Source organism: Peromyscus leucopus, chromosome 10 (genome assembly GCF_004664715.2).
Source record: "Peromyscus leucopus breed LL Stock chromosome 10, UCI_PerLeu_2.1, whole genome shotgun sequence".
Classification (NCBI taxonomy): domain Eukaryota; kingdom Metazoa; phylum Chordata; class Mammalia; order Rodentia; family Cricetidae; genus Peromyscus; species Peromyscus leucopus.
The window spans coordinates 72,631,297-72,775,475 of record NC_051071.1 but is presented as its reverse complement, the minus strand read 5'-3'; the positions used below and the strand labels follow the sequence as shown (position 1 = coordinate 72,775,475).

The 144,179-nt window shown below is 37.2% G+C and overlaps 3 protein-coding genes across 4 annotated transcripts in view; all 3 read left to right on the top strand.

The window, feature by feature from the left end:
- Positions 1-49,547, top strand: part of Tmprss11d (transmembrane serine protease 11D) — a 61,261-nt gene extending 11,714 nt beyond the window's left edge. The window contains exons 3-11 of the mRNA XM_028893021.2: positions 17,224-17,345; positions 20,163-20,281; positions 25,173-25,240; positions 28,964-29,118; positions 35,551-35,589; positions 37,544-37,721; positions 42,719-42,978; positions 44,983-45,125; positions 48,298-49,547. Of these exons, the coding sequence (XP_028748854.1) occupies positions 17,224-17,345; positions 20,163-20,281; positions 25,173-25,240; positions 28,964-29,118; positions 35,551-35,589; positions 37,544-37,721; positions 42,719-42,978; positions 44,983-45,125; positions 48,298-48,459 (1,246 nt within the window). The 3' untranslated portion in view covers positions 48,460-49,547. The remainder of the gene's footprint in view (positions 1-17,223; positions 17,346-20,162; positions 20,282-25,172; positions 25,241-28,963; positions 29,119-35,550; positions 35,590-37,543; positions 37,722-42,718; positions 42,979-44,982; positions 45,126-48,297) is intronic.
- A 12,701-nt stretch (positions 49,548-62,248) lies between these two features.
- LOC114709051 (transmembrane protease serine 11C) lies at positions 62,249-115,942 on the top strand. The gene is made up of 10 exons (XM_028892717.1): positions 62,249-62,304; positions 69,114-69,229; positions 78,592-78,710; positions 92,515-92,582; positions 96,343-96,503; positions 105,725-105,763; positions 109,445-109,616; positions 111,083-111,342; positions 112,512-112,654; positions 115,781-115,942. Exons 1-10 carry the CDS (start codon positions 62,249-62,251, stop codon positions 115,940-115,942), a joined length of 1,296 nt encoding a protein of 431 aa, XP_028748550.1.
- A 7,214-nt stretch (positions 115,943-123,156) lies between these two features.
- Positions 123,157-141,576, top strand: Gnrhr (gonadotropin releasing hormone receptor). 2 transcript variants are annotated; one of them, XM_028892901.1, is made up of 4 exons: positions 123,157-123,181; positions 127,544-128,100; positions 139,435-139,654; positions 141,332-141,576. In XM_028892901.1, exons 2-4 carry the CDS (start codon positions 127,579-127,581, stop codon positions 141,574-141,576), a joined length of 987 nt encoding a protein of 328 aa, XP_028748734.1. In that variant the 5' UTR covers positions 123,157-123,181; positions 127,544-127,578. The 2 variants fall into 2 exon arrangements, with proteins under 2 accessions (XP_028748734.1, XP_028748662.1); XM_028892829.1 differs by lacking the exon at positions 123,157-123,181 and having other exon boundaries at positions 127,579-128,100; positions 139,563-139,654; positions 141,332-141,359.
- The last annotated feature ends 2,603 nt before the right edge of the window (positions 141,577-144,179 follow it).

Below are 144,179 nucleotides of genomic sequence, written 5' to 3'. Positions count from 1 at the left end.
TCATTTCATTACGAACATAACCATCCTGGGAAAATGGTCCAGAGCAGCCCAGTTATTTCCTTTGCTTCTGAAAACAATATAAGATGGTGCTTAAAAATACATTCATGAGCCGGGCGGTGGTGGCGCACGCCTTTAATCCCAGCACTTGGGAGGCAGAGCCAGGCAGATCTCTGTGAGTTCAAGGCCAGCCTGGGCTACCAAGTGAGTTCCAGGAAAGGCGCAAAGCTACACAGAGAAACCCTGCCTCAAAAAAAAAAAATACATTCATGAAAGTAAATATTACTTAAAAGCATTTGAAATAGTTAATCTTAGGCATGGTCGATGATTCACTATAACCTATCTTTTGTTTTGTCTATGAGAACAATGGCCATTTACTACATAGAATAATTAAATAAAATTAACCATGGAAAATACAAATGGGGTCCATCCCAGCTCTCCTCCCTTAGTTATAGGTAGCAACCACTGGTCAGTTGTTCTAAAAGAATGGTCCCAATCCATTTCTATCATCTCCCTTGACTTATTTCACCCAATATATTTTAAACTGTCTTTTCTACTTCAAGATTTTTGTCCATGAATTTTTATGAATAAAACTTGTACATTTAATGATCTATACCTCAGTCTTCCTCCTACTCCATCAATCATAGCATTTCACTTCCCATCTCTCCATTACTGACCCCAATACTTTAAATGAATTTAAAGTGCTTGCCATACACTCTCCTATTGAAATTAAATAAGGTTAACCTCTTGACAATTATCAAGAACATTTTTAAATCTAGGTCTATATTTGCCAATCAAGTTATTCTGGAGAATACACACATTTGCAGCAATACTACCACTGCCCTGCATTCATTCAGAGTATCGATTCCTCATCTCTTTGGGACGTACTTTGTAGAGACAGTGATGAATGGAAAATAGTACAAATTTCATCACTAAGACCTGAACATAGACACCCCTAATCCTTCTTCCCTTCACTTTCTATAAAAATGAAATTATATGTCACTGTATATTGGAGTTAATATACTTTAATGGAGCAATAAGATAAGCCTTTGAACTTTTTTAATGATCCAAAAGCCGAAGGTTGTCTATTAGATGACTTTAAGAGATAGAGAACTTGTGTGTGTCAATAAAAATCTCTTCATTTTGTCTTTGAAGTTCTGTAGTCCAATTGTTTCTAAAACTTCTGCTGTAAAATAATGTAATACTTGTACATAATTTGGAAGCTCCTTGGAATGGAAGAGTTTTACATCCAAAGTCACTAACTTAAAATATACATTTTAGTAGATAATTCAAATATATATTAAAATTTAAGAAGAAATGACTGCTTTATAAAGCTTTAAGATAGCTGCCTTCTAATATGAAGGTGTATAGCAAAAAAAATTTTTCTTGTGTACTTAGATATGAGTAAACATATTCTCTAAGCCAGATGTGCACTGTTTTCTTTCCTGCCTTGGGCAAGTCTCAAAGTAAAACTTTCCTAATCCCTGAGAACACTGTGTACTTTTAAAATGCTAGGTCCTTCAGATATAAATGTTTATGTGCTCAGATTAGTTTGAGAACAATTCTGTCTCATGGATTCAGGCGCAGGAGGGAAGGAAGAAACAGAGCTGAGGTATAGTCACAGGACGGCATTATTCTACCATCAGCAGCCTGAGTGTAACTGTGAGACTTTGATTCTCCTCTGTAAGATGAATTGCTAAACCGTCTTATTAATAAAAAAACCAAAAGCCAGATATTGAGGTAAAACCTGGGAGATCAGAAAAGCAGAAAGAAGCCAGCCACATTCTTACCACTTGGAAATTCTCAGCCAAAGAGACTTCCTGTATACCCACACCTATATGCCTTTCTGTTCTGCATCTCACTTCCTCTCTCTGCCCAGCTACATTACTTCCTGTGTCTTACAGACCTCCAGACCTCTGTGGTTAGTGCTGGAATTAAAGATATGTGTCACCATGACTGGCTCTGTTCCCCAGTGTGGCCTTGAATTCACAGAGATCGGGATGGATCTCTGCCTCCTGAATGCTAGGATAAAAGGAGTGTGCTACCATTGCCTGACTTCTATGTGTAATATAGTGGCTGGCTTTTTCCTCTGACCCTCAGATAAGCTTTATTAGGGAGCACAATATAGTGGGAGGGCACAATATATCACCCTACTCCTCTGGCATTTTCTCCATTCTGACATGTGACAGGTGAGGGAAATATGTGCTTCACCTTTGGAGGTCTTACCGGGTTCATGAGCAATCTCTAATGAACTGTTGGTGACTCCACCCAGTAAAAGATAATGCAAGTGAGTGGAGTGGGAGGAACATTATCCTAAGAGTTAAGAGCTTTACATTGTGTAAGAAGAAAATCATCCCAAATCGTTGACGCTTTCACTGTTTTGTGTAACAAATTGCTTACCATCCACATTAACGTCCCTCCCCGACCCACCACCTATTTAATATCCCTATTGGAGCTGTTGCCTGCCAACTTGCCTGGAGTGCTGAACTAAAAGGGTTTCTGAGTCATTTTTCTGTCCCTGAAGTTCAGTCCACTTTCATTGTCGATTACTTGCAGAAACCCGCAGCAAAATCAGATTTCAGAAGTTTTATCCCAAGAGACACTCAAGTATTCAATATATTCATTTCCAAAAGAAGCATTTTGGTAACTAAATAACACACATACCATCATGAATATTCATAATTTTCAAATAGCAGGAAAATGAGATTGATGTCTGTAAAGGTGAAAGAACATCTTTTTAAAAATAAAATAAGGAAAAAATAAGACTTGTCTATTTGAAAACTAAATCCAGATAGAAAAGAAATATTATTTGAGCTGTCTTTGGAAACAGGCAAGAAACAAATCTTCAGTCAAGTAGTCATTTTTTTGCTTAGAAACTTGGCCGACTTCATGTGTTTATCTTTCTATAATTCAGAAATACAATACTGACATTATACAACAGTGCCCTCTAGAGTATATGCTTTGTTCCTTCTGGCTAACCAATCAGTTAGGATATAAGACAGCCTGTGTCAGGACTTTCTGAATACTGGGACCAGTTCTTTGACAACAATAGAGACAATGAGATAATTGTTCCCGTCACTTTAAGAACTTATAATAACTGGAGCTGGGGAGGTGGCTCAGTGGCTGAGCGTTTGCCAAACAAGTGTCAGCTTCAAACATCTGCTTCACAGTGCCTAAGTAAAAACCTGGTTGGCACAGGGACCGACAGTAGTTTCACCATAGTAAGCAGAGAGAGGGATGCCCAAGACAAGCTGACTAGCTAGACTAGCAGGAATTCCAGATCTTCAGGTTCCTTGTAAGACCCTGACTCTGCATGTAAGATATAGAGTTATAGAGAAACTCACACAAAGCTGAATCTGATTTTCCACAGATATGTGTATGCACACATGTGAACACAAACACCCATGTACACATACCATACTTGCATACACATGCAAAAATATATGTGCCTTCAAGATACATCTACAAGAAATACCAAGATCTTAAAGTTCCAGAAGTGTTTCTTTTGGCAGTGTTGCTTTCAGACCACCCAAGCAGGCTTTGTTTAATGGTACAACCAGAATGGTACAACCATCAGAATGGTACTGTGTCCATTTGCAAGCAGAAGCTTCATGGCATCACACATGGACACAAGGACCCACTGTCTGCATAGCTCTATAATACCATTAAATATAGCCTTCTTAGAAACACAAATGTAGATTGCAATAGAACGATAAGAAAAACTTATCTTAAAGTTATTAATTGACTTGTTACAGAAACATCAGGTAGTCTTTAGATGCCTTCTGTGAATAAATATAAGATGACTCTATTATGAAATATGCCACATGTTGAGGGAGGGGCAATCTGAAATTCTTATGATGCTGTGTCCATCAATATTCTTCAGTAGTCTACACCATCTTCCCAGATGAACCACTTGCTAGGTGAGGCATAAGTTAAAATATGGATGGTTAGATAGATAGATAGATAGATAAATAGATAGATAGATAGATAGATAGATAGATAGATAGATAGATAGATAGATAGACATGACTGATCCCTCCTTAGTCTAAAATATCATAAATAACAAAGGTCACAGACAAGTATCTGGACATTTTCATTTTGCAGATGATGGTTAAAAAATTGTATCAGACTCAGAGAAGACCTGCCTTTACTAAACAGAAACAGAGGAGGACTAGATTGAGGGGTGGGAACAATAAATAATTTTGTTTAAAAGAAAAACTGCATCAGAACTCTGATTTTAAAAGGAAGAATGTTCAAATTTATTTGAATAAGCCTTCCACAGCCAAAGAATATCCTGTCTTCCAGTTTATTATCACCAGAAGGGGGACAGATCAATGCCATGACTATATTGATGTGCTAATATATGACGTGCTACAATAGCACTTCATCTCTGTATTATTATTTCAAAATTCCATGGCTGGGGCTAGAAAGATAGCTCAGTGGTTAAGAGAACTTGTTGCTCTTTCAGAGGATCCAGGTTCAGATTCCAGAACTCACATGGTCGTTCCAGGGAATGTGATGCCCTCTTCTGAACTCCACAGGCAAAACACTCACATGCATAAAATAAAACAAATTCCTGAATAAAGATGTGTCTTTGGTATATGTGGAATTCCTTTATCATCTTTTCAATATCAGAAGAGAATTGTTCCTTAGCCAAGGTCTTTCTCTCAACACTTCTTGAGCAGGTTGAATATTAAGAAACCAGAGCAAATGACCTTGTCTTTTTCTTGTCCTGTCAATGCTACCTTGCACCTATCAGCCATGGGTGCATGGTCTTGAAACTGAACACCATGCCTTCAATTAAATTGTAGAGTTTAATGAAGAGATAATTTGAATTGACATAGAAATCAACAAACAATCTATGACCATTAATAACTTATTAGAAGATTTGGGAACAGATGATGAAGGAGATGATGAACCTGTTCCTTTACTATCCAATCCAACAGTTCTTAGTTAAAATAAAAATTGTCATTCAAGTAGTACAACCCTCACAAGGATGGCTCTTCTCTTCCTGGTGATGATGAGAACAAAGAAAAGCAGACAAACGATAAGTCTGTTTGGGACCAAGAAGTCATGAAAGTTGACTAAGGGATATTTTTGTAAACTTCTTCTGCTGCAACCTACTTAGACATCAAAGGTTTGCTTGATGTCACCTGCAAGACTGTTGCCAATGAGAGTAAGAGGGAAGCTCCTTAAGATATTTGGAAAACCTTAAATACCTAACATGCTATACTGGAGAAGGAAGCCTGGGAATACAAAGACAACCAGTCTTGTGAGAAGCGCTGTGCCTGACACCAACTCTAGAAGCATTGTTCCAACTGCTAGTTGGGCTGCTGTGTTTATAACAGTCACTGTTAGAGAGGAGTCAAACAAACAAACAGTCACTGTTAGAGAGGAGTAGTTGTAGCAGCACAGCCTGGTCCTCAGTACATGCAGTTCCAGCACACGTCAGCTCCGTGGCTGCTTTTCTTTTGCTATGCATCAAAGTTTCTGTTTTTCTTGACTTTAAATGAAACTGAACTGTGCATTCTTGCCAGGAAGTGGAGTTTGGAGCTTTCCTTCTCTCTTTAAAGTAATTTCTGCCTAGTCCATTGTCCAGTTACCTTCAGTGAACATTTCAAAGTCAGCATTGCAAATAAATCAACTTATTGTAAGCACTCTGTCACAGAATTAATAAAGGATGATTCCTATGCCTTAGTCAGAAGCAAGAAAAAGACAAGCTAAAGTTTGAGTGGGTTGTTAGGATGTGTTCTGGCCTCTGGAGTGAGGCTACATCACTGTTGCTAACATGCTTGTACATAGCTAGGTTCCCTGAACTGGCCTTGAGGACTTATTTAGTCTTCATTATTTTTATTTTTAATCTTTTGAGCTTTGAATGTGTTGTCTGGAGGCTTAGTCTACCACCTGGTTTGTGGGGTTGGATTTTTTTTTTTTTTTTTTTTTTTTTTGCTCTTTAGAGGGGGGATGTGACTAAACAATTTGCTAGCTTTTCAATTTAAAAAAGACACGTCAAAAGGAAAACAAAAGCCAGAGCAACGGGACACTATCTTCTAAAATAAAGGCTTTACTTGTGGGTTAGTAGGAAATTAGATTTACGCTAGCCTTTAAGGGACTTCTAAAGCAATGTAAGGAAGCACACGATAAAATAAGCAAACTGTATAGGTATTGGTAAGCTACAGTTCTCTTCAGAATAATAAAGTACAATTTTAAATAGGGTGGCTATGAACATATTGAGATGTCAACTGAACGATGACTGAAAGTAGGCAAGAGTACTCCAGGCCAAGGGAAGAGCCAAGTCTCCAAGCTAAGGAGTGCCTAGTGTGCCTAGCCAGGAAGCCCAGAGGGGTGAAGCAGAAGATGAAAGTGAAGTACGAAATGACATCAGAATTATAAGGAAATACGGGGCTGTATCAGAAACTCCTGGATGTAGTGACTCTCCAGAGAACTCAGAATTAAGAGGGAAAAACGTTTCAAGACATATATCCAGAGTTTTCCAAGATACCTGAGAAACAGAATTACATCAACAAATTAATTGTTGGAGAAACTAGAAGTAGCCAGACAGTGGTGGTGCATGCCTTTAATCCCAGCACTCAGGAGGCAGAGCCAGGCAGATCTCTGTGAGTTCGAGGCCAGTGTGGACTACAGAGTGATTTCCAGGAAAGGCACAAAGCTACACAAAGAGACCCTGTCTCAAAAAAAAAAAGAAAGAAAAGAAAAAGAAACTAGAAATATTAAAATATACAAAATTTGTGGACATCTTTAGTGGAGTGATCAGTATAGATCAGAGGTGATGTAGCTTTCTTCCTAGACCATCTCACTTAATTTGATATTTCTTTCCCTTTCTTTTTATCCCACCCTCTCCCATTTATTTTTGGTGGAGGGGTGGAATTACTACAGAAGTAGCACCTATTTGGAAAAACAAATAGGAATGACTATCCAGCCTATAGCTAAGAACTAGTAGGGGAAAAAAATCTACACAAAATTAAACATTTGACCTTAGGTTCATTATACCATGCCCTAAGTACATGAGATAATCCCCTACTGACTGATGCTTTAATGAAGTAGGTGTGGTCCTTCAATCCACTGTTTAAATAACCACATACCTAAGCACTGAGCGTGAACATTTAGTTTATTTTCATTCATCACTACAAGTTATTATATTAAGAATTAGCGTCTGCTAGTAAAAATCTCAGACCAAAATTCATAGTTCCTTTATTTTTTTTTGGTAAGCCACAGCAAAGTTTCACTTATCCTGGATCATGTATCACTAAAATTTTAGTCTCATATGTAAATAGGACCATGGTGCTATGTTTTTGCATATTAATTCATGGTTGCCTAAATATTATACACACACTGCCATAACTGGGTTGTGTTTTAATGTGTTACTTGCCACTTTCATCTGGAAATTTATATAATAGAATATTTTTAATCCAGTCAAATTATTTTTAATGTAGTCAAATTTGGCCTCTCATACCCATACGCTGAATTCCAGAAAGCCAAAATGACCAGCCTATAAAGCGACAGGACTCATATTCCAAGGTTTACAGGTAACAAGTATTCATTAACCATCATCAACTCTCTTTCCCTTAACATCCTTCCCTCTTCATCTCATACACATATGCATGTACACCCATGCACACACATGAGTAGGCATGCACAAAAACACATATACATGGTAGTCTTTTGTGTCTTTATGAGAAGATTAATTCTCCAAGCAGCATCTGCAAGACACTCTTGCACTGCTATCTAGCTGTACAGTTTGAACAGTGTTCTGCGTTACTGTCTAGCTGTGCAGTTTGAACACTGTCCTGCATTGCTATCCAGCTGTGCATTTTAATACTATCCTGCATTACTCTCTAGCTGTACAGTTTGAACAGTGTTCTGCATTCCTGTCCAGCTGTGCCGTTTGAACGGTGTACAAAATGTGTGGCTTTCCAGTGGAAGATTGGGGCATAAAGTGAAGCCCATGCTCCCTGCCAAGCTGTCTGCCTCAGAGGGGAGCCACATGCAGCCTAAAGGACACCCCTTTAAGGAAGTTGCCTTTTTCTAGTTCTCCCAAAACACATAGGCCCCCACATTTCCTGCCTCTGTATCTTTAAGTGTATAGAGCGGTTTACATCATCAAGAAAACTAAGTAAATTTAAATGCCTTTCAAGATCAAAAGAAGTGAGAATACAAATCATTAAAGCAAAATAGATTTTAACAGCATGATACAGATTTTTTCATTCAAGTATAGAATTCTTCTCTTCCATATGAACTGAGAATTCTCTACTAAGCAAATATATTCAACAAGCCATGACTCCGGTGCTGGCTGCCATCAAGTTACACAATCCTGAGGAATGCTGCCTTCTTTCTTTTTACAGAGTATTCTGTTTACTTAAGGTTATCAAGAGAAATGAAACAAAAAACAAATGAAAGAGTTCAACTAAGTTCAACTAGTAAAACAGGAAACAGAGAGCCCATTCCCACAAAGAAGATTCTCTATTTTGATCTGTTTTAAAGTATTGAGTTTCCAAATGAGACTTTGTTTAAACAAAGAATTCTTTAACTTAAAAAAAGTAAAATCTAAACCACTTCATTGAATAGCTCCCACTGCCTGACTTATGGCAAAAACCTACCCGGAGTTGAGACTGACTAAAATAAAGTATCTTCATTTGAATATAGCTCTTATATTTGTCACAACTCTAACATGTAATATAAACACATTTTATTTGTATATTCCATAAGAGAAGGTCTGTAAAGTATGTTTGGATTTTGCATCTTTTAATGTCAACAAGTAGCAAGTGTGATGAGTGTTATTCAAAACATATAATTAGCAGACACTCTCCTCCCATCTGATGTGGACCTTGGCAAACTGAACTTGACAAACCCGGATTCACATGACAGCTCTGTCACTTACTAGCTGAGTAACTTAATCCCTAAGCCACGGTTTCCTCATCCATAAAGCACATTTTTATGAGGATTAGATGAGATGATGTAGGAGAGCCCAGGACAGCACAGGCACATGGTGAGTATTTAATAGTTGGTAGAGACTGTTCCCTGATTTAAACCTGTACTCATCAGCGTTCAAAGCTGCAATGCACAGTGTGCACTCTAATTTTTAAGAGTCTCTCCAAACTACTGTAAAATTATTTTTTTAATCTTTTTGTAGAGTAATTTGTCAGTTTTCCCATTAACAATGCCTGTGTAAATTCCATGGTCCTGCTCTAGTCATAGAACATAGACTAAGAAAAAAACGTTCAGAGATAGTTTTCCTGAGCAAGTGTCCAGCGAGTGGAATCTGGCAGAAATGCCTTTGTTTGATGTGTGAACGTGTAGAAGAGAGGAGAAAAACATATCAAGCCTTATGAGAGTAGATGAGGGGTAGCAGTGTGTAGCTTTATTTATTATCCAATAAGAGCCACACATATTCACAGCATACAGAAAGACATCCCACAGCACTTCCCCTTGTCTGTCTAACTGAAAAGGAAGATTTTAATTTTAACATAGTAAAATTATATATAACAAAACAGCTATCAAGCAAGAATTACAGTTATAATATCTAGTCTATTTATGTTTAAAACTTAAAGAAAATATTCTATCATCTACCCTATTTTTGTGAGTCTACAGTTTCATATATAATTTACCTTTTACCGTGACTAAGGAAAACTATAATTATAACAATCTAGTCTTTAACTTGATCAAAGACCCCAGAAGGATATTGTATTACCTGAGTAAACAGGAAGTGCATTGCAAGCAACTTCCATATTTCTAGAAATGACAGAGACATCTGGCTGCCTGGACAGTCATCCAAAGTGCCTTTGTAATGTTGGGGCATCCATCTTCAGCCTACACACCTGGCGTAGCTTTCAGTGAAGCAGGAAATTTTAAGGACTGTTCCACCCATTCTAACAAAGTTCATCAGTCACTTCTCCCAGTGTCTTGTAGAATATCTGGCAGCTTCTTCTGTGAAGCAGGAACCTGAAGGACCATCTTGCCTTGCAAAGTTCAGTGGTCACGTTCCTATGGGTCCTGCATGTCCAGTTTATACAGCATCCTGCCAAGCAATTGAAGCAAGAGCACTTTTCTGCCCAGTGACTAACTTTTGCCACAAAGAAAGCAAACCCCATAATGAGTTTCTTCAATGCCCATCATCATCTTTGAAGTAATTGGTGCTGTCAGGAGCAGATGAGTCTTATTGTTTAGAAAAGTCTAAGTTTTTAAAACATTTATATGCCATATTCTGCAGGTCTCTGAAGTATTTCAAGATTACCTACCTAATTGAAATATATCTATGTATACCTAGAAAACTAATACGACTATAAGTTTGATTATCAAAGATGACTAATTATTAATCTGTATTTCTTAATTATACATTATAATTTTAAAATGAGTTGCATAAACATACCTAAAACAAGAGTAGAACTATTACAGTATAACAAAATTAACTTTAAATTTGTATCAATAAACTAAAATCCATAGCAATGTAAAACATTTTAAACAAGTTGTTGCTCTTTAAAAGTAGATTCAATAATCTACCCTTTTGTCCTATCATATCTATCCCTTTTTTCTTTCAGAAAGAGATTGACTATAACCAATAACAATTTGTAGCCAACCCCTAAACAAAGACAAACATTCATAATCCATTTTTTGGGAATATGGGTATAGTTTTCTAGGATACTTCCTGCTGATTGGGGACACTGGTAGTCTTATGGGAAGACAAAGAAAAATTTAGAATTATGGTCAAGTCCTGACTGGAGTAGTCTGTGAGGCTGTATTTTCTGAACCAGTTGACTTGAAGCTATTCTGGATGTTGGATCATCTGAAGACCTCTCAGGGGGTCTTCCTTGATGGAACCATATTATCCTGAAAGGAATCCACAGCTTCTCATCTTCCGTGGAAAGAAAAGTAGAACCTCTTTTCCAAAGCAACATATCCTTAACTTTTCCCATGTTCCACCTGACCCTGAGGTCTCGCAGCTGCTCACAAAATAATTACTCTGAGGCTTATATTAATTATAAACTGTATGGCCTATGGCTTCACCTTCTGGCTAGCTAACTCTTTCATCTTAAATTAATCCATTCTTATTAATCTATATGTTGCCACGTGGCTGTGGCATTTCTGGTCTGCTGGCATCTTGTTGCTCCTTCGGTGGCGGCTGCCATCTCCCCAGATTCCACCCTTCTTTGTCCCATCTTTAGTTTGAATGTACTGCCTAACCTTATCCTGCCCTGTCATGGGCTAATGCAGCTTTATTTATTATCCAATGGGAGCCACACATATTCACAGCATACAGAAAGAAATCCCACAGCACTAGTGGGAAAGAAAAGAACTTCCCAGTGGTGAAGAATGATGCCTGATTTCTCTTAAGGATCAGTAAGCCAGCCAACTGAAATACAAATATTTTCCAAGAAGGTACCACACACAGACACTGGGTCTGGCTAAAGGGATGCACACAGGTGAGGATGCCACTGCAGTGGATAGCTGTCCTATGACCTTGAAGCACCACTCTTAGAGATGTAGCCGGTCTCTTGTTTGATTTTGTTCTTGCTAATTGTATTTCGATTTTTGTTTATGTGATTACCTTTCCCCTCTCCTGGACAGTATTTGATAATCGTTCCTTTTGTATATAGTTTTGTATTAGGTTAGAACTTTCTTATTTTTTTTCCTTTTTTTATTTAAAAAATTCTTTCCTTTTACATACCAACCCCTGTTCCCCCTCCCTCCTCTTCTCCAGTTCCCCTCCCCACCTTCCCCCATTCTACTCTCATGCCCTCCTCATAGAGGGTAAGGCCTCTCTTGAGTAGTTAACACAGGCTGGCATACCAAGTTGGGGACATACCTAGCCCTTCCTCTTTGCATCAAGGCTGAATAAGGCATCTCACCATGGGAATGGGCTCTAAAAATCCAGTTTATGTACCTGGGATTAGTCCTGGTCCCATTGCCAGGGAACCCACAAACACATCAAGCCATGCAACTTTCACCCACATTCAGAAAGCCTAGTTTGGTCCCATGCAGGCTCCCAAGCTATTACTCCAGAGTCCAGAACTTTCTTATTTAGATAAAAGAGGGAGATGTAGTGGATAGCTGATCTGTCTATGATCTTGAAGCACCGCCCCTAGAGATGTAGCAGGTAACTGTCCTACCTATGGTCTTGAAATACCTGCCCCTGGGCATGGCTCAGGGCTACTCTTAAGACCCTAGACACAGAAGCTGCTCTCTTCTCTCTCATGGGTTTAGATGCTGAGATAGCCCAGGCAGAAGAACAGCATGGAACTGTAACTCAGCCTTTCAGGCCCCTATGATAAATCTCCCATGCTGTAATGAGTTTTCCTCTCTAATGAATTTCTTTACCCTTTAAGCAGACTCTGTGGATTTCTTGCATTATCCCACAGAAGGTGGAATGACAAGGGTGATCATCATGATTCCTAAATGTCAAATAAAAAGGTCAAATGCTGTCTTAAAGACAGGCACATTTCAAATGAGGGATAGAAGGGGGCGGATTTTTCTTTTTCAAAAATACCTAGAAGTATTTTCAAGCATTGATTGGAAAGAAATAAAAATTCTATATTCAACTATACATACATACCATGTGTAAGACAAAATTCTAGACATTTGAAAGGCAATCAAGAAATTTGGTTATCCTTGTTTTTCCCAAAGTGAGATAAAGAGAGACAAGAAACCCAGCACTTTCCTGTCCTCTGAAATATTGGTAACTTAGGACATATATGTAAGGAAGTTTGTGATGGTTCATTGAAGCCTCCCTGGCTTCCATTTCCAGCTCTGCTATTCTTGATCAAGAAGAATTTACTTTCTCAGCCTCACTTTCCCTGTATTCAGATCGACTCTACTAGTGACTTCATGAAATTGTTGTGAAAGTTAGCAGTCTACATGTGTAATGTCTGACACAAGGTTTTCACAATAAAGCTATTAAAAAGGCAATAGGGGACAGGAAGCTGGGTCATCATGGAAATCATACTACAAATGAATATTTGTTCTTTCTGTTTTAATGCGAGCACTAAAAATCTTGCTGGTCAAGATTCTGAAATAAAAGCAAACTATTTCCTTACACAGACTTCAACTCCAATACAAGTCAAAATTCAAACAAATGTTTGTGAACATACTTTTTATAAGTTTATGAAGCTTACAGTTCATCTGGAATTACCATAAGCTTTATCAGCAGCAGCATGCAGACAGAGATTTACCTCAGAGTTACACAGCAGATACTTCCTCAGCTATTTCTGAAGGGTGGAACAATCGATTCTTATGTAATTGTCCCTTGAGAGATTAAGGTAATTTAGGTTCCACACCCTTTGTTTCTTGAGTCATCTGTCTCATGGTGCTTCCCAGTCTCTCTGTTTAAGATGGTTTCAGTGAACTAAAGGCAAAGTTGGCTCCAAGGACATTCCCATGGGAGGGGAGGCTCATCCAAACCGAAGCATGTGCTGACTCCAAACTTCGTTTTTTGTTTTGTTTCCTTTTCTATTTTAGAAATTTTACTATATTATTTTTTTCTTTTACTGAAAATTGATTCTTTTCTCATGCAATAGATTCTGATTATTCCCCTCCCTCTACTCTCCTTAGGTCCTTCCTACCTCTCCTGCCCTCCAGATCCACTCTCTTTCTGTCTCTCATTAGAAAAGAACAGGCTTTTAAGTGATAACAACCAACCATGACAAAATAAAAGATGAAGCAAAACTATCATACCAAAGTTGGACACAGCAACCGAACAAGAGGAAGAGTCCCAAGAGTCAGAGATCTGACTCTTTTTCACTCATTCCCACAGTCAGGAGTCCCATAAAAATATTAAGTGAAAGCTATAATATATATGCAGAGGACCTGATGCAGACCCATATAGGCCCTGTGCTTACTTTTAGCTTGTATGTATCTTGCTTGGTAGATTCAGGGGGCCTTGTTCTCCTAGTGTCCTCCATCCCTTCTGGCTCTTACAATTTTTCTGCCTCCTCTTCCATGGGATTTCATGAGCTCTAAGGGTATAAATTTGATGGAGACCTCTGATTTAGACTCTCTCCACATAATGTCTGGCTGTGGGTCTCTGCATCTGCTCCGATCTGTTGCCAGAGGAAACCTCTCTGATAATGAGTGGGTAAGGCACTGGAGTCCTCACCTCTATATTCTGGTCTCTTTGTTGTGGAAAGGTCTTCTTCAGGCTACTGAAAGAGAAACATGGACACCAACCCTGCCACAAAACCTTTGTTTGACCTATAATCTATCCCACCTGCAAAATATGCTAGGACAATGATGGCACAGAACGTGTAGTAGGAGCCAACAAATGTCTGATTTGATCTAAGGCCCACTCCATGAGAAGGAACTCATACCTGACACTGTTTGTGTAACCATGAACCAGAGACTAGATAGACTAGAGATCTAGGGTAAACTCAAACACTACTGATGTAAAAATAAAACCAATAAAATGATTCCTAATGCTATTCTGCTATACCCCACCTTTAGTTTTTAACATTGAGGCTTTGTTGACTTTCAACTTACTCCTTGTTTTTAATTACCTCTTACTCCACACCAGATTTCACCTCTAGAAATAAAGTTTGCCTCTAGTTATTCTGTAGAAGACTGACCCATTGGAGACTTTGGGTTCACCCTGGCTTCCACTCTCTCTCTTACTATTCAGCAGTAACTAACAGTTACTGAGCTCACAAACCCCAAATATTCTGGCCCGTGGTAGGATATAACTGGCACAACAACCCCCTGAGGTGACAAGTGAATCCACTGATGCTCAAAGAGTTGTAAGTGTCAAAATTCCAGTTTTCTCCCAACTGTTGGACTAAGAAAGCCAGTTTTCACCAATACAACAAAATTAAGAAGATGAAGTAGAATTGATTTAAAAGGCAAAGCTATGTCTTTTTATCTCTTTATTGCATTATTCTTGGGTAATTTCCTTCCTACTATGTGTATTTAAATACACTATCATTAAAAGATATTTTTAATCAGGAACATATTTTTAATTTATAATGTATCTACTCAATAAAAATGCAAGTTGGCAAATCTGCATCCACCTCCATCTTCTAAAGTGTCGTTGATCCCATGCACAGCACATAATATACAAAGAGTGTATTGCAACAAGGAGAAGAGCACCATTTATGAATCTGTTATCTGGACATAATTCAAGCACTGTGGGGCAACCCTGGCTTGAAACCTAAACTCAAGAAACCAATGATCACCTTAGAAAATTCCTTTCTCACCTCAGAATGTCTCAAAGCAAATAGAAAAAAAAAAGTGGAAGTCAGACTAGAATCTGCCTAAACGTAACAGAGTCCCAGTTCTGTTAAGATTTTAAAATATGAAACATACCCAGGAGTTTATGTGTGCAATAAATATTTATAAGTACCATAAATATTTATAAAACCCTGAAGTAGGCCTGACCCCTCCAGAGCCTAGAGCATCAGAAACAACAGCGTGAAAAATATTTATTCTGAAAGAATCCACAGATTAACCTATTAATTAGGAACATTTTTAATCATATCTTATATATCCTCATTTCATCTTCAAATAGCCTTGTGAGATAGGCACAGTTATTCCCATTTCTTTAGGCAAATGACAACATGATGACTACCCAAACAAGGAGCTGCCCGATGATCTTCCCAGGGCAGTGTCCATGGCCATGTCTCTCCTGGAGGAAAAGAGACAGTGAGTCAGATTGTTCGAACTTATATGCCTACTGTAATATGAGATAGTATATTAATACAAATTGGTTGGCCTACACTGCAGATTATGAAGTCTTAAGGAATAAGTCACATGCCTTATTCATCTGTTGTTGGAGGGCTCTAATCCAGTGATTGTCAACCCTTTGGGGACAGAACGACACTTTCACAAGGGTTGAATATCAGATATCCTGAACATCACATATTTACACTATGATTCATAATAGTAGTATAATTACAGCTATGAAGTAGCAATGGAAATAATTTCATGATTAGGGGTCAGCACAATGTGAGGAACGGTATTCAAGGGTCACAGCACCAAGAAGGTTGAGAACCACTGCTGCCCTTGCTCCCTTCCTTGTCCACGTCATCATCTGTAATAATGTGAAGTAACATCTTGAAGGAAGCTATTGCTCTAATCCTCAACCCCACCCCACCCCACCTGTCTCCTCTTTCATCCTTCACACTCAATGTGGTCTCTCCTAAGCACACTCTTGGTCAGGGCCCCTAGTTAAGATGGATTGCTGTGATAGTACCAAGTTTGGGAGCTTGGAAGGCCTCTCAGTATGACAGATCTTTAGTGATTAATCTTAAGAGCATCCGGTTGTGGGTTGGGCATTGTGTTGCAGATGCTTAGTCCCAGCACTCAGGAAGCAGTGGTAGGTGGATTTCTAGGCGATCAAGCCAGCTTGATCTACACAGGTCTACAAGTTCCAAGCCAGCCAGAGATACATAGTAAGATCCTCTCTCAAAAACACAAACAAATAAAAACCCCAATGTTGCTGGAGGGCTTCTCTCCAGGTTCCCCAAGCCCCCGCAGTCCCACAATCCACTTATAAAATAATCACTCAGACGCTTATATCACTTATAAACTGTATGGCCGTGGCAGGCTTCTTGCTAACTGTCCTTATAGCTTAAATTAATCCATTTCCATAAATCTATGCCTTGCCATGTGGCTGGTGGCTTACCGGCATCTTCACATGCTGCTGGTCATGGCGACGGCTGCAGTGTCTCTCCCCTCAGCCTTCTGCTTTCCTGTTCTTTTATTTCTCCTCTCTGTTAGTCCCGCCTATACATCCTGCCTAGCCACGACCAATCAGGTTTTATTTATTGACCAATCAGAGCAACTTGACATACAGACCATCCCCCAGCACAGCCAAGTGCAGACCATCTCAAACACCTGCACTCAGGCCCATGGTCCTATTCATCCTCTATGCGGACCTGCTGGGTAAAGCCACGAGGAACCCAAGAAGGGCTCCCACAGGACATACAGAACATCCCACAGCACCCCAAAGTATATTGACTGGTAGAAAAATATAAAGTAATTCTACACCATAGGTCAGATATTCTTATTATTCTACCAAACTACTTCAAAAATTCAACAGTTCTGTGAAACAAACTCCAAAAGGAAAAATATTAAGAACACCCTGGTAGGGTTCAGGTTGATTCTTAGGACTATGCTTCTATGATGAGATTCATGGACAAGCTAAGAGATTCAAAAAGACAGCCATGAACGCCGAAAGTACACATTTCCAAGTAACTGAGAGACATTCTTTGATCCGATTCTCAGGCCAAGATCGGTGATACCACAGTCAAGATTCTTCAGTCCGTTTGTAGTAGCCTTCATTGTCATAGCAGCAGTCCTGCTCCTGGCTATGACTGTAGGTCTACTCATTCACTTTTTAGCTTTTGGTAAGTACCTTTCAGACTAAATAATTAAGTATATTCTCAGATGAAAAATGTAGTCTTTCCCTTGATGGCTACTATCTATTTCTGAACATGAGGTAATATTGTTTAGAATTCTTCTATAAGTATATATTCATATATATCCATATTTCTTCTCAATGAGCATTGTAATTTGTTTTTTGATTTGAATTTTTTTTAGGGTGGAGGGCAGTAATGCTTTGGCTTTTTAAAATATACAAAGTATCCTGGTACTTAACCAGTGGAAACAGGAGAACCAGGAGTTCAAAGGAATCTGTGGCTCTACAGAGAATACAAGGCCATCCTGGATTGTATAAAACACTCCCTCAAAAACTCCAAACTAACCAATAAATAAATGTTAGAAGGCCCTGCTGGTCAGAGGCTGGCAGCTCTCCTAGGCTCAGCAACAAGGAGGATTCCCTCTCTACCACCTGCCCCCCATCCCCTCCCTGGTGGAGGATTTCCTGCTCACTACCTGACCTTATTTGGAGACTATCTCTAGGCCTGGATACCTTACTTCTCTCTAGTGTGACCCTTGACACAGTTCTTTGCAGGAGCTTCCCTCCTGCTGCCCATATGGTCAGAAGTCATGTTAGGAGCTTTGCTATAGGACTCTGCTGTCATGTACCAAACCTCACAATAGGAGCATGCTGTTTAATGCAGATGAGGTGATGCCTAGCCGCTGTCCCCAGCCTTTATATCTCCCTTTACTCTGAAATAAACCTGAGCTGTAAGACGGAAGCAGTCTCTGGGAAGGCTATTTCCATCTTACCACAGGCTGGACAAGGCCCCCCACTTCCCACTTCTGCCCCATGCGTGGGGAAACAAGGGACCCTCAAATAAAGCCTACCTCTTTAATATAACAGACATTGTTCCACAGATAAGAACTACTCTAGACTGAAAAATAAAATCACTTACTACTTCCTTCCTGCTAACATTTAACAGCTCTGTTTTTGTGAACACCACAATTGCCTTTTTCAATTAGTAACCTGATAAAACCATGAAAGTAAAATCTTGCAAACAACCTTGAGTCTTACCTCACGAAACTCAGAGGTGCCTGAGTGTTTGCTAACTCATGCTGTCTCCTAAAAGCAATCTTGCAAGCTAAGCAGTTATTATGATCTAGTAGATACTAGATCAGGAGTGTTTCATACAATCCAGGATTTCTTTAAAAGTTCTTTAAAATTCTGGTAAATACTATTTCAGAAGTTTTAATACACGAAATGAATCATATGTATGATAATTGTATAATAATATAAATAATATAATGGTTAATATTATTTCAGAAGTTTTAATAACAAAGCATATTATTAGATAAAATATAATATTTTCCTTAAAATACACTTTGACTTTATTTTAGGAATAATTATGCTAACTCTCACATATGCTGTGTGAATAGATATGTATGAATATGGACAGGGAAGGAAAAAACACAAATTATGGTATGTCTTTTTATAAAAAGGCAAAAATACTTGAAAATAACATTACTAGTAATGAGGAGTAAGAATTTCAGCTGATCAAATGTAAAGGCTATAACTAAATTGAGTTTTTCTCAACATCTTGCTGTCAAAGTACATAAAGTCAACGTTCAAATAAATTATAGATGGAAGAAAAAGAGTATCATTGAGCTTCATATTAAATTAATGAATGTCAAAAGTAATGACCTCACAGTGTCACACAAATATGAAGAAGAGGTACCCAGGTAATTGTATTCAAGTTATTCGCTAGTGATCACTTATGAAATAGAAATGACTTGCCCCACCCCCGTTTAAACCAATTAGTTTAGCACTAGAGTTGTTAGCTCTTTCTTACTACAGTTATTTCTCTATGAGTTGTGTATATGAGTGATCAGAAGATAGTGGGGATTTTCCCCAAGAGGGGCTGCTAATTTGTGTCCATATTCATAACTTTCTTAGTTACATATGTGTATTTTAAGGATTCTTGACCTCTTCACACTGAATATTTATTCCAGAAGACCCTTCTGGTGAAAATAGATAGCTAGACTAGACATGTTGTGAGAATATTTCTCTTATTCCAGAAAAATTGTCAAATCACTAATTCCTCTACAAAAACTATTGTCTGAGGGAATGTGGAGGATGTTCAGTGTATAAGGTACCAGCTGCCCAAGCACACATGTAAATTCCATGCATGATTCACATGTATGTAACTGGATGGGCACAGAGGGGAAGATCCTGGGGTTTGCCAGCCAGCAGTCTAGCTGGAGTGATGAATTCCAGGTTCAGTAAGAGACCCTGTCTCAAAAAACTAATGTGAAGAATAATAAAAGAAGACATTTAGCATTCACACACACACACACACACACACACACACACACACACACACACGCACAAGCACATGCACACACACTACAAGCTCATACACACAGATACCACACACACAAAATAACTAATTTTTTAAAAAGAATATTTGAAAATTTTAAAGTATTCCATTACTTAAATTGTTTTTTAACCAATGAACAATCACATACTATAGATATTAATGTTTACTGAGTGAGTAAATAAAAATAGTATTTAGATGTGCTACTAATAAAAATCATAATACTTTTGTACAACTTTGAAAGAACCAATTAATGCTAGTCCAACTTCTTTTACCTTAATAATCTTAGCTTTGTCCATCTTTTGAAAACTCAAAAGAAAGTAATCTCACTACATTTATGTTGGGTATGGATTTTTCTTTCTTTTAAGGAATACTATTTTAATTGTATAACTTCTTATAATGCTGTACAAAATAAAAATCAATCTGCTTAGTAGCACTAGAGTAATCATGTCTTCCTTTCTTCTCCAGACAAGAGAACTTACTTTTACCATAGCAGCTTTCAAATCCTAAATGTTGAATACACCGAGGCTTTAAATTCACCAGCAACACAGGAATACAGGCATTTGAGCGAAAGAATTGAGTCTATGGTAGGTTAATACTTGTCTTTGTTTTTTTATTGCTGCATAAAATGAAAACAGTAAGAAGTCTAATGTGATACTAATATTTTCATGTAATAATGTAGCTGGATATTCTGTATCGTTTCTTCCCTTGAGAAGTGAGTTTCTGGGCTTTCTCTGAGGTGATTGAATTTGCCAGTTCTTGTTCACATTTTCTCCTGTCATAATTGTAATAAAGTAGGAAGGCCATAAATAACTGAATTTTATTTGATTATGACTTCAAAGACTGGAAGTCTGTTGTTTGTATGGTAAAGTACTGAGACTACCCTTTTATATTCCTTTCACTCTCTCTTTTTTCTTTCATTATTCAAGCAAGCACATAAAGCAGTAGGTGTTAAAAGATACATTCACAGCCAGGCAGTGGTGGCGCACGCCATTAATCCCGGATTTTGAGAAACAGAGGCAGGCGGATCTCTGTGAGTTCATGGCCAGCCTGGTCTACAGAGTGAGTTACAGGACAGCCAGGGCTGTTATACAGAGAAACCTTACCTTGAAAAACGAGAGAGAGAGAGAGAGAGAGAGAGAGAGAGAGAGAGAGAGAGAGAGAGAGAGAGAGAGAGAGAGAGAGAGAGAGAATATGGTCACCATACAAGGAATAAGATAGTTTGGGTGCCAAGTTGGTATGATGATAAGCCTAATAGTTTGAATGGAAGTATTCAAAGCAAGCTTCACCTCACACATGAAGATGTCTCTGTCTGCTTGCCCTGTCCTGACAAGCAGACCCCTGGCACTCATGCATCAGCAGAGAGCTTGACTAGCTTTCAGTCCAGGATTAGAGTTGACCAGCCTAAGGTTGCTCACTTACCCTCTCCTTTAAAAAAAAAAAAAAAAAAAGACCTAAATTTAGAAATTAATCCAAAGCTTGTGAAACTTTAACATATAACACACCCATCTGATAGTCTCGCTAAACCTCAGATTTCTGGGCCCCTGACTCAACTTCTGATTCAATAAATCTTTGTGGCCCCTCCCCCCCAAGTCACATTTTTAACTAGTTTCAAAGTAGTACTGACACTTTGTCTACATAGCACACTCTGAGAGGCAGAAGTTGTTCTTCAATAAGCACTACCATTGCTCTAGAACTGAATAAGCAACTTGTCACACAACTTAGAGGCAAACTTCATTGGGATCCAAATTATAGAAGTTTGAGCAGAATTTAAAATGAAAGCAAGCTGTGATTCTCCCTGAAGAGCTTCAGTCTCGGTCTGTCAGGTCCTCTCTGTTAAACTCTCAATCTCCATGGATTCCTGTGACCATGCAGTTTCTTAAACTTTTTCTAGTTGTGACTCCTTTTGTCCTAAGAAATGTTTTTCTGATTGTTTATTTGTTTGGTGTGTGTGTGCTTGTGTGCATGTGCGTGTGCGTGTGCGTGTACGTGTGTGTGTGTGTGTGTGTGTGTGTGTGTGTGTTGTTTGTTTTAATGAGACTAGTTCTCACCATGTAACTCTGGCTAGTTTGAAACTCACTATGTAGACCAGACTGACCTTGAACTCACAGAGACCTGCCTGCCTCTGGCTCTGCCTCTGAGTACAGGGATTGAAGGACATGAGCCACCACACCAGGCTTTCATAAGAAAGGTTTATATATTCCCCAGTGTATAGAATGTAAATTAGAGACACAAATCAAACATTTACTGACAATAAATCATAAATAAATTTCAAATAATCACACAAAGTAACAAAGGTGTTAAAAAATATGATCACCATGAAAGAAATGACTAATTTCGATGTCACCTTGGTGATTGTTATTTTATATATCTTTTCCCATTTACTAAAGATAAAAGCATTTTATATACTAATGAGGTAGACTTTATTGTTCATTTTTACATAAAGATTTAATCTTGGCTGAATATCTGATACTGCAAAATTCTAAGTATCTGCAAGGTCTTTCAGTTAACTAGTAGTTTGATTTGATAATTATCAATAATAACATATTCCATATAAGTAGGAAGTACAAAATGCTAAAGCATGTTTAGCGCCTATCTTAGTTAGGGTTACTATTGGTGTGATGAAACACCATGACCAAAAACAACTTGGGGAGGAAAGGGTATACATAATTCACTTACAGATCCATATAACAGTTCATCATCAAAAGCAGTGAGGGCAGGAACTCAAGCAAGGGAGAAACCTGAAGGCAGGAGCTGATGCAGAGACCATGGAGGGGTGCTGTTTATTGGCTTGCTCCTCATGGCCTGACCAACCTGCTTTCTTATAGAACCCAGGTCCACCAGCCCAGTAGTGACACATTGTGACATTGGACTTGGCCCTCCCCTATCAATCACCAATTAAGAAAACACCCTACAGGCTTGCCTGCAGCCTGATCTTATGGAATCATTTACTTAACTGAGGCTCCCTCTTCTCGGATGACTGTATCCTGTGTCAAGTTGACATAAAACTAGCCGGTACAGAGCTAGTTTAAAAATTATTGAAAATTCTCCCAATCTCAAGCCAAGATTTATTTGATTTACATTTTTAAAATGAACTTCATGCTAGCAATTCAAACAGCAATTTTTAAAATCAAACATTCTAAGATATACAATGCAAAGATGCATTGTTTTGGTACTCAAATATTTAGGACCAACAGTGGGAAATTATTAAATGTCTTTGTTTCCTATGATTAAATCATACCTATACTAAAAATGCTGTCATGCATGACACAATAGTCTAAACCTAATCCAAGATGACTCTAGCAGCAGTGCATAACCCAAAGGATGAAGGGCCCAAACACTGCTTACAACTCACCTTGAGCACACTGATACTCCCTTACTCACAGCTTTCTCCATTCGCTCTGTTCTTAAAAATTAAATAGAGAATTTAGTTACATCATTTGTACTAAGAAATCATCTGCTTGGCGCTCAACCCATGGGCATCCTAAAGTTCTTGGAGCTATCAAATATTCAAACCTGGAAAGAGGTAGTCATAAACAGTTACTCATGAGAAGTCCTCGTATCCACACCATAAAGCCATGTAGTATTTCAGTGCTTAGCTGAATATTGAAAGGATCAAGCTTCACTGTGGGGATCAGGACCCAGCTTCTTATTGACACAGCAGATGTCTAATGGTATCACTCAGTTCCAGGTGGATGGGGTCAGGTATGTGAGGTCAGATCAACCTTAATCAAGCACATGTAAAACTGAGAGAAGCTAACCTTTAAAGAAATGGCATAAGAAATAGTATATAATCAGCAATACAAAAGAGCATAAGAGAAAAAAGAAATATATCTTTTCAAAATATTTAATGTCATTAGAATACAATCATACATATAGACACATAGTATTAAACCTTTTTATCCTTAAAATTATTCTCAATCATTTTCTAAAACGTAAATCACAAAGTGTGTATATAACCTTTCCCATTAAAATGAAGGTAATTTTTGTGCTTTTATTAAGCTTCTACACAATATGTAAAAACATCAGGACACATATAAAATGTAAAGAGGAGAAACTACATAAAGCCTAATGGTGGTACACATCTAGGTCTGAGATGCCTTCCTATGCCAACTGCATCTATCACACAGACACAAACACACTTGCCTTTCTTACAGTGCAGTCAAATATATGCTACTGCCTTCTCTTCTTCAAAAAATATGTCTTCATTTAATTTTATGTGTTTACATATTAATGGATTAAGAAGTACACCATTTAAAATACCTAATAAGCATTATAGCATGTAGGTACATAATATTTTATTTATATACTCCTTTATAAGCATATTTTTAAAATTCTTTCAGGAAGTTTTGTTTGATTTTTGTGGGTTTTTGGTTTGTGTGGGGAACTTTTGGGTACAACTGATGTATATTGTTGTCACCTTTATCATATGCTAAATTCTCCCTGTTCTTTCTTCTGTCTTCTGCTCTCTTCCACAAGACCAGTCTTTGCTGACATCGTTACCAAGTTATATTTAAAGGACTGTATCTTCATAATTTATAGTTAACGTTTAAATTTTTCTATGAAATTTGATGTGTGATTTTCATAATTAATATATTCATGCATCCTTCTGTAGAAGAATAAATGCTTACAGGAAGAGCCAGCATTCAAACCAGGCATCATGACTCTGAATAGAAGAGCTGCCATTTCTCAGTGGTAATAAGATAAGATAAATAGGTCTCTGCAAGCCACAACTATTATCCCCTTTATCTCCCCTCTCCCCCAGATCCACTCCCCTAATCTTTGAATTTCAAGAAAGTGACAGAATATGATAATGAATAGTAAAGAAGACCACAAAACATCATCTCTGCTATGTGTCTCACAGATAACAAGACACTCCTCTACTAGGAACGAGCCAGGGTTGTTAGGTCAAGAAATTATAAACAAATGCTATATGTAATGACTGTAGATTAGGCAAGAATCAAAAAATAACAGGGAAAACACTGTTCTTTGCTTCTTTTCACTCTCCATTCAGATTTTTCAACACTAATCAGACTTAATCATCTAATTATTCACTAATTAGCCTTAATCTAATTTCACCCATTTAAAGCACAGTCATTGGGGACCACACACGTATTTATTGACTTGTATGAAAGGATTTCACTAATGTTGACTTGAGTCTACTCCAACTACCTCATTCACAAATAGCAAATCATATATCATAAGGTTTCGTGGAGTAAAACATTTGATGTAGTTAGAGTGACTTTTATTGAGGGCATGCCCTGTCCAGATGATTTCTGATTAATAGCTATGAAACAGGAACCACATTGGAAGGTTACACTATCTGCCTATGTTGGTCCTATGCTGTAACAAAACCAACCAGACCTCACCTGGTAGATTTCTACTTCTCATCACATAAGCCCCATGTTACAGAGTCGTTAAAATGGAAAGGAGAGACGGCAATTGCAGAGAGATTATTTTCCCATTGTCTTTCCACAGATTACTGATGCATTCCGACAATCAAATTTAAAAAGTGAGTTTATCAGAACACATGTTGTCAAACTGAGGTAAGTGAAAGCATATCAGAAGCCATATTTGCAAAGATGCAACATAGTATGTTTGACTTCTGTTTGCACTATGGATATTAAATGGCACGTTCATATAGTTATTATAATAAGATGAAAATAAAAATAGTAAGAAAACGACCCAGCTTAAAAGACAAAGTAAAATGCTGTGTTTATTTTGCTGTTTACATAAACAACCATATCACTGCATTCTTAATGGGAGAAGGAAGAAAAGATACAAGAAAAGCTGGTGTGAGGGGACAGTAACAGGGCCAGGCTACTGGGTAAATCCACTGGATATCATAAAGAAGTCTCTATAAAATGTGCCTCCTCAAGTTGCACAATACTTGGGATGTGTTCATCCAGGATCAGCACACCATGCCACCACCAGAAATAAGCATTTGTCTTCATTTGTCCGGAATGTCATAATAAAAGGATGATATTGTAGCAAAACCCATGACGAGTCTGTGGTGGACTAAATGCACGAGTCGCAGCACGCAGGCTTTGGGAATCTGCTACGTCGTGTGATATGATAAAAGAGGCTTTTCCAGCGAAAACAGTCACACTGAGCAATGTTTCCAGAAATGTCCTAAATGCCCACATTGCTCAACCCTTCACAAGATAATGTGAAAATTCTCTATTATGCAAAAAGGGTGCATGAATTCTTTCTCAGGTATTAATTAACATCACAAAACAGGCAGAATTATAGTTAAATTGAGCTTTGATGAGGAATTAGAGGCTGAAGAAGAAATGATGGGAAGAATACAAAACACACTTCTATCTGTTCAATGCACATTCTTTTGGGTGCTTTGTTGTGTCTGTACTAGCTTGTAATGTTCAGTTTCAAGTCAACACTGGAGGAGTAGATGGGAAAAGCCATCACACTTTTGTTCCTTTCCTTAACTTCCCACTTGCCATCAATCCATAGTCTGTCTTCTGGCCACACTCCAAAATACAAGGTGTTCTTGCCATTTTCATCAACAGCATCCAAACCACAAAATCTAAGAAAATCACTTTAGTTCTGCTCTTGGACCTCTGTGCACCACTTGGCGTTGTTCGCTTGTCCTTGAAATATTGTTCCCTGACATTTAGGTCTCTTCACAGCCATGGTTTTCCCGTTACCTATCTAGATATCCTCTCTATTTCATTTACTAGTATTGTCTTCACATGTTGCACATGAATGTGCCCTGTGAGTCACAAATCTCAGTTCACATTCTTGCCTTTCAGTGGCTTCATGGTCTTTGCTGATTATTCTTGAAGTTGCATCTCTGACATGATCTTTCATCCCCAGATATGAATAAACACAGTCATATTTTTAGGTAACTTAATACAGGGAGGACTGTACCTGTCTAACCTCCTTAGTCGAGCGTATTAGTCTATGAGCATTATCTTTCCCAGTGTTTGGTATCGCCATCAACTAGTTGCTTATGAAAGAAATCTTGGAGTCATTTCAATTCTTGACTCTCTCACAAACCCACATACCCCGTTCCCTAGTTTTTGCAGTTAAATTACTGAAATACCTCCCAGCTCCATAACATTCAATGTAATGTAATTGTCCTCTTTCCTTACCACTGGTCTTGCCCCACTAAACATATCAAACACAAATATTGTTTTAAGCAAAGATATCATACTATTCCCTTAATTAAAACCATTCTAATGGCAATACTTTCATATTATTATGTATGATATGTTTAATGTATTATATTTACATTTATTTACTTATAAATAAATATGTATCTATAATATATAAAAGTAATATTAAAGTATAATAGATACATATGATATATCTATAAATGGATCCTGACACATACACATATAAACTATACATACAGCATAGTTTTCTGCATGACTGAGTTGTCTTCAATTTTTTTCTTTTACTCATTTAAGGGCTTTCTATTCTAGTTATTTTATTTTACTGAATAGCAATAAAATATGAACAAGAACTGGCATAATTCCCTATCTTTCTTCCAAATGATACAGGAATTTGGTAGTCTTGTTTTATTATTATCAGTGATAATAATAAGTTGTGTTGAAACATCATCACCAAAAGCAACCTGGGTATGAAAGCAGTTATTTGGCTTATGCTTCCACATCACTGTTAATCACTGAGGGAAGTCAGAACAAGAACTCAAACTGAGAACGAACCTGGAGGCAGCTGCTGATGCAGAGACCATGGAGGGGTGCTGCTTACTGGCTTGCTCCTCATGGCTTGCTTTCTTTTAGAACCCAGGACTCTCAGCCAGGGGTGTTACCACACACAATGGGCTGCACCCTCCCACATCAATCACTAATTTACAAAATATCCTATAGGCTTGCCTACAGCCTGATCTTATGGAAGCATTTCCTTTTCTTTTTGTTTTTTATAGTTTTTAAAGATTTCTTTCTTTGTTTGTTTGTTTATTTAATGTTTATTTATTTAAGGTGTTTTGCCTGTATGTATGTCTGTGTGAAGGTGTCAGATCCCCTGGAATTGGAGTTACAGACAATTGTGAGCAGTCTTGTGGGTGCTGGGAATTGAACCTGGATCCTCTGAAAGAGCAGCCCTTTCTCTTAACCACTGAGCCGTCTCTCCAGCCCCCTGAAAGCATTTTCTTAATCGAGATTCCCTTCTCTCAGATGACTATAGCTTGTGACAAGTTGACATAAAACTAGATAGTACACAAGCCAACACCAGATGGCAGAAGTGGCTTATGATGTTAATTATTTGTAAGTGAGGGAGCAATGAAACCACCAAACTAGATCACTCCATGGGTAGAAAGAAAGTTTTCTTGGGAGAAGATCAAACTGCTGTCTGGGGGACAGAGAACATCAACTTGTCAGGAAAGCAATCCAATTTGATATGATAGTCAGTGGAGTCTTTGAGATGGTATAAGTTGTTTCAGAACTAGATGCCTCTGCCAAAGGTGGTTGACCTTTGGGGTGGATAAAGGAGGCAGTAGTTTTCATGATAAATAGAAACATAACTTACAAAATTCCTTAGAATGCTGAATTTAGCCTTATGTTTATCCAATCACAGTCCTTCTGTTTACCCAGCCAGAGACCTTCTGTTTAGGACACTGTCATCAGAACTGATGTTTTGGAGGCCCATTTTGGACCTAACATTATTGATATAAAAAAAGTAGAATTTATGTAGGTTTTGATATCAAGTTAATTGTGAGAAATGAGCCTTTCTGGTCAATCAAAACAGAAATAAAATCTTAATATATGACTGTAAATTTGTTGTTGTGGTCAGATGAATGGGTCTATGTAACAGAAAATTGATGTTTTAACTCACATAAATTTGGAAGCTCATCAATTTTTAAGTTTGTTTAATACAATAAATATTTTTCTCAACATGGTAAAGCCTAATAATGGCTAATGTTTATTATAGTACACTTAGTGTTTTCCATGCATTCTTTCCAAAAGATCTATATCAATTTATGCATATAATCTTCACAAAAAAAAACATTTAAAACAGTAAAATTTCTGGACATAGTGTATTAAGAAACTTACATAGTTTTTGAAAAGTCACACAGTGATAGCATTCTTATTCAAAATGCTATACTGTATAGTGATTACAAAGAGCTGTGTTAGAACCAAATTTGGGAGATAGCATTGTGAGATATCATCAAGTGTGCACTGTTATGTGAATATATTCCCAAATGAATTCTTTTAAGGTAGTTTAATCAAGAACAGCACATAAATAGTAGAGAAGTATCAAAAGTGTCTATTTCTCATGACTTACAGGAATGAAGGTAACGGTGTAATCGCAGATGCTGTCATGAAATTTCGATCTAGTAAACGTAGCAATAGAAGATCCATGAAAAGCAGAATTCAATCTGTGCTACGAGCACTGAGCAACTCTGGAAACTTGGAAATAACCCCTTCAAATGAGATAACATGCAAGTATCATTTCTATGCCTTTTCATTTTAATATGTTTTTCAAGCTTACTCATTCAAATTCACATATTAAAGGAGACTCTCACCTCATTATTCATAATTGAACTACCAAAACTACACTACTATCAGTTCTAAATATAATACATAGTTCTCTAACATAAAACGTTCTAAGATGTTCTTTTTTACTAGTTATAAATATTTTAAAAATTTGATTTTCTTCTTAAGTGCAATAATTTCAACATGGGAAGAGATCTATATCCTAGTGTCCACATGAGGGCAATATATTTTAACTTGTTTTACCATGTCTTTTTCTATTGTTTTGAGCCCTGTATAGAGTGACACAATATTATAAAGAAAACATGTTAATTTCATATAAAGAAAACATTATAATTTCACTTTCTTTCTGAAATTATAAGTTAAAGCTGCTCCAATGGGAGTGAATTTTAGAGGTTGGGATTTAAAACGACTTTTGGTTTCAGTTTTACCTTTGTAAAATGGGAATATAATTCCCGACTGATATCTCCAATCTTCATGAGAAAAATGTGAAAATGGTTTTTTAAATTTTATAAAATTTATTATGAAAAACTTACAAATAAATAAAAATGCTTAAAACATATTTGAATTGCCATGTAGTCACTAGACCTATATACAGGATACAGAGGCATTTCAATACATGTATACATTACACAATGATTAGATCCTAGGAAATGACGTATCTACCACTCCATACATTCAATAGTTCTTTGTTTGGAGGACAGTTAAAGTCTTCTCTGCTAAGTATGTTTAAATGTTCATTAATTGTTATCAACCAGTCAGTAGAGCATGAGACTCTTAATCTCTGGGTCATGAGTTCATGCCCCACATTGAGCACCAGGTAATGTGAGAAATCCACAGAGTCTGCTTAAAGGGCAAATGGATTTATTAAAAAAGGAAAACCCGCAAGACAGAACAGAGGAATTGTTGCAGGGTCCTGAAAAGGTGAGGCACAGTCCCAAGCTGTTCTTCCGCCTGAGACTGTTCTAGCATCCAAGTCCTATGAGGGAGTGAAGAGAGCGGCCTATGTGCATCCCAGGTCTTAAGGGTAGCCCCAAGCAGGTAGGTGGGACAGTTACCTGCTACGTCTCTAGAGGTGATGCTTCAAGGTCATAGATAGAACAGGTATCTACTACAAAGCATAGTTCATGATAACTGTAGAACATGAAAAGGGATCCTTCTTACTCATACTTACCTGGCAGTCCATTGTCCATCCTCTCCCCATTCTTCCCTCCTAGATACCCTCCTGTATAGATGCAGATTAAAGTTTCATGTTTTAGTTTCCACATACAAGTGAGGACATACAGTACTTGTTAGCTTGTGCCAGACTTATTCTTACTAGGCACAATGCCTTCCTGTTCTATGTTATTTCAAATGACAGAATTCTGTTGTTTTATTGCTACATAATGTTCCACTGGGCTTATGTACCACTTCTTCCTGTCTATTTGTAAATTACTGATGGGAATTGTGCTGGCTAGATTTTTGTCTACTTGACACAAGCTAGGGTCATCTGAGAGGGGGAAACTCAACCTATAGGCAAGTCTGTGGGTCATTTTCTTTCTTTACGATTGATATGAGAGGGCCCAGCCTGCTCTTTGGGGTGGTACTCCTCGGCAAGTGGTCTTGGAGTGTACTAAAAAACAAAGAAAACAAATTGCGCGTCAGGTGGAGCCAGCCAATAAGCAGTACTCCCTCATGGCCTCTGCTGCAGTTACTGCCTCCAAGTTACTGACTGCATTGAGTTTCTGTCCTGACTTCTCCAGTGATGGATTGTGAGCTGGTGTTGTGAACCAAAATAACCCTCCTGACACACACACACACACACACACACACACACACATTACTCTTGATCATGGTGTTTCATCATAGCAATAGAAGCCTAATTAATACAAAAAATTGATACCATGTAGCTAGAGTTTTCCTGCCTTGCCCACAGTCAGGACAAATCTTTGTCACCTGCCAGTCCCCCAGCCTTTCAGACCCAACCAAGTAAACACAGAGACTTATATTGCATACAAACTGTATGGCCATGGCAGGCTTCTTGCTAACTGTTCTTATAGCTTAAATTAATCCATTTCCATAAATCTATACCTTGACAAGTAGCTGGTGGCTTACCGGCATCTTCACATGCTTCTCGTCATGGTGGCGGCTGGCAGTATCTCTCTGCCTCAGCCTTCCGCTCCCCAGAATTCTCCTCTCTCCTTGTCCCACCTACTTCCTGCCTGGCCACTGGCCAATCAGTGTTTTATTTATTGACCAATCAGAGCAATTTGACATACAGACCATCCCACAGCAATACCAGGTTCATAGGGGTATTTCTGTGATAGATTTGAGATTGGTTTGGGCCAATTGTGTAAAGACTTTGGAACTTTAAGCTAGCAAAGCCATTGAGTGTTCAGAGCATAATGAGCAACTATGAGGACTCACAAAATAATACTGAGATTAATACAGATGATCATGGCATGGCTTGTGAAGTTTCAGAGTGAAGTTGACGGGGTCCTTTTATAGACTCTATTGGGGCCATTCAATGTTTTGGATTAAAAATCCGTGGTTCTTGTTAGCTGGGGCTAAAGGATTAACTGTGATTAAGAAGAGGCCAGGATCATTCAGGCGAAATCTGGCAAGTGTTTCCTCAGGGTCATTACACAGAAACTGTGGTCCAGAGGGGGCTAAGGTTATACCTGGTTCTGGCAGGTGAACTTGGTAATATGTAAGTCTCTTAGGTGGCAGTGGTTTTGAAGGCATAAAGAGGTCATAAAGGCCAGCTGAGGTTTGGTACAGTGAGAGGTCAGGAGAGGATGCTGGTGGAAGTGCAGCCTCATTGGCAGTAGAAATCCCAGGATTAAAGGGTTTATTCAGGGAACTTTAGGCTTGGCATCATGTAGTAGGGCAAAGTCCCTGAAAAGAGCCCAGAAAAGGCTACTGATGTGGGTACAGACCAGTTGCAAAGGGGACCAAGCATGTTGTAGATGCCAATACCATGGGGTGTTACCAAGGACAGTAGCAGATATGGAGTAAAGCCAACCAGAGCCTACTGTGGGGACAGAGGTAAGCCCTCGGGAGACCAGAGGATCATGGGTGAGTGCCAGAAGTCTGGCACTGAGCTTTGTTCTGTAGGACTTTCATTTTGCTCTGATTTGACAGTGACTGTACTCTGGTCATTCCCTCTTAGAATAAGAAAGTCTTTTACTTATTTTGATTGGATAGGAACACACAAGTATGAGACCTTTGATATTTTAGAAAAACTTTACCATTTTAGAGTGACACTGTATATTTTAAAGAGAGTGAACTTTAAGTGTTTTTAAGCTTTAAAGACTGTGGGACTTTAAAAATGTTTAAATGCTTTATATTGTGATATTAATATTCATATTCCATGTTAGGGACAAACAAGAAAGGAAAATTTGTTGTAGAGTGTGTCAAGTTGACAAGGAGTCAACTTTCCTGGCTAGTGTTTTGGCAATTTGACATAAGCTAGAGTCATTTGGGAAGAGGAACCTCAACTGAAAACGTTCTCTGGCAAAATAGGCCTGTGAGCAAGCCAGCGGGTTGTATTTTTGATTAACGATTGGTGTGGAAGAGCCCAGCCCATTGTAGGTGGTGCCAACCTTGGTCCTGGATAATTTAAGAAAGTGGGCTGTGCAAGTCATGAGAAGGAAGTCAGTAAGCAGCACTCCTCTATTGCCTCTGTTTCATTCCTGCCTCCAGGTTCCAGCCTTGACTTCCTGCCCTGCCTTCCCTCAGTGACGGAGGTGTAGCTAGAGAGTTGTAAGCCAAAGTAAACCTTTTCCTCTCAGGTTGCTTTTGGACACAGTATTTATCACAGTTATAGAAACCATACCTAAACAGCATCTTGGTGATTTTGAGAAGTTCTACAATGCATGTGAGGTGTGATATCACTCTGACAACTGACTTTGATTACCCAGCAGGTGATAGCTGGATCATATCATGGCTCTATTTCTAATCTTTCTTTCTGAGAGACCCCCTGACCATTTTCCATAATACCAATGGTAATTAACAGATAAGTTTTGTTCACACTATTGTTCCTTCTGTTATAATATATTCTTTCTATTACCCATAATATGATACATAATAGATAGTCAATAAGTAATTATTCCATGACTAAAATAAATGAACTATTTAATAAAGGACAACCCTCTGGATCTGCCTGCACTACTGGTAGAAGTAATAACTTCCTAATGAGCTCAAGATCAAATGGTTTTTGTAGCTTCAACCCTAGTCTAGAATGTACCTATTACAGCAGTACTACTTGTTAAAGTGTTTGAGGATTAACTAACATTAGTCACTGCGTTAGACCCACAAAGTTCTCTGAATGTCTACATTTCCCTTCCTTGAACTTTCTTCTCTCATTCCAACTAAAGATGTTTATCCCAGTAAAGAACTTCTAGACACTGCTCCAATTCCATGGTTTCACTGTGTCCTGACTGTGATCACTCACAGACTAGTCTAAATAAGCAAATATTACCTGTTCTCCTACACATTAAAGGATACTTCCAAAGTGCTTTTGGGACATTTGTTATATATTTGCAAAGTGCTGAGGATTTTGCAAATCAATAGCAGTTTCTGCCTTCCAGAGGCTCATAGTCAAGCTGAAGCAAAGAAAATATTCTGTTAGATAACAAACTTGACAATCAAGAGAAGATATACAAAGTCAGAATATAGTTGAGTGGAGAGCATTTCTGTTGTAAGAATAAGGCTCTGGCTTGGTTGCAAAACATGAAAAAAACAAAGAACCAAGAGAAAAGATCCATCAGATCAAGCCTACCCAATAAAGACAGCGACTGATATAGGGATCCAGAAAAAAAAGAGACGAGAGGACAGATGGATACACAAACATGAGGAGGATCTCTGTATCCTGGGATATGGAAAGAAGCTTTACCTGAGAGGGAAGGATGGAGAAAAATCATATATTCCAACAGAATGCTTTGGCAGAACAATGAAACAAGAGCTGATGATTATCCCATAGGTTCTTTTACTCCCATTTAGAAAGCAGAGACAAGGGCCCAGGATCACAGAGTCAATATGTTGGCAGTTAGGATTCAAACTCAAGTATTCCTTGTTCAAAGGAAGAAAATTCATCAATTATTTCCCCTGCTCCCAACAGGATGACTTGGCCTTACTGATGCTTACAAAAGCAAATGAAACACACAAACTTTGTGAAACTAGAAATAATTTTGCTGTAAACTGTTTTTAAAGACTATGATAACTTGTCTTATGAAGTTCTGTTTCATTTTATTGAAAATAAGAAGATTGATGGCACACAAAACATTATCAAATCTAGAACATAATTGGACATAGTTTCAGAAAGTATCAATCCTATAAAGTAACAACAGGGAAATCAATTTGAAAGTATCATAACTGTACAAATGTCAAACAAAAGTATGGAGTAGGAAAGAGGATGAGAATCATTCAAAGGAATGGAAAGGAAAAAAGCGGTATTTTAGACTAGTTCTAACTGCCTACAGGTATGGTACTTCTTAATAAATAAGAAAACATAAGTAGCAAACTTTAGATAAAACGTGTCCATACTGAGTTTGAGATGCTACAAGACCTGTCTTAGGAAACTGTGTTGAATACAGACCTGGAAGTAGAGCATACAAACTGTCACTACCCAATGCTGACATTGTTGCCTTGTCTGGCACTCCCAACAACCCTGCATGCAACACGTGTAGTAGCCTACTGACTGTTGCACAACGCACATCTTACATCCTGGAGCAGAGGAATGTCTGCTTCCGTTCAGAATGTCTTTTCCCTTCTTGTCTTCATGAACCATTCCCTAGAGTTTCAAAGTACAGTGTAATCATCCTTCCTGATGACATCTGGCACTCTCCTGGTATCATTACCCTTTCCTGCACTTGACTTCTTCATTTGTAATAATTCCTTGGTTAGTATCAACCTGCAAATAATATGTTGAGGGAGCCTCTGTTTTGCTCACTATTGAAGACACAGCACACAGTGAAGGATTACATGCATATACCAATGTCTACTCACAGGTATATTTGAAAAATGAATGATTGGCTTCTATGTAATATCACATTGAACCCTAATAACTGCTTAAGCCTTTCTTCTGCCAAGAGAAATGAGTGACTTTGGAGAAGGGAATTCTATTAAGTATTTCATGAAGGATATAAGCACAAACTTCCAACAGCCTGTGTGCAACAAGAAACTAGGATGAGGTTGCAAAGAGAGATTTCTGGGGCACATGACTCAGAGGTTCTTTCCAAAGGCTAGAGGTGGAGCCCAGGAATCTGAATTTCAGCAAACCCTCCCAGTGACTGTGTTTCTGGTTACCCTATAGCACTGAGCTTCATGAAATCAAGGTGAAATGATTTTCAGCTTATATTTTGTTGATCTTATTCTCACTCTTTCTTTTTTAATGCTAGCACTCACTGACCAGGATACAGAAAATTTTTTGACTCAAGGTAAGTTTTTTAATTCTTTTGTAAGTACTTATCAAATTATAAGAATTTTAAATCCACGTCCTTTGAGCTCTTTGCCCAAAGCCTTATCTGTGAAGTTGGTGACTTTATTCTGAGTTCACTCTGCAGGGTTCTTGTAGAAATCAGGCTCTGCTCTTCACACTAATGTTTAAGTAATTTCTCCTCCTAGAGAAAAAAGAATGAAACCACAGTGGAGTATAATCCACTTGACACTCAAGCTGGATTATACTCCACACTCAAGCACCGAGCTCCGGGCACTTTTTTTTTTTTTTTTTTTAGCACTTCTGGGAAGCTTTACTCCCGTGGTTCTAAAGCAGTGTTTCTGTAGACTTGTAAATTATGTTTGATGACAATATTCATGTAGCTTTTTTGAACCAGAGTGGCTTGCTTTGTTGTGGATTTGGATTAATCATAAGGTAATAAATTATAAAAAGTATTGTCAGTTTGAAGCCTATAACTTGAAGGGAAAATCGTGTTCCAATATCACTCCACATATACTTTCAGGCTAAGAGGACAGGCATAGACTTACTAGAAACACGAAATTTGCTTCTCAGATCAGCCAAATATAGTTAGAAATCAGTTCCATATACTTAGGTTTCTGATTTATTTTAGATACATAGGAGATTTTAAAGGGTAATGATACTTCAAGATATTTTCAGTTTGATTCTATGTTTAATTTATAATTATTTTTGAGCGAAACTGTAATAAAATAAGTCACTAAGGAATTTATTTGGAGAAGGCAGAAAAGAAACTCATATCCATGTATATTCTTAATTAATGTCTAATCCTGTTTTATTGGGAAATTTGTAAGAAAAAAATGTTTAGGACTAGCAACCTATTACCAACCCAGCAATAAAAATTATTATTAGTGATATACCTCTATTATTACTAAAAAATATTAAACTAAATACAAGAAGAAATATTATAAGGTTTTGGGTTGAGAAGAGCTGAGTAAATTAACCCACCCTGGTCCATTTCACCTCTGTAACTGAAATGTTTGTAGGATTCTTAAGGTATTTAAATAAAGTTATATTCTATTTTTAAATTTTATTTTTAGTGTGTGTCTGTACATACACATATTATGTGGCATGACTATAAAGGAGGGTCAGTCCTCTCTTCCATTGTATGGGTCTCAGGAACTAAACTTACATTGTCTGGCTTAGAGGTAGGCTCCTTTACCAGCTGAGCCACCTCACCAGGCCTACACCTGTATTCGAGAAATTAGAACCTTCTATCACAGTTGGTTCCTTCCGAAGGTATGCTTACTTACACACAGCCAGGAAAGGAAGACCAAAACATCCATGATGAACTACAATGCCACTTAGGAGGCTTCTGGATGGAACAGTTTGACTCCAACTTCACTCTATACATGCATCTTTCCTCAAAACAATAGTTTCTGACTTGTTCCATTGTGTGGGACTGCAAGTCAGTATTTCCAGGAGTAATCATTGTATAGGACCGTAGGTCATATTTTGAGTAGTTAGTATATTGAGAAAAAGGAAACCTTACAGGAGTTTGGGCCTCATGGTGGGATATCCAGCACTGACCTGTGTTAGCCCACACTTATGAAGTATCCCAAACCATAATGAAGCTACTAAAGAATTTGATGGCCTTATCAAATTAACTTCAGAACTGTGCTCTGTAATGCAGTCCATATAACATATTAAACCAGACATACAAGAACATGTCTATAATCACAGCAGTTGGGATTGGGATTCAGATGATCAGAAGTTTGAGGTCTTTCTTAGCTTTAGAGAGAGTTTGAAGCTAGCCTGGGCTATATGAGGCCCTACCTCAAAGAAAAATAAATGGTCATGCTTTTGGAATATCCAGTATGTGTTAGGAAAAATCGTAAATGATGGAGAATCCTTGCAGTAATTTTCTAAATGGAAAGAACCACCCCTCGGCCAGCATGTTAATGCTTTTTTCTTGTTAGAATGTGGAGCCCGTCCAGATCTTATAACACTGTCAGAAGAGAGAATCATTGGAGGCACTCTAGCCGAGACAGGTGACTGGCCCTGGCAAGTCAGTCTACAGCTCAATAATGTCCACCACTGTGGAGGTATCCTGATCAGTAACTCATGGGTCCTGACAGCAGCTCACTGCTTCAGAAGGTGAGTCCACAGCTACTCTTCCATCTGAGAATAATTAGGAAAGACAGCTACATGAAGGCTCCACCCACTACCCCTAAGACTAAACATGATCTGATTGACACCTAAATAACTCAATGGAAATTATTTCCGAGTCTTTTCTTTTTTATCCATGGAAGCATAACTGTCTTTTCCCCTTTAACTTAATGGTTTGCTGATAGTTCCCTTACTGAAATGACAGTACTCCATCATATCAAAGAAAAAAAAAAGGATCACACACCAGAGTGCTTAATTTAAATCCTTGTTATGAAAGTATATAAAATTTACATCACTTCTTTCTGTTTTCAAACTAGGGACAACACTACTATCTAAGTTAACTTGTAGGACTGGTTACAGCATTGTTTTAAAAAAAAAGTCAAGTTGTTGTGGTCCAGGCTGGAGAAGTGCTCCATTGGTTAAAAGCACTTGTTCCCCTTTCAGAGAATCCAGATTTAGTTTTCAGCACCCACGTGGTGGATCTAGTTCCACAGCATGCAACACCTTTTTCTGACTTCTGCAGGCAGCAGACATGCATGTGCTGCACATACGTATGTTGAGGGAAAACATTCATACTCATCAAATTAAATTAATAAGATAATTTTTAATTTTTGTTGTAAAGGATTTTTATATTATATCACAGAAGCTAATTAGTAGACTGATGGTTGACCTAGGGACTTCAAAATCCCACTAATTGATTTTCCCAAAATTGATTTAATGCCTATATGGAATGCAACATTATGCATCATAGAAGCACCAAGTACAAACAGAGCAGTACCACAACTTCTGAATGACTATATTAGGCCGTTGACAAGAGACATTTGGAGTGACTGCAGGCTATGACTTACATTAGCCTAAGTAACTGCTGGAGAGTAACTGTGCAAACTTACTCTGTTGGTACAAGGTGAAGCTCACTCTGCTCTTAATAAAAGGATTTTTTGTGTGTTCAACATGATGAAATCTTCTAGTTTCAGGCATATGTTGGTCCTGGACATGCAAGGCTTTAAAAATTTGGGGTAACTAAATTCAAAAAAATAACCCAGAGAAGTAAATCCAGGTGTGCCCCTAACCATATCTCTTATTTTCTCAGTCTTTTCCAATTAGTAAAATACAGCATCCTTATCATATATACAAATGCATTCACAGTCAACTCAGTCCAAACCTGTTTTCAAAAGTATACATCCTAAGCCCCAGGCTTGCAGCATTTTTCTTATTTTTCTTATTTTCTTATTTTTCTTATCTGGCTCTTTTTTACATCTCCCCATTTATGAACCCCTATCTCAAGTTGCTGTTTTATCTTCCTTTCCAAATCCCCATTTGCTCATCTTGGAATTCTTTCAGATAGTCACGATTCCAAAGACACACTCTTGAGATCTGAGAGCCCTGTCTCTTATGACAGTGTTTTTTATAGGACTGTTTAATAAATAAAGTGAATATAAACACGAACACAACTAGCATGCAGTTTCTGAACAAAGGTTCTAGGAAACCTCACTTTTTTCTAAAATTTTCTGCTACTATTTTATAGCTCAATGTCGGTGAATAAATTTAAAGTTTATTTTAGACATCCCCTTAAAAATCAATTATGTGATTCTAGTTTATGCAGGCATACTTACTGCAGCATTTCAGATAACACAGAGAACAAAATTCATAAAACCATTTCAATCATCAGTGTCACCTGAAATGTCCAACAGTGTGACTGACATCACAGGTTTTTCAGTCACACCCTTAGTGTGGAAACCAAAAGTGTAACGGCTGGACTTGGCACACGTTTGGTGTAATTGAGGATGCATTAGAAACAGAATTAGATCTGCTTTTTGTTAGAAACAAGGTATCAAAAAACCAAGGATAAGCCAGGCGTTGGTGGCGCACGCCTTTAATCCCAGCACTCGGGAGGCAGAGCCAGGCGGATCTCTGTGAGTTCGAGGTCAGCCTGGGCTACCAAGTGAGCTCCAGGAAAGGCGCAAAGCTACACAGAGAAACCCTGTCTCGAAAAACCAAAAAAAAAAAAAAAAAAAAAACAAGGATAAGATGTCACTATCTTGAAAGGTATAACCACAAGTATCAATAATGAATACCAAAGCATTGCAGGAAACATCTTTTAATTTTCACCACAAACCTGCTCATCACCTCGTGGGTCCACCAGAGCTGAAAAACTATATGGACCATGTCCTGGTACCCTCTCTAGTGATCCAATTATCATTGAGAACCATGAGCAGGGGTTTGTTGAGGGATAGCCACCCTTACATCCAGGTACATGGATGTGATAAGGCTACTGAAGATTATTCTGTTGTCATCTCCTCATGGTATTGTCTTCCTTTGCATGGCAATTTCTTACTTTTCTCAATAATCTTTGCTATTTCTGATAGTATACATGTCTCTTCAACTAGTGTATTGAATTCCTAAAGGATAGAAATCATACATTCTTTAGTATTTTATTCCCAGAGACCTTCCTCATACAAACTAGGCAGCCATGGCTTGTTGAGCTATGAAAGAAAAGAATTATAACTATTCAGTGATGGTTTACTTTGTCCCAAACACCATGCTTAGTATGATTCTCTTATTTCACTAGCACTTCATAGTCAATCACATTTTAAACATAACCTGGGGAATGAGGTACTAAGTTGGCATAATTATAATGATGCTAATTTGTTACAGAGATTAGATTTACATGTAAATGCTCATATTCATTTTAGTTTGTCTTTACAATTTATAACTGGGTTTCATTTGTAATCATGAACTTCTTACTCATATAATATTGAATGTTTAGTAAATTTCTGAAAACTCTTAAATTATTATTTAATTGCATTTTGCTTCTCTTCAGTCTGAGGAGCAATATTAAGTTAAACAACTTGAAAACACTTATTTTCTTTTTTTTTTATTTTATTTTACAATACAATTCAGTTCTACATATCAGCCACGGATTCCCTTGTTCTCCCCGCTTCTGCCCTCCTACCCTACCCCTCAGCCCACCCCCCATTTCCACCTTCTCCAGGGCAAAGCCTCCCCCGAGGACTGAGATCAACCTGGTAAACTCAGTCCAGGCAGGTCCAGTCCCCTCCTCCCAGGCCAAATCAAGCAACCCTGCATAAGCCCCAGGTTTCAAACAGCCAACTCATGCAATGAGCATGGGACCCAGTCCCACTGCCTGGATGCCTCCCAAACAGATTGTTTAGACCAAGGTTGGATAAAACACAGGGACAAATAGCCAAACAAATGGAAACACATGAACTATGAACCAATGGCTGAGGGGCCCTCAACTGAATCAGGCCCTCTGAATGGGTAAGACAGTTGAAAACACTTATTTTCATCAGGACGCAAAAAACCTCCTTTAAGTTATAGGTTTTTTTTCTTCTCCCATTCTTAGATCCCATTTTTAACTACCCTAATTCCACTCAATATCCTTACTGGACCTAATATGTTTGAAATATTTCTAAATATTCACATACCTGTTAAACCTATAGTTACTTCTGTATATATGTGCTTTTGATTTATGACAACAGCAGATTGTAAAGTTCTATTTGTTCTTTATGGTTTCCACTTAATCATGGGAATTTCCATCTGTTTGAACCACTGCAGCATGTGAATCCACCATAAGCAGTCATTGTATTTACCTCATCTCACTAGGTTGCTGTAATTTCCCACTGCCACAAGGAACACATGCCCCAGACATACACAAGTATATACACAATACACACAAAGGAATGCTATCAATAAGTCTTTAGAAATTTTTCTGATACTTACCCAGAAGTAGATATGCAACTTGATAAATATACCAAAAGAATTTCCAAATGTTTAGTTTGACCAGAAATAAAAGAAATCCAACTTTCTGCCTAACCAACACTTGGTAATGTGCTCTTGCTTCATTTTTATCATTTTTATTAATATACATTAGTTATTCATTGCTGTAATTTGTATTGCTTGATAACCAGTAGGTCTGAGCATCTATTCTTATATCTAGGAGGTATTTAGGCCTCCTTTTCCATGAATTTCCTACTAATATTCCATGCCCATTCTGCAATGGCTTCCCAGATCATTTACTATTGATATATAGACATTCCTTTGTCTAGCCTTCAAAGCTTGTAGATGTTGCCTGGGAATAGTGGTACCACTTGGAATGCAAAGACAAAAGAATCTGGAGTTCAAGGTAGTCCTCAGCCATATAGCAAGTTTTAATCAAACCTGGGATATATGGAACCATTTCAAAAATTCAAATATTAAGCATTACCAGTACTTTCTTGTCGTTTCTCATTTACCTCATAAACTTGTGTATATTTTATTTAATTTTGATTTAATAAAACTTACCCTTTTTTATCTTACATATGTGTCTTCAGGGTAAACCTAAAAAAACTATAGTTCCCAAGCTACAATAATAATTTTCTACATTTTTATGTTAGGAAATTATCTCTCTTTATATACATATACATACATTTACACACTATTTGTAGATATCACATGTATCGAATTGAGTACAGAATAATCATTCATCAATTAACAAGAAAGATGGCCTTCAACCTCACCATTCTTTGAATAGATCTTCCTTCTCAAAACAAGAGGAAAAAAACCAAATATCAAAGTGAATGAATTTCAATAGAAAAGACAATTATTTCAGAATTGTTGCTTGAATGGAACTATCAGAGAAAAAGAAACCATAACATTCCCCTACACTAGTTATCATTAACTGTAGTGTTAGGATACACTCACTGAGATAGAAAAAAGTCAAGATAATTTATTACTCCAGACATGTTTTCCAAAACTTTCTTTGTATCGTTAGAATAAAATGTCCATTTAAGCTGCTAGTAAGGAGTTCGTTACTGCTGTGAGATTACAGTTCAGGGAAATGCATCAGTGAGATGTTGGTGGTAAATTCAAAACACATTATATGAAATCCTCAAAGACCTAATATAATTAAAATGCAATCCAAATACAAACATATGAAGTGCTTGTGAATCCCCTACTTAAAAGCATGTTTCTGTTTTCGTTTTTAGCTACTCTAATCCTCTGCAATGGACTGCCACCTTTGGTGTTTCTACAATACAACCTCTCTTAAGAGTGAGAGTAAGGGCTATTATAGCCCATAACAATTACAGACCCACAACTCGTGATAATGATATTGCAGTTATACAACTTGAAAGACCTATCACCTTTAGCAGAAATATCCATAGGGTGTGTCTCCCAGCTCCAACCCAAAGTATCATACCTGGTTCTATTGCATATGTCACAGGATGGGGATCACTCACCTATGGAGGTAAGTGTCTCTGGAAAATAAAACAGCTTAATGACAAATCTTCTGTCATTATTTGTTACTATGTAAACTTGTTTTTTTAGTTTTGACACAGGGTCTCACTTTAAACCAGGCTGGTTTAGAATTCATTATGTAGCCCAGGCTGGCCTCAAATTCATAATCCTCTGATTCAGCCTCCCAAATGATGGGAATATGGGCATATACCACTATGTCCAACTTTGTAAATTCTTGGGTATGGAAACAGCGTGAGGACAGCCTCTAATACAGAACCATCTATATCTGGTCATCTCTGACTCTAGCTACAGCTGCTACCTCAGGAATGTAAAACAAGCAATATGCTTAGAAACCATAGAGAATTCTAGACAGGAGATTTCTATAAGAGGAAAATGTGAAAGGAAGGAATGCAAAAACATAAGTATAGGGGCCTCAAAGTCAACTCAAGACAACTCAAGACTAAGTTTTCAGCACAAAGGAGATTTATTTGTCCCAAAAGGGCAGAGGACAGGGATAAGGGACAAAGACAGGAGAAGGAGAAGGAGAGAGAAGGAGAAGGGAACAGGGAGAGGGGAGAAAAGGGGTAAAGGAGAGGGTGAAGGTATATTTGTCCCAAAGGAACAAAGGACTGCTTCTGGATAGAGAGGAGACAGACATGGCCCATAGGCAAATGGCTGTTTATAAAGGTAAAAGAGGAAACCCTGCATTAGGTTAATTTTAATTGGGCATGTTAATTAAGGGGCCATAAAGGGAACTTTTGATTGTCAGACTTCAATACTTTGACTGCTAAACTTTGGTAGTCAGCCTCAGGAGGAGGAAGTGGCCAAACAAGGGAATAGACCTTGGGGGCTAACTTTAGGATTGTAATCTAACAGTTTTTCAGCAAGGCAGAGGGATGAGGGAGAAAGGCAAAGTCTGCCAGAACCATGTTTTCCATGCTTGGCCTCACTAGAGTCCCTTCAATAAGTTACTTATTGATATAGAAAGTCTATGCTTTTATGTGAAGAAAAGGAGACTTAAAAAGATTATGACCTGGGAACTTTAACATCCCCTAAGGTACTGCCTTTAATTTACTCTGGGATGAAATGAATCCTGCAGCCACAGCAAGCAACTCCACGCAGAGATAAATATTGATCAAATTTATTCATTGAATGAATAAAGTTGAAATTAAAATAAGCAGCACAATTTGAAAGAACAATTAAAGCCAAGAAGAAAAAAATAACACTATCTGGTGGGAAGTAGAAGAGAAACATTGGAAATTTCCTTGGGCTATTACAACCATGGAGGTGATTATTTCTCCAGGGACTAACAAAAGCCTTAATTGCCCCATAAAGTATTTCATTATGTTCTTTTGACCAAAGTGACTTGATATAATAGATAAATTTTATTCTGCTCAGGGAAAACTGTGATAGTGCTGTTCTGAGGGAACATTGATATTACAGATTAGTTCTTTAAGACCAAACTGATTTTTCTTTTGCTGCTAAATGTTCATCGATGTGCAGTCTTCTAATCCAAAATTCATCAATGAATAATTTAAATAGTGTAAGTCAATTTTAACATAAGTATTGGGGTGTTGCTGTTGTTGTTATGTTGGGGTTTTTGTTTGTTTGTTTTTGAGACAGGTTCTCATGGTAGCCCAGGTTGACTTCAAATTTACTACATAACTGGAGTTGACCTTGAACTCCTGATCCTTCTGTATTTACCTTCTAAATGTTGGGATTACAGGCATGTGTCACCACATACAACAATTTATTTATTAGCTCTAAGAGTATAAAGGAAAATATATCACAAGCTCAAAAAGAAAAAGAAAAGAGAAACTGGTCTCCCAAAAGGAATTATCCCTTCTCTCCCACAAGAATCTTCACTCAGAAGAAACTCTTATGTGTATTTTTGGTTGGTGCCTCCCTTTTAAAATAGATAATGTTTTGAGTGTTTATTCATTCTCAATTCAGTACAGAGTCATTAATTCCTATTTTCTGAACTCTGTTTCATTTCTGTTTTTATCCTAAATAGGCAACACAGTCACAGACCTACGGCAAGGACAGGTCAGAATAATAAGTACAGATGTTTGCAATGAACCAGCTGGTTACAGTGGAAGCGTCTTGCCTGGAATGCTCTGTGCTGGAGTGCCTTCAGGTGCAGTGGATGCATGCCAGGTGAGTGCAAGACAACCTTATCGATGTCATCATCTAGAAGTTTATAGGCGTTATCAAGCATATTACCCTGTCCCGGGCATAAAGATAGCAACAACTACAACACACAACTCTGATCCTCAACAAATGTATGTCCTTAGTTATAGAAAAAAAAATCTTTTTTGAATCTCATCATAAAAATATTAACTTTTAATTTTTAATTGCTATGAATGGTCAAATACAACATGGTGGATACATTCAATGATAAATTATGGTATGTTTCAAAATTGCTAAAGAGTAAATTTTTATGGTTTTTATTACAAGGAACAATGTTAAGGTTTTGAAGTAGTAGAAATGTTAGCTAGTTTGATTTTAGCATTCAGTATTGCGCCCATAAATCATAGAATCATTTTCTATCCTACAAATGTATATAATGATCAATTCACAATAAAAATAACCAGTTATTTAAAGTTTAAAAATAATAATTAATTTTTACCTTATACTATTTTATTTGTAAATACTCCTCATTATCAGCCCAATTGATAAAAATACTATAACATGCAACCACCAAAAATACAGAATTTTTAAGTACTTTAAAGATAGAAAACTTATACAATGTCTTGGTTATTTGAATCAAAGAGATCTTAAATTATATAAGATATAATTTAACATATAAAAATAACAGAAAAGGAAAAGAAAGAAAGAAAGAAAGAAAGAAAGAAAGAAGAGAAGAGAAGAGAAGAGAAGAGGGGAATAGAGAGAAAGAAGGAAGAGAAGGGGAAAGGGGGAAGTTGAAAAGAAACAAAAGGAAAAGAACTTTGTCTTTAGCCTGTACAATTTTAAATTAAATGTCCAAAAACAAGCAGTAAATATACAATTGTCTCCTTATAGTGACTAGCATAAATTTTAATATCAAAATTTTAGTGAAGTCAATGAAAGTGAACAGGTTCCATTTCTTTGTCTGAAATTAAGCCAATGTAGTCACAGGAGCCAATAGTTAAACATCATTATAAATACTCTAGTTTCTTCAGGAATCTGCTACTGTTCTCCTCGATGAGCTGTCCGCAACATGATAAGGTGTATTCTCCACCTCAAATGATGTTCTAGACATTGTTAGTTATCCAGTCAGTTCTTTGTTCTCTTCAAGTGAGATGTTTCTTTGGCATGGAACCCTTGCCCACCTTCCATAACAACAAATTCTCAAGATTTATAATGTTTTCTTTTTATTTTATCTTAATTTTTTACTCTATTTTTATGTAAGAATTTTTTTATTCATTTTACATACCAATCACAGCTCCCCCTCTCATCCCTCCTCCCACTCCCCTATCAAGCCTTACCCCTACCCCCAACTCCCTCTCCTTCCCTCCTATGAAAGGGTAAGGCATCCCATGAGTTTTCTAAAGAACTCAACAGTCACAGAGTAACCCAGGTTGACAATTTCAGATCTACTGAACATATTGGTTACAACAGCTTGAGGGAATAACACATTAAAATGTTCTTTTCGGTTTCACTCTCTCATGCTTTCCCTCAGCTTCTGTATATACGAAATCTGCTCTTCATTTCCAGCATGTTCATGACATCACTATTGTGAAATTTTCCCTCCTTCCTCTCCAGGCCTCACTGATTGTTACTTGAAACACTCTTAACACACAGATTTTTTTCTGTCTCAAAAAATACAATAGATAAATAATATTTTACTTAGACGTTTATAATATCAATTTTAAACATTCATTAAAAAATACATCTATTCATGTCTGTGTAACATTTCTTGTGTTAATACAACTAGATGTTCCCTGCACTCATCAGGTTTAGAAACAAGAACACAAGTTCACACATCTGCCACTAGGCAGCAAAACTAACACAATAAAAATCACATGGCACTCATAGTTAGCATTTGCTTATACAGAGTGGATAAGCTACAGTTCAGAAAACTTTGTCAATATAATAGGAAAAATAGTATCAAAAACCTAACAACACAACACTGAGGACTAGTCAAATGGAGCACAAATGCATCATCCAAAGGAATGAGGTACCAGCCAGCTCCATGCAGTACTTGTCAAGCAAGCTGGTGACTCACATACTGACCTTTCTCTCCAACTAAACTATTAATTAAATAGGTATGGAAAAACTTAACTACTAAGAGCAGTCAAATGAATAGCTAACTTTTCCAGACATACGTTTGGTAATAGCAGCTGGGTTTTATTGGTACTGACTATACACCAAGCTGTGCCCAAAGTGCTTTGTGTGCTAAGATCACATCAACTCATAAAAACGTCATTTATTGATAAGAGGAATGCAGTGCCGAGCTGTTAAAGAGCTTACTGGAGTTCATTTAGCTGACAGGTGGAGGACTCAAACTCGGGCTATCTAGCTCCAGAATTCACAGAAATAACCCACAATACAGTATCTTCTAAATTTAACTGCCTAACCGGATTATTGTATGCATACGTGGTTTTAAGGCAGCTGGTGATTGCCACTGGCTGGTAAGTATCTCATAAGAAATGCTGTGCTTACTGTCATAAAAATTTCTTTCCAATTATTCACCAAAAGAATACTGGTGGATGATTTACTGTGCATCAAGCATCATCATACTGGGTAGTAAAGAAAGGTAGGTAAGCGACATGTCTATAAACTCATTCACTCAAAAGCTATTTCTGTAGCATCTCCTATGGGCTAGGGACCAAGGCTGCAGCAGTGTCCAGAACGAGGATGCTCTCTTCCCTGATGAACTTTCGAACAGCACTGCTCACACCGACACTGGCCAAGTATCAAAATACACAGCATGCTAACACAAGCAGAGCTGACCAGTGGGAATAAGCAAGACTTCATAAAAGATTGAAGAAGCAACAACATAGATACCACAGAATATGAGGTCACAGCAAGAAACTAATAGAACCCCAAGACGGAAATGCAAAGGAAAGCAGCGGGTCATAGAAGGCTTCCTCAGGTGGAAGCCTGAGAAGAAGAGGAAGCAGCCAGGAAGTGACTGAAGGAAGGCTAGCTACTGAGCTTTACATCTTCTCAGCCTTGCTTGTATACTTGAAGGATTTCAGTATTTTTTCCCCCATGTCTTATTACCTTTCAGAAAGACATGGGCTGGTATAATGGCTAGGACTCCATCTACTCCCATAGAAATAAACTGAAGATTTCCGTGTTGCTTTTACATTTAAATAATCAATTGCTTTGTTTCCTCCAGGGTGATTCTGGTGGCCCACTAGTACAAGAAGACTCACGGCGGCTTTGGTTTGTGGTGGGGATTGTGAGCTGGGGATATCAGTGCGGCCTGCCAAATAAGCCAGGCGTGTATACCCGAGTGACAACCTACCGCGACTGGATCAGACAGCAGACTGGGATCTAGTGCAGCAAAGGCAAAGGTTCTGTGCCACGCGTAGGCAAGTGTGCCCGACTCAGATGTCACAGCTTTGCTTTTCAACTGCAAAGGAAACGGGAAATGTCTCCCTTCAACATCCTAGTCTATCAATATGCCTTAACAAACAGTATTCAACATTTCTTTGTCAGTATGGAATTTTACTTTCTCAAGAAAAACCATGTGAACATTGCATTGTTTTGTGGCTAAACAGGAGAGGAAATAATGTTAAACTAGTTATAGGATTAATGATTTTGTTACAGGAACGATAAGCTGTAGTAGTGAGAAATTGGATGCCTTGAGTAGAGGAACCTGGACAAGGAAGAAGAGTCAGGGGAGTTCTCTGATGACATCTCATTGAAGCTGGTAGTACGTAGAAAGTAGGATTGTGTGAAATAAGTCAGAGCATATTATGAATAGAATAGCCGTGTTAGGATAGAAAAACAGTATTTAGAATGTCTGGAAAGTCAATATTTTATAGAAAAAGTTGGTTCTAACATTACATTTTGAAGCCACTGTACAAAAATTGTAAAACCTGTAGCTAACCCAATTATTTGACAATATTACGTTCCTATACAGATCTCCCAAGATGTTCTTGGGTATTGAACATCAGAGCTAAAACAGTTGTTTTCAAGTGAAACTAACAGACTTATAAGTAGTTTTAATGATGAAATTTAATTTTAAATGTTTTATCTACATAGAAAAGAGGACATATCTCCTTCATGGAGAAGCTGAGCAATGAATCCACACAGCCTGTTCTCAGCTATCTTTGCAACCACAAGGCTTGTTGGGAAGAAAATCCTACTACCAAAAAAAAAGAAAAAGAAAAAGAAAAGAAAAGAAAGAAAATCCTACTATCAACGTCCTACAATTGGCATTATTTTTTAGAGTAACCTGATGCTCAACAGCAAAATTTAAGTAACAAATTAAAAGTTAGTGATGAAAAGAGGTAAAGAGCTGGTTTGTAAAGGCAAAGACTAAACAGTTAATATCAACAAATCTCTTCTGGAGACAGAAGGATCTCAGATGCATACACAGTCTCTCTGTCTTTCTTGTCTCTCTATGTGTTTATCTTTCTATCTCTGTCTTTCTTGTCTCTCTGTGTGTTTATCTTTCTTTGTCTCTGTCTTTCTGCCTCTGTCTCTCTCTTTCTCTCTTTCTCTCTAACACACACACACACACACACACACACACACAACCACTGTCACCAAGGAGTACAAATTAAATAAAACTAAATAGAATCAATTAAAATCTAATGCCACAGCAATTTATATAACCTGATTCACAAATGATCCAGGTTTTTACAGGCTCCCACTATACCTAAGGCTTAGTTGTACATGGTCACTTGTGTATCACAGCTTCCCTCTAAAAGCTAATTCCTTGTACCTGGAGATGAGAGAAGTTCAAGACAACACAATGAAACCTTTTTGCTCTTCCTAAAGTAAATTGCGAGGTCTGAATTAAAGCAAACTCTTTGACAGAAAAGGATTTGAAAATGTAACTAACTCTTGGAAAATGCATACACAAATCTTGGGCATATTTTATTCCAAATAAACTTTTGTAATCTTTTCTGCCTAATTATTTATGGAAGTTATGATTGCTGAAGGATGATCCAGGACAATTTATTTTAATTGGTTGTCTAATAAGAGAACTTACAGCCAGACTCTAAAGGCTGGGCAAGTTCTTCCACCTATAATCAAGCTCTATAACTGAGGCAGCGTCCAGCTGAACACTCCCTTGGTGCATCCTGTGAAGACAGCATTAAACTGGTTATTCAGAGCAAGCCTCAAGGGGAGGGTGTCTGTGCAAGAGTGTACGTGTTATTTGTGTGTGAGAACACATATGTCATCACATAACAGATATGCTGTGTTTGTTCATATGCTAGAAGCTTCTTCAAAGATAGTATTTATTTTTCAGAAATTAGAGCAAATTCATTGAAGTGCTAAAATGTTATTTATCAAAATATATATTTTTATGAAGAGATATTTTAAAACCAAAGGAACGTGTGCAGACTGGTTGAGAAAGCTCCTCTCTTTCTCTCTGTCTCTGTCTCTGTCTCTGTCTCTGTCTCTGTCTCTCTCTCTCTCTGTCTCTCTCTCTCTCCCCACCCCTCTTTGAGTTGCTGATAGATTCCTTGTAACAGAGATGAAAGTGTCTTCACGAAACTAAGTGTAAACATTTACAGAGACATAGTGATTTATAAATTCTTGCAGACCTTAACAATTCTTACTGAATTTTTAAAGAAATTTCTCAGGGTCATAATTGAGTTTCAGAATTATTAGCGCTAAGAAAAACCCAATGTAATATATACAATCATACATATTAACCAATTTTAACAATAAAAAATGAGTATTTGATATTCAAACTGGGGTTAAAATAGTGAACATCACTAATGAAAAGATAAATAATTTGAGAAAGCTTAGAGTAAACAATTGACTATAAAGTGGATTATTTTAAATCTCAATTTCACAGTGTAGCTTGTTCATTTAATAAATGTATTAAGCCCTATTTCTACTTCCCTCCGTCTTTCTGAGGCATGAACGAAACAAAAGCAAATGACTCCCTCCTTGCTCTTAAGATACTCAGGCAATAATGACATACATGTTGTGTAATATAATGTAATTAGTGAAATAAAGAATAGCACATTTATGTTAAAAAAAAAGATAGTGGGAAAGACCATAGAACTAGTAGAAAATATAATTATTTTATAGTAAAATGAAAGTTAATCTTCTGGGGCACCCATATGCCATAAACCATGATAACTACCTCTGTACCAGGAAAGAGGAACTGATAACATCACAGAATGTATGTCCACATCTAGAACAGGATCTAACCTTCACTCTTCACTTCCCTTTTTCCTCATTTATGAAACATGAAATGATTCAGAACCCTATATATATTTTCCTTTCTATATTTGTTTTACATTTTTTACTTAATTAAAAACTCAAAAATAAACTCTGAGCTGGAGATATAACTCAAGGAATAAACTGTTTTCTGGGTCTGCATTTGATCCTGAGTTCAATCCCAAGAACCCGCATTTAAAAAAAAAAAAAATGAGTTTGGGGTATGTGCTTGCAACCCCAGCACTGAACAGGAAAATACAGGTGACCTCTGGATCTCACTAATCAGGCAGCTGAACTGAATTGGTGAGCCCTGGGTCCCAGTGAGGGATCCTGTCTCCAAAACATCAATATGGATGTCTCTTAAGGAACAGCACCAAGGCCTCAGCATGTATGTACATACATGTCCATGTATACTCACACATACACAGGAGCACACATATACACACACAAGCTAAATTGGTTCTATTGCTAAACAATTAGTTTTCATAATCTTCTAAAAAACATTTCTTAATTCTGGTGGTTCACTTCAGTGAAAAAGCAGCTTTCTTGAAGAACAAAGTTCATTTTCGTGAAATATTGTTCAACAAAATCTGGATGATTGCATGAAAAAAATATTGAGGAAATTATCTAGCTGACAACCATGAAACAAAAATAAATCATCTATGAAATCAAACCAGTCAGAATTGTAAGTGGTACAAAGCTTGTGGGAATAATCAACCAATATCTGACTGAGATGGTACCCATTCCCAGCACTGCTTGGATGGCCAAGAAACTGAGACTAGATAATCCAGGGATCTGGGGGAGAACCAAATATTACTATTTTGCTAAAAGATCGTGACAATTACATGGCTCCTAATGACATTCTGCTACACTCATAGATCAGTGCCTTCCTCAGCCATCATCAGAGAAGCTTCCTCCAACAGCAGATGGGAACAAAAGCAGAGACCCACACCTATGCAATATGCAAGGAGCAAGAGACCTCAGAACACTCAGCCCTAAAAGAAATGTCTCCATCAAATTTTTACCTGCAGAGCTCAGAAAATTCTATGGAAGAGGAGGCAGAAAAAGTGTAAGAGCCAGGGTACATGGAGGATACCAAGGAATCAAGGCCTTCTGCACACAACAGGGTTGGCAAACACATGAACTCAGAGAGACTGTGGCAGCAAGCGCAGGGCCTGCAAGGGTCTGTACCAGATAAGGTTCTAGATCTGAAAGAAGTAGACACAAGTCCCTATTCCTAACACAGAAGCTGATTGATAGCCACTAGCAAATGAAAATTTAGTTTTCTTCTAGGGAGTCCTCTAGGGAAACAAAACACTCTTAAGGGTAAGCCCCATGCCCAACAGTAGACAGCCAACACAAAAGGAGCACAACAGCATCTTTAGAGGTTCTTTTTCTCATAATGTTAACTTGGGCATTCTTTAAACCCTATATGGTTTCTCTCTCTCTCTCTCTCTCTCTCTCTCTCTCTCTCTCTCTCTCTCTCTCTCTCTCTCTCTCTCTCTCTCTCTCTGTGTGTGTGTGTGTGTGTGTGTGTGTATACATATATGTATTGTGGATTTTGGTTTTGTGTATTTATGAAATTCCTGTGTGTGTAAATATGTGTGTTTCTGTGTCTATATGCATTTCTTGTGCTTTTTCTTTGCCTCTTTTTCTTGTTTGCTCTTTTTGTCTTATTGTGATTTGTTTGTTTTTCTTTTATATTATTGCATTTTATTTTATTATTATTTCTTAGACACCTGTTTGTTTTCTAACAGGAAACAGAAAGTGTGTGTGTCTGGATGGGCAGGGAGCTGAGGAGGAACTGGGAGAAGTAGGGGGAGGGGAATTCATAATTAAAGTATATTATATGAAAAGTGTGTTTTAATAAAAGAAAATTTTAAAAAGGATTGGATTAAGTAATAATAAAAAGCTGAAGTAAATTGAAGAAGTAATTAAGAAAATTAAAGGAGACATTTTCAGAACTGACTATAAACTTAACACATTTCCAATTATATAATTTATATTGGAAATGCTAAAAACCAGAAAAATCATGGAATGATATATTTGAAGCCTTGAAAGAACTTAACTGCCCATCAAAGTTACCTTACCCAGTAAAGTTAACTTTTAAAATCAATGGAAAGATAAAGAGATATTTATAGATAAGCACCAACTAAAGCATTTCTTGGTGTTATTTGGTATTGCCTAAAATTACTTAAAGGAACCCTACAGAGGAGGAACAAAGTCAGTCATGAGAAGACAGGAGAGTAGATTTCATGAAAGGAATAGGTAAAGAAGGATGGGAAAGACTCGACTCGATCATACACAACTCAGCCAACCAGAAAACCCCCATATGAATGGGAGAAACAAAAGAAAGACAATATCTGAACCAAATAGGAAAATATTAATAAAATTGCAGGAATCACCAAAATTCTCTCCCTGCAAATGGCCTAACTAAATATAAATGGTCTAATTTTCCAATGGTAAGATTCTGACTGGATATCTGGATTAAAAGTCAAGATCCAAAAGCTTTAGCTTGTTTTATTTTTGTCTTCAATAAATCCACCTCACTAACAAAGACACAGAGACTAAACATGAAAGGATAGGAGTATCTATACTTATGCCCAGTATGGTAGTTATCATTTTAGCAAAAATTGGAAGAGATAAAAAATGGCCACCACCTATTAATAAAAGGAAGAGTCCACCAAGAACACACAACAATTGGAACAACATAGGTACTGAATGTTGGTGCACCTAAATTCATAAAATAAACACAAAGGAACTGATAGGTGCAAATATATTCAGGGTGGTTAACTTCAGCACCCCATCATTGTTAATTTACAAATCAATTAAACGAAATGTCCAAAAAGAAACTGCAGAGTTAACTTGTGCCATATTCAAATACATTTATGAGACTTCTAGAGCATATTCCACACAACTGCTGCAGAACATACATTCTTCTCAACTCCTTGTGGAACTTTCTCTAAGATAGATTATATTTTAGGGCATAAAGTCATACCAAATGTAAAAATTACCAAATAATTTACTTATCAAACATCACCACTTATCAAATGATAGCAGAAAAGATAGAAATCAATTACAAGAGAAAACTAAAAAGCTGTGCTGCCACACCAACTCCAGTGTCAGTCCGTGTGATGTGAACAATTATGTCAATAATAGCGGACGGGAGATATGTGTCCCACGGAACTAAGCTCCTTGGAGGTCCCTAGCAGAGTGCCCTCGTTATGCCTCCTTCTTGAAGAAGACATGTTTCACAGATCATGAGCTCCCTGGGCTATGGGTTCTGTATAACTGCTTTTCTGATAATGTTCTAATTAATCTATGAATCACAGGCAAAATTAATGAATGCTTGGGTTGTGAACTATGGAGGAGAGGGGAAGCTGTACATGGATCTTAATCAAATATAACAAAATAAACTATTTTTTAAGACCCCAAGCCGCTAGATAAAGGAAGTATAATAGTTCAGGCACTTCTAGGGAATGAACACTCACCCACTAGGAATCCTTTAGGAATACCAACTAAAGTGATTTATGACAGAAGACATTATCTCATAGGAGGCAGATGGTGGGCCCCTCTGTTGAGGAAGTTCAACATGGGAAACTTAAGGACTACAGCAGAACCCCTTCCCCTTACAGGCGAAAAAGTACAAGAGTCCATATTCCAGCAGGTAAAAAGGTTTTATATTAAAGAGATATGTGGTGGAGAACTAAAAAAAAGACTTAGAGAGGGTCTGCAGCATTCAAATTGGCTAAGTGGGTCACGAGAACCAAAAAAGTAGAAGTGCATAATAAACTAGATAAGATGAAGGACACAGCTGCAACCGCAAAGTCTACACAAGTCTAGGGACTGTACTAAGTTTAGAAATCACAGACTGCTCTTTGGGTCATAAAGTTCTTGTGGGTGAAGGGATATGTCTCGCACCGATTAATAATTGTGTGCTTGCTGTTTTTTTTTTAAAGATGATGTAATTGAATTATTGCCAAGCTCTTGTTGTTCCTTGTATGACTTGATAGTTTTCTTTTCTGTATATAAACTACTGATTTGCAGAAGTAAAATTGCAGCAGATTCAAACACTTCTGAGTGTGTTGTCTGTCTGTCATTCACCGAATCCTTGCCTTCCTGACTACCCAAGCCCTGGATCCCTTATGGTCGTGGTACCCCCGATGGGCCAGTCCGTGGCACTGGGCAGTTATGTAGAGCTTGAACAATAAAGTGTTTTTTAAAATATGTGTGTGTGTATAGAGTGTGCATGGGAGTTTGATTACATGTGTGTGTACATATGTGTGTAGGTACATGTGCATGCTTGTGTGTGTAAAGGTCCAGTTATTAATATTAGATGTCATTTTAATCATTGTTTATATTATTTATTGAAATATAGTCTCTTGGTGAATTCAGAGTTTGTCAATATCACTAATATAGATATATAGAAAACTTGCCAGGTTTCAGGTAGGTTCTGCCAATCTGAACTCCAGCACGTATTCTTACTGGACAAGCACATTATCCACTGAGCTGTTTCCTTATCCTTGAACAGCACTTTCTTGAATGATCTGTAAGTCACTGAATACATTGCGGAGGTATGAACTCTAGATTAAAATACAATTTACCAGCTGGGCGGTGGTGCACACGCCTTTAATCCCAGCACTCGAGAGGCAGAGTCAGGCGGATCTCTGTGAGTTGAAGGCCAGCCTGGTCTACAAAGTGAGTTCCAGGACAGGCACCAAAACTACAGAGAAACCCTGTCTTGAAAAACCAAAATAATAATAATAATAATAATAATAATAATAATAATAATAGTAATAATAATACAACTTACCAGGACCTAGGAGATATATCAAAGGCAGTTTTAAGAGGCCATTTTATAACTGTTAATGCTAATGACAACAAGGTAATAAAATAAACTCAATGACGGCCCTCACAGTCTCAGAAAAAGAAGAACAGTCCATACAAGTAGATGCAAAGAAATATTGTGAATCAGGGTGAAAATAATGAAATACAGACTAAAACAATACAAAGAATTAATGAAGCAAAGAGCCAATTCTTTGAAAAAAATAACAAAGATTGACAAAACCTAAGCCAAACAAGAGAAAAAAATCTAAATTGATAAAAATCAAAGATTGTTGGGTGTGGTGGTGTACAATTTTAATTCCAACACTTGGGAGGCAGAGGCAGGCAGATCTCTGTAAGTTCAAGGCCTGACTGGTCTATATGGTGAGTTCCAGGATAGCCAGAACTATACAATGAAACCATGTCTAAATAGATAAATTAACTGATTAAAGATGAAAAAAGGGATATTAAAACAAAGGCCAATGATTCCAGGGGCCATTAAAGAAAACACAGTCTAAGATGGTGGAAAATCTAGAAGAAATATTTACATTCCTAGACACATATGACCTACCAAACTTAAATCAATATGATAATTAAGAACTTACATAGTTAGTGCATGAACAACAGAATTCTGTCATGGCCTCCAACAAAGAAAAGCCCAGGACCAGAGATGAATTCATTGTCAAAGTTTACCAGACCCTTAAAGGAAAACTAACACTAAGGCTCCTCTACTACTACTAACAATAAAAGAAGGAAGATTACCAAGTTCATTCTATGAAGCTAAGATTTTCCTTATATTATCCAGGCTATAAAGGCAAAAGAAAGAATAAAAGAGATGCAAACAGAAAAGGGAGAAGTACAGTTAACTCTATTTGCAAATGTCATAATATTATACTAATACTACATCAGAAAGCACTTAGATCTGATAAGCAATTCAGACAAAGCAGCATAACACGTAATCAATATACAACAATCAGTGCATCAGTAATGAACTGGCCAAGAAAGACATCAGGGGAAAAGTTTCTATTCACAATAGCTTCAACCCGAGCCAGGCCTGGTGGCATATGCCTTTAATCCTAGCACTTGGAAAGTAGTTGAGGCTAGCCTTGTCTACAAAGCAATAGCCAAGACAGCCAGGGAAGCCCTATATTAAAAAAAGAGAGAGAGAGGAAGGAAGGAAGGAAGGAAGGAAGGAAGGGAGGGAGGGAGGGAGGGAGGGAGGGAGGGAGGGAGGGAGAGAGAGAAGAAAAATATTTGTAACACAGCTCTCAAAATAATAAATAAAAATGCATTAAATTTATGAAAAAAATGTTCAACACTCAGAGTTATAGGGAAAATACAGATTTGGCTTCACACAGTAAATTGTAGATTCATGACTTTACCACTGTACTCATACACATGCTACATTTGATTGATGTTTCTGACAGTTTTACCCTCTGAATGATTTTATGAGGCTACCATCAATTATGCATTACTTCTCCCCAGAGAAATCAGTGATACAGGTGTCAATACATAATATGCCTTATGTGTGGAATAAAGCATAAACTGTGTGATGAAAAAAAAATCTCACTTGGAATTAATAAGTAATCTTTCTAACACAAATAATTATGTTTCCTTGTGGATAAAAATATAATAACTGAAAGTATCAGCTGAACTAATAAAAATAATAATGATGGTAATTATAAAAGTTATTTATGAAGCAGACCTCCCATGTAATAAATCTGGAAGAAGTGTTGTTCTTAATACTGTATCTTGAAGAAGAATCACCTGAGGTTCAGGAAAGCCAAATAACACATCTAAGATCACAGAGCAAAGTTTAGATCTAAAATCAGTTTTGGAATTCTAAACCTGCATACTAGACTTTTATAAAATTAATTGTTGGTTATTAACTTAATTGTTCACATATAAATCCAATTCTTATTTCCTAAGCTCAGTTTTCAATCTAACAAACATTAAATCCAATTTACTTAATGCAATAATTGTCAAACTCTTGGGCTAGCAAGATGGCTCAGCAGGCAAAGGCATTTGCCATTAAGCCTGACGACTTGATATGTATTCAAATAAATGGTAGAAAAAATTACTCTTGAAAACAGTCTTCTAACCTCCAAATATCCATGGCACTTACTCATTCACAGACATGTATACACAATACAGATAGATAGATAGATAGATAGATAGATAGATAGATAGATAGATAGATAGATGATAGATAGATAGATAGATAGATAGATAGATAGATAGATAGATAGACAGACAGATAAATTCAGTGGTTCTCATGCTCTCAGTAGTTCCCACACGATGGGAGTGATCGTGTTCTGACAATCTGATCTTCAAGGCTTATTACCCATTCTCATTCCCTATTACTGACAAAAACATACTGACTTTATTTGAAATTAGAGCCTTAGAGTCATGGCATGGGTCAGTTTCATGTATCTAATTAGTTTCTCTAGGCCCTTCTATGTGGCTCTCTATCTTTATACTAAATGGACATAGTGTAAACCTGCTTTCAAAGTATTTGTGTTTATACCCATAGAATAGTGCAGTCCTCCAACTTCATTGGAGAAGCCTCTGTTGGCTGTAAACAAAGCAGACACGCATAACTAGTCAAAGAGCTATTGCATTCTCAGTGGAAACAGGACATGTGTATCACCCCAACTCCCAAGGTCTAGGGAACATTACAAAGAGGGGCAGAAAAAAAATCTCTAAAACTTATCATAATGTATTGATTGGTTTGTTATTTTTATTTTATGTATATGAATTTTACTTACATATATATATATATATATATATATATATATATATATATATATATATGAGCCAAGTGGTTTCCTCAGGCCTGGAGAGACCAGAAGAGAGCATCTGAAACCCTACAACTGGAGTTATAGATGGATGTGAGTCATTTTTCTGGTGGTTGTTTTGGGAAATGCATCCAGGACACCTACAAGAGTAATATCACTGAGCCCTTTCTCCAACCCCTGGAAGAAGGTTTTAACTACTCACTAAGTGGACTTTCAATAATAACTTTGATTTTTATTGTAGAACGAAAAGGTATTTGAAGTGAAGGAGTCACTGCTGTATTACTGATCAGGTAATAAGTTCTCTGGTTTGGATTAAATCTGAGTGTAATAAAGAATTCAAATGTGGGGGGAAAAAAACCCAAAGAGGGCAGAAGAGTTGCAAAGCGTAGACAGTGGGGGAAAGTGCTGTACAACAGTCTTCCAGATGTGTGTGCCCACAGCAACCACGGACACACAGCAGCTGTGATCGTCTACAAAAGGACTGCATAGAAAACCAAAGCCAAAACAAAGCAGACAAAGGAAATAAGACAGACAGACGGACAGATCTGACAAGAGGGAGATGAGGGGCGGCAGGAGGAGAATCAGGGGGTGGGGAGTTAATAGGATTACAGTTACATCGCATGCAAGTGGGAAACTGTCAAAAGTTAATTAAAAGCTGAAAAGGTCATTTTAAAAACTACTTCATTTTAAAAGAATGTATTGTATAAGCAGTACAATAACAATGTCAAGGAATTAAAAACTTATTTAGGGCCAGCAGGATGCCTCAGGAGGTAAAAGCACTTGCTGCCAAGCCTAATGACCTGAGATAAATTCCTTAGACCCATATAGTGGAAGGAACAACTCACAAGTTGTTCTCTGAATGAAACATACACATACACACACACACACACACACACACACACACACACACACACACACACACACACAAACACAGATGGAGGGAGGCAGGAAGAGAAAGAGAGAAACATAATGATTTTTTTAAAAACTTTTTTAAAGATCAGTAACACTACAAACAATAAATAAATAACCATATATAACAATTTTCACTTTCATATATATTTTAAGTATTATGAATAATGAAAAGATAAAGCAAAATTTTATTCTGCCTTAACCATTTTTATATTTTATGTCTACAGTCTTTCTGTATTTATCAAAAAGATATTTTCTTTTTGCTTCATTATTTGTAAACTTATTCCCTGACAATTTCATACATGTATATAATATATTCAGTCCCTTATACCTTCTCACGCCCTTCCCACTCCTCCTTCCCCCAGAGTCGACTTCCCATGTTCAGCTATCTCAGAAGGTGTTTTCATGTGCTTTATGTATTTCTACACTATAGTAATAGAAAAGTTGGGTTTTAACTACTTAATTTGAATCCAATAGTCTGCAAATAGGTTGATTTTAATGGCATTTTTAAGGTGGATGATAATGTCATAAAAAAGAATAAAGAAAAATATTTTCCAAATTCAGAAATACTCCAATTTCTATCATCCCAATTGTTTAAATTGATTTTTAAAACACTTCTACATAAAGTTTTGTGATTTTAAGAGCTTAGAATTACAATCTCCACGTAAAATCTTTTTATAACATTCTTCTACTATAGAATCTTACAAGTGTAACCCAATGTTTTTCCTTGAATTCCTCTACATAATTCATTGGCTGACTCCCACCAATAACAATAGGATTAGATTTTGCATCTGTGTTCATGGAGCGATTTGTGTGTGTTCCATCTCATGTTTATATTCATGTTTTCTAACTGCCACACTATCTCACTGCCTTCATCAGGCATCTAAGCCTTCAGCATGAGATTAAAAGCATCTAAGAGCTTTTTGCATATGACTTAATGCATAGTTCCCCAAGTTGTGTGATATGTATCGATGAGGGAATGAAGTGTCATCCCTGAGCATCTTTGATTTCCAACACCATTCTAGGCCAATAATTCAAGAAGCTTTTCATGTTGTCCCTGGTCCAATGCACCCCAAGCCCACGTTCATTGTGTAGTAGAACACTAGGAGTTTGATAGAGTTTACAAGCTTCAGATAGGTGGTAAGCCTCAAAGGATAAACACGATTTATAGAGACAAATGAGAATGCCAAGAAAAGCACATATACAGAAGTAGTGTCTGTGGTGATGAATTAAATAAAATTAAGGTATAAATTTTTACTTGGTGCTGATAGATCTCTCATCAGGATCCTATCAGCAAATGAAATGCATACTGCCACTATGATTCTATTATTATTATCATTATTATTATTATTATTATTATTATTATTATTATTATTATTGATTTATCATGCTATCTCTGATTATCATTCCCTAGACATGTTTTGAGAAAAAGAAAGGTAGTACAGGCATCATGAGGCTAACCCTCTTTTAAAATGACTGCTGGTTGGTGTGAGTGGAGCATACCTGTAATCTAAGCACTCGTAAGGATTGCAAGTTCAGAGCCTGCCTAGGCCATATGGTGAGATGCTGCCTAAGATGAAAGAAAGAGGGAAAAAAAGACTATTAAACCAGGAGATCTTTTCTCCAACAGCACTAAAAACTAGAACTTTCCTTACACCCTTGCTGTGTCCCTAGCCTCTAGCAAATTCAATTTCATCCACATAATTGAAGATTAAGATGTGTCCTATCTCGCCTCTACACCAGTATCAAAATTGGCTGCAAGAAGCCAGAATGCTGGCCAAAACATGAGAAATTGCTGGTTAAACCCATATATCTTTTAATTAAAAATCAACACCCTGTAGATTTCAGAGTATCAAACATTCTTTACAAAGCACTAGAATTAAAGCAGCAGTAAAAATTTCAGGAGGGAATTCATGGAAGGATGATACATGCTTGCAAGAGAGTTATGGGTTGGAAAACATTCAGATCCTAATGGAAGGTTAGAGCTTCAAGAGCCATTGGCTGTTCACAGAGAACAAAAGAGAAATCGCCAGAAGTTTTAGAAGTGTGGTCTGAGCAAGGAGTGGGAGGAGCTAGAAGTGTCTCTCTGTGCAGGACACACAAACCTACCCTTCTCAGGCCAGTCAGTCCTGCTACTTCCGTAGTCAACACAACTTAATTCTAAATTTTGCCCCCACTGGGGTGATACGACTACTTATTATTTATGGATTGGCATACACACAGCTCATGGTTTACTAATGTTTTAAAATTAATTAGTAAATGTTTGGAAAGCACTTTGAAGATGAAAAGTTGTGTAAGTGCTAAGAATTATCATTAGGCCATTATCATAAAACACATAAAAGCCATAGATTCTTGTAAGCTAAATACGTGGAAGGATGACTGTGCCACGCAGCACTCAAGCGGAAGATGGCAAGGGGGCAGCCTCGGCGGAGCGAAGAGCCGTGGACATCCCTGCAGAACAGGTGTGTGGAAGGGCGGGGGGAGGGGGTGCGGGGGGCGGCAGCAGGAGGGTTCGCTACAGTTCAGAAAGATACTGTGGAAAGGATTAAAGCAGCTAGCTACTTTACCTGCATTCTCAGGTTCTTAAAAACGAGCAGTTCCACGACAACCGGCCAAAAAAAAAAAAAAAAAAGTTCCTCCCACCTTTTATGGAAATAGTACCAATACAAATTCAAACCGAAGGAAAAATGATTTAGTGGAAAAGTTTTCACCATTAGAGCTTACTCTACATTTCCTGAGAAACCTTTCAATTGTCAGCAAGGTGTTCTTGTGGGACAACTGAAACTTGGAGATTTGGAGTAGGCATATCTTTAGAAGACAATTTCACTATGAATTCATAAAAGACATATATATACATATATATATATATATATACATACATACATATATAATATGTGTTTATTTTTCTGGTAGTGTGAGGTGATGGAGATGTTTCCTGTTTTATTTACTATGTTATTCTCCCTGCTTGGAAGTGGTAAAACAAAATGGAGGTCTTATTTTTTTAATTATTGGAATACTACAGCACTTCATCACCCTATATTTTTAGCGGCATGTTTTTACATTTAGTTTGGAAGTAAAGGCACAACCAAAAGGAGAAGATTTTTATTCTTGATGTTAGCAATGGTGTGCTTGGTCTGGAAGACTAAGAAATGTGCTGACCTACTATTTTAAAGGAGACAGATGGACCAGAGGTTTTAGATTTGCATTTTAATTTTTAAGCTAATCAGATAAACATGAAAATAAGTGTTTCCATACACATTATTCTTTCCAGCACTCTCACAAAATGCAGGCATTGATAAACTCATTGGGAACTATATTTTTTTAAAAAATGACACAATCTGGGCAAAAAATCTAGATTCTGGGTGACCAGGAAATGTTGGGATGTTGCAACTTCTTAGTATACAGCATTAATAATTCTGCTTTTCACATTCACATCAATACTTAGCTTATTTAACTGTTAGAGAAATATTGAAATATTTTCCATAAAATTAAGTTACTGCCAATACTTACTTAACAAAACTTATAAAACTTCAGATCCTAAGTAGTGTATTCTACCTCCTGAGATCAACTTAATCAACCTCTTATATTCCATAAATATTATATGCGCTATACTGTGAAGGCAGATTCTAGTTTTATCTCAAGAAATTAATAATTTTAGATCCAGGCTAAAGTTAGAAATCCTTGTATGCCCTTTATAAACACAATAAATTACATCACTAATCATAGCAGTATTGCACCCGAATGATTCTAATATGTAATTTGTTAGTAAAACACTTGTGGAAAATGAACATGTGTTGATAAAATCAAATCAAGTGTTTCTGTCTTTTACATCAACTCCTAACCAAGACACTATTTCTCTTTAATGTTGGGCAGTTCGCTTTCCAAACAACATTTCATCTAATAATAAGAGTTTAGAAAAGTAGAATCCATATGGCTGATGCTGTGTATAAGAATTTTCTAGAGAAAAGAAGAATAACCAAGTGGGACTTTTCCTCTTGAGTTTAGGGATGTGCTGCTCCACAATGAAACCAAGAAAGCCTTTGGAAATAGGAAGGCTTTCTGGGCTGTGAGGGAAGCCCTAATCCTCAACTCGCCTAAGTTATGAGGTTAGCCATAAGGCAGCTCCTCTGCACTCCCCCATAGAGAAAGATCACTATAAAGGTCATCTCCCCTCTTTAAAATTAGAAACATAGGATGGGTGGCTTGCAAATTCCCTCCCAGCTCCCCACCAGGAAGTTTCTCCCTCCAGGAGAGGGAGAAACTCCAGTCATGTGTTGATTCTCTACCACACAAACTCTTGTATCCAAGAATCACTCCTGTGTAGCTTTGCAGGAACCAGAAGCTAAAGCAGTAAACAGTTTATAAGTATCTATAAATTAATAAATTATTATGAAACTGTCAGCATTCGTTTTTTATTCATAGAAGCAGAATTCTATATGGTTCCATCTATCATAAGGACACAAATTGAGAAGGGTTGAAAAATAGAGCCCAACTATTTGCCACATCAAAATTGTCATTTGTAACATTTTCACTGGAACTTATTCCGTAGCAAGCTGTGTGCGTAAAAATAAAATATGTGTGCATTTACTGGTAAAGTATGGAGGGAAATGTCTAGAGCACACATTCATGTGTAGGATTAACTTAACACGATTTACCATATTGTTGAGTCAATTACTTCACCCCCAATTTTAAACACTATCCTAGATTCAATATGTGAGCTGATCAGACTGGAGGAAACATAATTTCAGTCTAAGTCAGACGAATCTCTTGAACACAAGATTTCAAGGCTAACCTGGAAAAAGGGGAGGGGAAGGGACATTACATATCTGGAGTAATTTCATTTTCTTCTTCCAACCCAAAGTGTTCCTAAGCATCGTATGGAAACACTGAGAAACACTAATTTAGACAATGTACTTTTTAATAATGAGAATCTTATCTAAAGTAAAATGAAACTTATGAAAATGTCATTGATGTTGGAACCCTAGCTGACACTGTTTCTTTAGGAAAAACTATCCTTCAAGGAATCAGTGCCAAGTAACTAAAAAGTAGGCTTCCTAACAGATATTTGACTTTGTTATCAAATAAAAATAAAAATAATATAGGCACTAATATAGGTGATTCAAAGTCACCAATATTTCATATAGTCACTAAAATGTGACTTTTTGGAATGTATTTATTCTTCTTGATCTTAGAAATTTTCTAAAGACATTCACATAAGTATGTACGTGTGTAACACACATACATATATGGGTAGTATATAGACTACATAAAATATAAAGCATAAAATATATAATATGAAATATAAAACAAAATATGAGTTTGTGTTAATATAAAATAAAATATTGATATTTATGCAGTATTATTTCAACTCATAATGTTAATACAAATTGAAATATATACATAAAACATACATATAATGGGTTAAAATTGTACCCTCCAATTCATACATTAATATTATGGCCCCTGATATCTCATTACATGAAGGCATTTAGGAAAAACTTAAATGGAGTGATTTATTAAGCTGAGGTTGTTGGATAGACTCTAACACACTATGGCTCTGTTTATAAGAGGAGAGGTCAGGACATGAGAACAAACTGTAGTGTGAAGTGACAAGGGGAAGACCCTTCACCAACAAGTTTGGCCTCAGGAGTTTGTGGATCCGCCAGAATAGTATTCTCAGGTTTTCACCTTTCATAAGCAAGAATGCAACTTCCCGCACTCCCATGTCTAGTCTGTGGAACTTATGGCAGTCCTGCAAGCTGAGAGCAAGATAGAACACACAGAACAAGTTAATTTTGTAAAGTGGTTAACAAATACGGGTACAATAAATTCTTCATTTAATTTCTAAAGACACTTCTTCCACATTTGTGAAAAATGAAATAGCATTTACAGTGCGAATCATGAATGCATTAAAATCCAATTGCTTCCCAATTTGTAAATCATGAGTTTCTTATAATAACTTCCAAAGGACAGAGGAAAGCTCAAGAGGCAAAGGTTCCGCTGTGCAAGCATGGGGACCTGAGTTGAGAGGCCCAGGCCCCACGTAAAAGGCCAAGGTCAGGGGCACAGTGCCTATCATCACAGTGCGGGTGAGCCAAAGACAGGCAGATCTTGGGGGTCTGACTGGATTCATCAGGGTTGGATGAACGACTCAAAGACTGAGGTGGAACTGACTGAAAAGACAGTTGCCTTTCTAAGACTGTGACTTTGAATTGGATGACTCGCTGGGCTTTGCAGAGAAATGTGACATGTTTCTATAAGTTTAGAATCCTATCCCAGGGAACCAAGACTCTCACTAACTTATGAGGTTTCTAAAATTGCATGTCATTAAAATAAATTTGGATTTGCTCATTAAAAAGGTGGAGAGAGAAAGAAAGACACACAGCATTGATCTTTGACCTGTGCACACCCACCCACAGACATCTGCACCCCAGCACACACACACACACACACACACACACACACACACACACACACACACACACACAGATTTTTTAAATGAATTAAAATTTTGTATGTTCTTCTATACTGTCCATCTATTGCTCCCAAGGTGTGCTTAATGCCTAAAATTTACAACTCCATGATTTGTAAATAATAATGAAAAGTTCTGCAGCTTAATGTAAAACAACAGCTCTCCAAAACTTACATAGTGTATGATTTATTCTATAATGTTCTTGCAATACAAAAACCTAGGAAGGAAAAACAGAATGGTGATTTCTGGGGTTTAAAGAGGGTGAGAGAACAGGAGTTGGAGGAACTACATATTTAAAAGGAAACATGAGGGGCCTCTATGAACAGAAATGCTTATTATCTTGGCTCCATTAATGTCAATGTCCAGGTTGTGATATTATAGTAAAGATTACTGTCAAGGAAAATTAATTAAAGGATATGAGGAATTTATATTATTTCTTATAGTTACACAAAAGCTTGTAATCACTTCAAGGTAGAACATTGATTTTTAAACGTTCTATAAATAAATACAGAAACATATCTAGGGAAAGCATCCTATAAAATAATTTGACCAGGAACTACAACAGAGCCATGTCAGAAAGGAAAAAAAAAGTAGAATTTGGAAACTATTCCAGGTTTAAAAAGTTGAAACATACGACAACCCAACACAATGTAGGAATTTTGATTTCTGTTCAGCTCAAACAAAAAAATGTGTAAAAGACATTTTGATGATGGTAAATGTGATCTTGGTATTAATGGATATTAAGAAATTAATGGTAGCTTCACTAGGTGTATCACTGATGACAGAAAAATAATCTTAATTTTTAGATGAAACATAAATTACGTAGATATATTCATTGTAACTACTTGAAAAAGCTACATGAAAACATGAAGTAAGTATTATAGTAAAACGTTAATAGTTCTTAAGTTTATGAAATAGGAATGTGGCCATCTGTTCAACTAGTGTCTTTTTTTGTTTGTTTGTTTTGTTTTTTTGTTTTTCGAGACAGGGTTTCTCTGTGTAGCTTTGCACCTTTCCTGGAGCTCACTTGGTAGCCCAGGCTGGCCTCGAACTCACAGAGATCCGCCTGCCTCTGCCTCCCGAGTGCTGGTATTAAAGGCGTGCGCCACCACCGCCTGGCTTTTTTTTTTTTTCAACTAGTGTCTTTTTATGAGTATTCAAGGTTAATTTTGAAGTCATTATTCTATTTCCTCCCCTGGGTATAGAGCCTTTTCTATGCTCTTCCTTTCAGCAAACTCTTTGAAGTAAAGATCAGTGGTCAAGTCTCTATTTCTTCTAATTCCATTGTCTTTTAAACTCAGTGCTATTCCCAAAGCTTCCTATCAAAATCACCTGTGATTCCCATCCTCCTACCATGTCTGAGCCACCTTTGAGCACAGCGTAGCTTGTTCCTTGTACTTGATTCTCTTCCACTGACCTCAAGGATCCACTTTGTCTGCCTTTCCCATCCCTCACTTCAGCATCTATCATTTTCCAGGTCTTCTTTCTCTCTAACATTCTAACAAAAAGAAAAAAAAAACTACACAAGTGATCCTATCTTGGTCTTCTCTACCTGCCGTGACTCCCTTGGTATTGACCTCCACTACCAGACTCTAATCTATGTGCTCAGGGATGACAAACTGATATGACCAACTCACACTCTTTTTCCAAATTTCACACTTGCATATCTGACCCACACTGACTCATGAATACCTGCCGAACAACCCTAAAAACAATACTGTTGCATAAAAAGTCTTTCATCTTACATGAGGACAATACCATCTTTTATGTGGTCCTGCTAAATACCAAAAAACATCCTCAATTCCTCTTACAATCCATCTTTTCATCATGATATCTCTATCAGCATTATACTTATAATATATATACAAAATCCAACCCCTTTGTTCCACCTCTATTTCCCCAGTCTCAGCCAACACCATCTTCTTTTTCAGTCACCGTAATATTTTCTGCCCTGTCCCTCTCCTACTTGCCCACTGCAGTTTCTTATTCACAGCATCCAGAGGTGTCCCATTAAGACATTAGGCCAAGTCATCATAATCCACCACTAAAAGCTGCTCAATGCTGACATTTTGCTGAGAAAAGTCAAAATCATTATCACAAAGCTCAGGAAATCTGAGCCTTAATGCCTCTCAACCATACTTTCCCACTACACTCCCATCATCCACTGCTCCAGCCACACCACCTGACATGCCAAGCTTGTCCTTATCCCTGGGCTGTCCTTGAGTCATTGTCTTTGTTTGAAGTTTTTCAGATGTCAGTATGTCAGTATGCCAAACTCCCATACGTGTGTTAACTATGCTCATACTTTACCTGCCAGGGTCTACCCTGACCATCTACTTAATGGCAGTTTATCTCTCCTGCAGCTAACACAAGCCCAGTATCTGATCTTTCCCAGTCCTACTTTTCCTATAGCACTTAATACCTTGTAGGCAGTTATAGATTGGACTTATTTATTTATGTATGTCTTTTCTAACTCTACTTGGTGGTTTGTAAGCTCCATAAGGACAGAGGTGACTGTTCCTACATTAGTGCCTGGCAGAGAAAACCAAATACAAATACTCTTTGAAGGAATAAATGAATATTGATTTAGTATTACCATTAGCGATTATAGGTACTTAAAAATAAGTACTTTATCCACTAATTTTACACTGTTTCCAAACTCATCAGTCTACTGAATACACATCATTAATGTAAAATAACACACTTTTATGCTTAAACCTTAAATTTTATGCTTAAACCTGAATGTATTTCCAAGATTCCAAATCAAGCTTACTGACACCTCCCTGTCCTTTTCCTCAGAACACAGTCCAAAACAAAAATAAAGCTCACAAGATGTGGAAAGATTACCCTAATCATCTTAATGACGGTGGTTGCTGCAGTGGTAATTGGACTCATTGCCTATTTTGTCGCCTGTGGTAAGTACACATTATGTTTATCTTTACAATCATATGCATTGACTCTACACTGGGAAAACTAGGAAATCTGAAGACAGAAAGGAAACATAACTTTTTGTTTGTTTCTTTGTTATGCATTTTTTACCCTTGTGGTCATTAGCATTGATTACACTAACATTTAAGACTTTATTAAGGGATAACTAATGTGTAAAAAATTGTACATGTAACATACTTTTATGAGTTTTCACATATGAGTCATGGGACTATCATTACAATTAAGATAGTAAATATTCACCCCAGAAGTTTGTCCTCAGACTTTGTCCTCAAGTGACTTTTAGCTCAGTGCATTCTAAAACTAGAGACATGGTATTCTTTTGTTTTGTTTTGTTTTTGGAAAGATTTGGGGATTGAGACTACATTAATGAAAAAAGTAGACACAGTCTCTATTTGTTGAATTTAGTAGCTCCAGAAGGAGATAATCAATGAGCTAACAAATAAATATGAAAGCTAAAGACCTGAGATTTTTTTACTACAGACAAGATTTCCTACTCCAAAGCCTGTATTTCCTCTGTACAATATTTTCTACTCATAAAATTCTTCCTTAAATGTAGATTCTTCTCCAATATTCAACTGTCAAGAAAAATATGTGTATAATTTTTCAATATATTTTATACATAAAATAGGAAAAATTATAAGGTCACTGAGTTTTTTTAAGTAGAGTATTGTGCCAAGTTTTCTGTGTCTTCTTCTGCTCATTTTTGGGCATGATTTTTATCATTAAAAATACTTATTGTACATATTGATGTACAGTGTAATAATTTGGTAAATGTACATAATGTTTAATAATCAAGGCAACTACCATGTCCATCTCCTTAAATTATATCATTTCTTTGTGTTTATAATTTTTTTCTTCTAGTTCTTTATAATCACAAAATGTACTCATTTTAATGACCATAGGACACTAGAACTTATTTCTTCCATCTGACTGTACTTAGGCATTTGCCATCTGACATCTCCCTCTCTCAGCACTTCTTAGTTACCACTGTTCTATTCTCCGATCTTATATAATCAATTTTTATAGCTTTCACATATGAGTGAGAAAAAACATCTACATTTGTACATGAGGAAAAATTTATAAGTAATGTAGGCGATAAGGACCAATCCCTGGCACTTAGCTGGCTTTGGGCAACCTGTTCCCCATGCTGGATTACCTCACTCAAGCCTTGATGCAGGGGAGGAGCTAGGTCCTACTTCAACTTAATGTGCCATGCTTTGTTCAAGCCCATGGGAGTCTTACCCCTTTCTGAATGGACATGGAGGAGGACTGGATGGGAAGGGGGGTAGATGGAAGTAGGGGAGGGGAAACTGTGGTCAATATGTAGAATAAATGAAATAAAAGTTAAATTAAAAATCCAGAAATAGTAATGTAAGCTGAATCATGAACCAAAAGGGTGTATATAAGAATATATATCAATTTATTAATGAGTACTATAGGAATACAGACTCATGGGTACAGAATAAGGTAGATCCAGTTGCAGAGTCCTTCTGCTTTGTCCGGGAAAAATGGCAATGCCCCTTCATGCTGTCTGACTCAGTCTCCACAACCCAGAAGAGAGCATGACCCCCGACCTCTCTTCACTTTTAAGAGGTAGGCAGACAAGAAGCACTTCCTCTATCAGGCCAAGTAGCCCAAGGTCATAGGTGAAGCAAATACCCTTTCCCTTTTTGTCTAAACAAAAAGGTTCTAGACCTAATACAAAATTATATACAATAAGAATGTTAATCAAGTATTGTCCAGGAGAAAGAAAGGGTAATAATATAAACAAAAATAGAAATACAGCCAACAAGAACGACATCAAACAAGAAACACATACTAGATGTCCAGAATATTGGTAAATGACAAAATACAGAGATTACACCAAAAGCTGTCCCATGCTGAAAAATCTAAATCTAGTACCTGATATGTTCTTAGCTAAGATACAAGAGAATTGTAACTAACCATCTAATCTTCAATCACATCAAAAACCCGAGAAGGAAATGATATTACTGATATTACCTAAATAAGCAGGAAGTGCACAAAACAGACTTCCAAAAAATGACAAGGAATGACAGAAACAGCTGGCTGCCTAGACAGTCACCCAAGGTTTCTCTACAATATTGGGGCATCCACTTTTGGCTACAGGCCTAGAATATCTGACACACCATTTCCAAAAATGAAAAAATTGATAGACTGTCTTATCCTGTCTTGGCAAGGTTCAGCAACTGTTTTTCCTTGTGTACTGCTTGTCCAGAATGAACAACATGCTTAATGTCCGCAATCAAGGCAAGAGCAGTTCTATGCCCAACAGATCATATTTGCCAAGAAGAAGACAAATTCCATATGGAGTATCTTCAATGGCCATCATCCCCTTGGGAGTAGATCGGCGTTGCCAGGAGCAATCATGTCTCATGTCAACAGAGTTCTAAGTTATTCAAACATTTGAATGCCATACTCTCCAGGTCTATTAAGTGTTTGAAGATTAGTATCCATCTGACATATATTTCTGTGTAGCTAGGAAACCTAACTAACATAAGTATGACAATCATGAGTGACTATTAACCTATAGGTATTATCAACCTAAATAGCCTAAAGACTAAAGCTTCACACTATAAAAATAAACAATCTGTAAACAGATGCATAGTATAAAAACAATGACCTCAAATTTGTGAATATACAAATCATCTCAATCAGAGGTAGAAATGTAATATGATAACAATAACCTTAAGATGTATCAACATACAAAATATCCTAAACAGAAATAGAACAAACATACAGCATAACAAATAGAATTTTACATTTTTATCAATATACAAATATAGTTTAAACAGGAGTAGAAACATAGAAACAATATGACAAATATAGTTTTAAATTTGTATCAATATAAAAATTATCTTAAACAGGAATAGAAATATAATTTTACATTTGTATCAATATACAAGAATCCATACCAATGCAAATTATCTAGAGCTGATAGTCTGCTAAATTAGTTTATGAGTAGATACAATAATCTACCTTGTTATCCTAGCCTATCTATTCCCCCTTTTCTTTTCAAAGAGATAGTCCTGAGTCTAAACTTTATTGATCCACCCTCTCCCCTATTATTGTACAACTAACCTCTAACAGAAGACAATTATTCATAACCCTGAGAAAACAAAACCTGCTGGGAGGGAGGGCATAGTTTTCTTAGAATTGCTTCTTGCTGTCTAGAGGACTATGGTATCTCTGTGTGATCCTGTAAGAAAGCTCAAACAGTGGTTAAATCTCATTAAGACTAGTGGTAACGTTTATAGCCAATCTTAGAGTAATGGGCAAGGCTTGTCTGAAGTTTTGGCTATAGGTGTAAGATATGAGAATAGTTAAGGTCATCACAAAGGAACCCACAGATTCAACTAACCTGTGCTCATAAGAGCTCACAAACACTTGACAGCTAAGGAGCCCACATGGGATGGACCTAGGCCCTCTACATATGTGTGATAGTTGTGAGACTATCTTGTGAGACTCCTAGCAGTGAGAGCAGGACCTGTCCCTAATGCTTTGACTGACTCTTGGGAACCTAGTCCTCATACTGGGTTACCTTACCAAGCCTTAATACGAGGGTAGGAGCTTAGTCCTACTTCAACTTGATAAGCCATGCTTTGTTGACACCCATGGGCAGCCTGCCCCTTTCTGAACAGAAACAGAGGAAGAGTGGATGGTGGGGCCGAGGAGAAATGAGGGGAGGGGTTTGGGGGAGTTTACAACAGGAAAACAGCACCAACACAGACAGAAATAGAGCGAACTGTGCAGAGTGAACTAATCAGGCACCCAACCCAGCAAGTAGGGGATTTGCAATCACTTCCACTGTATCTTCCATGTATACTCATTAGACAGGTGGCAATGATAGCTGTTACAGCTGGTGAATCACAAATTATAGCCATAACATCTGCCAAAACAAAAAACAAACAAACAAACAAAAACCATGACTAAGAAGTACTCACTAAAAAGATGGACTCTAGGGCTGGAGAGATGGCTCAGCTGTTAAAGGCTAGGATCACAACCAAAAATAAAAGATAGACTCTAACCTCAGTCATTCATCAAGAGTGGGTGCCAGAAACTAAAGGTAAGAAGAGAGTATTTAGGGAGATTACGTTTAGAAATAGATAAGCTTTCATTTCTTGCATTATTATCACCAATTTAGCATATTAAGAGTTAGCATTTACCCTTCACATCAAGCTGTGAACAGACTTCATAAAGAAGATGAATGTTATCCTGAAAAGACCCTTACAAATTAAGGAACATAGCAGACTTAAGTTAGCCTTCTACCTGGAATATCTAAAATGTAATTAATGAGTTTTTAGGCTGGAGAGATGGCTCAGTGGTCAAGAGAACTTGTTGAACTTCCACGGGACCCTAGTTCAGTTCCCAGCATATCCATCTATCAGCAACTCACAAATCCCTGTAACTCCAGCTCCTGGGGTCCTGACTACTTCTGCTGTCTTCTGGAGGCACCCACATACAGGTGACAGACATCACACAAACATACAAATAAATATAAGTAAACCTTAAAACAAGTGGAAGTAGTTCATGGTATTTCAGCAATCCCCAGAAACAGCCAGCGTCAAGGGGATAAACGATGTGTTTCTGAGGGTGCAAATAGAGACTTTCCAGCAAAGAATCTTCATCCTTTGAGGTCTGATCCAAGAAGCAACCTACAGAGCATTTAGATCTCTGGTTGAAGATGTGCCAGAGGAGTCTTAGACCTAAACACTGAAAAAGGAATAAACACATGAATAAACAGATAAATTTGTCAATGAAAAGGAACTATAGTCAAGACTACTCCAGCAATGCCAGGAAGCACAAACCAAAGGTCAGAAGAATACAGAGGTAGACACATACCATTTTCCTTTTCAAATATTCTGTAGTATTTAACTGTTTGGTAGTTCACTATCGTAGACTCCAAACCCAGAAATAATGGGCCATGTTTTCACAACAACTGTTCTTTCAATGGAATCAGTAATTAGCTAAACAACAGCTGAGCAAACCAAAGCACAGAACAGTTTTCCCTCATGGGTACCTTCCTTCCTCTGCTTCATGTTACCCTAAATGATAATCATGTGCTTTCTAGTTAGTTTACCTTCTTTTTGTTTTTATTATTATTTTTTAATTTTATATGTATGAGTGTTTTGCCTGCATGTGTATATGTGCTCCACACATGTGCAGTGCCTCCTGAAGTCAGAAGAGGGCATTAGATCCTCTGGACCTGGAGCCACCATGTGGATAATGCTAACAAAACCTGGAACTTCTCACCTCCATCTCTCCAATTCCAATATTTAACTTTTTAAGGGAGGCAATTACTACTCTAAGTAAAAGAAAAAGAAAAGGAATAAAGGTACATGAAAGTGTCCACAAACTGAGGTAACATTCATTCAGTGAGTGACTGCTTCTGAACTAAAATGCTGTACTAAGCACTTAACACAGTAAAGTTTTCAAGTAATTATTTGGGACCCTAAATTTGAATTTTACATGATTTCCACATATCACCAGATGTCATTATTATTTTGAGTTTTTCAACCTTTCTGAATGCAAAGGCTATTATATGTTCATAGAGTACCCAAAAACAGTCTAGACTGGGTCCTGCAAATCATCATTGAGAATCTCTATTGCAAATCAATGAATTTTAACACCAACTCTTTGAACCACTTGAAAAGTATTTTTTCCAGTACTCCTAAATGGGCTGTGAATATAGCTCAGTGACAAAGTACTTGCTTGGGCTGCATGAATCTTTAAGTTCAATTCCCAGTGCCTCAGAAAGAGAGGCGGGGAAGAAAGCAAGCAAAGAAAGGAAGGTGGAAGGAAGAGAGAAAATGTTATTAAATGTTAGTCTACTAGTCCTAAGTTATAGTCCTATGGGAGTAATAGGTCAGATGTTCCATTGCACTGTAGCATGACCACAGATGTTGAAAATATAATGCTTCCATGGGACTGGACTAAGCCCGCTGCATAAGCGAGACAATTGTGTAGCTTGATCTTCTTAAGGGGCCCCCTGGCAGTAGGATCAGGATCCATCCCTGGTGTGTGAGCTGCCTTTTTGGAGCCCACTACCTATGGTGGGACACCTTTGCACAGCCTTGGTGCAGAGGGGAGGGGCTTGGACCTGCCTCTACTGAATGTACCAGGCTCTGCTGACTCCTCATGGGAGGCCTTACCTTGTTAGAGGAGGGAATGGGGGGTGGGTTTGGAGAAGGCTGGAGGAGCAGGAGGAGGGAAGAGAGGGTGATCTGTGATTGATATGTAAAATGAATAAAAAAATTCCTAAGAAAATATAATGCATTTTTGTTTATCTCAATAACATTTTACTATTTTTTTAGAATTTCACACACACAATAGATAGATAGATAGATAGATAGACAGATAGATGATAGATAGATAGATAGATAGATAGATAGATAGATAGATAGATAGATCTATATTCACCTCTATGCCTCCCCGTAACTCCCCCCAGATCCACTGTGCATCTCCAAACCCCTTCCAAGTTCATGGCTTCATTTTTTTTTAAAGCCCACTGATTGCAATTTGTGCTGCCCATATACTCATGGGTATGAGTCCCTCTACTAGAGCGTAGGTGGGTGACCTGTCAGAAGACACACTCTTAAAGAAAATTTACTCTCCCTGCTCCAGAAGCCATAAGCTTGGGGTGGGCACTCATGAGTCCCAGCGCCTCCGTGCTGGAATGTTGACGAGTTTGAATTTAATCCAGCACTCACAGCAGCGGCTATAAGTTCATGAGTGTCATGGCCCTGTCACACACAGAAATCATGATTTCATCCCAGTTCCCCCTAACCTCTCTGGCTTTTACACGATCTTTCCAGCCCCAATTCCCACAATGCTCCTTGAGCCTTGCCTTGGTGGTCTAGGGTATAATTATAGACATCGCATTTGTATCTGAGTATTACACAGACAGTAATTCTCTACAATTTGATCAGTTGTGAGTCCCTAAATTAACTGTTGTCCACTGCACAAAGAAATTTCCATGATGAGTTCTGAGACCTGATATAGAGATACAAATTTATAAGATAGTTTGAAATTATGTCCATTTTTAAAAGCTATAATAAAATGATTTTGAATATTCTTATCACAGAGAAATGATGTTTGAGGAAATAAATGTTACCCTGATTTGAACTACACAAATAGGTGTATTAAAACTTTGCATGGTATCCTACAAATACTTACAATTATTATGTCAATTAAAAGTAAAATTAAGTTATATTTCTGTAGTCTTATGAATACAAAAAAATCTGTGGACAAAGCCCACTCCCAAGGATGTTATCTGTAGTAGTACCTGTGCTATCCAAATTTCTCTGTGTATTTCTGGTGGGCAGCCAAGTTTGAGGGCAGCTGACCTCAAAGAAGACAAACAGACATGAAAGAGTAAGACATTTGGAGGTTGAAAGGAAATGACCAAGTTCACTACATCATCTCAAGGTACCAGGAATACAGGCTCCTTTATTCATGTCACTCTGCTGTGTGTGTCCTACTTTGCCAACATTGTCCCAATGTCTGAGCCATCTGGACTAGTTATAACCATTAGGTACAAATTCCAGCCAGCCATGCAGGCAGAACACTCATACACATAAAATCAAATAAATCCAAAAGATTTTTAGAAATAGAAACTATCAATAATCCCACTTTCTAGTCAGAACAATGCAACAAACTAGCCCACCTCCTTTTTTTACCTTTTTGCTTTGTTTCATGTGAACATTATTAATCAAACATTTCTTCTAAAACATGAGTTTAGTGGTGACATAATATTCTATTACAAAGAAGACTTCTTTGCATACAAGCAGCTTATTTTGTTAATTTCTTGCTCTTAGGTTAGGTTAGGCTTCATTTTTTTAAACATTGTTTGAAATAGTCAATTTTTATGTATAGATTTATGTGGAACTCATTATATCGAGAATACAACTGAAAGGAGGAATCAGAATGAAATCTGAGAATATCTGTCAAAGTTTTGGTGATGTTACCAAATTGTCCTCCAAAAATGTGTTCTAATGTCCATTCCCCTGACAGGCTATAAGAGCATCTGGATAGATTGATTGCTTGATTAAATTGTCATCTTTGTTAACATCTTTGTTAGTCTAAAATAAACAAAATGGTGGTCTATGGAGATGGCTTGGTGGATAAAGAGCCTGCGGTGTAAGTATGAAGGCTTGAACCAGAATCCCCAGCACCCACACACAAAGCTACTCCTAACAATGCACGCTTGTACTTCTGGTGCTGGGGAGTAGAAACAGTCAGACCCAACATCAACCTGTGGCTTCCACATATACCCACACATGGGTCAACACACACACACACACACACACACACACACACACACACACACACTACATATACAAAGTAATATCTTATTTTACTTTTCATTTCTTTAATTATTTGTGAAAGACATGGCAGACTATACCAAATAATTAGTTACAAATGCTGATATAGGCCGGGCAGCGGCGGCACACGCCTTTAATCCCAGCACTCGAGAGGCAGAGCCAGGCAGATCTCTGTGAGTTCAAGGCCAGCCTGGTCTACAAAGAGAGCTCTAGGACACGTACCAAAACTACACAGAGAAACTCTATCTGTCTTGAAAAACAAAAAAAAAAAAAAAAACAAACAAAAAAAAAAAAACCAACCACACTGATATAAATTAATTTTCTCAAAGCATTGCACAATGAACTTCTTCACTTTTTTTTAATGCTGTTTCTTTCTCTCATTTTTTTTCCTCCCCCTGTACTCTTTCCACTTAGTATATAGACTGGAGTCATAGAGAGTCACCTCAAAATTTAAGAAGAGAGGTTTTCATTTTTTTCTGTTAGAGGAATTTGAGTGGTTCTGGTCAACTTCATCCCTGGCCCATCTCATCTCTTTGCTTATCCAAAATCACACACTCCATTTCTTTGTTTAGTTTACTAAATGTGCAGGACTTTCAAGTCATGCCTTGTTTCATTTTCTCCCTTATTCATTTTAATTTCTTGGGTACTCCGTGAGTAAGAAATCCTATGATTTGACTGATTTTCAGAAATGTAATATATGGCAATCACAAAGACCAAGATAATTACTATATTTTAATGTAATTTTGTTTCATAACACATTGCCCAAACTTGAAAACTGGCACATTAAAAATTTATATTAAAAAATCTTGAACACATTTTTGGTGAAAGGTGGTAATTTAGCATTCCTCCACCCAAGCAGTTTCCGCACTCTGTGGGCATGAAGAGTTGTAGATGTCACGTAGCCTGACATTTTATGAGCACATGACTTCTCAGAATGAACGTGGTTGTGCACAAAGGGAAAACTCTTTTTCCTTTTCTCTCCTCAGGAAAGCCACCTTTCTACTACCATGCCAGCTTTAAAGTTAACAACATTGACTATGACAGCAAATTTGCAAAGCCATATTCTCAGGAATATATGGACCTAAATAAAAAGATAGTGTCTTTGGTAAGTTGAATGATGTTTCTGTGTATTCCTAAAAGTGTTAAGACCCTAGCAGTCACTTTGCAACTTCAGAACAATTTCTAACCAATACCTTGTCATAGATTAGATGAATCAACCCTTTCAGAAAGTCTTCTGAAAACTTGAACATGGAAATATGCAAGGGGACACACTTCAAAAGACTCTGAGAGAAATGGCACATGAAAGACAGTCGACACTTCTAATGAATTAATCAATTGCATGAGTAACATATATTTGTACTCTAAGATGCATAACTTAAGCCATGCTGTCTTTGGTTCAAAAATTAACCATCCCCTTGAGGAAGAAGCCTGGACAATCTGAAAGACAATGTGACCAAAATGACTTCGCATGTCTTCGCTGTTGAAGGAAGGTCATAAAACTCTTGCTTAGGAATTGGCTTTCTGTTCATGTTCACCAGGTTAAAGGTTCAACCGTGAGTCTGACTGTGTTTGGCCTGAAGCTTCTGTTTTCAGAAATACTACTATAATTAACTAAAGTAACCTAGTTAACCAGACTGACAGTGTCAGGAGCAGTGATGGCATCATTCATCTGCCATTTCTGCTAGAATCTCCTGATAGGACATTGCAGACTTCACGTATCTGACAAAAGCTTGTAGTCCTTCCAAACCATCCCACTATGAACAAGTTTTTAAAAAGTCAGAGTCCATGAAAGTCTTACTGTGTGTTTGTCATCATGGAAAGAATTAGAAAATGGAGGCGGACGGAAAACAGCTTTTAGATTTAGGACAAAAAGGAAACAAAGCAATCTGGTATAGTGGATAAGAAAAAGCCTGCAGTGAAATATGCCAGACTCAGAGCAACAAATACTGCTTCTTTTCTTTCATACATGGAACCTAGACTTTAAAAACATATGTGTAGGATATCAAAGTACAATGGGACTATTTGTGAAGAGGAAGGGGACCCGTAAATGGGTAAGGAAAAGGACAAGAACATGAATTGGGTACAGGGCAAAACAAACAAAACGTATAATATGCCTATATGAAAATGTCATAATAAAGCCAATCATTCAATATAGTGAATACTACTAATAAGAATAAAATACAAAAAGAGAGAAAGAAATGGACTCAAGGGCCTTATTCAATTCTAAAGTTAGTGCTTTACCACCTGTATGACATTATAGCTCCTTAATTTTCCCTCAGTTCAGCTTCTTTATGTGGACATTAAGCCACAAATGCCAACGTAATAAGGTGTTGCAGACATCACAAAAGGTGAAATGTGATATAAGCCAAATTCCTATTATTTTGTCAGTCTTTTAAAAAGATAGCCTTAATCTATGGGTATAATGACAAGTCATTAAGAGTCAGTTTAATATATCCATTTAGCAGCGTAATAGTAAGTAGTAGGCTCTCTTCTAGGATTTATGATCTGTCTAGTCATAGGTTCTTGGCCCAACAATAATGCTAGGTATGGCTTTAATCTTGTAAAGAGGGCCTTAAATCATGGTTACTCCCATGGTTTTCATGCCAATATTGAATTTCTAAGAAAATCATCCTAAAACAAGCTCTAACTTCAGATCAGTTCACTCAAATCCATTAGCCCCTGCTTACTCTAGCATAGTGGTTCTCAACCTTCCTAATGCTGCAACCCTTTAATACAGTTCCTCATGTTGTAATGACCCCCAACCATAAAATTATTTGCCTTGCTATAATATAACTGTAATTTTGCTACTGTTATGAATCGTGGTGTAAATATTTGAAATGCAGGTATCTAATATGCGACCCCATGAAAGGTTCATTTGACCCCCAAAGGGATCATAACCCACAGGTTGAGAACCACTACTCCAGAACATTTGGTATAACTACTTATTGCATCATCCTTGCCTGCTAAGCAGTGATCATGACATCTTCCTTCAAGCTTATTTAACAACTCCATTTGCAGTTTCCAATATATCTGCTTGAAAGCAACATATACCAAATAAATGTTGTGCAATGCCTTATTTTTATACTTGCTTTCTTTCTGTTTTCACTGAATATAATAATGTTTCATTCATTATAGTTATTATCATATATATATATATTTCATAAGTACAACACTGTGATGATAACATGTACCAAATGGAGTTACAAATCATTAGACAAATCTCATAAGTCACTACAATTCTTCCTGTAGGCTCTCTTATTCTGATTGCCACTATGTAATTCTTTCAATGACTCACCCTAAAAAGAAAATATATATTTTCTGTTTGGATCAAGAGAAATCCTGCTTTACCATAAACTATGGTGGAAAAGTCTTGATAGAGAACATTCTCACAGTACATATTTTATATGGTTTTCTAGCAGGCAGCTCAAGAAATCTCTATGCCTTCCTGTACTATTTTAAGTTCTCCAGCAGGTAAGATATCCAAATAAGTGAAAAGAAGTTCTAAGACTAATCAACAATGCCACAAGATCTTATTAATATAATTAGCTTTATTAATTTTTAATGTAATTACTTATGTGACAATATTTAGTCCTCAGAATGCCCCTATGTCTTATAAAGAAACTGAGACAACTAAGAGATTAAGTTACCAAACTCAGTCTCCATGATTTTTTGTCCTTTCTTTAAAGACCACCAAAATGCTACAAAATCTGAGCACACTTCAAATTGTATGAAGTTAATATGACCAGTAAATAATCCAATGTGTTTAATACAATACAATATGGTTTTCACCACATAAATGCATTGGGTTTGTAGATGGTCAAGGCACCTGTATAAAGCAGTCAGCCAACTTTATACATTAAAACACTTACTGGAGTACCCAAGAGCAAAGGACATATTAGTTAGGCATACAACCAGGGCATTCATCAAATAAAATTTCCCATAAGCTAACCAGAGCATGCTAGGAGGATATGCTCCTCAGGACATATGCCTCTTTTTGATGAAATCTACCAAATGACTTGTTCTCTATGGGATTCATCAGATTTTAAAAACATGTCATTTTAAAAAATTAATAAAAAGTAAATAACAATAGTTTGTTCTGTTCTGTTTAATATGGGATAGCAAATATTACAATTTGAGTAAAAATTATGTTAGCATTCATTCAGCTCTATGACCCTCAAAATGTATCAGAAAAAAATAGTATAAATGCCAAAAATCTTAAATTCAAGTATTACTATATTATCTTTTTTGAAACATAATACTTATCTGATACATTAAATGTTAACCATTCTCTATTAGGATTCTAGCCATACTGGAACTGAGATAATTCAAAACTTACCAATGATGCAATAAACATTATGGCATTTATTATTTATATTTCAAGGGGTCTGCAGGTTTCCTACTTTCATTTCTACTGTTGTGATAAAAATTTCCTGATCAAAAACAACTTAGAGAAGAAAGGCTTCATTTTACTTTACAGTTCCAGGTTATAGTCTATCACATAGACTATCTGGGACTTGTGGGAAGTCACCCTGACAGGAGTCTGAAAAGGCCAGTCAAGAGCACAAAGAAATGACTGCACATCTGTCACTTGCTGCCTCTGCTCCATCTAGGTCCTCATGATCCCCGGTCCTAGAAAATAATGACACCCAGAGTGGTATAGGCTCTCTCACAGCAACCAGCTTGATCAAATCCCTTATAGAACAAATGCCCGTAGACCAACCCAATATAGACAATGCTTTATCGAGACTACTGTTTGCAAGTGATTCTAGACTCCATCAGATTAATAAAGCTAACCATCACAGAAGGCAACATTAAAAATTGCTACCATGATAATATTCTTTTCTACAACTGGAAAATACAGATATAAAAAACGCAATCCTACATGCTCAGGATATCTTCAGCCTTGGGAATCATTGTAAATTAAAGAAGAGATAATAGCCCCAACTTTCACTTCACTTTGGGAAAGCCAAACTATTAGATATGTACTATCTCCTCTGGGTGACAGCATTTATCACTTAGAGGTATATTATCTTATAATCCTTTGTAATGTGGCAAGAGCAATAAAATATTTTCTATATTTTGTCAGCTGATAAGAATGGGGAAAAATTTATAAGAAAATAATCATAAAATATACTAATGCTACTCTAAAACTTGGTATTTGAACAATGAGAAGTTGCTGAGAAAAGAATATAGTCTACCTGGAGAGATGGCTAAGTAGTTAAGAGAACATACAGCTCTTGCTGAGAACCCAAATTCAGTTCTCCAGATGCATATCAGGGGACCTATAGCCCCACCTGTAACTCCAGCTCCAGATGATGGAATACCTCCACCTCCATAAGCACCCACATTCACATGCAGATACTCATACACAGATACACATGTATATACATAATTTTAAAATAAGATCTTCAATTATTTATTAATCTTTAGAACTTTGACTTTATTCTGATTTTTTTCAAAGGATAGACTGTTGTACTTTTACATAGTTTCTCAATATAACCATATATTCAAGCTTTGATAAATTCCTACTGTTGATAGGTGCTGTTTGATAAATTCCTACTATTGATAGGATGCTGATGGGTGGCACTGGTTACCAATGGAAAAGTCATGGGCTACAGCCACCACTACCAGAGTTAGAAAGAGCTTTATTAGAAAGAAACCAGGCCTGGGGAGAAAAGAAGATGGCAGGAGGGGATAGATCAGAGAGCAGAGAGGAAACAAAGAAAAAGAGTGTGGGGGTCCGTGTCCAGATTTTTAAGGCAGGGATTGCATGATCACATGGCAGGGTACATACCCACTGGCACCTACTGATGGTGTAAGACACCAGAACCCAGAAGAGTGAGGCCAGGATCCTAACAACTGTACTCTAAAAAATAGTCTTGATTACCACATGTAAGTCTTTGACTTTTTTTCTTTGGTGTCCTTTTTTTGACTCGGTTTGTGCATTTTGGAGACAAGCTCTCACTCTGTAGCTTAGGTCTGTCTTGAACTCATAGAAATCCTCCTGTCTCAGCCTCTCAGAGTAATAAGGTTATAGGCATGAGTCACCATGCCTGGCCTAATAAATATTATAATAATCTACTTCTCACTCATAAATGTGATGTTAATGCTTTAGTGGTAACAATTTTGCAGTTAGAAGCCTATGCTCAGGACTTTTTTCAACAACTTTCCATTATCACAATCTATCACATTTAACAGAATTTATGGGTATAAGCAATAGAATCAAAGTAGCCTCGGCTACATAGCAAGTTTGAGGCCATCCTGGGCTATATGAACCCTTATCTAAATAAATAAAGTATGATATGGATAATTAAATCATTAGTGTACTCCATTATTTCAAAGAAAATAAGATGTTGTAAGTTAAATAAAAACAAAATCAAACATACTGTTTGACCTCATACTAATTTAACAGGATAAAAGAGAAGGCTATAATATGCACCCGTAAAAAAGAATGGATGAAAACTTTACTATTTGTGATACTGCTGGATACCCAAAATCTCCAAGCAACTTGATAGACATGTTACTTGAAGCAATATTAGAGTCTAGTACATTAAAAACAGCTTTCTTAAGATAAACAACCCAAACTAACAGATTTCCATGAACCTAATGTTACCAGTTCTAGACTGTTAATCCTAATCATTCCATCAACATTGTGTCTAGTCCTTAGAATACCTTCAGAAATAATCCAATTTTATCTGTCTTTATAGCTGTCAGTGTGTTCCCGAGATCCTATTGTCCAAAATATCTGCTTAAGTACTGATGCTAGACAATGCTGACCATATTCAGATAACATTGTGAAACAGAAAAGAAAACATAGTTGAAGTAGAAGGGACACAAAAGGAAAAGAAAGATGAATTGTTTAGAGGGGGAAAAAGATCTACAGAATCCACAAAATTACAGATCAGTTAACACTGAAATTATTCTGAGCATATAAGTAACTATGTGGCTTTTATCTTTTCTCTAGGATTCCCTTTCCCACAAGGAAAAAAGACACAGTAATAATGCTATTGCTCTCCTAGAAAGCAGAATACTATTTTGTGGTCTTTAGCTATGTCATGAACTAGATCACATATCATATTATCTTTAAAACCTTTCTTGGGCTCTGTGTTCTTCTCTAGATTATTTTCACGTTTCCTTTCGCAAACTTTTGAATAGCATGTTTTCTGTTTCCCTGTATCACCTCTGTTTCATCCAACAGAGATCTCTCACCACCCCCTTTAATTGCTTAAATGAAGCCCACCACAGACCTTGCTGCTGCCAAATCATTGTTCCTTCCTCTTACAAATACGTCCCTTCATTTCTGCACACTCTTCCTTTCCTGGCTTCTATAACATATCCTTTCCCATATGTTATTCATGTTCACAAGCTGTTTTCCCCTTTGGATTGCTGTTTCATTATCATCTGCAGATGTAAATTGTGACTCAACCACGGCTACTCAGAGTCAAGCTTACTTTTTCCATGTCTCCTCATCACCTCTGTCTTTGCCATTCTCTGGATATATTCCTTGTGAACTATCACATTAAACCCACAATATAAAAGCTATTTTGATGATGCTCAAAAGCAAAATCTAGTCTTCCTTAGTTTTATCCATAGCAGTAAACAGTAAATAGTAAATAATAATAATAATAATAATAATAATAATAATTCAGTTGCTCAATCTAAAGGCTTAACAAAGGAATACTCAAAATCTGCAAATCAAAGCATCACATTGAATCCACCTCCAAAATGTAACCTAAATCTATTCTTTTCTCTCCTTAACTACTGCTGCCATCTCTTTCCAAAAATCCTACTAATGCCTCTAAATTGCTGTCTTTGCTCATCTTCTGTTATCCTCATAATCCCACACAGTAGTTAAAGTGGTCAAACAAAAAGAAAATGATGTCACCTTGCTGTCTTTAAAAGTCTATAAAGACATTCAATTTTGTACATACTTAATAAAGAATAAAGAATAAAAAGACAAAACCACAGCTCTTAGATGGGAGGCTGGAGAAATGGATCAGTGGATAAGAACATTCGCTGCTCTCTCAGAGGATGCAGGTTCAGTTCCCAGCACCCACTTCAGGCAGATCCAGGGATCTGGCAGCCTCTTCTGGTCTACAAGGACACAAACACAGAGACATACACATATGCACAATTTTTTTAAAGTCTTTTTTAGAAAACTTACATGAAAAGAGAAATAAAATGAAATCACACAAAATGAAATTTTTTATTGAAAAAAGATTTTTTTCCCTAATCATGGTTTCCTCACACCCAACTCCTCCCATATCCTCCCTACCTTCTCACCCTCCCAAATCCACATCTTTTCTTTCTCTCTCACTAGAAAACAAATAGGTAAAAACATAGAAAGAAAGAAAGAAAGAAAGAAAGAAAGAAAGAAAGAAAGAAAGAAAGAAAGAAAGAAAGAGTTAAGACCAAACAACAAACAAAAAGGGGGAAAGAGAGACAAAGAAAAAGCAGAAGACACACACATAGAAATCCCATAAAAATATACAACTGGAAACTGTAATACACATGAAAAAGACCTGTAAGATTAAAATAAAAATGTGCAGACAAACCAAAATGAGACCAAAAAATATTAAGGTCACTCCGCATAGTTAAAAGGAAGATTTATTTAGTGGGTAACTTACAAATGAAGGGATGGGTAGGTCGCGGGGTCTGAGGAAGGTATATTGCAGTCCAGCGGTGTTCTCTGGAGCTCTGCTTGGTCAACCTCCACCGCCTAGGGTCCAGGAACAGAGAGCGTGCTGGCCCATCCAGATCTCGCTCTCCAGGTGCCTCCCTTGGCCCCGCCTTGTAGGCATGACAGTTGCCAAAGCCTCAATGCGGGTTGGAACTTCCAGATCAAAGCTGGAATGGCTACCCACTACATCTCCCCCTTTTTGTCTAAATAAGAAGGTTCTAACCTAATACAAGACTAGACTATATACAAAGGAATGGTTATCAAATACTGTCCAGGAATAATGAGGGATAATGACCTAGATAAGATGGAACTACAACCAATGCAAACAATATCAAGCAAGAAACACATACTAAAATCCAGAGAAGTATAGATCACAGGTAAATGGAATGTTACAAAGATCATTTCAAAAGGTGTCCTATCCTAAAGAACCTGAATCTAATACTTAATATGTTCTATCTAAGATATTATATACATATATATATATATATGGACTAAGGCTTCATGTAAACAAGGTAAACAGTCTATAAGCAAATGTATGGTAAAGAACGATGACTTTAAAATTGTGACAATACACAAGATATTTATAACAGAGGTAGGAATATACAGTGTGATATGTAATATGACAGTACCATTGAATTTGTTTTGTGTCGGCCAGCTACTGCTGGCCAAAGAATCTCCTTTAAGTGTAGTTTGTATACCCAGTGAGAGTCCATCAGAGAAAACTAAATTTTCCATGAAAGAACTATTTTAAATACAGACCCCTTTTCTCTCTCTCTCTCTCTCTCTCTCTCTCTCTCTCTCTCTCTCTCTCTCTCTCTCATCTTTTGCAATTTCCTTTTCTCTTCACATATATCTTCAAATTCGATCTCCAATAACCCATATTTTTATCTCTCTTTTCATCTCCTGACTGTGCTCACATGTTTAGAAATACAAAATATATAAAGATGTTGTTTTCCAGTATTTCATCAAAATGGGTTCACTATATACAGTGTCATTAAATTATTTATTTTTCTCAGTAATCCTCATAGAGTCTCCTCAATGACAAGGTCAATTCTTTTCAACAATTCCAAAACATTCTTTAGTAGAGATACAGTGTCTTAAGGTTTCTATTCCTGTGAAGAGACACCATGCAACTCTTATAAAGAACAATATTTAATTGAAGTGGAGGCTTAGAGTTTCAGAGGTTTAGTCCATTATCATCATGGCAGTGAGCACGCTACTATGTGTGTGGTGGTGTGCAGGCAGACATGGTGCTGGAGAATTCTACACCTTGATCCAAAGGCAACAGGAAGTAAACTGAGACACTGGGTGTGGCTTGAGTATATATAAGATCTCAAAGCCCATCTCCACAGTGACTCTTTTCTTCCAACAAGGTCATACCTACTCCAGCAAAGCCACACTTCTTAATTATGGTGATATATTTGTAATCTAAGAAACAAAACTTGCCTGAAGATCAGAGGACAGAGTCAGCCACAAAGTTAAACATAGAGGTCAGGCAGTGGTGGCACACACATTTAATCCCAGCACTTGAGACCTCATGCCTTTGCTACCAATATTTGGGAAGTACACACACCATTAATCCCAGCACTAGGAAGACTCAGATAGGAAATGATATGGCTAGGTGGAGAAAGACATATAAGGCATGAGGAGACAGGAACTAGAGGACTCAGGAGCATTCAGTCTGAGGATTTGTGGAGACAGGATTGACTGAGGAGTTGGCGAAGTGAGAAGTGGCTGTGGCTTGTTTCCTCTGATCTTTTAGCATTTACCTAAATATCTGGCTCCAGGTTTTTATTATAAGTCCATTCGGGGGCGATTTTCTTTCTAATTACTACATACAGCATTATGTTTTTAAGTGCTTCTATATTTGTGGATACCTGCTGGATCCAGGCCTTGACTAATATAAATAGTCATTGTAAAACAAACAAACAAAGCCATTCTACCTTCATCCTTACATTTTTTCACATTTAAGAAGTTTCTAGACTAAAGTTTATAAAATTAATAAGATTATAATTTTAATAAATGCTTCCTTGTAACTATCCAAAAAGTTAAAATAACTCATACTTACCCCAGTAGTTCAATTGAGTCCCTTCCTCCACTTCCATCAGCAACAATTTTTCATAATACCTCTTGGAAAATGTAGCAAAGAATATCATTAATACATTGAGATGTTGGTATTTACTCCAGTTAGCATTTCAAATCATAAATTCATGTCTCAAAAACAGAAATTTGTATCTTTCAATTGACCTACTAAGTATATTTTTGAGAAAAGGTCTCACCATGCAACACTGGTTAGCCTAGTAACTAGCTTTGTAGATCAGACTAACCTCAAACTCATAGAGTTTCACTGCCCTTGCCTCCCATATGCTGAGACTAAAGACATGTGTAGCTGGGGTTATCTCCTGGTCCTGCCTGGCCCATGGTCAGGACAAATCTCTCTCACCCGCTAGTCCTGCAGCTGACCCAAATAAACACACAAATGCTTATATTATTTATAAACTGTATGGCCATGTGGCTCAGGCTTCTTGCTATCTAGTTCTTGTATCTTAAATTAACCCATTTCTATAAATCTATACCTTGCCACGTGGCTCGTGACCTACCAGTATTTTGCATCCTGCTCCTCATCACAGCAGCTGCCTGCCTCAGCCTTCCACCTCCCAGAATTCTCCTCTTCCTTGTCCTACCTACACTATCCTTCCTGCCTGGCTACTAGCCAATCAGCGTTTTATTTATCAGTTAGTCATAGCAACATATATTTACAGCATACAGGACATCCCACAGCAGGCATGTGCCACCATACCTGGCTGAACTACTAAATTTTCAATCTTGAAATTTTTGTTTTGCAGTACTAGTATTTTAATTCCCTATATGTGTGTGTGTGTGTGTGTGTGTGTATTCTTAAATGTGAGGGTTTTGAAATTTGTTTTTATTTTATGTATTTTGCAATTGTTGTTCGAGTTGTGATCTTTTCTCTGGCAGCTCTGTTTGGGTGGACACTTAATCTGTTTATGTTCTCAGCCTACTGGGCTCCTTTGTTTTCATTCTTGCTTTTTGTTGCTGGCCATTGCCTTTTTATCCAAGGCAACCCCATGAGAGGGAAAGAGAGATGTTCTTAAATCCTGGGGCCAAGGCATTCTTCTTCTACACACCAAAAGCCCCATAAAGAAGCCTTTGCACACGGCACTAATAGAACTGCTTCACCCTTGCAGTTCCTGTTTGGTTTTGGTTTTTTGTTTGTTTGTTTGTTTGTTTGCTTTGAGACATGGTCTCACTACGTAACCTTGGTTGGTCTGGAGCTTGCTATGTGACCAGACTGGCCTTTTGACTTACTGGCTTTTATGGAGCTACAGAAAGATCTAGAAAAAAACATAGTCAACTTCATTCCTGGGTATCCACAGATATCTTGAGTCTTTCCGAGGGTTGATGTGGGTCCTTCTTTACAGAACGTTCTCAGGATTCCTGATTCATCCATGCAGAAGAAAGTTTTTACCATCTCAATATTTCCTTGATTCTTATAAAAAATCAATTGTCTCTACTCCAAGGAGAGGCGGATATATTGGAATTAAGAATAGAACATATGCTTATTTATTCATGAATATTATTAATATTCATAATATTTGTATTTGTTGAACTTACCAATAACATCCAGGCTACGTTGGCCTATAAGGTCCTCTGAAATCTCATTTCTACATATTGTGCAAATACAACTTGTATGTCTTCTTGACACTTGTCACTTGAGTCATAAGTCCCTCAAATATACCAGTCTGTTCTTACCTGTGACCTTCACAATTGTTATTCTCTTCACCTAGAAAACTATCCTTTTCTTCCCTTTGCTTTCGACTTTCCATCTTCCAGGTCCCATTCCCATATCACTCATTCAAAGAGGCCTTATCTGAGGCCTGAATCACTCCATCTCATTATTTCACATTCATTATATCAATCACAGCTCAAACCACTATACTTATATATTTATCTCTCTCCTCCATTAAATCATTTAAAAAGTAAGACTATTTATAGTTTTATTCCATAAGATAATACATTTATTGAATAAATGTACTTATTACAATTACTTGGCTGCAGAAAGAAAAATAAAAATTCAACCGTTTGTTGATTCCAACTTGATGATGTTTATGAGGAGTGTTTTTGCCAACATGCAAACTACAGCAGGTGCAAACCTTATCTAGTGATGCTGAAAGTCCTGTTGTAGGGAGTCATCCATTACATTGGAAAATGGAGAAGTGATTGAGAAAGTGATTCTTACATAAAATTTCTCTTAAGACTTCTCTGTATAGCATCGCATTCTTTTAATTTTTGAGAATTTCATACGTGAATACTGTGTTTATATAATTTCTGCCCCCTCCACTCTCTCTCCTAAGTTTCTGTGCCCCCAACACCTTGTCAGATGCAAGACCTCTTCTTTAATTTTGTTACACACATAAACACACAAACTTTTAAGTCTATTGATTGTTCCTCGTGTGTTCGTGTGATTGGGACTGAACACTTGGAAAACCAGGTCTCTTATTCATGGAGAAAACTAATTCTCCCTCTCAGCAGCCATTGAATGGCTGCAAGTTTTCATCTAGGGGTGGGGTCTTATAAAAATATCTCCAACCCATGTTTGCGTGTTGACTTGTATGGTCATTATGCAGGGCTTCTTTTAGGCAATCATGTTGTTGAGATTTCATGAATACAGCTTCCCTATTAAGTCTAAAAGTCACTATCTTGGAACAGGCATCCTGGTCCTCTGGCTCTTAAGTTTTTCCACACCTTCTTCTGTGATTTCCCTAAGACTTAGCTATGGGGTTTATAGTGTAGATGTATCAACTGGGGCTTGGGGACCTCCACTGCCATTTATTCTCTGCATGTGGACCAGTTGAGATCTCTGTAATAGTCTCCATCTTCTGCAAAAAGAAGCTCTGCTTTAAGAGCTACATTCACATATTGATATATGGATAAGTACTTAGAATACAGTTAGAAATTATATTAGTTTAGGAAGAAATGGGAAGAGTGGTTTCTCCTCTAAGTCTATGATCTCTCTAGCCATCAATAATTGGCTATGTTTACAGTAGCAGACATGAATTCCCTCAGATTGAGCAGGTCTTAAGTTCATCTAGACAACTGTTGGCTATCTCTATCCCCAAGATGTGGCTGCCATACATTGCACCATAGGTACGACTACTGATTGCTTCTCTCCCTTGGCAGCTTGTATACTTCCTCTAGATATTATGAGAGCTAATCTTCAGGGAGGATGCTTCCAGGTCAATTCTAATTTGATTCTTCTAAGTCCTGTGTTCAAAATGACTTGTGTCTGTGGCAGTAGGGTCCTATTTTCAGATTCTGGAAGGCAATCAATGGTAATAGTAATAGCTTATATTGTTTAGAGAGTCTCTTAGAAGCTCCTGACTAACAACTCAAAAGAAGGTCTTACATGCCTGGAACTAGGGTTTCCGTTAGATAGTCTAGGGCTCTTGTGTATGTGTGTGTGTGTGGGGGGGTACATTATCACCTCATGTGAATGTAACTCCAATATAAGTTACAATAAATTTAAATAAGCTTATAAAATAATGTGTTTTCCAATGGCTTTTTCAAACATTTTTAGTGTTATTTCCTCTCTTCCTTCTCTTTTCATATTACCCTTCCTCCCCTCCCCCCAGTTAAAGTATCCCACCCATTTTCCCCTCTCCCCTTTAATAACACCTATGCCATACTATTTCCCTTTAAGCCTATCAATAACATATATTTGGAAAAGGAAAAAATAGCCTGCCATATAGATATTACAGGTCTGCCATAGCACACATACACACATGCATACATACATCCACACAAATGCATGCACACACATACAATTTAGAAACATCTCCTCTATGCATATTACTGCAAACTTTTATTACATTGATATTCAGTAAAATTTTCACATGGAATAAAATAATATCATAATATCCACTAGTCCATTGAATTCACCAATTCAAAATGAATATTATAACTTACCATGTGCTCTTCATGATTTTTGGAAGACATGAACATTATATATTTTATGAAAATTAGGAATAATTTAATTTAAGTGATTTATAAATAAGTAAAATTTAGTATATTTTGTCTTATGAGGTCAAGCTGGATGATGGTGTTTTGTACTATTGTTTGTTTTTAGGTGTATTTCAAATCTTCAAAAGTAATAGAAACTTTTTAATAAAACTAAAACCATGTCATTAACCCTTTTTCTTTTTATTAGATGAATGAAACATTCCATGAATCAAACCTGAGAAAACAGTATGTCAAATCTCACACTGTTCAAGTAAGGTATGCATAGCAGCATGAGAAACAGTTTGACTTTCACCTCTACATTGCTTTCCAACAAAATGTGTTTCTGTGGTGTGCAACTTTAAGTATGAAATAAAATTGAATTTAGTGTAGTAAAACTCCCCATGCTTCATATATATATTTATATATATATGTGTGTGTGTGTGTGTGTATGTATGTATATATATATATGTATGTGTGTATGTGTATATACATATATACACATACACACATACATATATATATATGATGTTTTATCACTTTTTAGAAAATGATTACAGGACTAAAGAGATGGCTCAGCAGCTAAGAGCACCTGTTGCTCTTACAGAGGACTAGGTTCAGTTCCTAACACTCATATGGTGGCTCACTACCCATCCATAACTCCAATTCCAGGCGATCCAACACTCTCTTCTGACCTCCTTGGGTACTGCATGCACATAGTTCACATACATACATGCAAGCAAAACACTCATACACATAACATAAGATAAATAAATCTAAAAACAGTAAAAATACAAATTGACTAAACTACAACCATGAATTCCAACTAATTATGAGCATCAGATAAAAGTTAAATGGTCTGCTTTTATTTGAGGGTACAAAATCAAAAAGCATATATAAAATTGAGAATATACTTAAAACTTTTTAACATGAATAAAGGAGGGTCACTGATATGACTTATAGGGTAGAAGCACTGGGACATATCCTGGTGACCCAATTTCCATCCTAGCATCCCAGAGAGATTTGACACTAGAGAGCTGTTCTCTGACCTAATATACATGAATATATATTCTGATATAACATGAATGTTAACACACACACACACACACACACACACACACACTGAATAAAAAAAATAATTTTTGTAACCAGTTCATTCAAAGTAGAGACATTTCACATAAAAAAAGGACAGGGATTTTTGTTTAAAAATCAAATTCATTTACCACCCTAGTCCATGGCAACAATGGACAAAAGCTGTTGTGGCATAGTGGAACATTCCTGTAACCCCATGACTAGGAAGCTGAGGATACAAGGGGGTTTACAATTTCTAAGCCAGATGGAGATACATATTGAAAATATCTCTCATTAAGAAGTACATAGATAAAATAAATGATAAATAATAGATGTCAAAAGATCTAGGAACTGAGTGTTTAGCAGTTTGCAACAGACTCTAAATATTGACAAACTACATCCATAGTGCATACTAGGTTTCCCTCCTTTGAAGTTTGGAGACCTACAGAAGTCAAGTTTCACAGCTTTATCCATAGTCAAGATGTCCATACATACATGGATAAAGAACAAAGAGTCAGGGGAGATTGGTATGAATAGAAAGAAGCTCAAGCAGCTGGGAGTTCACATATTTGACAATGTGGGGAGTTATGTCCCTAGAACCCCACCTCTGTGACAAGGGGGTCCATGGAAAGGAGAGTGGATAAAGGAGATAAATTTTTTTGTCATAAAGAAGCAGATCCCAGTTAACAATGGTCCTTCAAAAACTATTTGTCACCTATTATGTCTCCCTACCTCACTAGATTTTTCTAACCCAACAGGAAATAATATCCAGAATATTCCATCTATAAGCTTAGAATGGAGCTAATATAATTCAGTTTTAAAATATGTGTTCATTCTTCATCACTTCAAGTAACTGTTGTGAGCTCTGCTGGGCATTAGGAAGTTTCAGTAAGAATAAAATACAACTCATACTCTCATTACTAATTGAGAAACCAATTAGATAATTAAATCATTAATTAGTGCTTATGTAGGTAAAAGGTATGCAAAATTGATAATCTAGCCGGGCGTGGTGGCTCACGCCTTTAATCCCAGCACTCGGGAGGCAGAGCCAGGTGGATCTCTGTGAGTTCGAGGCCAGCCTGGGCTACCAAGTGAGCTCCAGGAAAGGCGCAAAGCTACACAGAGAAACCCTGTCTCGAAAAAACCAAAAAAAAAAAAAAAAATTGATAATCTAGGTACTGGGGACCTTCAGTTTCTAAATCTCTGCATAACACAGTCATGTAGACAAAAACTAACACAGACTTCTGTTGGACCCCAGATGGAACCAAGCTGTGATCATGAGGTAGAAGCATCAACTTGAACAAAACTAGGAGGCCTTTGCTGACTTCTGTCCTAGAAATAATGTCCTTGAGTATGCTAATGATAACTGTTTAAGTAAGACAGCCTCCCCTTTTGATTAGATATGTCATATTGTCCCTTGCTACTTAAATACCATATCATTATTGAAATACAATGAGAAAAATCCTGTGCATGATGTTATATGGGAACTAAATAATTAATATCCATGTAGACATAGTAGTTTGCCTTTTCTGCCCAGGGTTAGGTACACACAGAAGCATAAAACCAAACTTCTCATTTCAAATGATTCTTTAGTATTAATTAATTTTGATGCATTCTTAAAGTCAAGGGGTTCTCAGGAAAGAAGAGACATATCCAAAATGATTTAGTCAATCGTTCATGTAGGGAAAACCATTGTTAAAATGTAGTGATTACATATATCTATCAGAACAATCATACAAAAATACAGCAAAAAGTTTCTAAACCTTCATGATCCACAAAAATAACCAGCATTTTTAAACTATATTGAATTTAGCTGAATATATATGAGACTATACATATGCCTATAAACTTAAATTTTCCTTTTTATCCCCCTAGATATTTTAAAAATAAATACAATTGGAAGTCAGCCTGGATATATTTAAAGCTTAAATTTAGGTTAAAATTAATCAAGCCTATAACAAATTAAAATAAATTATCCAGTAAGGCATAACATAATAATCACATTTAAAAAAATATAACAGGAGAAAATAATAGAAATAAGGTTTGTTGTCACTATGGGAATCCTGGATCTTGAGCACAGTTTCTATTTTTGTTCACATGTGTTCTGAGGGTTTGAAAGAGGGTGCTATAGGGTTGTAAGTTACATAGAGCTCCAGATTGTTGTTTTTCAGATGCAGAAGCCATTGTAAGACACAGAGATAGAAAGTCATACATAATAGGCCTTCTCTATAGTCAGTTACAGTTACCTCCTCGTAAAATGTAACTACACAGAGAAACCCTGTCTCAAAAAACAAAAAAAAAAAATTGTATAGTTTATGCATTTGCATCTTCAATTTAGAATGACAAGTAAAATGAGTTCCCTCTGTAACACTTAGTCCTGATATTCAATGGGTAAATAGATAATGGCTCACTGTTGTAAACTGTGACTCCATTTAAAACAAAAACAAAACAAAACAAAAGATAATAAATGATTCCTTTTCACCTGTTTTTCTGTTCACTATTTCCTGCTAGTTCTCCCTACAGAGTTCATACTGAATTTGTAATTATTTGTATTAACAAGTAACTTTCATTCACTAATGTGATATTCAAAATTCTTCTATATCCATTAATAAGAAGCTCTTGATCTGTAATGATTTTTTAAAAACTAGTAAGTAAGATTATCATTCCATTTTGTAGAGGAGAACCAGGAAAAATGAATGACAGCAACTTGCTATATAATCATAGTGGTGGTAGACACTAAATATAAAATTCAAACTTAGTTTCCCTGGATATAAAAATAAAACAACTCGTTCATTATATCCATAAAATATTGTCTCCTCTCCCTTGGAAGGGACTCCACAGTTCACAAAACAGAGTAGTTCTACTGTATTGTGTCAACCATTGCCCCTTTATGAACTTCCCACCCTGCTACTAAAAATGATAGGGGTTTCCATCATGAAATGACAATCTGTCTGTTTATGTTTTACAGCAAAGCCAATGGGAAAGTGGTGTTACATGTTGTGCTGAAATTTAAAGCCTGTTATAGCAATAATGTAGAAAAATTCTGGGACAGCGTTGAAACCATTTTGTATCAGAAGCTCAAAGGCCAAACTGGATTACTTATAGATTTTTCCTCATTTAAATTTTCAGGTAAGAATACATATGGTATGGAATGACTTTCATCTTTCAATCTGAATATGGTGTTTTATTATACACATGAAGCAGAATTTCTTCCTTTAAATGTTGTACCACAGAAAACAACAGCAATTTTTGTGCGCTATGAATGTAACCAGAATCTCAAACTACATTTTTTTTTTTTGGCAAAACACAGCAGCCAAAACTATGGCTTGCTCTACAGTCATGATGCCCACTTTCTTTCTAACCGTCTCAACAATGAAGACTGCCAGGATTGATGGAACTTTTTAAAAATCTATCTTCCTACTTGACACACATTTAATAGAACTTGTCTCACATAGACACATAGAATCTGCTTCTTATTCTTAGTGAGGAAACAACTTATCCCTGGTTTGTGAGAATAGCGTGGATCATGATAAAACACAGTCATCTCTGGGACAGGCTGTCAGTTCCTAGAACTACAAATCCTCTTATAAGAATAAGGCAGACAATTTGGGGAACAGAATTGAAACTGAAAATATTGCCACCTCTATGGGAAGGACTAAAAGATTGGGGTGGGGGCTCCTAGGACAAGCATTCATTTTCACTGAATATCAAAGCATCAAAAAGCAAGATCTGATGTGCTTCTCATGGATAGGAAGCCACTCCTGAATTGTAGCTTCCCTGAGATGTTTCCTCTCACAGCCTTCCTCCTCATTATATACATGTTGTCCTCAAAAGAGGCAAGAAAAAAGCAGCCTTCCAAGTTGTAGAGAATTAAGATCCAAAGAGATAATTTTAGAAATTTATCTGCTAACTACGTAAACAAAAACATAAACGAGGTATTATATTCCCAGCATCCTTCCAAATTTTAAATATTACGTAAGATCTCAGGGAAATACGCACCCTGTTGGTCTCTTCCAAACAACTGATTTTTCTTAGGAGTCCTGTTGCAATGCTAAACTACATTGTTGTCAGGAGCAGTTAAATAAAGCAGGCTAAGTACAGTCTGTGCTCTGGTATTGTCTTAAGTCTTGGAAACTCTCTGTCCCTCACTCTTCATCCTTCATCAGAAGTTAGGTGCCTCATAAAACTGAGTGAGGTTTCACCCGTGTAGAAGCAAACCCAGCAGCTGACAAAGCCATTCTCCCAAAACCACAATGGAACACGTTAATACAGGGCTTATACCCAGGACAGCCCTCACTGAGATGAGTTTTTAATCATTGGTAAAGACATAAGTAGGTCTGTGCCATAGGGATCTTGAAATTTATTTGGCAGTCCAAGTCGCTATTTCAGCACTTTATTAAATACCATGACCTTCTTACGATGACGAGTTAGCTCAGCTACTTACAACGGATACGCCAAGGCTGTGAAGTACATTTTCATACATGCTGCTTAATATAGCAAAAAAAAAAAATCTCTGTATATTTAAGACAAAGCCTTACATGGCACTGGCCAGAACTGCTAATTAAAATGAATGGCTGATTGAAGAACAAGTATCCTACAATGTGACTAGGGAAAAGGGGGTAATACAAGACATTGTTTGAGAACACAGATTCTGCTATTAGATGGCTTGATATTTGGGTTTTTCAGTCCTCTATATGTAAGACTTTGGGAACTTTACTTAACATTTGAATGCCTCTGTCTAACCATGTCATAACAGAAATAAGGATTAAAATAAAAAATACTCATTATGATTGTTGTGAAGATTTTGGAGAACCGATAAATTATAAAGAACATTTAAAGACAGGTTTAACACAAGTCATTACTAATTACTGATTTTTTATCCAGAGAAAACAAAACTGCTCAATATGTATGTTTTATAGATTTAAAAGCTGTCTTAGTTAGGGTTTCTATTATTGTGATGAACACCATGGCCAAAAGAAACTTGCAAACAAATGGGTTTCTTTCATCTTATAACTCACTCATGGGCCACACTATATCACTAAGGGAAGTCAGTGATGAAACACACATCACTGGAGATGACAGAAACCTGGAGACAGAAACCTGGAGACAGAAACCTGGAGACAGGAACCTGGAGACAGGAACCCAACCAAAACTTATGGAGGAGTGGTATCTACTGGCTTGCTTCTCATGGCATGCTCAGTGTGCTTTCTTATACAACTCAGGACCACCAGCCCAAGGCTGGCACTGCCCACAGTGAGCTGAGTCCTCCCATATCACTCATGAATCAAGAAAATGCCAACTGGCTTACCTACAGGCATTTTCCCAACTGAGGTCTCTTTGGTGAATGTCTCCCTCCCTCCCTCCCTCCCTCCCTCCCTCCCTCCCTCCCTCTCTCTCTCTCTCTCTCTCTCTCTCTCACACACACACACACACACACACACACAGACACACACACACACACACACACACACACACACACACACACACACACACATGACAAAATGGGCAAAATGGGGATTAGTGAGATGGCTCAGTAAGTAGAGGTATTTGATAAAAAGTCTGGTGACCTGAGATTAGTCCCTGGGATCATAGTGGAAGGAAAGAACCCATTCTCACAAATTGTCTTCTGACCTCCACATGCCCAACATAAATGTGCTTGCAGGTGTGTGTGCATGTGTGTGCGCACGTGCGTGCTCACACACACACACACACACACACACACACACATACATACACACACACTAATAAATGAATATAATAAAAATTTGAAGTCAAAAGAATAGAGATACATACATACATACATACATGCATACATACATACATATACACATACATACATACATACATACATACATAGACAAACAGGTAGGTAGATGATTATTCTTTTTAATTTGATAGTTTCTGGGTTGGTATTTGAATCACAACCCTGAGTATCAAGGTCTTACTCATTATTCTGGAATAAAGAGGGTGTCTGCTTCTAAGAAAAACAGAAATGTTATTTTTCAAACTCTATTCTTGGATATCTGTTTTCTCATTAATACATTCTAAAGCATAGAATATGTTACTTTTCAAAAACGTGTCTTGAAGTCTTGTGTTTATGATTACATATTCCTCAGATAACCCTATGGGGGACTGGGTCTCTGCAAACACCAGGAATAGCAGAATAATGATCCACATGAGGCCAGTAGGAAAACTGCTTCAACACAACTAAGTAGATGGTGTTGGTTCAAACTTCAGGAGTCTGACACTGAGCAATTTATTTTAGGCATATTTAAGTACAGTATAATTTGGAAAAATGTTTCCTGGTGAAACAAAATCCCATGTATACAATAAGGCATGATTGCATCAAAACTTTTTTCAAAGAATATGCCACTTCTTTCATAAGGATAGGCTCTATAGATCGACTACGTGTGTCATCTTAAGGGCCTGGGGGAGGACCTGGTATGGTCTTGGTCATACAGATAGTGCAAAGGTCAGTAGGCTTTTAACCACCTCTTGTCCTGTTTGTAAGAGTCTGGGGGAGCCTCTGGCCATACAGATAACACAAAGGTCACCAGGCTATTAACCACATCCCGTCTTCTGGGTGACAAACAAGTTATACATCTCTTCTTTGAAAGAGCAACCATGCGTGCTTAACATTCCTGGTTTCCCTGGAGCTTTTCTGTGAGCATGAGGACTCTGTGTACTCTACAGTGCTGGATATGTGGTCTGGCGTGGGGGAAGAAAGATTAGCATCATGAAACAACTCCCTGATGAGAGAAGGGCTTCTCATTTGCACTAAATCACTTCATTCCTGTCCCTGCTCATTTGACTTTGCTGTGTTATTTTGTTTAGCTCTTTTTATTTTCTCTTTACTTACTATTTTTGAGTCTAAGACCTAGAAACCATATCTAAATTTCAGGGATCCATTGAAGACCCTGTATTAGATCCTCAGAATAAATGGGGACTATTATATTTGACAACCAAGTCTTTAGAGATTAAATTAGCTAAATTAAGATGATACTATACAGGCTTGGAGAGATGGCTCAGCAATTAGGAGCACTTGCTGATCTTCCAGAAGACCAAGTTTCAATTCTCAGCACCAACATGGCAGTTCACAACTCTGTAACTCCAGTTACAGGGGATCTGACACCCTCACACAAACATACATTCAGGCAAAACACCAATGCACATAAAATAAAAATAAATATATCATTTTAATAAAAATAATTTTTCAAGCCGGGCGGTTGTGGTGCATGCCTTTAATCCCAGCACTCGGGAGGCAGAGGCAGGTGGATCTTTGTGAGTTCGAGGCCAGCCTGGGCTACCAAGTGAGTTCCAGGCAAGGCGCAAAGCTACACAGAGACACCCTGTCTCAAAAAAACAAAAATTTAAAAATATTCTATCACAGTGGATTATGGTAGCCCTAGTCCTGTGAACAGTGTCCTAATAAGTCTTTCTGAAAGCATAAACGCAAATCAGCCATGTGAGGATAGATGAGGTTAGAGCAACAATTATAAACCAAGGAACACCAAGGAGTCCTTAGAGCCACCAGATGTCTAAAAGAAGTAAGGAGGCATTTTTCACCAGAGCCTCGTTGCTATCTTGACTTCAGACTTTAGCCTTCATAACCACAAGAGATTAAACTGTGTCAGGTCACACCATTTGTGATAGTTTATTACACCATCACAAGGAAACTAATAGAGATAACATTGTAGAGACAACCACATCCAAAGTGGTAATTATCCTAGAGTTCATTAAATACAATTTGACTTCCTAATGGGCAAGCCCTACAGTGGAAACATTGTCTTTATTGATTAAACTGAATAAACTGATGATACTGATACTGATGAAAGGAATATCTTTGACATTTCAAAATTTGCTAATATTATAATTAATAATATCCAAAATTAAGCCAAACAAAAATCTCTGTGTTCCACTGGCTCTCGGGCACCAGTATACTATATGTAATGACTTTTGCCTCAAAGTAGAATGAAAATCTATCACAGCATAGTGGCTGGCATGAAAAAAAGAAGTCAATAAATACCACGCAATGAGCTTTGTAACAACGAGTCTCCTTCAACTGTTAAATGATGGAAACCAACTCAACTTACTTTCTTTGGCTCATACAGCTGTGAGGACCAGGATGCAGATTGCTTCTGCTAGGGGTAGAATCAGGGGCTCTAAGCAGGTCACAGAGAACTATTTTTTCATTTCAGTTTTTTTTTTTTTGGAAAATTTTCCCACCATTTCTTCTAAAGGCAAATCTGAGTATCAGCAGCTCTCAACATACAAAATTCTCAAGTGGGTAGTTCTAATGAAGAAGAAATGGGTGTTGTTTAATAAGCCAGAAAAATCCAATGTGAGGCTCTGTTTTCCCATGATAGATCACCAATAAGTATGAACAGGATGATAGAGAACTCTGTACAACTCAGGTCACATGACAGCTAAACTGCATGGATGAAGAATGAGGAGGGACAGTTCTCCCACAAAATCCTGGCAAGCAGAAGATTCATCCATTACTTGCTAAACGTGTCTATTGGGGCCATCCTGGGAGTGGGTTGTCACTACTGATAACTTCCTGTCACTTTTTTTTTTTGGATAGTTGTCTATAGAAGTTTCATTCTTATGCCATTCTACAGTCAGGAAAAAGCAAATCATGAGCAAACAACCAGTCCTTTTCTGGAGCAAATTTCTCAGGGCTATCAATCTGAAGTCTAGTGGGATACAAAGTTCTAGAGGATGAAACACAAGATCAGAGTCCAATAATTTTTGGTGTCTGGTTGAGAGATTTTACCCTGGTCCATTTCTACACAAAATACCCAACTGAATAGGAATGAAATACACTGAGTACTTACCCCAAATCCTGATTGGTTAAAGAAAAGCTTCAAATCATGTAGAAGTAAAAGAAAAAAATAGAGCAATGAACTCCACACACAAGGATGCTCACCCTGACTCACTGCTGAGGCTTTTCAGGCAGCAGTAATGCTTGGCCTAGTGTTCATGAGAAGCTGGATAAAACTGGGGCATGGGTTGAGTTAGTAGAACACATATTTTCATGAATCTTAATCTTGAGACAAGGAAAGGTTTCACTGTGTCATGACTTAAATTATTGAACTAACCCATCATTTTTGATAACTCTTTAAAGACATTTGAAAGAAAATATGATTATCAAAATGTACTCTCATAGCTAAGAACCAATTTTTAGCTTTAACAAACCTATTTTATTACCAAAATGTTTCTTAAAGTATTTTAATTAGTATAATACCTTAACCATCCATATATACCATCTATCTATCTATCATCTGTTTATTTATTTATTTAATTGAGGCAGGTTTCTCTATGCACAGGCTAGGATTACAGAGTATAAGGGTAAACGATACCACCAAGAACAGGAGGAGTTCTTTGTTGTTACCTCATCTTCCTCCTTTCCCTTCTCCTCCTGCTCCTCTTCCTCCTTCTTTGAGACACAATCTTACTGTGAACCTTGGCTGATCAGGAACTTGCTTTGCATACTAGGCTAGTTTCAAACTCACAGAAATCCGTCTGCCTTTGCCATCTGAGTGCTAAGATTTTCATGGAGGGCAACACCATACCCAGGACAGGGGTCCTCCTTTTTACCAGCCCATCTGAAGTTTCCTCTCGGACTTCCCAACTATGAACAGCAGTCGTGGACAGTCTACAGGACTAACATAAAGAGCATGTTTCAAATCTAGTATTCACCTGCAACCAATCATACCAAATTTCTCTGGCCTTAAAATAAATTTCTCCACTCCTTCCCAAAAGAATGTTTTTGTCAACTGTTCAAATCCTCCCTTTTTCCTTAACAATTTTTGTTCATACGTTCAGTTATCTGCTGGTCGGCCACTAAACCTACCACAGGAAAATGAACATAACTGGAGGTGATTTTTAAATAATTGTGAATTTGCATCTCTATCTCCAACAAATTGATTCACTGGGAATAAACCCATGTCTGTGCTTTAACACCTGTGCCCTTGGAGAAGTCCAATGCACATTTGCTGAGCTGTTTGGTCTTTCGATTTCTTTGTCCTACAAACTGGTTTGGCCTCAGCCTCCTCCTTCTTCCTCAGTCTACGAGTGCTGGAATTACACCTGTGAGCCACCACTCCCAGGATTCTTTGTGTCCTTTGATCCATCTCCTCCTTGGCAGAGACCAAGCTATTGTTTTCTGTCACTTCCTTAATATAGCACACTGTAAACAGAGTTTCTTAGGTTACACTGTTGACTTTGTGATTGTGAGTCCAGTCCACAAGATTTCTAACCTCTGAGTGTGAGCCAGGAGACTTAAATGGCAGAAAATACAGATAGCCACAGCTGTGACTCAATCTGAGAGGAAAATGACTCAAGTCATTTCTCAATTCATTGTAGCTTGTCTTCCACATACCCAACTGCTATTCTATTGAGCTATGGAAGAGCACAACTTTTAAAAGCAAACTACAAGTCCAAGGCATTTGTTTTCTTTAGAAATTAATATATTAATAAAGAAAAATTCAAGAAAAGAAGAAACTTGTATGAATAACATAGTTGTAAAACTATTAGTTCTTTGAGTGTAGAACAAGATTTGTTCAGTCCATTTTAAACATTTGTTTCTAAATATCTAAAAATGATTTGATAGAAGTTACCAAGAATAAAAATTCAAAACTAAACTAGACATATCATATCAAATGAAAAATAGCCTCTGTAAAGCAACAGTAAATGGTATACAAAACTATGGCAGATTTCTTTTTGAGTAGGTGTAACCCCATTCTTCTCTAGCCCAGCTGACTGCTAAGTGCCCTTGCCTTTTGTTTAGACAGGACAATGTCTGGAAAAGGATTCTTTTGTCTCCCTGGTTTATTGTGCAACCAAATGTAAAACTGTAACTGTAATTGATATGAAGAACTGGATACTTTTTCCTTGATTTATAGAAATCAAGAACATAAAACGAATCAACCTAGACATTTATAGTGTTTACCTCATACTGCAGTTGATATTGCCTTTTAGAACTCTTCAGCAGAACTATCTAGTGAACTGACAGCTTGCTACACATGATGTTGGAAGCATAACTCATTTGTTTACTCTTTCAACATACTTTCCCTACATCAATTGAGCAAATTTGTGACTCTATTCACAAATGAGCTGTATAGCAAAACTATCCGTTATAAATGATTCCTTCCCAAATCTCTAAAATGATTTATCCATACAGAAATGAGTGGAAAAATTTAAATTCTGCCACATTGCCCAGTTAAATTATTTTGATCCAAAATAAATGGGAAGTAGGATGGCAAACAATTGAACCATAGCACAAAAAGAATATAAATTTTAAAATATAGTAAAAGGCACTTAACACAAATAAAACCACTTAAACTAAAACCAGAGCTACTACCTGACCAAGCTGCTCCACTCCTGTACACACATCTAAAGGATCCTAAGTCAGCACATCTATGTGTACTACAGCACAGTCCACACTAGCCAAGCTATGGACCAGCCTAGGTATCCATCAATGGATGACTAGAAAATGAAAATGTGGAACCTACATAAAATGGAATTTTGTTCATCTGTAAAGAAGAGTAACATTATAACATTGGCAGGAAAATAGACACAACTAGAGATTATCATGTCAAGTGAAATAAGCTAGACTCAGAAAGACAAATACATATTTTCTCTCGTTTGTAGAACCTTGATTGAAAGTGTGCATGCACACATTTGTACACGTGTGTGTATGTGCCTGTGTGTGACTTGCCTGTGTGTGTGTGTGTGTGTGTGTGTGTGTGTGTGTGTGTGTGTGTGTGTGTGTATTGACCATCAGGGCAAATTATGAAAGAGGAGAAAGAGGTCTAAAGGGATGAAGAGGTAGGAACAAGACAGGGTAATGGAGCATGTGTCATGAAAGCAGAAATGAGGCCAATGTTAAGGAGTAAGGGAGAAGAGCAGAGGCATCCAGAAGATTGAGAGGCAATAAGAACAAAGTATAACTATATGTGTATGAAAAATCAAAGTGAAACCTATCTCTCTATATGTTTACCAAAAAATTAATTTTAATTTTAGAAGTGTAGTAAAAGTAACAACATTCTAGTTACTAGGATTATTTGTTAAGGTGTGTTCTTGGATTTGGTGGAATGTCACTATTTCTCATACATTCCAGGACATTTCAAAACTGCTTTGCAAATAAATTATAGTGGGGAACTTTTGTATTTTAAAAAATAAGTGTAAATATTTCATTTTTCTCTGTGTTAATTTATGAACAGAACTGGCAATCAAGATAGATAAAATGTTTACAGGATATTTGCAAAAAAACAACTTAATTAACATTAATGTTAAGAACAAAATGTGTTTATAAATGTAAATATTTTCATTTTCTTGACTTTTAGACATTGCAATGCCTATAGCAGAAGATCTTCTCAACACATGTAAGTTTATCAATGAAGTTATTTTCCATCAAAAATCCGTCCTTAGAATGCCAAGAAGACCTGCAGTTGAGGTGTAATAAGCCTGCCTGCCTTCCAGAAATGTGTGTGAATGTTACTGTAGTTGCTCTTAAACTGGCTGATATCATGGATTTAAAATGAGGAGCATCATCACATGCCATAAAGGCAGGGAGGATTTAGGGACAAGCAGTGGTAATTAAGAACTCAGAATCTAAAATCAGCTACATGTGCATTTGGAGTTTCAGATCTGCCAAATTCTAGAGGGAAGAATTGGCATAAGTTCCTTAACTTTCCAAAGCCTTAGTTTCAAATTAGTGTGAAGATGAAATAAGGTAATAGAAATAAATTACTTACCAGAGTACATGTGCTGACAGCTGGTACTCAGTATATGTCAGCTCTTTGTGTTTTCTGTTTCGCCTATAAGAATCCCAGGCCTAGGAACTCTCTCTGGAATTCTGACCCTAGCAACTAAATTTGTGTGCAGAAAGCTGTATGCTTTCTATGCAAACCATTTCTTCCTTGCTGGGCAAGGCGTTGTTTTCACCCCCACCCCTACCCCCACCTCCACTCCACTACTTGTCTTAGGAAATATGATCCTCAAAGTGGCTGAAACTCGGAGCAAGCTGTCAAGGAAAGCACTGCATTTATCTGGGAACTGAGACTGATTGTGGGAGCCAGATTAGAGCATTCACCCTCTAGAGCTAGGTGACACTGACCCAGGCTACTCTTACTACCCCTTAGTCACTGCTTAGTTATTGAGGAGGAACTTGGGACAAAATTTAAACACAAGGCTATTTGGGTTTTCTTTTTCATAGACTTTGATTAAACAACCCACAGGTAACTTAATAAAAAATCTTGAAACAAATGATTCCCATGAAATCCTCAGTATCTGTAAATTGAAAATCCACAATTTCGATTTGGAAGGTTGTCAGGTTCTTAGAAGTCTTTCCAGGTCTGTCAGCAATAGTATTAAAGATGTCATGCAGTCTATCTACTCCCCAGCTAGAACACTTAAGACCCTTTCATATCAGAATTCAGAATTTGACTTGATCTATCTAGGGTTCTGATCACATTTGTAATAAAAAGCAAAAGGTGTGCAGAAAAACAAAATAAATTTAAAGAATGGAGCATCAATGTGTGACACAATAAAGTATATGAAGTAAAAGGATAGAATGGCAATATACCCCCTGTGGGTTCCATGATGTTTCTGAAAGTATCAGCCAGCAATCCTCACTGTATTCTTTAAATCCTTGAAATTTACCATCTGCTCCCTTTTGATAAAATAAACCTCCAAGGTTCCATGTAGGACTTGTGCAGAGGTAATAACAAGGTAAGGCTGCAGAGGTGGTGACTGAAAGCTTAACAAACATAACAATCCTGAGTAAATGGGAGCTTCGGATTGAGTTGATGAATGGATAGAAATTAAGAATCACAAGTAAGGTCAGAAACAGTGAAGTCAAGCCTCCTAGGGAGGTGCCTATCCCACAGAGAAGGACTTTTGTTTTTATATCTCTCTGAAGGAAGCTGAGTAAAAGCCAACTTCCTTTAGGAGTAGCCCAAACAGAAAGGAGGGTAGGGAGGAACCATCATTCCCTGGGTTCTGGATTAGTTGCTTTATCCTCTGTAGAGTCAATGATGTGGGAGTAGAAAGAAAAAGAGAGGGAGTGACATTCTATGAGTCAATGTGAGCATACTCATTAGACATGGCAGCCACAGCTAAGTAACTCAAGGAAGATACTTTAACCTGAGGTTAGAGATGTGTTAAAAGCAGTGTGCAAACCAAAAGGTTTCAGAAGGTCAGTTAGGACCTTGAAAAGTATATGTGACTCTCCTATGCTTCTCTTGCCTTCCTACCTTCAGGAAAGAAGATCTCAAAGTATATCTAGCCACTATAATCATACATCAATTGTAAAACAACTGACCAGCTAAATTTTCTAATTCATTTAAATGTTTAAATGTTCTATTTTTTTATTTTTTTCCGAGACAGAGTTTCTCTATGTCACATCTCTGGCTGTCCTGGAACTCATTTTGTAGATCAAGCTGGCCTCAAACTCACAAAGATCCACCTGCCTCTGCCTCCCACGTGCTAGTATTAAAGGAGTGCATCCCCACCGCCTAGGTAGACATTCTTACTCTTTTTGTTTGTTTGTTTGTTTGTTTGTTTGTTTGTTTGTTTTTTGAGACAGGGTTTCTCTGTGTAGCTTTGCGCCTTTTCCTGGAACTCACTTGGTAGCCCAGGCTGGCCTCGAACTCACAGAGATCCACCTGGCTCTGCCTCCCGAGTGCTGGGATTAAAGGCGTGCGCCACCACCGCCCAGCCAACATTCTTACTCTTGATATAAGTCAACTCTGTTGTCTAGTGTGTCTTACTCTTAATACTATTGACACTGAGGCCAGCTAATGCTTTGTTTATTTGGCTCTCCAGTTTATCATAAGGTAGTTAGCAATACCTCTGGCCTTTGTCCACTGAATATCTGTAGACACTCCCCCAAGCCCCTACCCATTTGTAATAATACGAAGTGTCTCCAACATTGCCAGATACTAGCTACTGCCTTAATCCATGCCTTGAATTAATTACATTATTTCACTCTCCAAATGAAGTAATAAACAAGTATTTTTATTTCAAGTTTTACAGGCTTTATTTCTACAAATATTCATTGAGTTCCTTTTATATAATAGGTTCTCTATAGTAGATTCTAAATACATATTTTTATTAAAAAGTATAATTCCTAACCTTTAAAGTATTTACAGATGAGATGGTGATCTCTAGTAAAAGAAGACAAATTAAAGAACACATTCTTTTTTTTTTTTTTTTTTTTTTTTTTTTTTTTTTTTTTTTTTTTTTGGTTTTTCGAGACAGGGTTTCTCTGTGTAGCTTTGCGCCTTTCCTGGAACTCACTTGGTAGTCCAGGCTGGCCTCGAACTCACAGAGATCCGCCTGGCTCTGCCTCCCGAGTGCTGGGATTAAAGGCGTGCGCCACCACCGCCCGGCTAAAGAACACATTCAACACTTTATTGGTATAAAGTTATGATAGTCAAGAGAACCAGGATCAATCTGATGAATGGCGAACTGTACCATTACTACAAATTTGCTCTCAAGACATCACAGTCTATCTGTTTCTATATTTCTAAGCTGACAATAATGTACAAACCTACCTCACAGAAGTATGTGGTTTTGACAGTTCTGGCCATCATCACATCATTTCTTTTGTCTAACTACTGTGTATCAGGACTTCTGTTTACCCTGTCTCATAACATTCATAGTCACTCACACTTTCATAGGAATATTTTTCATGGCATGTATTGCTTTCTAGCCTTCACTAAACTTTTAAAACCACATATTTCTTTGTGCAATGTAGTAAGATTGGTCTCTCTGAAAACCAAACCTATAAATCTACCTACGTCATACATCAAGCCGTAGTAAGACAAGACAGACACAGAGTACATGTGAGTGATAGGCACAGGAGGAGGAGATGTCAATGTATTTGAAATATATTTTCAGGGAATCATATCAGCAGTAAATCCATCTGAATTTCTCCAAGACGGTGAGATTTTGCTGAGTTACTAGTTAATAGGGACATATGTTATAGGTAGTTTATTTACTATATATAGCAAGACACATGCATAAGCATTATCAACACTGATGAACTCTCCTTTGAACAGGCTGTGGACGACGCACAATTACTCCCTCAGGCCACAAAGTAGCAGGAGGCCAGGATGCTGAGGAAGGGGAATGGCCCTGGCAAGCAAGCCTTCAACAGAATAGTGTCCACCGATGTGGAGCCACTCTGATTAGCAACAACTGGCTTATCACTGCTGCTCACTGTTTCATAAGGTAAGATATGACCTGTGACTGTATCAAAGGCACTCAAGTACTAAAAGTGTAATTATATCTCCTTATCAGTGTGCTCATGCAATTATGCCTCCAACTGCTTAATAGTCCAGGGAGGCACAGCCTCAAAACTGCTCACCGATTTATCAGCGAAATAGTAAATATAGTAGTCCTCCTAAAGAATTTTGTCAAAGTAGAAATATTGACATTTTGGACTAGATATAATCATTCATTGTGGAGAGCTGGCCTGTACATTGTAGAACACTGGGCAGCGCTCCTTCCCTTAACCACCAGTAACACGTCAATACTAACAACAATAGTGTCTCCAAAACATTGGCAAAGGTGAGTTGGCCACAGGGTCTCAATGGCAGAGTGGCCTCAAACTGGCGGTGTCGCTTGAACTGACCACAAACTTGCAGTCCTCCTGCCTCTGCTTACTAAGGGTTGTGATTACACGTGCAGACTACCACACCCGGAGGAGATAATGACTGCTTTAACGAGTGTATGATTGCACCGAGAGATTGCCACCTCTCTATCCTCCCTTCTCTCCTCAGCACTAGGGACTGAACTCAGGGTCTCGTGCATGCCAGGCCAGCACTTTACCGTTGAGATGGAGAAAAATGAAATTTCATCTCTCACTTGGTCAACTCTGTGCAAAACCATCCTGGCTTATGATAACACTTTAGTAGAGAACTTGAAAATGTTCCAACAGGACTACTTTTCAGATGACAGTATACAAAATACCAAATAGCAACTAAAAGTGGAAGACAAAAGTATGTTATTTGTTGTGCAAAATGATGAAAAGACTTAAGTGATGTAATTTCCATAAATTCTTTGTGTTCACATCCCCATCTACTTTTTATTAAATCTTGTCATTTTATGCTGTCATATTTACCTTTCTAAATCCTCTTCATTATTTTCTATTCAAGCCAAGAAATAAAATGCACTTTCTATAAATTGTCTTTTCTCTTTAATTACTTTTAAGTTAAGGTTTCACTATGCATAGCTCAGAATGACCTCAAATTTTCTATGTAGCCCAGAGTAGCCTCAAGTTCACCATTCTCTTGCCTCTATCCCTCAAGTGCTAGGCTCACATGCCCAGCTATTGATTATCTTTTAAAGCATATTTTATAAAGTTGCCAAAATGTGTACAAATAATACTGTTTTTATTTCTTCTCTTATATACAGTTTTTTTGGGAGTGGGGAAAAACTTGCCATAGTGGTGTATACGTTTAATCTCAGCATAAACTCAGGAGGTAGAGGTAGACAGATCTCTGTGAGTTCAAGGACAGCCTCAAACTTGCTTCTACATTGTAAGTTCTAGCCAGCCAGAGATGCACAATGAAACCTTGTATCAAAAAAAAGTACTATGGAAATGCAAATGACCTAATTAGTTTTCAAAGATGATGTGACTAATTCCTATAGCTCTAATATAGAGAGGTTTTAATAAATAAATCTATTTCCTTTAGGGATGCAAATCCAAAAGACTGGAAAGTTAGTTTTGGGCTTCTTTTAAATAAGCCACAAGCACAACGAACTGTCAAGAATATTATAATCCACGAGAACTACAGTTACCCGGCCCACGATAATGATATAGCTCTTGTGCGTCTGTCTTCGCCAGTGTTATTTGCAAGCAATATCCGAAGGGCATGTTTACCAGAAGGCACCCACAAGTTCCCACCCAACTCAGACGTGGTGGTCACTGGATGGGGAACATTAAAGTCTGATGGTAAGGTCCTCACATCTCTCCACCTCAGGACTCCAGCTTCAATAATTAAAAAGAAATACATTCAGAGTTACATCTCAGTGTGAAGAACATTCTCCAGATTATGCAGAAAAGTGGAATGTGCAATGTGATGAAACCTGAGCTCAGTATCATTCATTTAGAAACTATAATCCCGTATAGTTGTTTGCCACAATGCCCTCATAATGTCAGTTTTCATACGTTTCTTTTGATCTGGATGCCTAATTTCCTACGTGTCATTCATCACTCAATAAGTATTTATCCTTCGCCGGGCGGTGGTGGCGCACGCCTTTAATCCCAGCACTCGGGAGGCAGAGACAGGCGGATCTCTGTGAGTTCGAGGCCAGCCTGGGCTACCAAGTGAGTTCCAGGAAAGGCGCAAAGCTACACAGAGAAACCCTGTCTCGAAAAATCAAAAAAAAAAAAAAAAAAAAAAAAAACAGAATAAGTATTTATCCTTCATCAAGAAGGTAATATTTGAACAAAATTATCATAGGCATTCTATGACCTTAATCCTGTAGAGTTAGTGTCAAAATACATTCAAAATACATTTTTAAAGCAGGAAAACAAAACTAGATGATTTTAAAATCTAGAACCACAGTAGTAAGCTTAGATAAAAATTTATAAATGATCATAAAATGTATGCTTCTGACATGTAAATTTTTAAGTTTACTTTCTAAAATATACATAGAAAATGTAAAACTCTAAACATTTTAAAAGAAAAATCCTATTACATATGATACGCAAACTAATTCTAAACAAGATTGTTTTCAGCAATAGTTTGGTATGTGGCGTGTTCATAAATATTGCTTTAACTAAAGTGTGTTCTATATTGCCTGAAAAGCAATATTATTTTAAAATTAAATACTAATTCATAGAAACTAATATTGAGTCTAAAAACATATTACAGTTTGGAGGGCTGGCCACATGGCTGATCAGGTTATGCACTTACCTTCAAGCATAAGAACGTGAGATTATACACAGAACCCAAATGGTGGAAAGAGAAAACACCCCACAGGTGACCTCTGACCTCCATACTCATACACAAGTATGCATGTGCACACACATATGTTCTAACAGTAAACAGATATACAAATGTAAAAAATACAATTTTTAAATTCTCTTTTAAAAGTTATATGATATTGTTTCTTCAGGAGAAAGTCCTAACATACTCCAGAAAGGAAGAGTGAAGATTATAGATAACAAGACCTGCAACAGTGGAAAGGCATATGGCGGTGTGATCAAACCTGGAATGCTGTGTGCTGGCTTCCTGGAGGGCCGTGTTGATGCTTGCCAGGTAACTCTTCCCAGTCTCTCTCTCTCTCTCTCTCTCTCTCTCTCTCTCTCTCTCTCTCTCTCTCTCTCTCTCTCTCTCTCTCTCACTCTCACTCTGTCTCCCTCCCTCTGCCTCTTTCTTTTCTGATAGTTTTATATTTCCAATGAACAGTGCAATTTTCTCAATCTTAAAAGTATAAGTGTGTGTTATAGGTAAATCATCTAACTAATATGTGTATTGATCTCCGTAAAATAGTATGATTCTAAGTCAGCAGTTTTGTTACAAGAAGCGATGTGTGGAAGTGAGGAAGAGACTCGGGATAAGCAGTGAATCGAAGAAACACATCACTGATAACTATAGTTTGACTGGTCTACCTCCAAGAAACCTTCAGCTTAATCTAATACTAATTGGTTATGGAGCTTTCACTCCCTGGCTCCAACATCCTAATTATTTTATTTACTTAACAACTCCTGAGTGGAATCCCACATACGAGGCATAGTTTCAACATCATTGAGAATATTTGTTTACTCTAGTTACGGTAATCTTCTGCAGCATATTTTAGTTTGAAAGCAATTTCTGATGAGGAGCTTGGACAAAGAGACAAGACAGTGCATTTAATTGAACTGACAGAGCAGGGGCTTAAATGGAGGAACTTTGATCTTGTGTCCATTCTTTGAACTCTAAACCCAGCTACTTTTCCTTATCAATGTGCCTCTAATCCCCCTATGCTGTTAATACGTAATAGTCCTGGGGCTAACAAAATACACAAGGGAAGTAGTCCAGGCAGACACAACTATCGATAAACTCAGGAAGAATCTCACTTAATTCAATTGCTGTGTAGAACTTAGTTATTGTACTATGCTTTAGAGATATTGAAATGAGCAAGCACATTACTATACTCTAAAAACAAGAAGACATACAAATAAGTACTTATAACACACAATTGTCCTCTCTAATTACAGGTTTTCATCTTTCTAGTTTTCAAACTAAATAAACCTATTCTTGGAGACGATGAAGAGCTTAAATTCCCACTGTACTTAATTGGTTAAGTAGACTTGTGTCTCTTAACTGGCCACAGCCTAAGACCCATTCTTCAGCAACTGCATTTGCTGCACCCTCTGTGGCTTCATCTCCTGCTTCCCCCACACCTATCCTAATAATCTTGAATCACAGTGAGTCACAGAGTAATCTGCCAACTTTGTCAGCTACGACTCACTAGATGAACCATTGTCTTCTTGTAAACCCAAGGAATAGAATGACACGTGAGTCTTTACCTGTGTAACTCTGGTGTATCTTATTGTGCTATGTCATCTTCAACATAGTCTTTTCCTACATATTACACTATGTGCCAGTCTTCTTTAGAATATTACAGTTTTCTCAATAACTAGAAAAAATGAAGAAATCAGAAGAAAACAACTTTAATTTCCTTTCTTTGTGATATTGATACCCACGTTCACCCTCTGGTTTCAGCAAATGTCTTCTACTATTTAAAACTAATTGCTTGCCTGTTTTCTTTACTGCCTCCTCCCATCTGCACAGTGACTTGTACTCTCTATTAATGTTAGCTTCCACATTATTTTGAACCCTTCTGCACATTTTGTAAACATCAGCGAATCCCTCATTCAAGCCAATTCTTAGAAACTTCCTGTAACTCATGTAAATCAACACCAAAAGCACCATGTTCTGACTTCAAAATGGGAAAATGGCCTAAATAGACATTTTTTTCCAAAGACAAAATACAAATGTGTTCTGAGGAGATAGCCATCCAATCATGAGGACCTGAGTTGGTATTCCCCTGCATTAATGGGGAAAAGCCAGACATGGTAGTCCATAGCAATGATCCCAGCCCTGGGGAGATAGAGAAAAGAGGATCCCTAGCTTCGCAGACTAGTTGGATCAGTGAGTTCCAGGTTGAATAAGAGACCCTGTCACAAAAAAAAAATAATATAGAAAGTGATCAAAGAAGACAACTGACACCAACTTGTGATCTCTACATGAACACAAACATGCACACACACATGCACACACACACGTGCACACACAAAAAATGCACTTTTTTTAAGGTGCTCAAAAATCAATAATCAAAGAAGTGCACATTAAAAAACACAATGAGATATCACTTTAAGATGATATTATGATTATAATAAAAAGAAAAATTGTTTGCAATGATGTAGAGAAAATTATACACTAGTGATAGGGATAGAAAATGGTACAGTCATGACAGGAAACAGTATGGTACTTCCAAAAACAAACAAACGAGTCTACAGAGAAAGTCAAGGTCAAATACTGCAGGATTTCATGGAATCTCTAAAGACTGACTCACTAAAACAGAATATACTGATGTCTGTCAAGGCTGGAGAGACAGTTTAGCATATAAGAGCATGTACTGCTCTTGCAGAAGACTTGAGTGATTTTCATTCCTAGCACCAATGTATGGTGGCTCACAGCTGCCTCTAATTCCAACTTCAGGGGACCCGAGCTCCTCTCTGTCCTCCACAGTCTCTAGAATGCACACACATACACAGAAATAAAAATACATCTTTAAAACAAATTAATAATAATGATAATAATAATAATAATAAATGGTTATCAAGGATGAGGAGGTAGAAAGAAATGGAGAGATACAGTTCAAAACAGGGTACAATTTTGCTTTTAAAAGATTGTAAGTTTGGGGATCTAATATATAGCACAATTACTTTATAATAGCATATTATCCCCCTTGAAATGTGATGAAAGTAGAATCTTAGTATTCTCATATAAGAAAGTAAACATGTGATGTAAAAAGTTACTTTCCTTAATATAGGGAAGAACATTTGCTCAAGAATGGAAAACTATGGCCAATTTTAATGGAGGATGAATGTACACACCTTCCTTTTTCCCTCAGCATAATAGTAACATAGGGAAGAGTATTCCTCAATATAGTGATGACTACAAAGAAGAAACACCTTCAACAACTCCTTAGTTGATAACTAAGTTGAAACATTTCATACTAATCTTCCACTATTATATTTCACTAGCCAAAGATTTATGCTGACATACTGGGCTTTAGTGGGGGTTGTCTTGTTTTGTTCTCATTTTTGGTGTCCCCTGCCATTTCTACAAAGTGTCATTAATTTATATTATTGACTTACCTTTTTTTCTCTCCAGGGTGACTCTGGCGGACCATTGGTTAGTGAGGATTCTAACGGCATCTGGTTCCTTGTTGGTATTGTAAGCTGGGGAGATGAATGTGCACTTCCAAACAAGCCTGGTGTCTACACTCGGGTGACATACTACCGAGACTGGATCGCATCCAAAACTGGTGTCTAATGTGGTTGTTCTCTATAGAGCAAAGTTCAAAAGTTATAGGTCCATCAAATAAGTTTGTAATGCCAAAAACCACATTTCCTTAGATATTTTCCTTGTTTTACATATTTAGACAGAAAATTTAAAGGCATAAAGTTTTAGATTTAAGTCTTTTTTATTGAAGTTTGACAAACCTTTAGTGAGATTATGAACCAAAATATCCTTTACTCATCTTTGGGTTGGATATAATTATAGGAGTGAATATGGTTTTCATTTATTAAGGAAATTGTCTCTGCTACTTTGGAGGGACAGATATTTGGGTAATGTATCACAGGAACATTAGCTGTAAGTGTTTCTGATTAAATCGGCCGTCTCCTGCTGACCAGGACCAGTGTGTTTAAAGATGGAGTATAGCCACTGCAGTAATGTTGCCCATAAGAGTTACTCAGGGAAAAAAAATATGTATTTTCTTTCTGGTCACTGCACCACAACCAATTCTTCTAATTCTTTCTTGTGTGAAGTGATAGGAAACAAATGACAACTCTATGGCGTGTATTAATAGATCACAGTGTTCACTGACTTTCACTTCTCTCAGATTTCTCTCAGAAGGTAGTTATCATGCAACTGTAACAACATCCATGGGCATGTTAATCTTGTCAATAGGTGGCTTTAATTTACAACGCAAACAATGCCATGCTGTTTGTTTCCAAACTCTTAAAATTCCTCAGTAATACAAATTAGCAATTAAATAAACCATATAGAAATTTTATTTTTATATCACTCTGATTTTTTGCATATGAAAACATTCTAGTGGAGGGTAGAGGTAGGTGTCTGTAACTGCAACGTTATGTTAATGCTGCTGCTCAGTTGCCATTGCTCTAAAACATTATTTAATCTGAGTGCTTTCTCAGACAGGAATCCATCACTGTCTCTATAGGACTTCATATTTCTCTGTTTCATTATTGGCAAATTACAGCCGCCACCCTAGCTCTCACCATGACCTATAAATTGTATTAATAATATTAGTTAATATTTACTGGTTCTTACTAGTGCCAGGATATATATATAACATTGAAATCATTAGGGAAATGATCCCCTTGGTATTTCAATTTTGTAGATGAGTTAACTAATGTATAGAGAAGGCCAGCAATTTTCTGAAAATTGAAGAGTGTCTAATTGAAAAGCTGGGACTGAAATCATAAAACTCTATTTCAGAGCTCACACTTTTAATAGCTTGCTATTTTATATAATATGATTATGGACCTATATAGTCAAAAAGAAATCAGAAAACAGAAGTTGGTGAAGAAAATATGATTTGCTGATAGTTTAACCAGACTAGGTCTCTAGTATCATATTCTTCAGAATTTTTCAGAAACATATGGATAAATTGTAGGTGTATTACACAGATGCTTTTATAATATTCAAATTATCTTGTTACATGTTCCTAAGAATTAGTATTTCTATTAATTGCTGTTTTAGAAAAAAAAGGCATAAATAAAATAAAAGTATATGTATATTGGTGAAGACTGACCTAGCTTGGACCCAGGTCTGACATTGACCATAGAAGATGTGGGGCTCTTGGTTAACAACCCCTCAAATCAAGTAGAGGCAGATACAGAAAAAAAGATTAAAAATTAGTTATTTACTACCCAATGTAAAATATATGTTCTGAATTAATGAAATATTACCCAGAGTCATATAATGTAATAAAGACTATATTGTGTTTATTAATGTTAAGTTTTAAGTGACAGATTCTGCATGCCATGTATATTGTATTCTGTTGGGGAAAAAATCAATAAATCAATACACATTAATGACTTCAACTACCAGCACTTTCCTTCACTTAATTTCTTAATAAATGCAAAGAGTATGAACTGCCTATGTTAGAAAAGTATAAAATGTTTAATTTTTGATGAAGAAAATACTTTCACATGAAGACACATGCACTGTCAGCAAAATTTCAGAGTATACCTTCTGAATAAAGATGATTTAAATGACCCGGCTACATGTTGATACACTGTATAGTAATAGATTCCCTTTCCTCAATATAAATCAAAACAGAAAGTACAGACAGTAATAATGGTTTCTCTCCATCTGGGCATCAGTGTCATAATTACCGGGTCTCCCTTCAGATACAGGTATTTCTGCTATAAAACGTCTCTGGCAAGACTCCATGATGAGAACACATGGTAGGGAATTAAACTGGAGCTTTTCACAGAAGTTAGCTGAACAGTAAAGACTCACATGTACTACCTGAAGCTGTAAAACACCTGTTTTTCCATACAGGCTTAAGACGAAAGCTCCTTGACACTAGTTGGGCAGAGATTTCTTTAGGTGTGAGACCAAAACCTCATACAACAATAAATAATAAAAGAAACAGTCCAACTACAGAAACTGAAGAGCTGCTTCCTGCACAGCAGTCAACAAAAAGAAAAGGCAGCCAACAGGATGGAAGAAAGCATGTGTGAACCATGTATCTGACAAGTATATAATAACAAATACCCAAAACATACAAGAAGACACGGCAGCCCTGTACCAAAAGAAGCAAGAACCAAAAGCCTGATTTTAAAATGTGGAAATGTCCTGAATAGACATTTCTTCCACATAAGATATATATGGCCTTCAGGTATATAAAAAAGGGTCTCTGACCTCAATAAGCACCACAGAAATGAAAATTAAACCACAGTCATTGTCACCTCACACCTGTTAGGATGACTGCTATTAAAAAGACAAGAAGTAAGAGAATTGTTAGTAACAATGTAAACTTATAAAGCCACCGTGGAAAATAATATGAAAGTTTCTAAAGAAATTACAAATACATTCCTCATGTTGTGGTGACCCTAAACCAAAAAGTTATTCCCTTGTTACTTCATAAGTGTAATTTTGCTACTGTTATGAATCACAATGTGAATATCTGCTATGCAGGATATCTGATATGCGACCCACAGGTTGAGAACAAGTGCATTAATTAAACAACACAACCCTGCCTCAACATGGCAGAGTTCCACCTGCCTCTGTCTCCAAAGTGCTGGGATGAAAGATGTGTGCCACCATGCCCTGATCAATTATGTTTTATTCTTATGTCATGAATATTATTTAATGCTGTCCAATAAAAATATACCTTCAAAGAATGGCATTGGTTGTTGACTCTGAAATAAATATTTACAAATTTCGAGGGAAAAAAGTCAAGTCCATAGATATGGTCTTTATCTAGATCCAAACCATTTCTGCTTCCTAACAGCTAGGTGATTTGGGGCAAGTCACTTAACAATCTTATGACTCCATTTCTCCACTGCAGTATTAAGGAAATAATAGTATCTACCTCCAAAGGTAGCCATGAATATTCAATACAGGTATGTATGAAGCACTCAGAATAGTTCCTGACATATAATTCTTACATTGTCACTTGTTTTTAAAAAATGTTTATTTACAAGAGTTTGACACACTAAAAGCATGGGTGCAACAAGTATTCCACCAAACTTAGAAATCCTCAGATATTTAACTAAGGAAAAAATTAAATCTTATCACTCCTGATTGTGAGACATAGAGTACAATTTAAAGCAGGAATGTTTGGGGTTTTTTTCCACAAATGTTTATTGAAAGGGGCACCAGGGAATTTTAGGACTAAATGAACCACTCTTATAAATGTATTTTATGGAAAACTTTTAAAAGGAGAATAAGAAAAGGGGTAAGAATGAAATTATAGTATGTTACATAGTCCTTTATAATAGTATATCAATTTTATGTGTGCTCAATAATCACATGTATTTTTCCAAATGATATTTTGAATCCTCATTTATATTTTTATTTGTCATAAATGGTTAAATAATACAGTTCTCAGATATTTAGTGCTCGAACTTCTAATTCTGAAGATTATAGAATGAAGACATACTTTGAATTATTTTATGAGATAGAAATCCTTAAATGTGTCAACATGTATTTTTGTTCGAGTAAAATTTAAATTATACTGTTTTAATAAACAGTACTCTCATCTCAGTTTCATGTAAACAAAAGTATCTCACCATAACATGATTACAAATATGCTTGGAAAGATCAAGTATAAGTTTTAGCCAGCCTGTCTTTGCATCCCATGAGTATACCACTCTTGGGCAAATACTCAAAAGATCCTTCATCCTACCACAGGGATATTTGTTCAACTATGTTCATAGTGGCTTTATTCATAATATTCAGAAACCGGAAACAACCTAGATGCCCCTCAACTGAAGAATGGACAAATGAAATGTGGTACATATACACAATGGAGCATTTCTCATCCTTGTAAAAATTTAATCAAGTTTTTTTTAATTTGGTTCCCCCCCCAAAAACAAACAATGACATCATGAAATTTACAGGCAAATGGAGGAAACTAGAAAAAATCAGACCCAGATATGATATGTACTCACTTATAAGTGGATATTAGTTGTTAAGTAAAGGATAATCATGCTACAATTCACAGACTCAGAGAGGTTAAGTAGCAAGAAGGGCTTTGGGGTGGAATGCATGGATCTCCCTGAGGAGGCGAAGTATGGCTGTAGAATAATCCTTCTGTATAGTGTGAAAATGTGTTGCTCTCATTGTTAACAAAAAAAAAAAAAAAAAAAAAAAAAAAAAAAAAAAAAAAAAAAACTGCGATCATGATAGGAAAATGTACAGAGATGGCCAGCCAAACTAATGGAAACCCATGGATTGTGGACCAATAGCTGTGGATCCCCCATGGGGACTGGATTAGGCCCTCTGGATACACAATACAGTTGTTTAGCTTGAACTTCAGGATCTGTTGCTGGTGCATGAGTGGACTTTTTAGAGCCTAGTGCCTAGCCTTTTTGGACACCTGGTACAGCCTTGGTGCAGGGGGGAGGGGCTTGGACCTGCCTCAGCTGAATGTACCAGGCTCTGCTGACTCCCCATGGGAGATCTTGACTTGGAGTTGGTGGGGATGGGGGGAGAATTGGGGGGGCAGCCTGGAAGGTGGTAAGAGAGAGGAGGGGGGATCTGTGGTTAGTATGTAAAATGAATAGAATATGTAGCTAGAGTTTCCCTGCCTTGCCCACAGTCAGGACAAATCTCTGTCACCTGCCAGTCCCACAGCCGCTCAGACCCAACCAAGTAAACACAGAGACTTATATTGCTTGCAAACTGTATGGCCGTGGCAGGCTTCTTGATAACTGTTCTTATAGCTTAAATTAATCCATTTCCATAAATCTATACCTTGCCACATGGCTCGTGGCTTACCGGCATCTTCACATGTTGCTTGTCATAGTGGCGGCTGGCAGTGTCTCCTTCTGCCTTCCTGTTCTTTCTTTTCTCCTCTCTGTTAGTCCCACCTATACTTCCTGCCTAGCCACTGGCCAACCAGTGTTTTATTTATTGACCAATCAGAGTAATTTGACATACAGACCATCCCACAGCAAGAATATTTCTAAATAAAAAAAGAAAGAAAAAGAACAGTAAGAAAAAAAAGAGCTAACTGGCCAATAGTGAGCCAGGATTTTCAGGGCAGAGAGAATGCTAAGAAAAAGGGCAGAGTCTCAGAATTTTCGAGAGACTCTGAGAGTAGCAAGATAAACGTGCGTGTTGAAAGAAGGTACCACCAAGTGTCGGGGGTAGATAAGAAATATGGGTTAATTTTAAGTGTTAGAGTTAGCTAGTAACAAACCTGAGCTATCAGCCAAGCATTTGTAATTAATATTAAGTCTCCATGTCAGTTATTTGGGAACTGGCAGATGGGGAAAAAAGTCCACCTACAGAAATATAATAGATTTTGTTAGTGGACTGGGGGAGAGTAGGGATGGAAAAGGATCAAGCTGTGGAGGGAAAGACAGAGAAAGAGAGAGTGTGGGGAGAGACAATTGGAGTTTCAGGTGTGTTGGGGGGGGAGGATGTGGTAACCTAGTGCAGTAGAAACTTCCTGAAACCCATGAGGGTGACCCTAGCAAGGACTCCTAGTAATGGGATACGGAGCCTGAACTGGCCATCTTCTGTAATCAGACAAGGCTCCCAGTGGTGGGACTGGGACACCAACCTAGCCACAAAACCTTTGATCACATATCCCATCTTATAACTAAATGCAGGGGTAATGAAAAATTTGGCAATGATAAAGGGCTTTCGAGTGTCCAACTACCACAACTAAATTGAAAATCAGTCCTAATTGTAAATTTATTTTTCTTTATAACTCAAAAGGTTTTATAGATACATAATAGCAGTTAATCTGAGGAATTCCTATAATGGCTTACCATGTTACATCACATGACTTCACCACGGCCTTGGGTCTGAACATACAGCATGCACACTTTGCACTCTAGTGTGCTATCATCCATGTAACTGCAACATATGCTGCCTGAGATGTCTCAGCTCAGATACCAGGTTATGGTATTCTATGAATCACAGTGTTTTTACTGTACATACACAATCTTCTGCCCTAATATAAACATGAGAGTTTAATTATAGAAAAACAAGGTTTAATGTTTTTCTAGTATTATTCCTTAGTATGCAAATACAAAATTAGTATGCCTTTGGTTCAAATTGTATTAGAATGTCTGACTTTAAAATTTGCTGTTTGATGGACTAAAGGGTAAACCGTGTGACTTGCTGGGCCACACTATAGCTTCCATGACAAGATGATTCTTCTTTCTCCTCCTCCTCCTCCTCCTCCTCCTTCTTTTTCCTTTTTTTCTTTTTTTGTTTCTTTGTTTGTTTGGTTTTGCTTCAAGTACATGGCCTTGATCAGCTTAAGTGATCTGGTATATTTTTAATTCTAAAGAAAACTAAGCTATTACAATTAGAACTGCTTTCTCACAAAGAAGTCATTATTAACTATGAGAGTAGGTACATTTATGATCACAAATATTTTGATAGTCTATGTAAACATAATTTCACTTTCTTCATTAAAATCTCAATGTCCGATAGTTCATAAAGTAATGTTTCTTTTAAAATATTATGAAATGGGGGCAAAATTTTTATTTTGAATGTTATGAGTCCTTTGCAATATAATTTACTTGAGAGATTTAGTGGAATTAGAAATTTCTTCAATTTCTTTTGGTTACTCTTACTTACAACTGATCCTCCTTTTTGAAAGTTCTCTAAAAAATTTATATTTGCAAATTTATTGATTTGCTAATGTTTACTTGTAACCCAATCACAACATTCTTGATGATTTAGTAACTATACACAAGAAGTTATGAAAAATTATTATTTTTGTTCTGTTTTCTTTTTCTTATTAAGAGAATTTTTTTTATTCATTTGAAAAAAATGATTCTTCTACCAGCCATTTGGTTCTAACTTTGGTCCCCACTTGCATTCTGTTTATTGCTGCTAAATCAGAAAGTAGGGAAATGTAACCTACCTGGCAAAAATAAAGCTATAGTTAAGATACATTTGTGTCTCTGAATCTGACTGCCCAACTAATGAAACAGCAGACGGCAGAGAAATGGGAATTTCCCCAGGAATCTCGTACCAAGAGAAGCAACAGCACCAGCCGGAGAGGTAACATGTATCCTTGACAGAGATTTCACGCAAGATGAGCCTGAAGCTCAGAGTTGATGGTGCCTAGAACTTCACCCTGACAGGATTGCTTAGATGTGCAAATCCTCGGCCTCTATTTTAACTTCGCTCACTTCAGGATGCCAAAGATGGACTTGAGGGGTTGGCTGCGTCCCTTTGTCATTCTGCCCAGGTGGCCACACTGAATAAATCTCCTTTTTCTAACGTCACTATGATGAGCCGACTCTACTTACTGGCTTATTGATGGTCAGACCTGACTTAAGGCACAAGTTACCCTACATTGTTAACCCTTCCATCATCACCACATGGAAACACACAGAACAACAACATTCCAGCTTCCTGACACGGTTTCCAAGCGGAAAATGAACAGGGCAGATCTCAATGTCAGTTTCACCCTCTAGTTCTCACAATGTCGATAAGCAGCCCTTTGGTGGTGTGTTTAGTGTCAAGCTTTTCACATTTCTGAGCTTTTTGTTGGTGATTTCTCTGTTTAAAATGGTTCTGAAGCCGGGCAGTGGTGGCGCACGCACACCTTTAATCCCAGCACTCGGGAGGCAGAGCCAGGTGGATCTCTGTGAGTTCGAGGCCAGCCTGGACTACCAAGTGAGTCCCAGGAAAGGCGCAAAGCTACACAGAGAAACCCTGTCTTGAAAAAACAAAAACAACAATAAATAAATAAATAAATAAATAAATAAATAAATAAATAAATAAATAAATAAATAAATAAAATAAAATGTTTCTGAAGTATGGTGCTGATATGCCTCCATGACCACAACAAAAAAGAGTTCTGATTCACTTTACAGAGAAAACCCATCCAGGAAAATGAAGAAACTGTCCATAAAGGGGGCGGGGTGGATAGAAAAAGAAAAAAATGGAAAAGAAAAAGTGTGGGTGGGGTTTTCCTGTCCTGGCAGCCACTTCCCAAATAACCATTCAGAATCTTAATATTAATTACAAATGTTCGGCCAATAGCTCAGGCCTGTTACTAGCTAACTCTGCCATTTAAATTAACACATATTTCTTGTGTCTGTGCTTTGCCATGTGACTTGGTACCTTTTTTCAGTTTGGCATGTCCATCTTGCTTTTCCTTGCATCTGCTCAAGCCTCTAGAATCCACCCTTCTTCTCAGCATTCCCAGTTTGGCTCCCCCTCCTAATCTGATCCTGTTCAGCAGCTATTGGCCAATCAGATTCTTTATTAAAACAATTATAGTGACAAGTCTTCAAGGTGTACAAAGGGATTATTCCACAGCAGAAAATGGGGAGGGGAGGTGGCAGCACAGCTCTCACCTTAAAGGAAAATAATAGTTTATTCCAGAGCCATTTGGGTGATCATGTCCAAGGAACACAGTTTTAGGTTACCCCAAATTCCATGTTCCGACAGATAAACAATTTCATGAAGTTTTATAGTTCTACAGAACAAAGTAATTCATAAATCAAGGAAAGTTTAAAATGGATCAGTGGGTACATCAGAGAGGTGGCTATAGCAAGATGGGGGAAGATTTTCCATAGGCCTCTGATGGCATTCTTAGTATTTTTGGTTGGTGGAAGCTATAGTGCTAAGTTAATATATTTCAAAAGTTCTTTTTTTTTATCTATTTGTCAAATGGCATTAGTTCTGACAGAGAAGTGGGTAAGGAATGACTCTCAGGGGGTTGGAAAGTACCAAGGGTAGCCCAAGATAGGAAATTAACCTCTTAACTTGTAACATTACAACCTTTCTACATTACCGCAGTTTTAATCAATCAGTCTGTGCAGACAAAACTCTTTCCAGGAATTCTCATTCACAAAATTCATCCATCTGTACATGACAGATTGCTCCAGAAAGTGTGGGAGATTTACTGTCTATGATGAAGCTATGGAAAAGTGGCTAAGTTCCTAATTCATTGCACTGGATCTGTTTTCTGTCTTGTGTTTTTTTGTTTTGTTTTGTTTTGTTTTGTTTTGTTTTGTTTTGTTTTGTTTTGTTTTGTTTTGTTTTTGTAGTGAAGAACATTCACACAAAGTTCAAAACCCAAGAAATTCATGGTTGCATGTTTTCTATAGGAAGATATAGAAAATGTTAAGTTTATGGTGAGGCAAGTTCCGCAGCTACAAAATAATTTTTTAAATGTCTGTAAATTGTTATTCAGGGAAAGCATTATGAGGAAGAACAGGTTGTGGTTCTGATAAGACCAGTTGCTTTTACAGGGCTTTGGCAAGAGGCCTTGGCTCATAGGACCTCACTCTTTGTTTTGCTAGGAATAATAGCTGATGTTCATTAATTCAGCTTCCAGAAGTTTATAGAACATAACCGTGACAAACAGTGAGTGCCAACTGCATATTTGTATTGCATTTGTCCTTAATAAATATGATAGATGAGTTGCGTTTTCTAAAAAGCATATTTCTGACATGAACAAAAATTCCTGGAAAGAAGCTGTGTTTACTAAGTCTGACTGACTAAAGCTGCAGTATGTGGAGAACTTGAAAGGTTGCAGGTCCAGATGCTAATTACCTCATATTGGGCTAGCTTTAGCCCCAGAGCATCTATTCCTGGTCCTTGTTTGTATGTTATCAGAACTAACATCCTGTAGCTAATACAGAAAAGCTTTGGAAGTCTAATAACTTAGCAGGCAACTGGTTGCCACTAACCCAAAAGCTATCATCAGTCATCAGATAGCATCTTAGATCTACAGAAAACTTTCCACCACCTTGCTGTAACTGCCTTTCTAATGTACCCACTCACGTATTTTAAACTTACCTTGATTTATGACTTTCTTCATTTTATATATATATATATATATATATATATATATATATATATATATATTCATATATATATATGGATGGATGGATGGATGGATGGATCCACAAAACTGCCTTATTACCAACAAAAGCTAAGGAAGTCTATGTAGTAGATACTCAGTAATTCACTGCTAAATAAATGAATAGCGTACAGTACAAAAAATAATAAACCAACAAGAATGCACCATCTAAACCAAAATGGCTACCTTTGTCCTAATAGTGCCCCTGCTTTGAGCGTGATGGAAGCAGACAACTTGGCGATCTGATAACAACCAATTGTGACTTACTAAATTCCAATCAAAGTCATACCAATATTTCTATGGCTAATATTATCATCAACTAACACAAAGAAGGATTCTTAGTGGCCTCAATGTGAGGTGATTATATGACATAAAGGGTTATAAATAATCATATTATATAATTAATTCAGTTATGATAATCATGCAAGTATCTAGTTTTGCTTCAGTATCTAGTTTCCTTCACAATTTTGTGCCACAATAACAAGTACAATATTTACACAACTATAAAATCAACACAATAACAAAAAATAGTATTACTATAATTTCAGCACGGCTATTCTGATAATAAACTTGACTCCAGATTAGTTTGTATTAGAACAGGCTGTATGCGACAGTGGAAGTACTAGCTTCATGCCTTGTGTGGGATAGTTTTAAGTTAACATATATGTCCATCTGTGACTACTCAACGTTTCTTTGAAAAACAGTTGTTTTGATGATGCCCAGGAGAGGCCTGCCCCTTTCTGAGCCAGCACAGGAGAGAGGTGGCTTGGAGGGGGAAGGTGGGAGGGTGGAGGGGGAAAGGAGTGAATGTGGTCAGGCTGTAAAATAAAGAAATAAATAGAAAAAAGAGAAATAATTGTTTTGAGAAATGTGGTCTTCAAACAACAGATTTTTTTACTGGATCGGGGTTTTTTTTTTAAATTATTTTCTGTATTTTCTGATGCACCTGTCTAGTCACAACAGTTTTTTAGGAAATGTATTCATTAAAGTTAATTGAACAATATTATGAGTCACTTTTGTCTTCAAAATCAGACTTCAAGTGTCCTTCTTCGCCTATGATAAAACACTGTGAAAAACAGGCCATCTGCTGAGGTGGTACAGTTACACTTGGCCTTCAGAGTGTGCTTGACATCTTCTGTTAGCACTCTTTTAGATTACAAACCCACAAAACAAGTTCACCTTGATCTTTCACATTAAGTCCAGAGTATCTTGGGGAAAATAAATTTGACATAATTGTAAACCTGTGACGTTTCTATCTGAGGAAGGTAGAAATAAAGCAGCGCTTTGTGTTCAGTTACAATAAAACATCAGACGTTGTTACGGGGACTCAATTCTTGAAGCCTGTCATTGGAGAAACATGGCTAACAATGATTCTCTTGAACAGAACCAAAATCCTTGCTCAGCCATCAACAACAGCATCCCTTTGATACAGGGCAAGCTCCCCTCTCTAACCTTATCTGGAAAGATCCGAGTAACAGTGACGTTCTTCCTTTTCCTCCTTTCTACCGCCTTTAATGCATCTTTCTTGTTGAAGCTGCAGAAGTGGACTCGGAAGAGGGAGAAAGGGAAAAAGCTCTCCAGAATGAAGGTGCTCTTAAAGCATCTGACCTTAGCCAACCTGCTGGAGACTCTGATTGTCATGCCACTGGATGGCATGTGGAACATCACAGTACAGTGGTATGCTGGGGAGTTCCTCTGCAAAGTTCTCAGCTACCTGAAGCTCTTCTCTATGTATGCCCCAGCCTTCATGATGGCAGCGATCAGCCTGGACCGCTCCCTGGCCATCAGTCGGCCCTTTGCTGTACAAAGCAACAGCAAGCTTGAACAGTCCATGATCGGCCTGGCCTGGATACTCAGTATCGTGTTTGCAGGACCACAGGTAAACCGTAACTCCTGAACGTGTGTGAATGTGGTTATTTTGTATCTCATCTTGCGTCGAGGCAGCACCTGCTGTGTGGGCCTTTAATAGGTGACTGTCCTGACAGCCAAAGGTCTCTGTTGTTAGATAATATTATGTCCTTCGGGGGGGTCTTTGATGGAGTTGAAGACTAGATAATTACAGTTGCAGTTTCTCTTTGTTATGGTAAAAAGTAAGTTAGGTGTGAAACTTTGGATTCACTAAGATAGGATAGGTAGTGCTTGATTTTCTTTGATTATGCTAACTATAAATGTCCTGAATATTGTAAATTAATTCTTATTTGATATCTTGTGTTGTATGTAGTTATATTACATTAAAATTAAAACCTTTATGTTTATTTAGGGAAAAAAAAAGAACTGGGTCTCTGGAAGCCAGAGAGTGGACTGCAACCCTGACTATTTTGTCTTCTCGGGCAAACTTCTTAACCTCTCTGAGTTTCTGTTGAATTTATACATAAAATGGGGTAAATGCCTACTTCACTTGCTTTCATGATGATCAGATGAATAATGTCTTAAAATATCTAGTACTATCTGTACTATATAGTAAATGCCCCCTAAATCCTCTTCTCACAACTGAACACATGCCCAACCCTCCTTCTTTCTCATTCCTTCTCTTCAGTGGACTTGAAATAGTGTCTTGCTATATTGCCAAAACTGATCCCAAACTTGAAGCCTCCTGCCTCAGCCTCCCATGTCACAGGGCTTGTGGGTGTGCTCCCTTTGTGTTCAGCTCCTGCTGTTTTGGTTTGTTTTGTTTTGTTTTGTTTTGTTTTGTTTTGTTTTGTTTTCCTTTTGGTCTGGTTGAAATGAATTCAGTGGTTAATTGAGAGAATGTTTAAGAGCTATGAAACGTATATAGGTGGAAGATAACTAAATTTTTCTTACTTGGGATTTATTATGTACAAACTAAGAATTTTCTCACTGCAATCGAAAAAGAATTATCTTGGTTATTATGTCGCTCTTGGCTAATTGCCTTGCAAAAGCTGACTCTTCAAAAATCAGATCACTGAAGAAAACATGACCAAATTCTTGCAAATAATAAAGAGCCTGTTATTAATAGATGAATAAATTGTCTTTATGCTTTCTAATGCTCTGTATGGTAAACCAGGGTATAAGAACGTCATAGGAAGTAAGAGTTCCTAAAATCCAGCAAAAACGTTACCTGTAAAACCAGAAATCTGTCTAAACATTCTAAACTGTCCATGTCTCTGAAAACTGAAACTGCTATGCAGAATTCACTGAGTATTGCCAGGTACCAAGTAAATGTTTTCTCACTGAATTGTGAGAAAGGGTATTTAATTAGTATGTGTCATGTGGCAGAAGAAATGGGGAAAACTGAAATGCTTTTATTTCCCTGGAGAAAAGCGTAATTACTCCTACGTGGACAATGCACACTAAGATTAGGTTGCACAGGCATGCCCCTTGAAATGAGGTTATTTAGCTAAGGTTTACGTTCTATTTTCTTTCTTTAAAGTATGAGCAATGCTTACTGGTCAGTTTTCTCAAAGAAGATGAACACAAGTTAAGTCCCAATACAGGACCTGGTATTGATGAAACAAAGAAAGAGCCAGTGGCAGGTGGAGGGGGCGTGTCACTCTTTGTGGAGATAAAAAATATATGTACAACTGGATATGAAAAACTTAAATATACGAGTATAAGAATACAAAGAAGTAGTAAGTTTAATACAAAATGACTTTAAAAGGATTAGAGGAATGAAAACCTAATGAAGGTTCCCTATTTTCTTTTCTTCATAATAAGGATTTTGAAGTCAGCAGGAAAAAAAGCTGAATTATAAGAGTGAAAATATTTTTTCTTCAAGAAGGAGCTAAAGAAAATACTTATATAGAAAAGGAATTATTCAATTTTTTCAAAATTTTAGCTTGCATTCATAATAATCAGTAAACTTTCTTAAGGTATAAAAAACTACACTACTCACTGAAAACTATTTGTGCCAGAACATGATAACAGAAGTCTTATCATTTCTAAAAGTAAGTTAGAAGAAGAAAAAAGAAGGAAAAAGAGAAGAGGGAGACAGGGAAGACGATATGCCAGCAGCCGAGCCTTGGGAGGAGCTCTTATTTATGACCAGACATTTCCTAATTTAGGTGTGGCCGAACACAATTTAAAATCACATTCCTTAATAAGAGTCATCTAAGACCACAGAGTGCAGAGTTGCAAAGTATTTGCAGGAAGAGTTTATGTTCTGGCTTATCTTGCTCATGTGGATTATTACCAAAACAGCTTTTAAATTCTACAGCTAACATGAGCCTGTAGGCAAGAAACATGGGACACTCCTTAGTTTTTGGAGTAAGGAAACATGGTCTGAAGATATGTGGAGACTTGCCTTGATGAATGAGCTAATTTACTGAGTAAAATGAACTTCTGAACTTGACAAACAGCTCAAATTCAATAAATACTTAACCTCCCGTGAGCAATACTCCAAACGTTTTAAGCACAGTAGTAGCGTGCTAGACTCAGTAATAGCAATAATAATGATGAGATGATAAATAATATTTTAAGACAAAATATGTGTCAAAATTGTGCTAAATGTGTTTATATATAATATTTCATGAGTGTTTCCTACAACAGTGTAAATTATGTATGGTATTCTTATTTTGTGCAGGAAGAAATTAAGCCCATGAATATTATATGAGATGCCCAGGGTATGTCTAACAAGTGGAAATGTCAATATAATACAATTAATTCTATAGGCAAGGTATAAATCACACTATTCTACTTTGTTCATAGGGCTCTTTACCTATCTCTATCTATCAACCTAATTAATATTAGACATAGTTAAAAGATAAGCATAAAATTATATTACATTGTGCGGTAGTGCACGTCGTTAATCCCAGCACTTGGGAGGCAGAGCCAGGCGGATTTCTGTGAGTTTGAGTCCAGCTTGGTCTACAAAGAGAACTCTAGAACAGGCACCAAAACTACACAGAAAAACCCTGTCTTGAAAAAAAAAAAATATATATATATATATATATATATATATATATATATATATATATATATATATATAACATTGCATGGGGATCTTTGCTGATAGAATATAAAAATAGATATTTAAAGATACAAATATAATTTTCTTAGTATATTTAGTGTTGCTTGTATATGCTTTATTTAGGGATGAGCACTTTCTTGGTACTGGACACCTCTAAGAGGGCTCATCCCTTGTAAAGACTAATTCTCCCTCTCTCAGTTGTTGTTAATTGCCTGTAGTTCTTTCTCTAGGAGTGGGACCTATGAGATTTCCCCCCTTCCAGGTTAGTGTGTCTATTGATGTCATCAGTTTTCAAGTCTTTTTATGCAGCTCTATTGTTGAGGTATCATGGGTACAGTGACTCTATCATTTCTGGGAGACAAACTCTCACAACAGACTTCCTGGCCCTTTATATTTTTCCCCAAGAGAACATCAAAACTTTATTGATCTTTAACATCCCAAATAACCAGTTAAACATCAGGATTAAAACAGTCTGTGATACTCTGGATGAGTTTTAGCACTCAGAACCCTTAAAGGCCTCAGCATATGTCCACGGTCCTCTTTGTGAGTAGACAAACCTGCATTTTGTCCTGAGCCCTGTCCTGTACTCCAGTTTCCCTACTTACAGAAACCCACACCTGTACAGGGTGGGATAGCTGTAACCACTGGCCCGTGGGAGATGGAGACAAAGGACAAGATGTTGAAGGTCATCCTTGCCAATCCTGTGTATTTGTAGGCCACCTTGGCCTTACAGCCTGTCTAAACCCAACCCAAACAGTAGAAACCTGGAGTTCCCTTTGAAGCTCAGGGCTTTGCATTGGTTATTCTCCCATTTCATGTCCAATGCACACACAGTAAGCACACATTCAGGACTAACACAGAAGCTGATATCTTAAGGGTCAAGGATCTGTGAACGGTGCCCGCAAGCATTCATTGGCCACTTACAGCCGGAGGTTTTAACTCTACCATACCAGGCAATTCTATCCCTTAGAAAATAAAAGCTTAAAGCAACAAATGTATATATGATGGGGGGATATAGCATGATATATACATATATATGTTATGGTATAGATATGGATGTATGACTAAATATTTATGGATACAAAGAAAAGGTGTGTGCCTCAAAGTTTTATAGTGATGATTGAGATTTATCCATTGTTAGCTTTGTGGGCACCATTCCAGGGACTTTGCATGTAACAACACAGTTGTCATAACATCACTGAGAGGAAGATTCTGTTAGGATCTCTAATTTATAGCTAGAGAAACTGAAGCTAATTGCTTTTAGAAAAATTCAGTCTGTGCTGTAGTTGCTTTGGTAAAGGGTGGATAGAAGATCATATTCTAAGAATAAATAAGCATCTTCGGTTGCTTCCAAAGAAGGCAGACAGAATGTTCTTGATTATGGCAAAATGAAACAACAAGCACTGAAGAGCAAGAGTCATGGATAAAGGTGGAAAAGATAAACAGAAATTGGAGAAAGACTCCAAGGACAAAGGAACCACTGAAAGCAAAGTGGATCCCTATAGTAACCACTCAAATGAACACAGTGCAGAAAACAAAATACATCGAGCCAAGGCTAAAACCAATTAATTATGGGTAAGATTCTGAATCCCCATGTCCTTTTCTGAACTTCTGGTTTTAAGCTAGTCTATCATGAATTAAGATTGTAACATTAACTCCACAGTATCCACTTAACTAAATTCCCTGATGTGGACAAAGTATCATGTTCTAAGAAGGAATAAGTATCTTCAATTGTTTGCAAAGAAGGGAAATAATGTTCTAGATTATGACAAAATAAACACTGATAAGAACAAAACAGGTTATATATGTTTGATCTACTTTAAACTACAGCTTAAATAAAGTCAAGCTGAAAAGTATGTGATAATAAAAGACTCAGTCTGTAATGTGGTGAAAAGTTGACGTGGATCCTTAGAATGAAATTAGCAGACTTGTTTGGATTTCTTGTTTTTTTTTTTTTAATTTAATTTAATTTTATTTTACAATACCATTCAGTTCTACATAACAACCATAGATTCCCTTGTTCTCCCCCTACCTACCTACCTCCCCTTCCCCCCAGCCCTCCCCCCAGCCCACCCTCCATTCCCACCACCTCCAGGGCAAAGCCTCCCCCGAGGACTGAGTTTGACCTGGTAGACTCAGTCCAGGCAGGTCCAGTCCCCTCCTCCCAGATTGAGCCAAGCGTCCCTGCATAAGTCCCAGGTTTCAAACAGCTAACTCATGCAATGAGCCCAGGATCTGGTACCACTACCTAGATGCCTCCCAAACAGATCAAGCCAATCAACTGTCTTACCTATTCAGAGGGCCTGATCCAGTTGGGGGCCCCTCAGCCTTTGGTTCATAGTTCATGTGTTTCCATTCATTTGGTTATTTGTCCCTGTGCTTTATCCAACCTTGGTTTCAACAATTCTCGCTCATATAAAACCTCCTCTTTCTCGCTAATTAGACTCCCAGCACTCCACCCGGGTCCTAGCCGTGGATGTCTGCATCCAGATTCCTCAGTCCTTGGATGGGGTTTCTGACACAACTATTAGGGTGTTTGGCCATCCCATCACCAGAGTAGGTTAGTCCCTGCAGTCTCTCGACCATTGCCAGCAGTCTTTTGTGGGGGTATCTTTGTGGATTTCTGTGGGAGGATTGCCCAATGACAGAGAAATGGCTGAGATCTTCATGAACAACCTGGATATGAGTGGGAGCAATGAAGGGCAAGGGTCGAGGGAAAGAGAGCGGGAGATCCCAGCTGGATCAAGAACAGAGAGGGAGAACAAGGAATAGGAGACCATAGTAAACGAAGACCACATGAGAAAAGGAAGAAACAAGGATTTCTTGGTTTTGAGACTGATGATATGATCCTTTGTTGCCCTCTAGTGGATTAATTTAAACTTTATATTCTACTTGATAAAAGATCTCAAACTGAAAAATCAATGCTGTAATTACAATATAAGACACAAGTTTAGGCAGGACCAAGCCCCAAATAAAACAAGATATGAGGTTTTTCTATAATCTACAAAGAAAATGATATTTCAGAATCCTTTTAAAATGAGGCCACTCCACTCCAGTCCCATAACCTCACAAAATAAAGAAATCCAGAACCAACTGTTAAGTAAACTAAAATATCTTATTCAATTAGAAAAAAAATTTAAAGAGTATTTATTAGCCATCATTTGATAATAACAAAAGCATTTGTTTCAAATTTACTTGCTCTAGATTTGAAAATGTTTTTCTTCTCTTCTTTTTATCTGGATAATGTTACACAGTAAAATGAAGTTTCTCCGGAGCACACTTGGAAATGACAAGATAAGAAATGTGCTTCAGGAGTCAGAAAAAAAAAAAAAAGAATAAGCATTTACTTGCTTATTTGTTTGTTTTTCAACTCTCTTTTATTTGTGTGTGGGCACATTTCATGAAGGCCACAAGGGGGCATTGGATCTCTGAAGCTACAGCTACAGGCAGTTGTCAATCACCTGACTTGAGTGCTGGGAACCAAACTTAGCACTTGTAAGTGCTGAGCCAACACTCCAGCCCTGGAATTTATTCTTGAAAACGACTTACAATATTTTCATTAATAGATTGTAGTTGTGCTTTTTAAAGTTTTAAAATAAAGATATCATTTTTAAAAAGAATTTCACACATAGGACAAGGTTGTAAGAACTATACAAAGATTTTATTGGATACCTTTAGCCTCTACATCATCAAATATTAGCATTTTCTTATTTGCTGTTATCTTAATTACTATTCTATTGCTATGAAGAGACACCATGACCAAGGCAACTCTTATTTAAAAAAAATAAAGCAGTGAATTAGAGCTTGCTTATCATTTTAGAGGGTTAGTCCATGATCACTGTTGCAGGAAGCAAACATGAATGTAGCTGAGAGCTAGAAAGACAGGTACAGAGGCAGACAGACAGACAGAGACTGGACCTGCAGTGAACTAGTGAAACCTCAAAGTCAATCCTCAAAAACATACCTCCAACTAGACACACCTCCTAATCCTTCCAAACAGTTCAAATGAGGAGTAAGCACGCAAATATATGAGCTTATGATGGACATTCACATTCAAACTACTGCAATTGTCTTCACTCCCAAATGTTTTCTGAATTCTTTAAATGTTGGAGATATGGCATTTCTTTACCAGTCTCAACTTCACCCTGTGTTTAAGAAAGCTACATGCCCTATTGAAATTTCATTTGTTGTCCTAGTTTATTTTCTGCCCTAAAAAAAAAATAAGTAAAAAAGTTTCAAGCACTAGATTTTGATTGCATTATCCCTTCCCCAATTCCTCCCAGACCTTCCTCAATTTCTGCCCTTTTAACAAAAAAATACCCAAGGTTATATGGTGGTTCCCATGCTGTTACCTAAGTATTCTTTGCTGGAAACATTCCTGTCTACTTCCATGTTTCATAAAGTTGATATGTTTGAAGAGTATGGGCCAATTCCTAAATAACCACTCAGAGGCTTATATTAATTGTATATGTTTGGCTGGTGGCTCAGGCATATTACTAGCTAGCTCTTACATTTAAATTAACCCATTTCTATTTATATATCACCATTTGGCCCATGACTTACCAGTTCTTTCACTTCTTGCTTCATGGGCAGCTTGCAGCCTCTGGCCCAACTCTGCCTTTCCTCTTCCCAGAATTCTCCTAGTCTGGCTCTCGCACTCAATCTCTTCCTGCCCAGCCGTTGGCCAATCAGCTTTATTATTAACAATGAGCATAATCCATAGTATTTCCCCCTTTTTATCTAATTAAAAAGGAAGGTTTTTAACCTTAACATAGTAAAATTATATACAACAAAACAGTTATTAAGTAAGGAATACAATAACACTATCTAATCCATTTGCATTTAGCAAAATTAGAGAAAATAATTAACTATTTTATCTTGGTAATTCTAAAGTTTTGTATCTAGTTTATCTTTTATTATAACTAAGGAAAACTATAATTATAACCATTTAGTCTTCAACTCCATCAAAGACCCCAGAAGTATATAATATTACCTGAGTAAACAGGAAGTGCATTGTAAGCAACTTTCAAAATGCTAAAAATGACAGAGATATCTGGCTGCCTGGACAGTCACCCAAAGTTCTTCTGTAATGTTGGGGCATCCATCTTCAGGCCTAGAGTATCTGGCAGACTTTTCAGTGAAGCAGGAAATTTGAAGGACTGTCCTGCCTATATTGACAAAGTTCATCACTTTCCTCTGTGTCCTGCAGAATGTCTGGCAGTTTCTTCTGTGAAACAGGAACCTGAAGGACCATCCTGACTTGTTTTGGCAAAGCTTAATGGGTCACTTTCCTGTGGGTCCTGCATGTCCAGTTTGTAGAGCATCCTGTTAAGCAGTCCAGGCGAGAGCAGTTTCTTGCCCAAATGGCTAGCCTTGCCACATTGAAAGCAAACTCCATAAGGAGTTTCTTCAATACCTATTGTCCTCTTTGAAGTAATTGGTACTGCCAGGAGCAGATGAATCTCACTATGAGAGAAGTATAAGTTCTTAAAACATCTTAAATGCCATATTCTGTAGGTCTTTGAAGTGTTTGAAGATACCTACTTAATTGAAATATATCTTTGCATACCTAGAAAACCTAACCAATGTGGCTATAAGTTTCACTATTATAGATGCCTACTAATCTGTATTTTTAATCGTACATTACATTTTTTAAATTAGCTGCATAAACATAATACCTTAAACATGAGTAGAAATATACATACAGTATAAGAAAATTGACCTTAAACTTGTATCAATAAACCAAAATTGATAACAATGTAAAATATTTTGAGATTAACAGTTGGTTTTGGATTAAAGTAGGTTCAATAATCTACCTTTTTTTTTTCATCATAATAATCTACCCTTTTCCTGATCATTTTTGCATTATATCCTCCTTTCTTCCTTAGAAAGAGATTGACTATGACCATTGACAATTTATAACCAAACCTCCTTAAATGAAAACAAACATTCATAAACAATATTTTGAAAATTGGGGCATAATTATCTAGACTACATCCTGTTGATTAGGGACACTGGTAATCTTATGTGGACTCTGAGAAGACTTTGAATTATGGTCAAGTCCTAACTGGGGTATTTTGTGCAGCTGGTCCATCTCAGCCTTCAGCCTTGAAGTTGTTTAGATGTAGAACTTAGGAAACTGTAACAGAGGTGTTTTGAAACATTGGATCATCTGGACTATCCATTTTATTGGTTTCTGGTCCCATTGTTCTGAAAATATATAAACTGTGCATTGTATACAAGCCAGTCAAAGATAATTTTTGTTTTATGTTTGGGCAGTTAAATATACATCATGTGTCTTGTAGTTACTTTAGGTTTATTTTCTCATGTCTACAGTTAGGATTTCAGGGAGTCTTCCTATACCGAACCTGATTTTTCTTAATCCAGAATGAATCCACAGTCTCTCATTTCCTGCTGAAACAAAAACATAACCTTTCCCCCAAAGTGACATACATACCTTTTGACTTGAATTTTGGAGTCAAGATATTTTTTAAATATATAGGTTGGTTTAGTCTAACAGCTTCCATAATCAAATGTCTCATAGCAGTCAAATTTTAAAGACAACACAATAAGATGCATAACCCAGACTCTGTGCATTTTCCACCCTTATGTGGCTTATCATAATTTTTTATTACTCTATTCCTCTCTCAAGGACTTTATTAAAATTATTTTTAAACTTATTTCTGTCTATACCCTATTTCCTCTCTCCTGCAAGCCTATGCAGATCTTTGAACTATTTAGAAGTTTGGGTTTTTTTTCCTGTCTGAATCTGTCTTTACTGTGTTTCTATAATCCTGTTTGTCTGTGAGCAATAGCTAGACCTGACACACAGTACACTACCCAGCTTGGAGACACCTCTGTGTACTGTCACGCCCAAATGCTACAGCATTTCTGTACCATGGCCTACATGAGAAACACAATTAAGAAGCTGTTTTTTGCTTCATTTATGTGTTCTATAAAACCCCTCCCCCCTTTTTTAAGTTTCTCAGGCTTTATGTGGGTATATGGGCCCCAATATTGGCCACTATATGTAAATATTCTCCCACTTGCCAGTTCCCAGATAACTGGCTTTTTGCTGTCCTGCCCTGTCCCTTAGCCATTTCCAAATAATCACTCAGAGGTTTATATTAATTATAAATGTTTGGCCGATGGCTCAGGCATATTACATTTAAATTAACCCATTTCTATTAATCTATGTATTGTCATGTGGCCTGTGGCTTACTGGTTCTTTCACATGTTGCTTCTTGGGTGGCTGGCAGTGTCTGCCCAGACTCTGCCTTTCTTCTTCCCAGAATTCTCCTAGTCCGGCTATTGTGCTCAATTTCTTCCTGCCCAGCCATCAGCCAATCAGCTTTATTATTGACAATGAGCATAATCCGCAGCCTAGGGGAGACAAAAGGACAAAGGGAAAATAGCATAAGGAGGCTCAGGACTTTTAAGGATATAAGTGGACCTGTGTGGGAAGCATCCCAAGAGCCTTAGTGTTGATAGAGTGGAAGAAACCTATCTGCAGCCTCAGGATGTTTAAACACAAAGAGGCTTTCTTATCCCAGGAGATACAGCCACCAAGATACAATTTTAGTTTTCTTGGTTGCCTCAGAGCAACCAAGAACTTCTTTCTGAGACTGCTCAAGGTGACATTCATTATTGAACTCATGGCTATCAGTCCTTTAAAACCTTTTATCTCTAAAATTGAAGTTTTGAACTGAAATTTGGTGTCCAGGTTTTATAATAACTGTTCAGACTATAAGAAACAGGAGTGGGGTTTGCCTTTTACCTGCCTCTTCTTCCAATGTCATTACTCACATCTATCTTCCACTCAGTATTATCAGGGTAGAAGCCTCTACACTGTTTATATGCTTTGACCATTTAAAAAAGTATACCATGTTATTAGGCCTTTCAATGTCTAGAACAAATTGAATATGTATGTTTACAGATACAATCTAAAAGGCACGGTTTTAAGCACTGTGGATATAGAATGGACAAAATCACTTTCAATGAGACTGCTTGGTGTAAGTATGGGGGAAGTGAAAGGGCAAGTGAGGCTTAAGTCTTCAAGTGATCATTGTTCTTCAAGACTGAAATAATTCCACCAATTACAAAACCCTGCAGGTCATCCAAACTAGTGCAAACGTGGTTCAAGTAAACCTCACTCACAAATTTCAATATAATCGTCAAAGTGTAATGCCAAGGAGCTTAGAAATTGTTTTAGGTATGGGGACTAGCAGCATGAAGAAAGGAATGCTTTTGGGAAAAGACACATAACTTTTTCTTCTTATTTCATAGTTATATATCTTCAGGATGATCTACTTAGAAGATGGCTCTGGGCAAGCAGAAGTTTTCTCTCAATGTGTGACACACTGCAGTTTTCCACAATGGTGGCACCAAGCGTTTTATAACTTCTTCACCTTCAGCTGCCTCTTCATTTTCCCTCTTCTCATCATGATGATCTGCAATGCCAAAATCATCTTCACCCTCACACAGGTCCTTCATCGAAATCCACACAGTACGTATTCCTAAGATTTTAATAATAATTGTAGACATACAATATTTTTAACTTTTATTGATTCTTTGTGGATGTCACACCATGCATTCTGATCCCACTTACTTCCCTGTCCCCTCACATCCACCTCTGCTCTTGCAACCTCCCCCCCGAAAAACAACAAACAAAACAAACAAGACAAAAGCACCAATGAGAGAATGAGAGAGAAAGAGAGAGAGAGAGAGAGAGAGAGAGAGAGAGAGAGAGAGAGAGAGAGAGAGAGGAATCTTGTTGTGGAAACTGTAGTGTGGCCCATTGAGTCACACAGTTTACCTTTAGTCCATTCATCTTTAGTTGCAAATGTTCATTGCCATGAGTCATTGGTCTCTCTGGAGGCCTCTGACTTCTAAGCCACTGATAATGGGCTCTCACTGGGACTCCTCTTGGATATCCTGCTGTTGACCTGTGTCATGGAGATTCTGCTGCTTTGGATCTGTAGATTCATCCCTGTCCATGTTTCAACAGTTAATAAATGAGGTGGATATTAGGGTGGGCCAACTCATAGCCCTGGTTCTGGGCCTGGGTGGTAGCTGGGTTGGTCAGCCCACCAGCTTTCCCTCATCATCACTACCTGGGAGAGCTCTCCATCACTGTGTAGGCCAGCTCAACCAAAATAGCCTACAACAAGGAGCAAGAGCTAGTTCTCTTGCTCTCAGGTCCCCAGATCTAGCCTACTCACACTCAAACCACCAGCGACAGTTCTGCTGACAAACAATATTTAAGCAGCAACATGTAGGCAGAGTGGTAGTATATTTAATACTGTGGCAAGCAGTTCGCAAATTTTAGGTCATTTAATAATTCACAATCACCCCTTGGAATAGTATTTTCATAATATACTCAATTTATAGACAAGATCTGTTTGCTAATTACATCTCATGTTCTCATTTTCCATCATGGAATAAAACAATATTTTTTTGATAGAGATGAGAATAGGAAGGGGACAAGAGAGCTATGGAGGAGGGAATGAATATGATTCAAATAATAGAGAGAGAGAGAGAGAGAGAGAGAGAGAGAGAGAGAGAGAGAGAGAAATGCATGCATACATACATACAAATACAGATACATATGGCACCTGGATATAGATATGTATATGTACATATACAGACATATATCTCAGAATGATGTCATTGCCGTGCATAATTAACGTACATAAATAAAAAAATTTAAAGGAAGAAAGGACAATTACTCCATTAAAACTCAGGATAAGCACTGAAGATATGCTCCTACTGGGCTAAATACACCAAACATCTGATATCTAGAATATAGCAAACAACCAATGTCATATTCAACTGTGTAAATACCTCCATTTTTCAGTCCTCCTCAGTTTGATTTTAAGAGCACTCTTCTCTTCACTCTTTCCCAGAGGAAAACTTGCTCCAAAAGCGTATTTGTTTCTTTGCTGAGACAGTTTCCTTAGAGAGCCCAGGCTAGCCCCTCTGCCTTTGCTCCCTTGGTATTACAAGTAAGCACTGCTACACCTGGTTGGGGTCGGGTGGGAACATTTTCAAGTGAATTGTCGTGGTTGGAATTGTTTTTCCTATAATCAACAGGTAGATTAGTGAACCTCTCTTCCACTTTTTGTCATTTGGCTTTGTGAGGAAGCCGACTTTAAACACTTACTCTTTCTCTTCTATCTACTAGAACTACAGCTGAATCAATCCAAGAATAACATCCCAAGAGCACGGCTGAGAACTCTAAAGATGACAGTCGCCTTTGCCACCTCCTTTATTGTCTGCTGGACTCCTTACTATGTCCTAGGAATCTGGTACTGGTTTGATCCGGAAATGTTAAACAGAGTTTCAGAGCCTGTTAATCACTTCTTCTTTCTCTTTGCTTTTCTAAACCCATGCTTTGACCCACTTATATATGGATATTTCTCTTTGTAATGGGGAGACTGCACAAGAATGAATATAGAAGCAAAGTAACTAATTTCACCAGCGCAGACTAAGCTCATAGCTTGCCACACACCTATATACAAGTAAGGCAGGGTTTAAGCTTAGGTTATCAATCTTGTTCCTGCACACAGTTTCTTGTCAGAGCCTCAAACAAAAGGAAAAGACCTTCAAAAAATACTGAAATGTGTCCTTAATCATGAGCTTCTAAACTGACCCCTGCCTTGTCTGAAGTTTTATCACATACGATTTGTGTTTTTCACTTCCTCCTTAAATAATCATCTATAAATACTTAAAGTAACTACATCCTAAGGTTAAAAGATACCAAAACGTAAGGTTAGGAAACCAGAACATATTCATAACATCAGCATGGTTCGGGGAGTTTTTTTTCATAGGGGCTCAGCAGCAATAGCAGACCGATGCTATCAGAACACCTACGGCACACAGAGACAGTAGAATCACATCCATACGTCAGCAGTAATAGCATGCTGATGCTATCACAACACCTGGAGCACACATATACACACTAGACTCACGTCCACACGCCAGCAGCCATAGCAGACCGATGCTATCACAACACCTACGGCACACAGAGACACTAGACTCACGTCCACACGCCAGCAGCCATAGTAGACCGATGCTGTCAGAACACCTGGAGCACAGAGACAGTAGACTCACTGGCCATCTGTCAGCAGCAGTAACAGACTGATGCTATCACAACAGGTATGGCACGGAGACAGTAGAATCACTGTCCATAGGTCAATTTTCGACTCCCACGATTATAAGACCCAATTTTCTCTTTGGCTTGAAAAACGTTTCTATTCTTATTCAGCAACCAATTCCACCATCCTGGCAAAATTATTTATATGATACAGATTAATCCCATTCACATGCTGCAGATTAGACACACCACTAAACAACAAGGTCTTTAAAGGGGATGGATTCTTTCATGGGCTATTAGAATATTCTATAGACTGCACAATATATAGGGTTTATGTTAACTGACTGCCATGAATCCTGATTTAGTACAATTAACAAAACGCATATACTAATTACCTTGCAAGCATAACATACAATCCATTTTTAATAATATGGTGAGATTTTTGTCTATCTCCTTATCCTACTGAATCATTTCCCACAAATAAATGAGGAAAGTCAATAAAAGAAAGACATCAAGGAAATATACAAACAAAAAGAGGAGGTTTGATAAATAAAAGGAACTCAAGGTAGCAAACCATACGATTTCTCCCTATACAGATTAAGGACAACAGCAGAGAATATTAGAGGGAAAAGGGAAAAATAAAACTATAAGTGTGAAACCAATGCCTACTGCTTAAAAAAAAAAGTACAGTTCCCATTTATGTCTGCAGAGGAACACGTGTTTCATTCAGCTCAGGTCAGGTCCATCATTTTCATGCAAAATGGGAGGAGGTGAAAATAAAGTAGTACAATACTCAGTGGGAAAGTGTAAGAACTCAAAGTCAACAATTGTCTAATAGATATTGGTGTGAACTGTGTAATGCTACACAAAACATGAGAGCAATTTGCAAATACCCCAGGCTGTGTGTGGTTACAGAAAGCAAACTACTGACCAATGGCAAACCCCTTCTTCCCTTCCCTTTCTTATTTTCTATTTGGGGTTTTACAGGACTGCAGGATATTTTTCAGATCCTACTTTATTTTCCAATATTCTCTCTCTTTTTTATCTTCTGTGTTAATCACACTTTCTGTTAAAAGACATAACTGGTAGAAATCACTGGTAGAGTTCTATAGTTCAACTGCGTGGGACTCAAAGTTTTCCATGTGCTGAAAGAAATGCTCAAAGTTTACATGTGTACTCATACCAAGACTGTGTAGATGACACAGGACATAGCTAAGTTACAACAATACCAGTGTACCACAAGTATCTCATAACATACTTACTCCTAAAATGACGATAAATCTTATTTCTGGATTTAAAGCAAAAATGATAGATATGTTCAAGCTAAACCTAAGGGCTTTATTATATCTCTGTTTAAAATGCATGTCTCTCAGCTGGTTTCTTATGTGTTCAAGAAACTTTTCTAGTCAGGTATTGCCTTGGGCATTTTAAAGATATATTTTCTATACGACTATCTGGATACAGTGATCCTCAACTTATATAGCCCATGAATAGAATTATATGTCAATGTATTTTTGTTTTAGTTCTGTTTATATTATTTTACACATTTACTATTACTATCCAAAGAAAGAATTTACCAACTAAACCAGACTGCCAAAAAAGGTACAAAAAGAAGTTTAATACTCCCAGCTTGATTATATATATGGAAATTGCTATAATAAAATGTATCTAACTATATTTGTTTGTTCACATATATGTTCATATACATGCATGCAAATGGTAATATTGAATCTGTATCACTGCAGTATGCTTAGTCATTCTTAAATGACAAAATTAAATTTGTTTAAGGTTCAATATGTTTGGAAAAATTTACAAGAAGAATTCTATGTCAATATTGTGGTTCATACACATAGATATGGATTTAAACTAAAGTTTGCAGTGTCCATTTTAAACATGTCCTCTAAGTGAAAGTTATATTGCTCAACAGTGTATTTCA

What these genes read in the sequence shown, in the direction of transcription:
- LOC114709051 (XM_028892717.1), top strand. Translation starts at nt 62,249, where the DNA reads ATGGCAAGGGGGCAGCCTCGGCGGAGCGAAGAGCCGTGGACATCCCTG. An exon ending in TGGACATCCCTGCAGAACAG is followed by an intron (nt 62,305 to 69,113) that starts GTGTGTGGAAGG and finishes CCTTTTCCTCAG; the next exon opens with AACACAGTCCAAAACAAAAA. An exon ending in TTCCTCATTTAAATTTTCAG is followed by an intron (nt 96,504 to 105,724) that starts GTAAGAATACAT and finishes CTTGACTTTTAG; the next exon opens with ACATTGCAATGCCTATAGCA.
- Gnrhr (XM_028892901.1), top strand. Translation starts at nt 127,579, where the DNA reads ATGGCTAACAATGATTCTCTTGAACAGAACCAAAATCCTTGCTCAGCC. An exon ending in TCGTGTTTGCAGGACCACAG is followed by an intron (nt 128,101 to 139,434) that starts GTAAACCGTAAC and finishes CTTATTTCATAG; the next exon opens with TTATATATCTTCAGGATGAT. An exon ending in CCTTCATCGAAATCCACACA is followed by an intron (nt 139,655 to 141,331) that starts GTACGTATTCCT and finishes TCTATCTACTAG; the next exon opens with AACTACAGCTGAATCAATCC.